The sequence below is a fragment of the Mobula hypostoma genome, chromosome 17 (assembly GCF_963921235.1).
Source record: "Mobula hypostoma chromosome 17, sMobHyp1.1, whole genome shotgun sequence".
NCBI classification, from domain to species: Eukaryota; Metazoa; Chordata; class Chondrichthyes; order Myliobatiformes; family Myliobatidae; genus Mobula; species Mobula hypostoma.
Genome location: NC_086113.1, coordinates 44,952,841 through 45,097,019, shown reverse-complemented (window position 1 = coordinate 45,097,019; position 144,179 = coordinate 44,952,841).

The following is a 144,179-nucleotide window of genomic DNA, read 5'->3' as shown; positions in this document are numbered from 1 at the left end:
AAAGTCTAAAAAATATATTTAGTAGAACATCAGGTCACACTCTCCTGCACTGAAAAAATTCTCATCATATCAGGAGATCTTCCCTTTACTGCCTCTAATCTGATTGTGCTACAACCCCCACACTTCTCACTTCTATCTGTTCATTAAACAGAACTGTCTGGGTAGGCCTGCTCTTTCTCTTGTGTACTTCATGTCAAGTCAAGTCAGGTTTATTGTCATTTAACTATATACATGTATATCGCCAAATGAGGCAACATTTCTCCAGACCGAGCTAAAGACAGGAGTACACGTAACATACATACACACACAATAACTTAGGAAAGTAAGAATTGAGCATAGATAAACAAAGAAAAATGCATAAATTAAATATGTTAGAGTATAGTACAAATTATCCCGTGACACTTCGAATGCGATGCGGCAGGGAGTTCAGAAGCTTAATGGCCTGAGGAAAGAAGCTGTTTCCCATCCTGATAAACATTTGCCACAGATGGTAGGCAGACCCCTATGATCCTCTCGGCCATTCTCACAGTCATTTGTAGGGACTTCTGGTCCGATGCTCTGCTACTCCCACACCAGATGGAGATGCAGCTTGTCAGGACGCTGTCAATGGTGCTCCTGTAAAATACTGACCTCCTCATTCCTTATCTCCCCTTATCCAGTCCCTTCCCACCTTGCACATCCTCCTCCAGTTTGACAACTTCTAATTTCCTGACCACCTTCCTCCCCGCGCCCCCCACCCCCCCATTGCCTCATCTTTGCCATGGACGTCCATTCTTGATGCATCTCCACTCTCCATCAGGAAAGTCTTAATAAGCTCTGCTCCTTTCCGCAACAACATCCGGTCAGCCCCCTTCCAGTAACACTCTGATCTATCTGGCTGAATTTGTCCTTACGTTGAACAACTTCTCTTCTATCTTCTCTCACCTCCCACAAGTCAGAGGTGTAGCAACGGGCTATTGCATGGGCCCACCTATGACTGGCTTTTCATTGTCTGTGCAGGATAGTCCTTGTTCACGATTCCTTCTCTGGTACAACTTCCCTACTCTTTCTCCATTACATTGGCAAGTATTTTCGTGCTGCTTCCTACACATAAGTAGAAGTCTCCAATATCATCTTCACTACTATTTTCCATCCAATTTTCAAATTCACTGGATCATTTCTGATTCTTCTCTCCCTTTTCTGTTTTCACCTCTGGAGACATGCTATCCATTGACATTTATTATCAACCCACTGACTTGCACAGTCACAGAGACTACACCCCTTTAAATCCTAACTTTTGTAAGGCCACTGTCCCTTTCTCCCAATTTCTCTGTCTCTGCCACATCTGCTCTCAAGATGAGGTCTTCCACTCCAGGACATTTGAAACGTCCTCTTTTTTTCAGGAAAAATAGCTCCACTTCCACTGTGGTATTCTTATATTCCCCCCATTACTCAGACTCCTGTTCGCATCTCATCTCCCTCCTAAGAGAACAAAAATAGATTTCCCCTTTCATCTTGCACTCAACTGTCATTCAGCAAATAATTTTTCTGTCATTTTAGTCCACTGAGTTCCTCCAGTGCATTGCTTATTGCTTTCATAGACCACATTTCATGTCCCCGGAAGAGCTCAAAAAGCTTTACTGTCAACGACATAATCAGTGTTGAAATCCAGATCATGTGACAAGATGATGCACAGCAAGATTCCATGAATGACAATGAGACCAATGTTTGAGAATTTAAATTAGCCGGCGTGTTGCAGAGGAGCTTCTTTGTTTTTCCTTGAATCACGTCTTGACATTTTTTTTCCATCAGCTGAAGAACAATTGTTGAACATTCAAGTCTCTTCACACTGCCCTGGAATGTCGGTCTGTCATATGTCTTAACTCTCTGGAGTAGAACTAAGCCACGAAAGCACAGCCATAAAAGCTCGGCTAACATCAAGCAGCTAATATTCCCTGAGACTGTGGCTGTGAAACAAAATTTAGTTCCTGACCTTGGCTAGGTGTTGAGGACAGATTTAGAAACTGATTATACTCTGGGCAAAACCTACACAAAGCAGTCAAGGAGTTTGCTGCTCTTACGTTCTGTGCTTCTGGCAAATTTCAAATCCCTTTAGGTGCAATTGCAGGACTCAGACAATCCAAAAATATCCTACAGTATTTATTGTTCTCTTGAAAACCAAGGAGTGGCATCAGGAAATCTATGCTGGATCTCTAAGCTGCAGACAGCTGTTATCTCAGTCAGTTCCACCATGGGCACTAGCCTCCCCAACACCCAGGACATCTTCAAAAGACAATGCCTCAAAAAGTTGTGTTCTGTCATTAAGGATCCTCATCATCTAGGATATGCTTCCATTATTACCATCAAGGAAGAGGTGAAGGAGCCTGAAAACACACACTCAATGTTTCAGGAACAGCTCCTTCCCCTCCACCATCATATTTCTGAATGGACAATGAATATCTACGTGTATATATACACACATAATCCAGTTTTGTCCTTATATATGTGCATGTATATATGTACTCACAGAGAAGGATCCTAACAAAGGAGCAACCCCATCAAACTACCGGCCTATAACCTGCCTGTTAACAACATGGAAACTTCTATCAGGCATCACAGCCACCAAGCTGAAAGATCATGCGTGTAAATTCCTGAGCCCTGCTCCGAGGAGGTTGAGTAATGGAACCAGGGGCTCCAAGCACCAAATACTGGTAGACAAAGCAGTCATGCGAGACTCCAAGACCAGGCAAACCAACCTAAGCACAGACTCCAAGACCAGGCAAACCAGCCTAAGCACAGCCTGGATTGACCACCAGAAAGCTTACGATTCAATGCCCCACATATGGATCCTGAAATGCCTGTCTCTGTACAAGATCAACAGATGCTAAGGACATTCATCAAGAACTCAATGGGCCTTTGGAGTACAATGGTAGAAGTTAAATCAAAGCCAATAGCACAAGTGACCATCAGATGTGGAATATACCAGGGTGATGCATTATCCCCACTGCTGTTCTGCATAGGCTTGACCCCCTCAGCCAAATTATCTCAAGGAGTGGAGATGGGTACAGGTTCAAGAGTCAAGTAACCATAGACCACCTCCTGTACATGAATGACCTGAAGCTGTATGCCAGAAATGAAAGAGATATTGACTCACTAATCCACCTGACAAGGGTCTACAGCAGAGACATAGGGATATCATTTGGACTGGAAAAGTGCAGTGGATGGTAGCGAAAAGAGGCAGACTCGTCAAGACTGAAGGAGTCCAGTTACCTGAAGTCCACATACCAGATGTACAGGACTGATACAAATACCTGGGGATCATGCAGGCACTTGGAAGCCTGCAACATCCAAGTACGTCCAAAGAGAGAGACCGGTCCTAAAAAGCTGAATGGGAAGAACAAGATCAGAGCCATCAACACATTGGCCCTACTAGTCATCAGATACCCAGCTGCAATACTGTGCTGGCCAAGGAGTGAACTGGAAACTGCTGACATCAAGACCCAGAAACTACTAACAATACATGGAGGATTCCATCTAAAGTGCAATGTTAGGCAATTGTACACCCGCCGGAATAAAGGAGAACAGGGGCTTGGAAGTGTCAAGGTCATGGTCCTGGAAGAAGTGCGAAATATCCATGAGTATCTCAGGAAGATGGCCCCTAAGGATGACCTGCTAGGAGAATACCTCAGACAGCAGGCAGGGATAAGGAAATGGAAGTGGGTGAAGTAGAGCCAGAGGACCAGAGGCCATGGCAGGACAAGCCACTGCATGGGATGTACCATCACCAGATATCTGAGGTGGCTGGCATAAGCAAGTCCTACCAATGGCTGGAAATGGCAGGGCTGAGGGACAATGTGGAGGTGCTGCTCATGGCTGCACAAGATGCACAAGAATAGGCACTAAATACAAGAGCAATAGAAGTAGGGGTCTATCATACCAGACAAGACCCGAGATGAAGACTGTGTAACGAATCTGCTGAAACCATCCAGCGCACAATAGGAGGGTGCAAGATGCAGGCAGGGACAGCGTACACTGAACAGCACAACCAAATCGCAGGAATTTGTCATGGTCCAGTCAGTGAAGTCCGTATTCCAGTTCACGGTCCGGTCCATCGACCCTTGCTCCAGGTTTTCCTGTCCACCTTGTTTCTGTTCTTGTTGAGCTCTAATTGAGGCAGCTGATGCTCGTTGGGGCTGGCTGCATAAATACCTTCAGAGACCAGGGCCTGGCTGCTGGATTGTTCTTGTCCTTACTCCTAGTATCCTTCCTCTGCCTTCTGTTTCCTGGCCTGAAGCCCTGCCTTGTCCTGCTGGTAACTCTCGCCTCGCCTGAAGTTCTGGTCTCGCCTTGCTTTGCCAGAAGCCTTGCCTTGTCTTGCCAGTAACTCTCACCCCACCTGAAGTTCTCGTCTTGCCTTGCTTTGCCAGAAGCCTTGCCTTGTCTTGCCGGTAACTCTCGCCTCACCTGAAGTTCTCATCTCACCTTGCATAGCCTGAAGTCTTACCTTGTCTTGCTGGTAACTCCTGCCTCGTCTCACATGCAGTCTTGTCCTGGAGCCACCCTGTACCTAGCTCCCTTCCTGTCCCTTGCCTCCGCCCAGGTAAGCCAGGCCATCTTGCCGTTACCTGCGGTTGGTTCTGTCCCTTCCTGTCCCTTGCCTCCGTCGGGTAAGCCAGGCCATATTGCCGTTACCTATGATTGGTTCTGTCCCTTCCTGTCCCACACCTCCATCGGGTGGTGATCCGCGCCCTGCCCAGGAGTACCGCGCCCTGCCCAGGAGTACCGCGCCCTGCCCAGGTGAACCGCACCCTGCCCAGGTGAACCGCGCCCTGCCCAGGAGGAGCCTGCCTAGACTCAAGCCTGAAGACTCCAGCCTCCTGCCTAGCCTCAAGCCTGAAGACTCCAGCCTCGTCCTGCCTGCCTGCCTGCCAAGCCTTGTCCTTGCCTAGTTCTGGGGTCCGAGCCAGAGGCAAGACCCAGGCACTGGGTCCTTGTCGAGTCTCTGGCTCGGAGTCCATGCCCGGGCTCCTAGCTCTCTTGTCCAGTCCTGTTCCAGGTTCCCGGTTTTCGAGTCCACGTCCTTGCCCTCAGCCTGTATCCTAGTCCTGTCCCTAGTACTTCAGTGTCTGTGTCTTGCACTTGGGTCCGTTCCCAGCTACCTCCCTTATGACAGAATTGGGTACAGGAACATCTGTGCTGAGTATGGATTGGACACTCCCAAGTCCAAATGGGAAACACCTGAGTTGGTAGTGGAGAATGACAGAGCTAAGATCCTGTGGGATTTCCAAATACAGACTGATAAGCAGGCACTGGCCAACCAACCAGACATAGTAATACTGGACAGGGAACAAAAGAAAACAATGGCAATAGATGTGGGAATCGAATGACAATAACATCAGGAAGAAAGAATATGAGAAGCAGGAGAAATACCAGAGCTTGAAAGAGCAGATAGAAAGGATGTGGAATGTTAAAGCCAGAGTAATCCCAGTGGTGATAGGAGCACTTGGAGCTGTAACACCTGGACTGGGAGAGTGGCTCCAACAAGTCCCGGGAACAGCATCTATTGCTGCCACTAAGCAACAAATTTCATGATATATGACAGTGATATTAAACCTGCTTCTGATAGCTCTTTCTGATTCTTCTGGGAACAGAGCTGCGCTTGAATGCCATGGAATATTATCTTGCCAACCATGCGAAAATGTTTTCTTGCTCGCAGTCTAAGCCTACCACACAATCTGCTAAACTAAAACTACTGCATTAAACTAATGCACCGAGATTTGCCTCTGCTTTAGGTGCTATGTCTGCACTTAACTTCAGCAAATCCCCAGTAGGAAAGTGAGCAAAGGACACGTGTATCAGCGGCCAACCCCTCCATCCCAATGACACAACTGTTTGGGTAACAGAAATTAGCCTTTACATGATTCACAACTTACTAATCGAATATGTAAGTAATGGAATAATATCCACTTTCACTGAATTTGAGAGGAAAAATAAATAGAAACATAGAAACATACAAAAAACTACAGCACAATATAGGCCCTTTGGCCCACAACGCTGTGAAGAACTTTACTCACTTTAGAAATTACCTAGGGTTACACATAGCCCTCTATTTTCCAGAGATCCAGGTACCTATCTAGGGGTCTCTTAAAAGACCCTATCGTATCCGCCTCCACCACTGTCACCAGCAGCTTATTCCACACACTCACCACTCTCTGCATAAAAAACTTACCCCTGACATCTCCTCTGTACCTATTTCCAAGAACCTTAAAACGGTGCCCTCTTGTCATAGCCATTTTAGCCCTGGGAAAAGCCTCTGACTATCCACATGATTAATGCCTCTCATCATCTTATACACCTCTATCAGGTCACCTCTCATCTTCCGTCGCTCCAAGGAGAAAAGGCCAAGTTCACTCAACCTGTTCTCATAAAGCATGCTCGCCAATCCAGGCAACATCCTTGTAAATCTCCTCTGCATCCATTTTATAGTTTCCACATCCTTTCTGTAGTGAGGTGACCAGAATTGAGCCCAGTACTCCAAGTGGTCTGACAAGGGACCTATATAGCTGCAACATTACCTCTTGGTTCCTAAACTCAATCCCAAAATTGAAGAAGGCCAATACACCGAATGCCTTCTTAACCACACAGACAACCTGCGCAGCAGCCTTGAGTGTCCTATGGACTCAGACCCCAAGATCCTCTGATCCTCCACACTGCCAAGAGTCTCACCATTAATACTATATTCTGCTATCATATTAGACCTACAAAATGAACCACCTCACACATATCTGGGTTAAACTTCATCTGCCACTTCTCAGTCCCGTTTTGAATCCTGTCAATGTCTTGCTGTAACCTCTGACATACTCCACAACACCTCTGACCTTTGTGTCATCGGCATATTTACTAACCCATCCCTCCACTTCCTCATCTAGGTCATTTATAAAAATCACAAAGAGAAGGGGTCCCAGAACATATCCCTAAGGCACACCACTGGTCACCAACCTCCCTGTAGAATATGACCTGTCTACAACCACTCCTTGCCTTCTGTGGGCAAGCCAGTTCTGGATCCACAAAGTAAGGTCCCCTTGTATCCCATGCCTCCTTACTTTCTCAATCTGCCTTGCACGGGATACCTTATCAAATGTCTTGCTGAAATCCATATACACTACATCTATGGCTCTGCCTTCATCAATGTATTTAGTCACATCCTCAAGAAATTCAATCAGGCTCGTAAGGCATGACCTGCCTTTGACAAAGCCATGCTGACTATTCCTAATCATATTATGCCTCTCCAAATGTTCACAAATCCTGCCTCTCAGGATCTTCTCCATCAACTTACCAACTACTGAAGTAAGACTCCCTGGTCTATAATTTCCTGGGCTACCACTGCTCCCTTTCTTGATTAAGGGAACAACATCTGCAACCCTTCAATCTTCCAGAATTTCCCCCATCACCATTGATGATGCAAAGATCATTGCCAGAGGCTCAGCAATCTCTTCCCTAACCTCCCACTGTAGCCTGAGGTACATCTCGTCCAGTCCCCAAGACTTATCAAACTTGATGCTTTCCAAAATCTCCAGTGCGTCCTGTTTCTTAATGTCTATATGCCCAGGCTTTTCAATCCACTGTAAGTCATCCCTACAATTGCCATGATCCTTTTCCATAGTGAATACTGAAGCAAAGTATTTGGTAAGTACCTCAGCTATCTCCTCCGGTTCCATACACACTTTTCCACTGTCACACTGGATTGGTCCTATTCTCTCACGTCTTATCCTCTTGCTCTTCACATACTTGTAGAATGCCTTGGGGTTTTCTTTAATCCTGCTCGCCAAGGCCTTCTCATGGCTCCTTCTTGCTCTCCTAATTTCATTCTTAAGCTCCTTCCTGCTAGCCTTATAATCTTCTAGATCTCTATCATTACCTAGTTTTTGGAACCTTTTATAAGCTTTTCTTTTCTTCTGGACTAGATTTTCAACTGCCTTTGTACACCACGGTTCCTGTACCCTACTATCCTTTCCCTGTCTCAATGGAAAGTACTTGTGCAGAACGCCACGCAAATATCCCTTGAACATTTGTCACATTTCTGCCGTACATTTCCCTGAGAACATCTGTTCCCAATTTATGCTTCCAAGTTCCTGCCTGATAGCTTCATATTTCCCCTTACTGCAATTAAACGCTTTCCTAACTTGTCTCTTCCTATCCCTCTCCAATGTTATGGTAAAGGAGGTAGAATTCTGATCACTATCTCCAAAATGCTCTCCCACTGAGAGATCTGACACCTGACCAGGTTCATTTCCCAATACCAGATCAAGTACAGCCTCTCCTCTTGTGGGCTTATCTACATATTGTGTCAGAAAACCTCCCTGAACACACCCAACAAACTCCACCCCATCTAAACTCCTTGGTCGAGGGAGATGCCAATCAATATTTGGGAAATTAAAATCCCCCAACACGACAACCCTGTTATTATTACACCATTCCAGAATCTGTCTCCCTATCTACTCCTCAATCTCCCTGTTACTATTGGGTGGTCTACGAAAAACACCCAGTAGAGTTATTGACCCCTTCCTGTTTCTAACTTCCACCCACAGAGAGTCAGTAGACAATCCCTCTATGACTTCCTCCTTTTCTGCAGCCGTGACACTATCTCTGATCAGCAGTGCCACACCCCCACCTCTTTTGCCTCCCTCCCTGTCCTTTCTGAAAGGACAGTAGCCTATTCTCAGTAGCCATTCCTGCCCCTGAGCCATCCTAGTCTCTGTAATGGCCACAGCATCATAGCTCCAAGTACTGATCCACGCTGTAAGCTCATCCGCTTTGTTCATGATGCTTCTTGCATTAAAATAGACACATCTCAAACCGTTTGTCTGAGCGCATCCCTTCTCTATCACCTACCTATCCTCCATTTCTCACTGTCTACAAGTTTTCTCTATTTGTGAGCCAATGGCCCCTTCCTCCATCTCTTCAGTTTGGATCCCACCCCTCCAGCAATTCTAGTTTAAACTCTCCCCAATAACCTTAGCAAACCTCCCTGTAGGATATTGGTCCCCCTTGGATTCAAGTGCAACCCATCCTTTTTGCACATAAATACTACTTTTTTCAAATCATGTTTCTTAACGCATGCATAGGTGACACAGCTTCATGATATGGAAAATCACAATACTAGCTGTTTTCTAGGAAGGCAATGCCTACCATAACACAGGAATCACCTGTCCATTAATGCCTACATTGGTTTTAAAATATTAAAAATTAAATAAATTTAAAAACCAAAACACAAAATGCTTGAGAATCACAATGAAACTAACATGGTTATAAAGTATAAATCATCTGAAGTAGTCATGACAATATTTCTCCATTCAGGTGAATGGAGCTGTGATTTCTTCATCTATACATTGGAGGACAGTTTTGATGAATACTGCTAAGAGCTGACAATGTCATAAGAGCCTGAAATTTTTTTTACAGTTATTTAGGGAAATGTCAGCAGTTAAGTACGTCATTGGCATTATTTTCCTGCAAAATACAGGCCAACAGATTGAAATGAATATCTTTGGAGCTGCAATGACCAGGAATATAAATGATTGGGAGCAGGCCTCAGAGCAAAGCAGCCCTATCTTTGTTACTGGTCTCCCAGTGGATTTCTTTAGATTGGTTCAAATGCGCAGTGGAAAATGAGCCAAATCATTTAATTATAATAATGGGTTATAAATGGTATCATGCAGAGCTAGAAGCATACTTCTCACCATCTTTGATGAGGATGAATATCATACATGCCTGAGCAGGATTTTCTCCTTTGTAAATGTTAATAATTGGTATAACACCTACATAACCTACTCATGCAAATTTGCCCATATCTGTCGTCCAAGGAACAGCATACTTTATCAGTATGTTTAAATAAAGTAGAGCTTGATATCAGTCCCCATAGTCCTGGATTATTCACATTAAATCAGGCCACAAATGTCCAAAGTGGTCAGGGCCTATGTTCCCTCTAAGCCGTGTGCGTGTGCTCACGCTCACACGTTTTTCAACCAGTGCACAGAGGAAATTAATGTGCGCACAAAAGGTTAGTTACCTAAAATAATGTAGTAATTAATAATTATACTTATTGAAAATAATCCTTTAGCTAAATGTTTCTGTTAACTAGTTAGTTGGTTTTTCAAATACCACAATGCACTTCACTAATTTACGTCACCTCACCTTTCCTGTTCCAGTTTGTACAGCTGCATCACGCGGCAGCCATCTTTGGCGGACAGTATTCGTATCGTAAAGTTTACAAAGATCTGTTTCAAATCCTGTAGATAGCTTACTAAGTGTTTATTGAAAAAGATCAGTCAAATGACCCTGTGGCTAAATACTGTCATAAGAAATTGATAAACATCAGATACAAAGTAGCTTTACAGGTTTTAATTGATGTCTTTGATGAGCTAGCTGCACTGTACAAGATTCTGCAAAAGAGTGGCCTGACACTGATTATTTCACTTCATTTTGCATGAGGCAAAATTAAAAAGATAAGAAAACAGTATCTGGGAGACAATGTTTCGTGGAGTGACAAAGTTAAAGTTTAGCTAAGCCAACAATGTGAAGAAATCGTCACAGTAGATACAAGTTCGCTGTTGACTTTTATAAGTAGTCTTTGTGTTCATTTAGAAGAAAGTTTTCCTGAAGATGAGGTACAAGAATGGTCAGTTTTTGATCTCTCTGCAATTGCAGATTGTGACTTCGCATTTGGTGATAAACAAGTTAATGCCTTATGTCTAAAATATCATGATTTTCTAGCTGAAAATACTGTTATAGTTAGACAGTTTAATGATTTCAAATTTTCCATGCAAGAAAAAATTAAATCCAAACTGATTTCAAACTTTGCTCAAATGGTGGTATTTGTACTTCAAAATGAACAGTTTCGCGACCTTGCACAGTTGATGGACATTGGGGGAACCTTTCTTGCGTCTAGTGCGGACTGTGAGCGAGGTTTTAGCCTAATGAATCACCTCAAAAACAAGCTGAGAAACCGTATAGGTGAATGTCATTTGGATATGTTAGTGAGAATCTAAAGCTCTCAATTGGATGGAAGTTCTATTAGTCTAGATAGAGATTACAAAGAATGGGTAAATGCCAAAGACAGGAGAGAGAAAAAAATAACTGAGAGACTTAAATATGTATGTTATTTTGTTGTTATTCTGTGCAGTTTTATGTGAAGTATTTTGTAAACCTACATAAACTGTGCCACGTGTGCATTCAGTGCGCACAAACATTTGTCACAGGAAAAAATTTACACAATATAAGATTTTTGCACACACTGACTACTAAAAATTAGAAGGAACATAGGTGAAGGCCCAGGCAATTTCCCCTGGCTACCTCTTTGCAGAGCAAAGCAACAGCAATGGGCATTTGCATAGGCCCCTGCTACACCTGTGCATCTGTTAGCCACGTAGGAAAGTCCTGATTCCAGCTGACTTCCTTACCACCGACTTCCACACGGCCCTCAAGTTCACCTGGGCTTCCACTTACTGACACTCACTCTTCCTGATCTCTGTGTCTCTGCCTGAGGAACTGGACTTGCCACTGACCTCCTCTATAAGGTGTAGTGAGGTAGCTGACTCCCCCAGCCATCTCACTACACTTCCTCCTCCTGTGAGGCTGCTATCCCTTTCTCTCAATTTCTCCATCTCACAACATCGGTTCTCCCAATGAGGCCTTTAGGGCTTTTGATACATTCCCTTTCTTCCGAAAATGTGGCTTCTCCTCTGCCGTGTTGAAGGATCCCTTTCATCCAATCCTCCATTTCCCCACACATCCACTCTCACATCCAACTCTTTCCCCAGACTGAACAGCAACAGAGTTCCCTTGTCCTTAATCTGACACTTCTACAGTCTCAGCATCAATTACATCTTCCTCCTCTATTTCTGCCAGCTGCCACCACTAGTCACACTTTCCACTCTCACAACTTTCCACCAGGACCATCGCCTTTTCATTCCCTTGTCCACTCATCCTCGCCAACCCACCTCTCTTCATCCCCTGGCAATCTCCCTTGCAACTGTTGGAGATTGAAAACCTGTTCCTTCACCTCCTCATTCATCACTTTCCAGGACCCTAACCAGTTCACCCACACTCCCCCAACCTGGTCTGCTGCACTTGGTGCTCACAATGCAGCCTCCTCTACGCTGGTGAAACCAAGTTAGGCAATCATTCTGCGGAGCACCTTCACTCTGTTAGCAACAACCCACTTGAGCATTTGGATACATGGCAGTTTAACTCTCCTTCCGACTTTCTTACTAATCTATCTGTCCTTAGTCTTTTCCATTGTTATGGAGAAATCAAAATGCAAATTGGAAGAATGGCATCTCACAATCCACCTTGGTAACTTAAAAGTCAATGGAGTGAACTGAATTTTCCAACTTCAGGTCACCCATATCCCTAAGGTTCTCCTCCAGACACGTGAAACCCCACTTAATTTAATTCTTCCTTAGTTCACCATTCCCTATCTCCTGCCTTCACCTGCTTCATCTGCTCATCGTCCCCTCTCCACTGGTTCCACTGTTCACCTATCAGCCTCTACCCTACAGCCTCTATATATTGGCTGTACAAAGTACCCAGGACATCTTTAGGGAGCAGTGTCTCAGAAAGGCAGCGTCAGTTATTAAGGACCCCCAGCACCCAGGGCATGTCCCTTTCTCACTGTTACCATCATATAGGAGGTACAGAAGCCTGAAGACACACACTCAGCAATTCAGGAACAGCTTCTTCCCCTCTGCCATCCGATTCTTAAATGGATATTGAACCCATGAACATTACCTCACTTTTTTAATATATATTATTTCAGTTTTTGCATGATTTTTAATCTATTCAATATGCATATACTGTAATTGATTTATTTATTTATTTGTTTTTACCCTTTTTTTTCTTCTATATTATCTATTGCATTGAGCTGCTGCTGCTGTTAACAAATTTCACGACCCATGCCGGTGATAATAAAGCTGATTTTGATTTTTCCACTTCCCTCTCAGTCCTGATGCCGAGTCTCGACCTAAAGCATTGAGTTACACCTTTTGTCTCCACAGATGCTGCTTGAGCCACTGAGTCCTTCCAGTATTCTGTTTCTTTGTTAAAGCTCCTAGGATACTGGCAAGCAAGCTTGAAGGCATAAAGTCATACAGTTTGGCTTTGGCATTGCCATTTGAAAAAAGTAATTAATTCAAACTGACATTTTGCTGTAAAAAATGTCATTACCTTTCAAAAATTCTCTTTTCATTTCAGCCACTTCATGGCAAGTTGCTGTGGTGATGGTCATTAAATAGGTTGAACACTGTTACGGATACAATAGAGCACTCTTATGGAACCAATTTACACGAGGCCTGGGAGTGACAAAGCAGCTAGGTGACTTGTCCAATCGTAGATCAATTTACAATTAATGATAGAGATTAAATGTGGCTGAGAAATAAAAAAGAGTTGTGGCACAACTTCCACAATGTTTGAATTGTAATCTCCTTGAAATAAACATCAATATTCCTTTAGCTGCCATAATTATCTTTTGTGTTTGTTTAAAAAATTTCACAGGACAACTATACATGGATTCTTGGATTCATAAATCATTCTGCTTATCCACAGAGTCTAACTTCTCAATGTTGAGAAACTGTTAATTTTTCTTAAACCTATAGTAGCCTTTCTAAGTGATGAATCATATATTAATCAATATTTTTGAGAAGATCCGTCCTGGTCTTGATACTTAAGCTTGCCATTGAGAGAAATGCAAAACGTTAGAATGGCAAAATAAGAACAATAGGCAGGGCACTATTGAGTAAAATCCTATATCAAATCCTTTGCTTTGAAATGTTTGATTTTGTCAGGACCTAATTCTAGAGAAGATCACCTTATGCGGGGGTGGGTTATTGAAGACATATTGGTCATATGGAGTGTATTAAACTGCTTTCCTTGCTCATCCTCTTTAACAATGACTTGTCTTCATCCTTATCTAAGTTGCTGGTGAACACAGCAGGCCAGGCAGCATCTGTAGGAAGAGGTGCAGTCGACGTTTCAGGCCGAGACCCTTCGTCAGGACTAACTGAAGGAAGCTTCCTTCAGTTAGTCCTGACGACGGGTCTCGGCCTGAAACGTCGACTGCACCTCTTCCTACAGATGCTGCCTGGCCTGCTGCGTTCACCAGCAACTTTGATGTGTATTGCTTGAATTTCCAGCATCTGCAGAATTCGTGTTGTCTTCATCTTTATCTACCTTGTCTGTTGGTGATAAGAGATTCTGATTGTAAAGATTAGGAGTTCTGTCTAGAGTCCTGATAAATAATTACCCACTACCGACACGACTGAAACGCATTCTGGTGAGAAATTCAGACACTGCTTTTTTTGGATGCATTAACTACATTTACGAGTTTCAGATGATGATTGCTGTTTGCCTTCACATTTATCTGGCAAATTCTGTTGAACCCCATATTCTTAAGTGCGTTGGTGTGCACCTTGCAAATGTCTATTGGAAGTTTGCAGGACAAGCAGATCATGTTGCTAATGAGCAAGCATGAAGTGCAGCTAGTGATATCATTTTGGAGCCCAATGCTTTACTTTCTCTTTTATTCATTTACTGATCTTTCCGATCTGGGCATCATTGTCCCTCCCCACAATTGCCCTTGAGAAATCAGTAGCGAGTCACCTTCTTGAACAGCTACCGTCCTTCTCGTGACGGTGCACCTTCAAGTTTTGTTAAGGGAGTTAGATCCTGCAAAAAAAAAGATATATTTCCAGGTCAGGAAGATATACAGCGTGTGTAGATTTTCGTAAATAAAAACCCCACCTCAGCATCAGTGGTTGTCCACTCCTTACATTAGCCTGCACTTGGAATGGACCCTGCACCTGGTGTTCTGTGCCTGCAGCCCTTTCAGAGAGGTAAAAGCCACTGGTTTGGAAGATTCTACTGTTATTATGCTACAGATCGGTATTGATATTGGTTTATTATTGCCATATGTTCCAAAATACAGTAAGAAGCTTGTCTTGCATTCTGCTTACACAGATCAAATCATTACAAGTGCATTGAGCTAGAATAAGGTAAAACGATAATAAAGTGTAAAAGCCACCGGAAGAGGGAAATGATAAAGTGCAGTATCAGATGAGCTAAATTGTGAGGCCAAGAGTCCATCTTATAGATAGATAGATATACTTTATTGATCCCGAGGGAAATTGGGTTTTTGTTACAGCCACACCAACCAAGAATAGAGCATAAGTATAGCAATACAAAAACCACAAACAATCAAACAACAAAATGCAAACTATGCCAGATGGAAATAAGTCCAGGACCAGCCTATTGGCTCAGGGTGTCTGACCCTCCATGGGAGGAGCTGCAAAGTTCGATGGCCACAGGTAGGAACAACCTCCCATGACGCCCAGTGTTGTATCTCGGTGGAATATGGCCGGAGTCCAACAGCAAAAAGTTCAATATCCGGTCTACAAACACGTTCCTCGATCGTAATATGACCTGGATTGCACCATCTGTTGTTAACCAGAACAGTAAGCACCCAATTCCTTGACGCTTACCGCTCTCAGTGCACTTCTGGTCCACCCGAACAGTCAGGAAGCCGTCCATGGAGAAGTTTTGATCGGGTATGTCCTCATGCAGCCCCGTTCCAGTGAAACACATAACACTGCACTCCCGAAATGTTCTCTGACTCCTGGCTAGCGCCGTGAACTCGTCCATTTTATTACCCACCAAACTCCTCTTCTCCATAAGTCTCTGTTGTCTCGACCCGGTCCTCTTTCCTCGACTTTGTGATCCCCCTCTGCATCCACTGTGTGTTTTCCTCCAGATTTCGGCAGGGGTGTCCGCCGCTCTGCTCGCTGGACCGGCCGGCATAATCTCAATCAGCTGGTCCCTGGAATACACAATGCTACCATGCTTCTGTCCGGCTAATGAGACGTGTCGGAATGTAACTATTTCCAGTGCTAAAAACCCAAATCAAACTCTCTCTACCAGCATGTTAGAGAGGGTGCAGCTTCGACATGTTACCGTGCAAAAAAAAAATACAAAACATAATGTAAGTTAAAAAGTAAGAAGAAAAAAGTAAGAATACTGGTCTGGAACGGCTGTAACAGGCTGCATGCATGACCGGTGCATGAGCACTTATCATACAAGAGGTCTGCTCAGGAATTTGATAACAGTGGGATAGAAGCTGTCCTTAAGCCTGATGGAGCGAGCTTTTGGACTTTGGAACCTTCTACCCGATGGGAGAGCGAAGAAAAGAGAAATATGCAGGGTAGGCGGTGTCTTTGATGAGGCTACCTGCTTTACTGAGGCAGTGAGATGTATAAACGGAATCTATAGAAGGGAGGCTGGTTCCTGTGACGTTCTGAGCTGTGACCACAGCTCCCTGCTGTTTCTTGTGGTCATCAGCAGAGAAGTTGCCATATCAAGCCGTTATAAATCCAGGTAGCACATCTGTGTTTGGTTGCACATTGCAAAAGTACTCATGCTCGAGGATTCTACCCTAACTTTAATCTTCCACACAATTCAACTGCTCCCTAGTATGGCTAGATTAGTAAACATTTGCTGTGAAGCAGAGCAGGATGGAGGAAGTGCAGAGGGCCTAGAAACCTGATTGAACTGTTGGAAGCAGGTGAAAGAGAACTTCTAGCAGAAGCCTTATGCAGGCAAGATTGTTCAGGAAGCAACTCTCTCACCTGAACCTTAACAAGAGACAGCATGTGAGGTCTGTATTTCAATTAAACATGCTCACTGAGACCTGCCATCTGTTGCATACACTGCAGCACCATTCAAACAGGGCAACGATTGAAATGACATTTCCTGTCACACTAAATGAAGCAATGAACTTTCATGCACCTGTCTCATTCAGGCAGGGCTGAAAATATTTGCCATCATTGCTGCACATGAGTACTCCATTGAAAGTGTTTGAACTATATTTCATTCACTCTTGGGAAGACCAGCAGGTAGAGTGAGCATATGGCTCCCTTATGATTGTCATGGTACATAGTGCCAGGCACATCTATCTGCAGATGCCAAGTATTAACAATGCTGAATAGTGAATCCAAAAGGGATTCAGCTCCTCCAGTATCCAGCTGATGTGTGACCATCGACAGCACATCGAGCAGGTTAGTACACAGTATGTTGACAGCAGTTATGATGGCTTCATTCTACAACAGTTCTCTGTACTGGCTGCATTTGAATGACCATGGCCAACTAAATCATAGCTAATCAACGATAAGGACTATCCCCCTAATGGCACCAGTAATAGCTCCTTTTGTATAGTGCATAGACTCATTTGCAGGATACATGCAGTAAAAAATGTGCTTGCACACAAAATGTGATGGAGCCAACCACCGGCATGCCAAAACAATGGCTCGCTGTGTCAAAGATAGATTGAGTGTACTCAAGGAGGAACGTGAGCCTCAGGCTGCCTTAGCAGATTCAAGGGTGTATGAAGCAGCAGCTGACTTAGACTGCGGTGGCTGTCCCTCTAGAAAGGAGGCTGAAGAACTGACCACTGGGGCAAGTTCTCTAATGCAGTATCGTTGCTTAACAAAGGATGAAATCAAAGCAGTGGATAAAGATAGGAACCAGCTTACCGTCATGCCTCACACCAAACGTTTCCCCAGTTCTCCTCCTGAGCGTGCATCCTCTGCCTCAGATTCAAACCCAAAGAGAGATGAACCATCATTTAAGGTAGAAATTAAGAAATGCCCAGGGTCACCCAACATCGAAATACATGGGTGCACACCACCTAATAAGGGCACATCAGGGCTGCACAGTCCACTGAGTGCACCAGTGGCTCACCTTTCAACAGAAGCCACCTAGTTTGTGGTGACAAATCACCAGTAGACTATAGTTTGAGTGAGATGCTGAAACTGACCAGAGAAGCCCTGAGACAGAGTCAAGACAGTCATCTAAAGGGTGGTGGAGAACCTGGGGAGGGTAGCAAGGAGAACTGGAGAAAGAGTAATAATATATTGCAGAGTACAGATGGACACACATTGCAGCAAGCACCAGTGGATTCAGGAAACCAAACCAGGCTGTAAATTCAGGGCCAGCACCTTGGGCTGCTACTGGGTCAAGCATGCCCGCAGTGCAGCATGGCAGGGAACCAGCTGAGCATCCGTCAGATGTTTCAGCTCCCCTGTACATTCTACAGACATGCCTGGAGCATTGGGATGTGTCGGAAGCAGAGCTGGTGTACTTGTCATGGAGTCAATAGGAAGGAAGGTCTTCTTATCCTTGCCATCTCTCATTGACTGTGACCTTACTCACAACACCAGGGATGAAATCCCGACTCCAGAAGCAGCACGGGGTCGTTCGTACCTTAAGGCCAAAGTCACACACACACACAATGCTTGAGGAACTCAGCATCTATGGAGAAGAGTGTAAGTTGACGCTTAAGGGCAAGGTCCTTCACCAGTCCTGAAGAAGGGTCTCAGCCCAAAATGTCGGCTTCTTATTCTTTTCCGTAGATGCTACCTGGCCTGCTGAGTTTCTCTAGCATTTTGCGTGTGTTGCTTTGTTTTCTGACATCTGCAGGTTTTCTTGTGTTTGTTAGGGACATAGCTGACCAGATCCCGCCACTTGACTCTTCTGCATAGATTCTCCTGTTGCTTGGCCGAAACACCATCTGTGCACATAAGGTGTGTGAACTGTGCAACGGTCAGCATGTGTACTTTATTCCCAATGACTGGACCTGGGTTTGGTCCCAGTGGGTGAAGTCTGCCTTGATGGTGCTCATCAACCCAGTGTTAGTGCATTTAAGACAGATGTCCAGGAGAGTGAGCGTCCAAGTCATTTCAGACCCTGTGAGGGTAGTATCTGCAGTATATGAAAGAGAAGATTGGAGGAGTAGTCAAAGACAGCCTTTGCAGTGGTTGGCACATTGTAAGCAACTTCTCAGTGTGCAGCAGCTAAATCAGGCAAAGCTTAGAATCCTTCAAGTTGTTCAGTAGCAGGTGTATGCAGAACACGTACAGTGCATCACAAAGCAGGAATCTCTCTCGATCCAAAGTTACATTAGTGAACTCTGTCCCGTTCTTGATTCTTGGGGACTGCCGTGAGTTGGAGGATGTATTAAGAGAGCACAACCCACTTCAGTGGGATCTCACCCAATCAGCATTCTGGGTGAGCAGCGTGTCGCCAGCCTGCTCATCGGACATTACCAGGAACAATTATGTCATCCAGGCCAAAATTTTCAAAGTGAAAGTAACTGTGCGGTTAGAATGTTTTCAAGACTGGTCTCTGAGACTGTTCATTCTTTTCCAAAAGACTTAATGAAATGATCATTTGGCTTTTAGTTCAGTAGTTGAGGCTGACATCTTATGGATGTCAGGTGGGGAGTGTTATGCCTCTAGGATTCACTTGTACAAACACCACTTCCTGCTCATAAGCTGTTTTTCACATCATTTTTCTGTGCAGGTTAATTTTGGATTTCGACTTGGAGAATACATGGTAGAAAGAGATCTATTTCCACCCACTCTTTATTTGCCCTTGAAACTGCAAAGGCAGTAAGTCTTGAGCTTTCTTAATATTGGTAAACATTTAGTAGTTGGACTTTGAATGAAGTATTATTTTTATCGTTTATCGCTATTAAGATATTGTTGTGCCACAAGTTCACTCTTGTCCAAGGTATAGCTATAGAATGTTACATGAATGTATTACCTTGTTTAACACCGATTTTCAGAATAATCAATAATTTTAACATATTCAGGTGCGCAACAAATCTCTGTTGAATCGAGTACGTGTTTTACTTAACATTCTGCAGTTTCACAAAGTTTTCTCATGAAAAAAACCTAAAGAAAGCTTCCGGGTTCGGGTGATTTTTGAGAAGGTGTTTAATTTCCTGCCGAGCTTTTATGCAACGTACTGCGAGGGCAGTAGACCTGCTTCCTGGGCCAATCTGGAGCTGTCCTGTTGTACTGGACACAGTGGCTGTCGAGAGTTGGGCGCTCTGCTGCCTGCTGTACAGCTTTACTATCAGCTCCACATCAAAGAGTAGAGTTCTAAAGGGGAGGAGGGGTGACCAGTATCACTTGTGTCTGAGCAGTCACTGAAGTGAAGATGTAGATGTAGGGTGAATAACTTCAACATCCATTGTTGCACAAGGTGTTGTCCATTTTCCAATATTTCTGCCTCTTACCTTTCCTCTGTCACTGTCTTACAGCTGCCAGTTGGTCACAATGGTATAAAAAATAAAAACAGACTAAGAATAAATATTCGATTAGACTCCCAACAGGATTATAGCATTCCGTCAGTGTGTGTCCTCTGCATGCAAGCTCATGTTCAAGTTCAAATATCATTCAACCATACATATATACTGTATATAGCTAAATGAAACATCGTACCTCCAGGATTAAGGTGCCAGAACACACTATTGTTCAGCCGCACATCACTCATATAGTCACAAATAATAGCACAAGTCTCTGATTGGCATGGCCTGAAGATTGTTGGTGCATAGGATGTTGTCCTGGAGCCATGTTTCTGCAAGAATAGGCACACAGCAGTTCCTCATCTCATGCTGGATCAGCCATAAACAAAGGCAATCTACAAACGCAGCTTGTCTTCCAGGGAGCAAACACCAGACAGCAGCACCAATGGGAGAGCCCCCAACCCAGCCTGGGTTCTAGCATAACTGCTGCACCTCTGTTCTCAAATCTTGGTTGACCCTAGTGCGCCTACATAGTGAAACTGAGGAAATTGCCGTAAGGCTGCTAGCTGTTAGTCAAGCTCGTATATGGCCTTGAGGGATGATCTCAAACAACTTTGATCCCAAAAGGGCCAGCTGTAGATCCCATCCTCTCACTATGGCATGTTAACTGGCAACAAGCAGGTCACTGTTGGCAAGGGAATCCAAGCACTGCCTTCATCTGATGGACTCTTGACCTGTGCTCTCTGATTTAGCGAACCTGAGACCCCACTGGATGACCACTTTGCAAAATATAAGCCAGGTGGTAGCAGTCCAGCTAGCTAACCTTGCAAGGTGTAAGAACAAAAACACAAGCAAACTGGGGTATTGTGCATCTCAACATTGTTCCACCACGGAAGAAGATCATGGCAGATCTTTTGCCTCAGCACCACCTTATTGCACAAATCCCTTATTGCTTGATCAGAGTCAGAGTGTCATAGAGTAGAAATAGGCCCCTCTACCTGCACCCAAAATATAGCCCTCCATACCCCTCTCATCCATGAACCTTTTCAAACTTCTTTTAAATGATATTACTAAACTCTCATCTACCACTTCCACTAGCAGCTCATTGCACATTCATACCACCCTGTGCATGAAGAAGCTCCCCCTCTGATCCCTTTCACCCTAAACCTTTGAACCTGAGGAGAAAAAACATGCAAGCAGTCATCCTATCTATACCCCTCATATAATACTCCCCTCATTTTCTTCCAATCCAAAGAATAAAGTCCTGGTCCCAAATGGCTAATCCTAATCCTGGCTCTAGACAGCCTGGCCATGGGAAACACCGAGCTTTCCCTGCAGTTATCAGTAACTGGGGTCTGTTGCTCATGCCCTGAATGGAAGCTGTAACATCTCTCACCAAAAGCTGCACAGCGTCTGGGCCACATGTGCTTATAGATCTGACTCAGTTTGCACTCATGAGAGAGTTCGGCTTAACGTTCAGCTCAAGGCTCTGTGCAGGGTTAATGCTAGGTTGTTCCTTGCTGCTTGACTCAAGCATTCATTCAGCTATGGGCAAAGGCCAATACCTTCATACCTCTCAGAACCGTTCTGTTGCCTGCCATGACAAGGTCCTCATCTAAATCCTGTACAGCAGAGCACATTTCCCTTCTGGGTCCCTCCTTATCCTCTATTATGAAATACTTTGTACGGTCAGTAATGCCACACATCAAAAATCCATCACTGTCACACTGGACACTCACCAATATGCTTATCGACAGAAATTCAATGATACATGCCATAGTTCCTGTTGCGCATCTGGCCCCGACTCATCTAGAAAACAAGGACACTTGCGTCAGAATGCTGTTTCTGGATTTCATAGAAAATCATAGAAACCATAGAAAAACTACAGCACGGAAACAGGCCTTTTGGCCCTTCTTGGCTGTGCCAAACCATTTTCTGCTTAGTCCCACTGACCTGCACACGGACCATAACCCTCCATACACCTCCGATCCATGTATCCAATTTATTCTTAAATGTTAAAAAAGAACCCGCATTTACCACCTCGTCTGGCAGCTCATTCCATACTCCCACCACTCTCTGTGTGAAGAAGCCCCCCCTACTGTTCTCTTTAAACTTTTCCCCCCTCACCCTTAACCCATGTCCTCTGTTTTTTTTTTCCCCTTGCCTCAGTGGAAAAAGCCTGCTTGCATTCACTCTATCTATACCCATCATTATTTTATATATCTCTATCAAATTTCCCCTCATTCTTCTACGCTCTAGGGAATAAAATCCTAACCTATTCAACCTTTCTCTGTAACTCAGTTTCTCAAGTCCCAGCAACATCCTTGTAAACCTTCTCTGCACTCTTTCAACCTTATTAATATCCTTCCTGTAATTTGGTGACTAAAACTGAACACAATACTCGAGATTCGGCCTCACCAATGCCTTATACAACCTCATCATAACATTCCAGCTCTTATACTCAATACTTTGATTAATAAAGGCCAATGTACCCAAAGCTCTCTTTATGACCCTATCTACCTGTGACGCCACTTTTAGGAAATTTTGTACCTGTATTCCCGGATCCCTCTGTTCTACTGTACTCCTCAGTGCCTTACCATTTATCTTGTATGTTCTACCTTGGTTTGTCCTTTCAAAGTACAATACCTCACACTTGTCTGTATTAAACTCCATCTGCCAATTTTCCAGCTGGTCCAAGTCCCTCTGCAAGCTTTGAAAACCTTCCTCACTGTCCACTACACCTCCAATCTTTGTATCATCAGCAAATTTGCTGATCCAATTTACCACATTATCATCCGGATCATGGATATAGATGACAAATAACAATGGACCCAGCACTGATCCCTGTGGCACACCACTAGTCACAGGCCTCCACTCAGAGAAGCAATTCTCTACTACCACTCTTTGGCTTCTTCCATCGAACCAATGTCTAATCCAATTTACCACTTCTCCATGTATACCTAGTGACTGAATTTTCCTAACTAACCTCCCATGCGGGACCTTGTCAAAGGCCTTACTGAAGTCCATGTAGACAACATCCACTGCCTTCCCTTCATCCACTTTCCTGGTAACCTCCTCGAAAAACTGCAATAGATTGGTCAAACATGACCTACCACACACAAAGCCATGTTGACGCTCCCTAATAAGTCCCTGTCTATCCAAATGCTTGTAGATTCTGTCTCTTAGTACTCCCTCCAATAACTTACCCACTACCGACATCAAACTTACCAGCCCATAATTTCCCGGATTACTTTTCAATCCTTTTTTAAACAACGGAACAACATGAGCCATTCTCCAATCCTCCGGCACCTCATCCGTAGACACCAACATTTTAAATATATCTGCCAGCGCCCCTGCAATTTCAACACTAGTCTCCTTCAAGGTCCGAGGGAATACCCTGTCAGGTCCTGGGGATTTATCCACTTTAATATGCCTCAAGATAGCAAGCACCTCCTCCTTTTCAATCTGTACAGTTTCCAAAATCTCACTACTTGTTTCCCTTAATTCCATAGACCTCATGCCAGTTTCCCTAGTAAATACAGACGCAGAAAACCCATTTAAGATCTTCCCCATTTCTTTTGCTTCCGCACATATCCGACCACTCTTATCTTCAGGAGGACCAATTTTATCCCTTATAATCCTTTTACTCTTAATATACCTGTAAAAGCTCTTTGGATTATCCTTCACTTTGACTGCCAAGGCAACCTCATGTCTTCTGTTAGCCCTTCTGATTCCCTTCTTAAGTATTTTCTTGCACTTTTTATACTCCTCAAGCACCTTATTTACTCCTTGTTTCCTATACTTGTCATACAACATTCAGTTCAGCATTCAACAATACTGTCTCATAGACCTTGGTGAACAAAATCCTTCTAGGTCTAAGTACACCACCGTGTAACTGGGGGGTTGGATTTCCTAACCAATAGATCTCAGATAGTCAGGATGCACAACAGCTTGTCCCTTCCCATCATCCTCAACATGGGTGCTCTCCCGGGCTTTGTGCTGAGTCCACTGTTGTACACTCTGCTCACTCACGACTGCACGGCCAAGCACCTGAGAAAGCACATTGTCAAGTTTGCCAATGACACGACAGAGGGTGGGCTCATCACCAACAATGATCAGACAGCCTAAAAAAGGAGGTTGAAGAGCTCAAGGTCTAGTGCCAGGCAAATAAACTTTTCCTCAATGTTAGCAAGATGAAGAGAATGATTATTGACTTCAGGAGAACCTGCATCACTCACACCCCTTTTTACATCGGTGGCACGACAGTGGTGTCAAAATGGTTGCTGTGACACATGCGGTGTGGTAGTGTAGTGGGTAGTGCTTGTCGCTCTCACTTTCAGCTTCCACCACTGCCGAGCGGTCTTGCAAAAAGGAGAGCTGAATGTGTAAGTCTCTCCCTGTCAGCACATGGTCGCTCCAGCAGCAAGGCTGATGTAGTGGGTGCATCCTCGCTGGTGACACACGGAAACTGAACTCCTTTCAGACTCAGGCTGAACTACAGAGGACGGGGAGGAGGTGTGGCCCCTGCACACGTAGCACACAGGCCCACTGGTGTGCGGACACGCCCTGCTGCTCGTGAACCAGATCCCCAGCTATGGGTAAATAGCCCCACTGCCTTGTGGACAGACAAAGGAGAAACGAAGGCTACAGGAGTAAACCCAGACAGCAAATCCGGACTGGAGCCCCTGAGGTGGCTGGACATCACAGATCATCCTTTCAACAGCTCCTACAGCCAAGCTTATTGCTTCACAAGCTTTCCTTTGGATTACAGTGGTGAGGCTGAGAGGGGGATCTTGACAACTGGGCATCTCGGGATCTCCATACCTTCCGCCCAGGTTTGTGATGATGATCATCACCCATTGTCCTTCAAGGCAGATGGATGACAACCACCAACCACCACAGAAGTGGAAATTGTGAGCAGTTTCAAACTCCTGGGAGTGCACATTTCACACAAACTCTCATGGTCCAATAACATATGCTACACAATAAAAAAAGCTCCACTTTCTGAGGAGGCTAAAGAGAACTGGGCTATGGACATCATTACTCATGACCTTCTAGATATGCATAATAGAGAGCATCTGAACATGCTGCATCACTGCTTGGTAGAGCAACTGCACTGTAGTGGGTAGTCAATACTGTCTAATTCATCACTGGCACCAGCCTACCTGCCATCAAGGTCATGTATACAGAAAGGCCAGCAATATCATGAAGGATCCTGCCCGCCCTGCTCATGGACTTTGTCCCATTCCCACCAGGGAAGAGGCTGCATACCATCCACACCAGGACTATCATCTCAGAGAGTTACTTCCCCCAAACAGTAACCCTGATCAACACCTCCACCCAGCAACCCCCCCAACCACACGCCTCACCACCACTACTTAATCATTTCCTGTCGGTCACATTACATACAATATTCCTGAATCACTTTATGTACATACAATCAATGTATATATGTTATCTTATGTATTTATATTTATTGTGTTCTTTATCTAATTGTGATTCTTTGTGCTGCATCGGATCTGGAGTAACAATTATTTAATTCTCCTTTACACTCATGTATATTATTCGCTGGTTTACCCTCAATATTTCATCTTTTCTCTCCTTATAGCTTTTCAGTTGGTTTTTAAAACTCCTCTAATCCTCTAGCTTCCCACTAATTTTAGCTATATTGTATTTCTTCTCTTTTGCTTTTATGTTGTCTTTGACTTTACTTGTTAGCTATGGTTGCCTCATCCTCATATTAGAATGCTTCTTCTTTGTGAAGATCTAATCCTGTATCTTTTAAATTACTCCCCAAAACTCCAACCATTGTTGCTCTACCATCAGCCTTGCTGGTGTCCCCTTCCAATCAGCTTTGACCAGCTCCTCTCTCATGCCTCTGCAGTTATTTCTACAACTGTAATATCGATAAACCGTATTTCAACTTCCCCATCTCAAGTTGCAGGGTGAATTCTATTATATTATGTTCAGTGCCTCCTAGGGGTCCCTTACCTTAAACTCCTGAATCAAATCTATTCCATTACACAACAGCCAAACCTGAAATGCCTTTTCCCGAGTGGACTTGATGACAAGCTGCTCTAAAAAGTCATCTTGTACGAATTTTATAAATTCCTTCTCTTAGGATCCAGCACCAACCTAATCTTCACAATTTACTTGCATATTGAAATCCCCGAGACCATTGCCCTTTTCACATTCCTTTTCTATCTCCTACATGCACCACTGCCCGGCTGCTGTTTGCCTGTATATAATTCCCAACAGGATCTTTTTACCCTTGTAGTTTCTAAACAAGGATCCTTTGATCCTATAGCACTCTTATCTAAGGATTTGATTTCAATTTTTACCTACAAAGCCACCCCACCCCCTCTGCACAACTGCCTGTCCTTTCAATATGAGGGGTATCCTTGGATGTTAAGCTGTGATCTTCTTTCAATATTAAACGGGCAATAGATAGCTAGCCATGTGATTGGCCACAATCACTACAAATGAAAAGCTGCACTTGTAGACTATAAGGCATTGTGGGATGTGAGTCTCATTCTTGCTTTTGGAACTTCCTAGGGACATGTTTGTGGGAAAAAATGTCATTAAATAGACACATTGGTGTTATTATGCTTATATGCACGTTTCAATCTTTATACAAACAGGATTGAGGATGGCAATGTAACATAAAATAAATACAGCAATTTAAACTAAAATATACATTGATGTTGTTCAAGGTAAGTTCCCTCATCTGTAAATATAATATAAGCTTTTACTGATAAATAGGCTAATATAAAGCAGGTTGAAAAAAACAACGCACTCCAATAAAAGCACCCAACTCTGTTTATTACAGCCTCAATTAATCTTGTCAGAACTCAATCTACAAATCCACTTCAACACCTTGCTTACTGATTCAGGCCTGAAATAAATGATAAAGTGACTCACTTTGCTGTTACTCCTTTCATTCTCGTCAGAATCAGAACCAGGTTTTTCATCACTGACGCACTGTATGTCATGAAATGTGTTGTTGGGTGGCAGCGGGTACAGTACAAAACATAAAGACCACTGTAAGTTACAATGAATAAATCAACAGTGCAACAGCAAAATGGTGTTCATGGGCTGTTCAGAAATCTGATGGCTGACGGAAAGAAACTGATCCTAAGATGTTGAATATGGGTCTTCAGTCTATTGTGCCTCCTCCCTGATGATGACAACAAGAATAGGGCATGGTCCAGTTGTTGGAGATCCTTCTATATGCCTTCTTCACTGTATTGAACTTTCAGGGAATTATGAACTTGAACCCCAAGGTGCTCTTGTTCAGATTCCCTAGTGTCCTATCATTTACTGCATATGTCTGACCCCTATTTCATTTCCCTAAATGCATCACTAAACCCTTGTTAGGATTAAATTCCATCTGCTAATGCTCTGCCCAACTTTCCATCTAATTTCTATCCTGTTGTACCTTGTTGTGACATTTTAATAATGACCTTACCTGGAAGCCAGCCTGTATGACAATCTTGACACCACTGTTAGAAAGGTGTACCTCAAAAGGTAAGAAGAAATCTCTGGCTTGGTAGCATGGTAAATGGGAGTTTTCAGAATGTTTGGAATGCCTGGAAAATGAATATCAGGGATTAGAGAGACGGCAGGGCAAGGGATGGGTTGGGAGGCTTGGAGAGAGATCAGAGGGAGATGAGCAGGGTTGAGAAGACAGAAATACAAAATCAGGAGTGAGCCGTTGATGTTGTGTGCGTGGGGGAGGGGATCTTGATGATTGTAGGGAGCTGACGTTAATTACATTGTTGGCAATTGTGAAAGCTCTGGGATCACAGTTTTATTTTGATTGAGTTTAGAGGGCTTTGTGGGAGGTCTGCGATCATGAAGGAACTGAACTTGTGAGGGGATTATGAATCTGGAAATAGAGGCAACCAGACTATGAACAATCTGATCACATCATCTCTGGGGAGCAAGTTAGTCACCAATCTGAAATCAGCCTCTGCCATTTCTCAGGGTGGGTGGATTTGAGATTTTTAACATTTTAAGCTAGCTCAAGCTCACCCATTTTGAAGATTAAATTCACCCAAAATGCATCTCAGCAGTATGCTCACATGGCCACCACAAAGAAATGAGATGGCTGAAAATAGGAAATTAAAAGAATTAGCTGATGTTAGAAATATGCAGTAGGTTCTTCACGTAAATACCCTTTGGATGGAGCCCAGTGCCAGAGCATCTACAGCATTTTCAGTTTTTATTTCAGTATATCAGTTCTGTTTGCTTAGTTTCTGTACTTCGAAGTGCTCTGCGAACATGTGACTTTTTAAATATTTACACGGTGTTATCAGGTGGGAGCCATTATCTTCCATTAAGCACATCCTCAGCTCTGTTTGTACACATCGTTCCACCTTGCAATCCTGTTCTTGACCAGTGGTTTATCAATCTTTGATCAGAAAATCAAAGGAGGAAATATTTCCCCATTGTCAGAATCTGAACCTACAGCTTTCGCCTATCATTTCCATTAATGGATACAGACTGATCTATTGTCTGTATTGCCAGTATTTTTGCTTTTAACAATCTCCTCTCTCTGTATATTCACAGCATTCTTGCAATAAGCATTCTTGAATCATTTACATAGTCTTTGCTTGAGACAGTTCTTTCACAGGAAAACACTGGATGGCTTTGGAAGACTGCATCCACTCTTTTTATTTTGTATTTTAATGCAACTCCCAGAGCACTCATTTTCTCATCTGGTGTGGAAATGGAACTGAAGCGGAACAAATCAAAATGTCCACCCTGCAAGTTGTCTTTTCTGCACGGAGGAAAGCCAAACAGATACAAAGAACAGAACGGTTTCTCGTATGAAATATCCTAGGAGATATTACAGTAGCATTAATAAACAAATGCATCTTATACTCTGGCAGAAATATTTTCAAACTGTAGATTCCAACATTAAACAAAGCAAACCACTTGTAATACTGGGATTGCATTCATATATATGCTGTTCTTGTCCTGAATGCAGCAGATTGACTATGATGACTGATGGCTGAATGCAACCAGATAAATTCTGTTTCTTCTGCTGTTTTCATGCATGATAGCGGTATTTTTAAAATCAAGATCAGTGTAACGGTCTTTGCCCCACTGACACCCGTTGCCTAGGGTGAACAGCCGTCGACCCCGCCAAACAGTGCAAATGCTTTGGTGCAGATAAGGTGTGAGTCGCCCAATGATCAGCCACAACACAAATATCAAACAATATACAATGTGCGAGTAAAAAATTATACTTTATAGCAAATTTTTGGTGATGCATTAGTAGCAACAACTAAAAGAAAAGGCACCACATAAGTAACTTATCAGTCTTGGGCATATAATATTTTAATACGCTGGAGCTCACATCTCCGATTCCATCCACAACGTCCTTCCGAGACTCCGGCCACCCTCCGAACCTCTGAGGTCCGGTATCCGCCGCCCTGAAACCGCTGTCTGTTCCTCACACGTCTGTCCTCTCTGCTTGCCTCCCGAAAAAGCCCGCACTCCTCAACTCCGCACAAACGTACAAGATAACAGAACATGACTTTCATTGGCTAACAAATTAATGCAGTTTCCATTATCACATTGTATAACCCAAACATTTCTGTTACAAAGAACCCCTTGCTCAGCAGTTAACGGCACGAGAAGCCATTTTGATATAACATCTCAGAGATGCCATTTTGGTAATAAGCGACCAACAGTTAACAGTCCGTCTAGTATTACTGAGAGCCCTACATCAGTTTCAAACCTTAGGCAATTTAATGCATTAAATACTTAATAGTAATTTAACAGAAGAATATGCAAAATAGCAAGGTGACATTTTTTCTAAATTATCAAATTGTAGTCTTCTATTTCTTAGAACATTATTATTTTAGAAGACTATAGAATTGTCAGTGAGATAGATAGGCTAATATAGTTCTCATGACACTAACGTTCTGATAAACCAATACATAAACACTTTATGATTCAACATTGGCCTTGTGTTTCAGAAGTTCTCCTGTGTACTTTGCTCAGCAGGTCTTTTGAATGATAGCTAACTCACTGGAGGAAGACCTTGTTCATTAGTGCTAACCAGTGGCATATTTGAGGCTGGTTTTACAGCTGAAGATTTTTTATCATTTACATATATCTGCAAGGGGGGGGCGACAGTAACTTTGCTGATTGCTTTATTTGCTTGGGAGATCATCATGTTTAATTTCTTTTAAAAAAAGGAAGAAACAAAAACATGCTGCCAAGTGTGAAGATGAAATATTTCTACAGAGTTGAAATACACAACTTGCCCGGAGTGCAGAATTGTATTTTAGTTGCACTTGCATCAACTTAAATATGCAAACAAGTGCGAACAGATCTTTTCCTATCAGTATTATTAACAAGGCACATCATGAACTCACTTTAATGTTGGCCTTGTCTCATTTGTGAAAATTATCACTTCTATGTTGTAAAGGTTCTAGCCAGACCCCAGGAGCAAGAGGACGTAATTTAGGCAAGGAAGAATTTGCAGTATTTCCTTGTTGTACCAAGGAAATACTGTACATTCTTCTGTATGGCATTTTAAATTGAGGCTTGTTCTGCCTTCTCAGATAATTGACACATGCTCCTTTGCAAAAAGAAACAGAGGCGTCGAACTGTTGTCGCTATTTTCAAGAACAGTAAAATTTAATTCAGAGAAAGGTGGTGGAAATGAGTCAATGTAGGCCGAGTGAGGATCGATAAAGTTGAAGCTACAAGGAAATGCCTGTATTTTAGTAGATATCTTGTAGCTAGTTTACTTGAGTATGAGCATAAAAGATTTAGAGAGTAGTGCTACAAATAAAATTGAAGGGAAATCAGAAAAGATCTTATGTGGAATCAAATCCACAAGAAATAAATGGTAATTGAAAGGATAACAGGATTTAACAAAGACATTTCTTGGGCCCTAATAACTCTCACTCTAGCATATCAAAGTAGGCATGAAAATTATAAATGCATAATTAATCATGATTTCTAAAGGCTTCTAGATTTTGAAAAAGTGTTCCTTTGTTTTGTTTTATAACTCCAAAACATAAAAACTAATTGGAATGAAAATAAGGGAGTCTAGAAAGCTAGTCTAACTTCATTTTTACTTTAAGTGAGGCGTGCACATATGATTTGGCTGTGCAATGATATATGACATTTATGTACTTTTACATATAACCTGTAATGATTTCAGATGATTCACACAACTGCACACAATACTCCAAATGCGGCCTAAGGAAGTCTTATATCAACAGCACGTCTTGCCAACATTACACTCAGTGCTGTGACAGACGAAGGCAAGTATACCTGGTATCTTCTTTACCATCCTATCCTCTCATGTTGCTACTTTGGGGTGAGGTGTGAGTTTATACCCCAAGATCCCTCTGTATACCAAAGCTCCTAAATATTATTTAATCTGCAGCAAGATAGGATTTTGTTTGTATGATTTGGATATTTCACTCTTTTGTTTCTGAATTAGTGATATTACTGGTTTGTTTCTACTTTATAAACAATTGGAAGTTTTGAAGTAACTATTAATGAGTGAAGATATTTAACTTTTGAAAGAATTAGCTAGATAAATAAGAAATATGTTTGTTACAGTGTCCATGGGCTTCTATTAATAAACCAACAGAACTGCATGAAAATGGAGAGAAGTTGGCAATTTTAATTGTAATCCATATTTAAAAATAGCTCACAGAAAATTATGATGAAAATCTCATATATTTCAATCTACTCAATGCACTATGCATATCCTTCCCCAGTACTGTTTGCTAATTAATATTTTTGACTTATCTACTTATCTCTCAGATACAAGTGTAACATTCTGGTTAAGATTTTTACTGCTATGCTGTAGGTATTTCACTTTAGCAGTTCTTAAGAGCAGTCTGTTCTGCTTTCGGCCTGTTCGGTTTGAGCTAAGATTAAGATAAGGGTCTTTGTTGTTCAATTTAGGAATGTTGTGTCAGCCAGTCAGGATGGTGGAATTGGGAGAAGTTTCTAAAGAACTCTGTGCAGAGAGGCGTTTGTGAAGGACACTGGTGTAGGTCGATGTCTTTTCTGGGAGGAGCTGGGAGAAGACAGGAGGGAAGATGGCTGAGAATGCCGTTCCTGTTGCACAAGATACTTCATGCAGATGAATGGCTTCAAGGAGGAAGGAGCTATACTCCCGTGGGACAGCCCGATTGCTTGAGATGGATTTTGAGCAACATTCGGAAGGTAGTGTATACTGCATGCAGGCTGTGGGTCCAGCGCATGAGTTAAAGACAGCTTCAAAATAACCTCCAACTTATGTGTACATTTGGACTGGGTTAACTGTAATGGGCCTTTTTAATAATTTTTTTCTTTTCTATTTCCTACTAACTGTTCGATAAAGCTGACATTTGTAAATATACTTTCTTTATAACTGTATGCAGTGTATGAACTGTTATTTCTTGCCGATGGCTAATTACATGGGGGCAGCATTTCCACAGTATTCACACAGACTGGGGTTCGGGTGGGTGAGACATCCCAACCCCCCGGGTTTGGTGGGACCCAAGTCATATCTGCCCTAGATGTATGGAGCCTGAGAAGGGCGGTTTTCTCACTGCTGAACCTGGTGGCTGTTAGTGAGGGGGTAAAGAGTCACACCTATAGAGATGACCAGTAAAAAGGGATTTCATTCTGGGGGCTCGTCTGGGATTGAATTCATCAAATACTATGTAATTGCTCTAACAATTGATTAAGTGGTTTTGTGTTTAAGCCTGTGTAAAAATTATTGTCCTGGAAAGTGATTAAGGTATGTAGTTATGGAAGCTGCAGGGATTAAGCGTTGGTGCGATTCAAAGAGATTACCCATAACTAAGGCTCGTCTTTTGGGAGGGGTGGATATCCAGAGCCCAGATGAATTGTTGATTAGGGTTTTAAGTACTGGTAAACTATTAGGGAATGTTACAATCATGGAACAGCAGTTAGACCAAATGGCGGGCAAAGATGTCATTTTAGTTCAGACTAGCGATAATGTGACGGGAGTGAATCTGCCTGGTACCATTGGGGTCCTGGGAGAGGTGGGGGCCATGGGCAATCTAAACTTTCAAAGAAGAGGGAAGTATAGGCAAGGGTGTCGAATTGGAAGTCAAGGGTGGAAAGTTTAAAGAAAAGTTGCTGTCATTTCTACTGAGTGAGGGGAAGGAGTTATCTGATGGGAAAGGTCCAATGAGTCCTTCAGCAGCTGATTTACATTCTGAGCTCGTGTTGGCTGGTTGATAAATGCAGAAGTATATCTGAGGAAAGCCAAAGTTATTGTAGGCTGGGAGTGTTCTCTGAGGTCAAGTCCACACTCGATGGGGAAGAAGAATATGAAGCTTGGGCTGAGCAGACATCTCAGTCACTGGACGAATGGCAGTGCTCAGATTATATGAAAAAAACTGACATTGGTAGTGTATCAAGGGAAATACTAAAGTACCAAACACTATTCCTGAAGGTTTAGTGCAACCAGGCTCTGATGTATCCATAAGGATTGAAGGTGTTTATGCTAGAGCCATACTTGACACAGGTTCTCAAGTTACTTTGCTTTATAGCTCCTTTTACAACTGGTATTTGATGCATTTACCATTGACACCATTCAGTGCCTTTGAGATTCGGGGGCTTACTACTAATGATTACCTGTACGATGGTACTTGTCGTTGAAGCTGGAGTTCTCGGAAACAGATATTGGAGTAACTGAAACTATTGACACACCAGTGCTGATCTGCCTGGATTCATTTGAAAAGAGTGGAGCTTCCTTTCTTGTGGAAACAAATGCTGACGGTGTGAGAAGGTTCCTGGGAGCATACGAGGAGAGAAATGGAGAGAACTTTTTAAAAACCTTGTCCACTCACCCTGCGTTCAGAGCTGCTTTTGAGAAGGTTCAAGTTCCTGCTAAGCAGGATGATGAGCAGAAAAGAGGAATAGTGCAGTACACTCAGTCTAAACCTGTCATGTTACATCCTGGAGGAGAAGCTAGAGTGACAGGAAGCCACAAATTTGCTGGAATGACTGAAGAATGGAAAAGGAGGTTAACTGAGAAGACGTTGGGATGCGAAGATGCGTTTTTACTGACGAGTCAGATTTTGGTTATTTCAGGAGCACTTGCCACACGATTGGAGTGGCCAAGGACACCCCTTTCTGAGAGAGGTCTTGTCGGTTAGCAGCAGTGGAGGTTGAAGATGTTAGGCAGCCCTGGCTTAAACTGGCAGTAGTTAAATTCAGTCATGGAGCCAGGGGAACTGAGCCTCCAGAAGACTTGAGTGATAGATGGGGAGGCACCCTCCAGTAGACTGGAAGGGTCACAAGGGGTGGTTGAAGCTGGAGAAGTGGAAGATGGGATAAGGAGGCCTCAAGGAGTCAAGACACCCTCAGATAGGCTGGCCTACGACACACTGGGGAACAGAGTGCTGTGTCTATCCCCTAATGAGATATGTCACTACCATTTACAAATGGATTGGAGGTCCTGACATCACAAAATTCCTTTGAGAACTATGTAATTATGGGTTGATAAATTTCAAAGTCATGGGGATGTGACTATTTTTGGTAGGGGGAGAGTGTAACACTCTGGTTAAGATTTTTACTGCTCTGCTGTAGGTATTTCATTTTAGTAGTTCTGTAACAGCAGTCTGTTCTGCTTTCAGTCTGTTTGGGTTTGAGCTAGAGACAAGGGGCTACGTTGTTCAACTTAGGAATGTTGTGTCAGCCAATCAGGATGGTGGAATTTGGAGAAGGTTCTCGAGAACGTTGCGTGGAGAGCTTTTGTGAGGGTCTCTAGTGTGGGTCAAGGTCTATTTTTTGGCAGGAGCTGGAAGACAAGAGGGAAGATGACTGAGGATGCTGTCCCTGTTGCACAAGGTGCTTTGTGCAGATGAATGGCTTCAAGGAGGAAGGACCAATACTCTCGTGGGAAAGCCTGTTTGCTCGAGATGGATTTTGAACAATATTCAGAAGCACACTGAGGGTCCAGTGTGTGAGTTATAAACAACTTCAAAATGAGCTCCAACTTATGTGCACATTTGGACTGGGTTAACTAATGGGACCCTTTTTATTTTTTTCTCTTTTCATTTTCCCACTAACTGTTCGACAAAGCTGAAATTTGTAAATATATTTTCTATAAATTGTATGCAGTGTATGAGCTGTTATTTCTTTGATAGCTAATTGCATGGGGGCATTATTTACAGAGTATTCACACAGATTGGGGTTCGGGTGGGCAAGATATCCTAACCTCAAGGGTTTGGTTGGACCCAAGTCAGATCTACCCTAGACGTACGTAGCCTGTTGAAGGTGATTTTCTCATTGCTGAGTCTGGTGGCTATTAGGGAGAGGCCAACGAGCCACATCTCGAGACATGCCTGGTAAAAGGGAGGTTTCACAAATATCACTCAAAGACATAAAAAGGCAATTGAAAGCAACATACACACAAAATTGATGCTGTCCTGCGTCAGACCTTTCTCCCTCTTTTATGGCGAGAGGTCATGCAGCTGTAAAACCTCACCGCTTAAATTAATTTTTACAGAATGAACTTTGAGATTTTTCTTTATATAACTCACAACTGAGCAGGAATTTTCCAGGTTTTGTAGCTGTCACATCATTTGCAGAAATTTAGTTTGAATTATATTGGAAAACAGTTCCCTTCTATCTTGCATATTGATACTTCCGAGAACTGTATAACTGTGGTATCTGGAAAATGAGCAGGAATAAGAGCTGATTAAGGTTTTTGGTCAACAAACCATCTGAAAACGAAATTTTAAAATAGATCTTCGAATAAGTGTTGCTTTCTTTTCTGTTCTTTACTCCTATGTTTATGAAATTTGGATTTCAAGGTTAAGCATTCTTTCCCATATTCTTTCCATTTCCCTCTACAATTCAACTGATAGAAACCCATGATCACTATGTAAGGAAGCACTTTGCGTGAAAGTTAAACATCTAATCATACTGGAGATGTAAGGGATTGCAGATGCTGGAATCCACAGCAGCAAACCAGATGCTGAAGGAATTCTGTGGGTCTGCAGAGGGAAAGGGACAGTTGAAACTTTGGATCAAGATCCTTCGATCTAATCATATTGGATATTTCTTCCAACTTGAGTGCATAATTTAGGTTGAAACAAAGGATGCAAAACTCTATAAAATGACTTATTTTTGATGTGATATTAAAGTAATCAGAGGTGAGAACATCACAGAACATTATTCAAAGAAGCAGTGAGCTCTCATTAGAGTCCTGGGTAATGCTTACTTGCCATCTGACTTTTCCAGCCTATTTATCTAACTGAGTTAACAGGTGCCACATTGGTGAAGGGACTCATTTCTTTGGCTAAGGGTGGGACCCCAAGGATTATGAGGAGTTCCCTCTGAGGAATTACAGATCGAGGACAGTCCTTCAGAAAAAATAGTTTTTTTCAGTCACGTTGGGGAATTATGCTTCTGTTTCTGCTTCTGAATTGGTGTCATTACTGGTAAATTTCTACTTGAGAAACAGCTGGAAGTTTTGAAGTAACTATTAATGAATGAACATAGAAATAGAAATCTACAGAACCCTTCAGCCCACAATGTTGTGCTGACCATGTAATCTACTCTCGAAACTGCCTAGAATTTCCCTACAGCATAGCCCTCTAGCTTTCTAAGCTTAATGTACCTAAGAGTCTCTTATAAGACCCTATTGTATCCGTCTCTACCACTGTCGCTGGCAGTGCGTTACATACATCCACCTCTCTCTGTGTGAAAAACTTACATTTGACATCCCCCTTGTACCTACTTCCAAGCACCTTAGAACTATGCTCTCTCATGCTAGCCATTTCAGCCCTGGGAAAAAACCTCTCATTATCCATACAATCAATGCCTCTCATCATCTTATACACCTCTATTAGATCACCTCTTATCCTCCATCACTCCAAGGAGAAAAGGCCAAGTTCACTCAACCTATTCTCGTAAGGCATACTCCTCAATCCAGGCAACATCTTTGTAAATCTCCTCCGCACTCTCTCTATAGTATCCACATCCTTCCTGTATGAGGTGACCAGAACCGAACACAGAACTCCGTCTTGTATAGCTGTGACATTACCTCTTGAACTTTTTTAATGAACATATTTAAGTTTTTGACGGAGTTAGCTAGACAACAAAACAACACACACAAAATGCTGGAGGAACTCAGCAGGCCAGGTGGCATCAATGGAAAAGAGTAAGCGGTTGACGTTTCGAGCTGAGACCGTTCATCAGGATTGAAAGAAAGGAGGAAGAGAAGTCAGAGTAAGAAGGTGGGGGGAGGGGAGGAAGGAATACAAGGTGGCAGGTGATAGGTGAAACCAGGAGAGGGGGCGGGGAGAGGTAAAGAGCTGGGAAGTTGATTGGTAAAAGAGATAAAGGGCTGGAGAGGGGGAATCTGCTAGGAGAGGATAGAAGACCATGGAAGAAAGGGAAGGTGGATGAACACCTGAGGCAAGTGCTGGGTAGGTAAAATGATAAGCTGAGAGTGGGAAACAGGAATAGGGAATGGTGAAGGAAGGGGGACAATTACCAGAGGTTTGAGAAATCGATGTACTCTTTCACCAATCAACTTCCCAGCTCTTTACTTCACCCCGCTCCCTCTCCTAGTTTCACCTATCACCTACCACCTTGTACTTCTTCCTCCTGTCCCCCTTCTTTCTTAGGCTGACTTCTCCTGTTTCTTTCTTTCCGGTCCTGATGAAGGGTCTCGAAACACCGCCTATTTACTCTTTTCCATAGATGCTGCCTGGCCTGCCGAGTTCCTCCAGCACTTTGTTTGTGCTGCTTTGGATTTCCAGCATCTGCAGATTTTCTTATGTTTGAGGTGTTTAGCTTTTCTAGTTTTCTGGTTTAATTAACATCCTTTCTTCCACCCAAAACGCCAACTCAGCTTTTCTATCTGGAATCTTGGAAATGATTTCTGGAGTTGATTTGCTACTCATAGATTGTTAACCCTTCATCCAAGGGATTATTGTCCAGGTTGCAGAGTGATGGTAAATTAGCCTAACCTTTCTACCTATACATTAATAGGAAGGACCAGTGGATAACAATCAGGGGTGATTGACTGCAAGGGTACTAAGGAACATAATAAGCCTTAACTGCTGATTCCAACAGAGATCCAGAAACTCAGCATGCAAAACAGTTACTGAACTTCTGAATTTCCTGTTAGGTATGGTGACTCACCTGACAAAATAAATTCATTGAGGAATAGTTCTATTTATCTTATTCCCTTATTATTCTATACAACCTTCTAGCTACGCAAAATAATTAACCTCAAAAACAGAGGGAAACTGTAATTTTCATACCCAGGGAGCGCTAGTCATTTTCCAATTAATTTTACAATCTGCTCTGGTCCCGAAGTTAATCACTATCTTCAAGTAATCTGGAGCCTAATTGATTGCATATGAAGGGGAGAGTACCAAACACATTTTTTGACAGAATCTACCTTGGTCATACTGCTTGCCAAAAGTGTAGTCAGAGTGTTTGATAGATTAAGCGCAACATTCAAAGTGTAGCCACATTGAAGTGTTTCCATTTGTCTCTGAATACAGTTTGTATTCTTTGTAAACTGAAATTGAAGGCCATATTGAGGCTTACCTGAGGATACTGATTTTCAAATGCAGCATCTGCAGATATTCCATATTGGAGAAATCATACTTGATCTCAATTTTTAAGAAGACCATTTTGTTTCTACCCTACGAACCAAGACCATGATCAAAATCTACCAGTCTAAGTTTGAAAGTAAATTAGTGAAACACAATCAAGCTGTGTCTGTATGATGTGGTTTAAGCCATACTCAGAAGTAAATGATTTCAGTACCCAAATGGTATTTATTGTACTGTTAATTTCCTTAGTACATCTCCACGGGACCAATTTTCCAAGTGGATAGCAGCAGATGAATCTAGCTGTCATTGATTAGAGCCATGTGTGGAACAGGAGCTGCTTTGTCACTGGAGGAAGTTACTTGTTTATTTAATTTTTTACTTAGAGATATATAGCATGGAGTAGGCCCTTCCGGCCCTTAGAGCTGCGTTGCCCCAGCAACCCCAGACTCAACCCTAGCCTAATCACGGGACAACTTACAATGACCAATTCACCTATCAATCGGCACGCCTTTGGACTGTGGGAGGAAACTGCAACACCCAGAGAACACCTGAGCATTCCGTGGGGAGGACATACAGGCCCTTTACAGATGACATCAGAATTGAACTCCAACGCTCCAAGCTGTGCAAAGTTATTCCCTTAGAGATTGGAGCAGTCTGATTTGCCAAAGTAGCACAGCAGTCCTTGATTAATGAGGTTGGAGAGAAGGAGAGAAGTCCTCTCCCTACAAAAGTCTGAGCCCTTCTCCCGCCAGTCATGCGACAGTAGAATGTTAACTGAATGTGAGAATCCAAGCCCCAGCAACAAATTAAATGATTTGATAGGAGTGATCAATATTGGTACATGACTTAAATCTCACCTGCTTCCCACTATTCAGCCCCAGGAGGTACTTCAAAGCCCTTTTTAATGCTCTGATTAACACACTTTCTTCTCTCTTGCAGATGAAAGTGGCAAATGAATGAAGCCAGCAGCAGCAAATCCACGAATCAAGTGTCTCTCCATCCAACTGTTAACCTTCCTGAGGGAGACAGTGGCGGCCTCTGTAGGGATAGCTACCTCTCCGAAAGGTCGAATTTGACGACAGAATACAGGGTTAATGGTAGGTTTCTTAGCAGTGTGGAGAATCAGAGGGATCTTGGGGTCCATGTCATAGATGACTCAAAGTTGCTGTGCAAGTTGATAGGGTTGTCCAACAGGTCTGAGTTTCTTGCTCCCTGTGGGGATGAGAGTGGGGGCTGTAGGAAGGGTGAGCAACCTAACTGTGGCATCATGGTTCAGGGAGCCATTCAAGAGGGGGGAGAGAAGAGAAATGTAGTGGTAATTGGGGATAGCATGGTCAGGAAAATAGACAAATTGCTCTGTCGCGAGGATAGAGTGTCCCGAAGGCTGTGTTGCCTGCCTGGTGTCCAGGTTTGGGACATCCTATCTGACCTGCAGGGGAATTTGTAGTGGGAAGGGAAAGGTCCAGTTGTTGTGGTCCATGCGGGTATCAACAACATAGGTAGAACGAGGAAAGAGGTTCTGCTGAGGGAATTTTAGCAGCTAGGCACTAAATTTAAAAAGCAGAAGCAAAATGGTGGCAACCTCTGGATTACTACCTGAGCCACGTGCAAATTGGCACAGGGTTAAGAAGATTAGAGAGTTAAACACATGGCTCAAGGATTGGTGTGGGAGAAGTGGGATGAGTATTCATGAGATACTGGCACCAGTATTGGGGAAGGAGGGAGTTGTTCCATTGGAGCGGGCTCCACCTGAACTGTGAGTGGACCTGGGTCCCGGTAAATTGCATTTTTAGGGTTGTGGCTAAGGCTTTAAACTAAATAGAGGGGGTTGGGTTCAACAGACTGGAGAACTGTGGATAATGTTAAAGAGAAAAGTGTGGATAAAGATAAAGTAAAAGCAAAAGTTAAAAAAGAGAAAAGTAAAGGTGGAGTGCAGAAAAGTCAAGTGCAAAGGAGACAAAGATTACTAGATCTTAAAGGCACAATGAGCGTAAGGACACTTTATCTGAATACCTGCAATATTCGAAACAAGGACAATGCACTTGTGGCACAAATCAATGTAAAGGGGTATGACTTAGTGGCCATTACAGAAACGTGGGTATAGGGTGGGGAGGATTGGGAATTAAATATGCAAGGATATCAGGTAATACGGAAGGATAGATTACATTAGATTCAACTTTATTGTCATTGTGCTGGGTACAGATACAAAGCCAATGAAATGCATTTAGCGTCTGACCAGAAATGCAAAGAATAGTGTTATTTACAAAATAACTGCGAATAAAAAAAGTGCTACAGCACACAAATATAAAAGTACTGAGACAGTACAATATGGATGCAATACTGCTTAGCGCTGTGATGTGAGGTTCAGCAGTGTCACAGCCTCAGGGAAGAAGCTCTTCCTGTGTCTGCTGGTGTGGGAGCGGAGGCTCCTGTAGCACCTACCGGATGGGAGGAGAGTAAGAAGTCCATGGTTAGGGTGAGATGCAACCCTGATAATCCTTTTCGCCCTGCCCAGGTAGTGTTTATGGTGGATGTTCTCAATGGTGGGCAAGTGGGTGCTGATAATCCGCTGGGCAGTTTTCACCACACGTTGAAGTGCTTTGCGGTCTGATACGGGACAATTGCCAAACCACACTGGGATGCAGTTGGTGAGTATACTCTCAATGGTACAGCAGTAAAAGTCCGTCAGTATTCTGGGACAGAGGTGGTGTAGCACTTACTTAAGGATGAGATCAGGGTGCTATTGAGAGACGATATAGGATCTAAGGAGCAGAATGTTGAATCCATCTGGGTCAAGATTAGGTTTAATAAAGGGAAAAAAAAAATCACTGGTGGGAGTTGTCTACTGTCCACCAAATAATAACACTACAGTGGCACAGGCAATAAAACAAGAAATATCTGAGGCATGTTAAGAATGGAACAGCAGTTATCATGGGGGACTTTAACTTGCATTTAGATGGTGAATCAAGTTGTTCAAGGCAGTCTTGAGGAGGACTTCATAGAATGCATCCATGATGGCTTTCTTGAACCACATGTTACTGAACCTTCAAGGGAATGTGCTATCTTAGATCTGGTCCTGCGCAATGAGACAGGTAAAATTAGCAATCTTGTAGTTAGGGATCATCTTGGAAAGAGTTTTCACAGTATGATTGAGTTCCTCATACAAATAGAGGGTGCAATAGTTTGAACTAAAACCAGTGTATTATGCCTAAGCAAGGGAGACTACAATGGGATGAAGGAGGAATTGGATAGGGTAGACTGGAAACACAGGCTATATGGTTGAGAAACAGAGAAAGACATTCAATGAGATTTTTCACAGTGCTCAACAACGAGGTTTTTCACAGTGCTCAAAAGTATATTCTAGTTAAAAGCAAGGACAGTAAGAGTGGGGAGAGTCAGCTATTGATAACTAAGGAAATAAAGGAAGGCATCAAACTAAAAGTTCATGCACACAAAGTTGCCAAGAGTAGTGGGAAACTGGAAGATTGGGAAAACTTTAAAAAGCGACAAAGAGCCACTAAGCAAGCAATAAAGAAAGGAAAACTAGATGATGAAAATAAACTAGCACAAAATATAAAAAAAGGATAATAGAAGTTATTATAACTATATAAAGTGGAAAAGGGTGGCAAAAGTGATTGTAGGTCCCTTGGAGGACAAGAAGGGGGATTTGATATTGGGTAATGAGGAAATGACCGAGGCTTTGAATGACTATTTTGCGTCAGTTTTCACGGTGCGGGAGACATTTGACATGCCAAGGAGAGATAATATGAACGCGATGGAGGTGAGGACCTTGGTACAATAGCCATCACTGAAGAGGTAGTGCTGAGCAAACTGAAGTGCCTGAAGGTAGACAAGTCCCCTGGTCCCGATGGAATGCGTCCCAGGGTACCGAAGGAAATGGTATTAGTTATAGTAGAGGCTTTGGTGATGATTTACCAACATTCTCTGGACTCTGGGCAGGTCCCAGCGGACTGGAAGAAGAAGACTGGGTGGAGAATTGGTTAGCAGACAGGAAGCAAAGAGTGGGAATAAACGGGACCTTTTCAGAATGGCAGGCGGTGACGAGTGGGGTACCGCAAGGCTCAGTGCTGGGACCCCAGTTGTTTACAATATATATTAATGACTTAGACGAGGGAATTAAATGCAGCATCTCCAAGTTTGCGGATGACACGAAGCTGGGTGGCAGTGTGAGCAGTGAGGAGGATGCTAAGAGGATGCAAGGTGACTTGGATAGGTTGGGTGAGTGGGCAAACTCATGGCAGATGCAATTTAATGTGGATAAATGTGAAGTTATCCACTTTGGTGGCAAAAATAGGAAAACAGATTATTATCTGAATGGTGGCAGATTAGGAAAAGGGGAGGTGCAATGAGACCTGGGTGTCATTATACACCAGTCATTGAAAGTGGGCATGCAGGTACAGCAGGCGGTGAAAAAGGCGAATGGTATGCTGGCATTTATAGCGAGAGGATTCGAGTACAGGAGCAAGGAGGTACTACTGCAGTTGTACAAGGCCTTGGTGAGACCACACCTGGAGTATTGTGTGCAGTTTTGGTCCCCTAATCTGAGGAAAGACATCTTTGCCATAGAGGGAGTACAAAGAAGGTTCACCAGATTGATACCTGGGATGGCAGGACTTTAATATGAAGAAAGACTGGATGAACTGGGCTTGTACTCGTTGGAATTTAGAAGATTGAGGGGGGATCTGATTGAAACGTATAAGATCCTAAAGGGATTGGACAGGCTAGATGCAGGAAGATTGTTCCCGATGTTGGGGAAGTCCAGAACGAGGGGTCACAGTTTGAGGATAGAGGGGAAGCCTTTTAGGACCGAGATTAGGAAAAACTTCTTCACACAGAGAGTGGTGAATCTGTGGAATTCTCTGCCACAGCAAACTGTTGAGGCCAGTTCATTGGCTATGTTTAAGAGGGAGTTAGATATGGCCCTTGTGGCTACGGGGATCAGGGGGTATGGAGGGAAGGCTGGGGCGGGGTTCTGAGTTGGATGATCAGCCATGATCATAATAAATGGCGGTGCAGGCTCGAAGGGCCGAATGGCCTACTCCTGCACCTACTTTCTATGTTTCTATGTTTCTATGAATGTCACGCCACTGTTCAAAAAAGGATGTAGGCAAAAGGGAGGTAACTATAGGCCAGTTAGTTTAACATCTGTAGTTGGGAAAATGCTTGAAGCTATCATTAAAGAAGAAACAGCAAGGCATCTGGAAAGAAATAGATTCACCAGGCAGACACAGTATGGATTCAGCAAAGGCAGGCCCTGTTTGACAATCTTACTGGAGTTCTTTGAGGATATAACAAGCACAGTGGATAGAGTGGAACAGAAAGATGTTATTCACTTGGATTTCCAGAAGGTGTTCATTAAGATGTCACATAAAAGACTTATCCTTAAGATAAGGAAGCATAGAGTTGAGGGTGATGTATTAGCATGGACAGAGGATTGGTTAACCAATGGAAAGCAGAGAGTTCGGGTTCAGGCCAGAGTTCTACAAAGCTTTCCGAGATGTCTGTACACCAACTTTGCTGAGAATGGTTGGGGATACCTTTAAAAACAAGAGGCTCCCACCCTCTCTCAGTGAAGCAAATATCTGTGCTTTGTTAATAAAAAGATAAAGACGAAACGGACCTGGAAGCTATAGGCCCATTGCACTACTAAATTATGATCTGAAAATAATTACAAAAGTGTTAGCAAATCGGCTCGGTAAGCATATAGTAAATATCATTCACCCGGACCAGACGGGATTTATCCCGGGCAGGTACTCCTTCTGTAATGTCCGCAAAATTCTCAATATTTTGTATGCTGATTACGGGATAGAGCTGCTATACTGTCCCTAGATGCCCACAAGCCATTCGATATGACAGAGTGGCCCTATCTACTTGCAACACTCAAGAAGTTTGGATTCAGCGACTCTTTTAAAGAATGGGTCAAAGTATTATATACTAATCCAAAATCCTTTATTCTCACAAATGGGGATAAATCCAATCCGTTCTCTCTGCAATGTGGTGTTCGCCAAGGGGACGCATTGTCCCCCCTGCTGTTTATCATAGCGCTGGAGCCCCTGGCAATTGGCATTAGGGGCCACACACACATTAAAGGTATTAAGTTGGGCAATATTGAGACCCATGTGATTCTGTACGCAGACGACCTCCTTGTCTGTCTAGCCGACCCAGCGGTCTCTATTCCCATCCTACTAGAATATATAAGTTCCTTCAGGAGTATTTCTGGATAGACCATAAATTGGGGAAAGAGCAAATTCATGCCCTTAGTGGATCAATTTACTGAAGACTTCCTGAAAAGGTTGCCTTTTAGAGTAGGGAAGGACTGTTTCACCTACTTGGGGATTAAACTGACTAAGAACCCAAAGATTCTTTTCAAATTTAATTTTATAGAATCATTAGAAAAATGAGTCCTGGAGGATACTGCCCTTATCCATGATTGGGAGGGTAAATGCGATTAAAATAGTTAGCCTACCCAGGTTTCTATACCTTTTTCAAAACCTGCCTATATATTTAAATGCATCCTTTTTCAAGAAACTTGACTCTATCATATTACCCTTTGTGTGGGGCTACAAATCACACAGGATATCTAGGGCTCACCTACACAAACCTCTTAAGAAGGGCGGTCTTGGTCTGCCAAATTTCAAACATTACTACTGGGTAGCTAACTCCAGGGCTCTTACATACTGGAAATGTGGAGGTGCTGAGACCCAAGAAAAACCTTTATTGCTCCAGCCTCTATTGTTAAATATTCTTCACTTCCTGCTCTTCTGTTTTCCACTTATGCCTCAACAGACAAGCTAACCCAACAAAACTTTACCTTAAAGAATTCTTTATGAATATTAAACCAGATAAAAGTGGTTTACCAAACTCCCAGTGTTTCCATACACGCTCCCATTTGTCAAAATCATTAATTCAAGCCTGGACAATTAGATGGGGTGTTTGCAGTCTGGAGAGAGAGGGTATCAAAACTTCCTTAGATCTGTAAGTCGACGGCCAATTTGCATCATTCACTCAATTAAGCACTAAATTCAACCTTCCAAATTCCATTTTTTTCACTATCTTCAAGTCAGACACTATGTTAAGGAAAAGTGCCCACACTTCGAGCCTACTTCCACCACCCATCCCTTTCTTGAAAACCTCTTACTCCCTCCAGACTCTAAACAATTAATATCAAAATTTGTGAATTGCTTTACTCCTTTGGTTTCTACAGATTTTATTAGGGAAGCCAGGGCCAGGGACTGGAACTCAGAGATATCAGCGGAAATTTGGGAGGAGGCAATTTCCTGGGTTCACTGTTATTCTATTAATTCACGCTACAGATTAATCCAGTACAAGGTGATGCATAGATTCCATTATGCAAAAACAAAACTGAATCGCATCTTCCCGTCTGTGTCTCCTGAATGCAATAAGTGCCAGTCTGCTGAGGGCTCACTAGCACATCTTTTCTGGTTTTGCCCTGCATTATACAACTTTTGGACTGCAATTTTTGAGTGGCTCTTAACAGTCTGTTCTAGAGACATTCAGCCCAATCACGACCTCACCATCTTTGGATGCTCTGCAGAGACTCCTGAGTTGCCGCACCACATGCAGATTGCTCTGCATCTAGGAATGGTGGTGGCTAAGAAACTTATTCTTCTGACCTGGAAGTCTACTACTCCACCCACCTTCGCACACTGGCTCAAGGAGATGTTGTCTATTATATAAATAGATAGATTGCGTCTGCACAAACCCAGTACACAGAATACATTTGAGAGAATATGGAGACCCTTACTGGCTCAGTGTCATATTACCTCACATACATAGTGACCTTGACCTGTCTAGTTTCATGAGTGGGTATGGTGCCTAAATGGTTTTCTTTATTCATCTTACTTTAAATTGCTCCCGTGATGTCACTATTGTGCCAACTCTTTATCTGAAAGTTTATTTATGAAATCTTGTAAATTGTCTGGCAGCCTTTTTGTTTTTGATTTGTTTTCTCTGTGCTCCACCTGGAGCTGTACTTCCTTTGTATTGTTTTGTACATCGTCAGTATATTTTGTTTTTGTAAAACTGAAAATTGTAAATGAAGTATTGAGAAAAAGAAAGCAGAGAGTTGGGATACATAGGCGTTTTGTGGTTGACAATCAGTGGTGAGCGGTGTGGAGCGGGGGTCGGTGCTGGGCCTGCAACTGTTTATGAGGGGACTGAGTGCAGTGTATCTAAGGTTGCTAATGACACTAAATTGAGTGGAACAGCAAATTGTGCAGAGGATACGGAGAGCCTGCAGAGAGATATAGATGGGTTAAGTGAGCGGGAGGTAATCCACTTTGGAAGGAAAAATGGAAGAGCAGATTATTATTTCAATGGTAAATAATTGCAGCACGCTGCTGTGTAGAGGGACTTGGGAGTGCTTGTGCATGAATCACAAAAGGTTGGTTTGCAGGTGCAGCAGGCTCTCAAGAAGGCAACTGGAATGTTGGTGTTCATTGCCAGAGGGATTGAATTTAAGAGCAGGGAAGTTGTACAGGGTACTGGTGAGGCCACACCTGGAGTACTGTGTGCAGTCCTGGTCTCCTTCTGCAGCTTCTTTCAGTCCTGTGCAGTAGTCCCGCCATAACAGACAGTGATGCAGCCTGTCAGAATGCTCTCCACGGTTCAACCGTTTGAATGTATTTGTTGACATGCTAAATCGCTTCAAACTCCTAATGAAGTATAGCCACCGTCGACGAGAGGGCATACAGGAGTGAGGTATACCAACTAGTGGGATGGTGCTGCAGCAAACAACCCGGCACTCAACGTCAGTAAGACGAAAGAGCTGATTGTGGACTTCAGGAAGGGCAAGATGAAGGAATACATACCAATCCTCATAGAGGGATCAGAAGTGGAGAGAATGAGCAGCTTCAAGTTCCTGGGTGTCAAGATCTCTGAGGATCTAATCTGGTCCCAACATATCAATGTAGTCATAAAGAAGGCAAGACAGCAGCTATACTTTATTAGGAGTTTGAAGAGATTTGGAATGTCAACAAGTACACTCGAAAACTTCTATATTTGTATCGTGGAGAGCATTCTGACAGGCTGCATCACTGACTGGTATGGAGAGGCTACTGCACAGGACCGAAAGAAGCTGCAGAAGGTTGTAAATCTAGTCAGCTCCATCATGGGTATTAGCCTACTAAGTACCCAGGACATCTTTAGGGAGCGGTGTTTCAGAAAGGCAGCATCCATTATTAAAGACCTCCAGGAATGCCCTTTCCTCACTACACCATTCAGATACAGAAGCCTGAAGGCACACACTCAGTGATTCAGAAACAGCTCCTTCCCCTCTGCTATCCAATTCCTAAATGGACATTGAATCTTTGGACACTACCTCACTTTTTAAAAAATATACAGTATTTCATTTTTGCACATTTTTTACATCTATTCAATGTACTGTATGTAATTGATTTACTTGTTTATTTATTATTAGTTTTTATTTTATTTATTTTTTCCGCTAGATTATGTATTACATTGAACTGCTGCTGCTAAGTTAACAAATTTCACATCACATGCCGGCATGATAATAAACCTGATTCTGATTCTTGCCTTCTTTATAACTACATCAATATGTTGGGACCAGTTTAGATCTTGACAGCCAGGAACTTGAAACTGCTCACTCTCTCCACTTCTGATCCCTCTATGAGGATTGGTATGTGTCCCTTCGTCTTACCCTTCCTGAAGTCCGCAATCAGCTCTTTCATCTTACTGACATTGAGTGCCAGGCTGTTGCTGTGACACCACTCCACTAGTTGGTGCTCCTGTACACCCTCTCGTCACCACCCAAGATTCTACCAACAATGGTTGTATCATCAGCAAATTTATAGATGGTATTTGAGCTATGCCTAGCCACACAGGCATGTGTATATAGAGAGTAGAGCAGTGGGCTAAGCACACACCCTAAGGTGTGTCAATGTTGATATTCAGCAAGGAGGATATGCTATCATCAATCCACACAGATTGTGGTCTTCTGGTTAGGAAGTCGAGGATCCAATTGTAGAGGGAGGTACAGAGGCCCAGGTTCTGCAACTTTTCAATCAGGATTGTGGGAATGATGGTATTAAACGCTGAGCTATAGTCGATGAACAGCATCCTGATGTAAGCAACACACATCAAAGTTGCTGGTGAACGCAGCAGGCCAGGCAGCATCTCTAGGAAGCGGTACAGTCGACGTTTCGGGCGAAGACCCTTTGTCAGGACTCTTTGAGGACCCGAAACGTCGACTGTACCTCTTCCTAGAGATGCTGCCTGGCCTGCTGCGTTCACCAGTGAATTTGATGTGTGTTGCTTGAATCTCCAGCATCTGCAGAATTCCTCGTGTTGGCATCCTGATGTAGATGGTTGTGTTGTCCAGGTGGTCTAAAGCCGTGTGGAGAGCCATTGAGCTGACGTCTGCAGTTGACCTATTGTGGCAATAGGCAAATTGCAATGGATCCAGGTCCTTGCTGAGGCAGGAGTTCAGTCTAGTCATGATCAACCTCTCAAAGCATTTCATCACTGTCAATGTGAGTGCTATCGGGCAATAGTCATAAAGGCAGCCTACATTATTCTTCTTAGGCGCTGGTATAAGTTGCCTTTTTGAAGCAAGTGGGAACTTCTGCCGATAGCAGTGAGAAGTTGAAAACGTTCTTGAATACTCCCGCTAGTCGGTTGGCACAGGTTTTCAGAGCCTTACCAGATACTCCATCTGGATCTTCTGCCTTGCAAGGGTTCACTCTCCTTAAAGACAGCCTAACACCTGCCGCTGAGACGATGTGCCTCTGAGACAGCCTAACATCGGCCTCTGAGATGTAGTTGTGTTCTCCCTTTCAAAGAGTGCATAGAAGATATAGAGTTCATCTGGTAGTGAAGCATTACTGCCATTCAAGCTACTAGGTTTTGCTTTGTAGGAAGTAATGTCTTGCAGACCCTGCCAGAGTTGCCATGCATCTGATGTCGCCTCCAACCTCATTTGAAATTGTCTCTTTGCCCTTGAAATAGCCCTCCGCAAATCATACCTGGTTGTCTGGTACAGGCCTGGGTCACCAGACTTGAATGCCACAGATCTAGCCTTCAGCTGACAACGTACCTCCTGGTTCATCCATGGCTTTTGGTTTGGGAATATACAGTAAGACTTTGAAGGCACGCATTCATCCACGCAGGTTTTAATGAAGTCGGTAACAACGGCAGCACACTCATCCAGGTTCGAAGATGAATCCCTGAATACAGTCCAGTCCACCAATTCAAAGCAATCCTGTAGGCGCTCCTGCGCTTCCCTTATCCATACTTTCCTGGTCCTCACTTCTGGTGCTGCAATCTTCAGTCTCTGCCTATACTCAGGGAGTAGAAGTACAGCCAGGTGATCAGACTTCCTGAAGTGAGGGTGTAGAATAGCACGGTAGGCATTCTTGATGGTGGTGTAGCAATGGTCCAGTGTGTTGTTTCCTCTGGTATTGCAAGTGATCTATTGATGGTAGTTGCTTGGTGATTTTTTTCAGGCTGGCCTGGTTAAAATCTCCCAAAACGATGGTGAAGGTGTTAGGGTACGCTGTTTCGTGCATGTTAATCCCATTGCTCAGATCATCTAAAGCCTGCTTGATATTGGCCTGAGGTGGAACACTACCAAAATAACCCCGGAGAACTCCCGTGGTAGCAACAAGAAGCAAGAAGCAGTAAGAACACCTATCACCCTGTATTGCAAAGCTAAAAAAAAAGATATAAAGATGAAACCATTTTATAACACAGACACAGAAAAGGAAAGAAGAGAGAAAGATTGATCAAGAAAGTATAACTAAGTAAGCCCTAGAAGTCCACTTTTTTTTTTACAATTACTGGGCTTCTTCTCAACATGGAAGTACAAAGTCTGTATAGCATTAGATGTTTCAGGTGTTGTTAATTGCCACGCAATCTAAATGATTGGTGATCTTACATTTAGTTCAACACAGCAACTTTAATGAGATTGGTATCAAACATAACTATTGCCTTGCTCTGCAAAAGGCAGCAATAGCTGCCCAGCGAAAGCAACAAAGAAAAAGACATACCATTGCTTCATTTGACACTCCCAGACATCAGCACCTTACACAGTGCACAACAGTAGCTCACAAGTCAAATCTCACACACTGTGTCAACAGTCTGGGTAGAGGGCAGGGGGAAGGGACGCTTCTTTTCTTCTTCTTCGTCTTGTTTTATGGCTGTTGGCACCCAGCTTAATGGTGCATTACCGCCACCTTCTGCTCCAGAGTGTATGATAGACTTACATTCTAAACCCCTTCACCCAATCACACACACACACACACACACACACACATACATACACATACCCTAACCTACACTTTATCCTCCCATCTTTGGCCATCCTAGTATCCTATTCCTGCTTATCCATCATATCCAAAAAAATTTCATTTTCAATGTTTTGTTTAATGCACAATGCCCCAGCCTTAACCTAGTCCACACAGTTTACTCTATTCTGTATCCACTACCTACCCTAGTACCTGCTACACTTTTTTGCATTTGATATACAAGCCTCCCTTTCTCCTCCCTGTCCCATCTTTCTTGCCACATTTGGTTGATTTTTTTCCCAGATTACACACTTAACCTCTGCTTTACTGATACTGATGTGCATTTCTATATTTTCTTTCTTTAACGCCCTCTTTGCCAACTCATCCACCCTCTCATTCCCCTTCACCCCTACATGTGCTGGAACCCATAGAAATTTTACCTGACATCCCTGATTTGCAATTCTTGTGACTGACTGAAAGACTTCATAAAGTACATCTTGCCAACTGTTTGAGTGAAAAGACCTTAAACTTACTAAAAGTGAGGATGAATCTGAGCATATCAACACTTTGACTTGTCTAGCTTTCTCCACCCATCGCAATGCAACCAACACTGCCAGCATCTCCACTGTATACACCCCTGACTTATTAGATGTTATTCTGCTGATTCCAATTTCCTTTGCTGGTATAGCCACCCCAAACCCTGTCACTCCTGTTTCAGGTTCCTTAGCACCATCCATGTAAATCTGAGTATAATCACTATACAGTACTTCTCTATCACATGACAGTTAAATGCACTTACCAAATCAGTTTTATATTTTCCTTTCCTTTTTGTCTCTAACAAATGCCAGTCTATGTCAGGCCATACAATCTTCCATGGAGCTACAACCGGATAAACTACTGAAGGGCTTATCCTTAGATCAAACACTCCACATTCTTTGGCAATATCATTCCCTACCCAACTAAAGTTACCCCTCTGAAACCTCCCATTTTCCCAGCACTCCTGCAACACCTCTTTTGCAGGGTGAGAATCATTGTGCCCCTGCAAATTAGCCCAGTACTTTGCCATCAATTGCATCCTTCTTAGCTGCAAAGGCATAATTCCTACCTGTCGGGCTGATACTGATGATATTTTAAAAGCCCCACTGCACACTCTCAAAGCCTGAGCCTGAATCACATCCAGTTTCCTTACAAGAGACCTTGCTGCTGATCCATATGCTGTATTTCCATAGTCCAACACAGATCTTACTAAAGCTACATACATTCTCTTCAATGCTAAACAACTTGCTCCCCATTCCCTACCAGTCAAACATCTCATCACATTTATTACTTTTTCACATTTCCCCTCAACTTTCCTGATATGGTCTGCGCATGTTAATCCTGAGTCAAACGTAACTCCCAGAAATTTAAATGATCCAACCCTTTCTGGTCAAAGTGTTATGGGAAAAGTAGGGAAGGGAAGCTTTCTCCCCAGATGAATTTGATGGGCTTAATTAGGACCTTGGCCAGGGTAATTAGTGATTTCTCACGGACAAATATCACAATTAAAGCCATATTAATGTGTGTATTACATGCAGAATCCCTTATCAATGAGTGGCTTACATTAAAATATTTAGGTGTAATTTGCACAATAAATTTGTTTCAAATTAGAGCTCAAAATACAGGCAAAACAAAGCATAACATTGCAGCAAATATTTTCTTTTGACATATTGGAATATTTAATCAGATTTGCTTAGTAGAAGAGGTATAGCTCACCCATTTTCTTAGGCTTCCCCATGATTTCCCAATCCATTTCTACTTTTATTTCAGTAGATTTGCTTTGGAAATTATTCAAGAACTGATTTATTTTGTGTGAGAAATGTCCTGAGTCTTTTTTATTGCAAATGACCATGAGCATGAACAAGTTCCAAATTATACTTGGAATCTTTGGGGTCAGTACTGAAGTTTTCATGCAAGCCTATACCTGTCCTAAATGCTATGAAGAGTCTGATTGGTTGCTAATTCTAAATGAGGGGTCACCCAAATGACCGAATTCTTATTTATTCAGAAGAATGGTTCAATGGCATGGGTTGGTAATCATATTCTGTGCTCAGAACTTACAGGATCTTTGAATATTTTTAAGGCAGAAATAGATAAGTGTCCTGAAGAGTGGGGAAACAGGAATGTGGTATTGTGGTACCAATCAAATCAGAAAAAAATCATATTAAATGGTAGATCTTATTAATTATTGATTTCAACAGTGTCCCAAAGGTTCTCAGCCCAAAACATTGACTGTTTATTCCTCTGCATAGATGCTACCTGACCTGCTGGGTTCCTCCAGCATTCTGTGTGTTGGTGGATACGGTTTTAAGGGTAAGAGGTTTTGTGTTTTCTGACTCCAAAATGTATAAACTAATTGAAAGGAGACCAAGTGAGCTGAGATGTGTGTTTTAGTTTGATTTTTATTTTAAACGAAGTACACACGTATCACATGGTGGTGTGATGATGTAAGCTATTTACATACTTCTACAGATAACCCACAATTAATTATGTAAACAACAAAGAATGCTTAATCAAATAATATATTTATAATATCACTCGAATATTGCTGGAATATTAAATGCACAACACTCCTCGCTACTTAGCTATAAACTCCAACTCCATATAGAAACATCTTAACTATATACACAGTATACTATATAATACAACTACTGTATACAGACATCTACAGCTTAGTAAATTTTAAATTGCTCCATTCGGGTCTAAAGATTTAATCGCTGTGCAGGTGATGCACCTTCAATTACTCCAAAAGACTGAAGTAGGGTAAATACTGAAGGGCTTTTATTCGCAGTAAAACGACGTGACCTTCATGCTGAGTGTCTGCCCCTGGACTGAGGAGGAGGAGCGGGGCGAAATCGTCTTTATTCAGGGATCTGTGGGAGGAGCCACAGGGGCAGTCAGCAGAGGGGCGTGTCCAGACAGGTAACCCAGTTACAACATATATATATGGTTTACCACAGCAGGCTTTCTTACTCTCGTGGGATAACGTCTTTCCTGACATGGGGGACCACTCTGCTTGGCAGTTGAGACTTGTGGCTATGAAACAATCTTAGTTTCTGATGCTCTCTTCATGATGGTTGTAGGAACTGACTCTGCGGTTGCAGGAAGTGATTCTGATAGCTTCCTTTCTTCTCAAACAATTGCCTCTCTTCTCCTCAACTGATCAATTAGTCATCTCCTGATGATATCAGAAGCAATCTTCACTGCGTAGGAGAGTGGTCCATTTCTGTCCTTAATCTTTCTGTGTACCCATTCTTGCTAATCCTTGCAGTCCCTCACCAGGACGACTTATCCAGGAATGAAACATCGAGCCTCCTTGTTTGAGGAACCTTCAGTTTTTCTCAGCTGTTTGTCCTGTACACTGCTTCTGAGATTGAGTGGGAGGAGACCCACACAGTAATGTAAGGGACTACTCAAGGACAATGTGGCTGGTGAGTTGTTGGTTGTGGAGTGTGCTGTATTACAATATGCAAGGAGGACATTGGTGAGCTTCTGGTTCAGTGTTAGTGTAGAGCATTCGTTGAACGCTGGACAAACCTTTCTGTCAAGCCATTTGTAACTGGGTGGTACGGTGCAGATGTACTGTAGTACGTCTTATTCCATTCATTTTCAGGAATGACTGAAACTATTCCACAATAAACTAGTCCATTGTCACTGACTAAGTGTTCTGGAACACCAGTCCTTGAGAAGAGGCTTCTCAACACATCCACAATATGTGAGGCTGTAAGTGGAGGCTATTGGGAACACTTCTGGCCACTTTGTAGCTGCATTCACTACTATCAAGAAATTTGTGCCCAGCAAAATCCACATGAATCCTCTGCCAAGGCAATGCAGGCCATTCCCAGAGATGTAGAGGCGTTGCTCTTGGCTTCTTCTGGACATGTTGGCATCGTAAACAGCGCATGGCAGCTACTCAATCGGATGATCGATCCCAGGCCACCAGAGGAAGCTTTGAGTCAACGCTTCCACTTTGACCACACCTCGATGACCAGCATGTAGCTCCTCCAACACTTCAGCTCTCAGCTTGGATAGTACAATAACTCTCAATCCCCACATAAGACAACCTCCATCAAGGACAAGTTCATCCCGGCGCTAGCAAAAATAGGAAAATTGAGATTTCTGTTGCATATTCCAGGCAGTTTGGTTTTCCATGTAGACCTGAGACAGTGTGGAGTCTTTTCTAGTTTCCCTTTGAATCATCTTTGCCTCAATTGAGAGACTTTCAACGTGTAAGGGAGAGATGTGTCCACTCGTGTCAATGTTTGCAGGTATTTCCTTTTCCATCATCAGCATTTCCATGATCAGTCATCCTCTTAAATTTGGTCTTGTAATTGTGTCCTCCAAGACACAGAGCCCATCTCTGCATTTGTGTTGCTACTGTTAGTGGAGCACCCTTCTGTGGATTGAAAATGGACACTGGTGGTTGATGATCAGTAAGGAAGGTAAACTCTCTCTCATATAAGTACTGGTTGAAATGTTTTACACTCCAAACCAGACACAAGCCTCTCTGTTAATCTGTCATAATTTTTGTCTGCAGTGGTAAGGGATCATGGTGCAAAGGCTATGAGGCATTCCCTTCCATCACACATAATGTGACATGACTGCACCGATACCATAAGGTGACGCATCACAGGCAAGTTTCACTGGAGGATGTGGATTATAATGTGTGAGTACAGTGTCTGACAACACCATTTCTTTTATCTTTTTGAAAGCCACTTCGCACAGCTTTGTTCATTGCCATTTCTTTCCAATCTGTGGTACTGGTATTGAGTTGAAGGGGTGGTAGTTGCTGTAGTAATTGACAAATCCTAAAAAAGGACTGCAACTCTGATATGTTCTTTGGTCTTGGAGCATCCACAACTGCTGGAATTTTCTCAGCACACTTGTGTAATTCTTGTGCATTGATGGTGTGGCGATAGTAAGTGATACTTGGTTTTAAATTTCACACTTGTTGCATTATGCCCTGAGCCTGAAATCCTCTAATCTTTTTAACACTGTCTTGAGATTTTGGAGATGTTCCTAGTCATCCTTACTGGTAACAATGATGTCATACAAGCAACACTGAGTGCCTGGGCAGCCTTGTAGCACCTGGTCTATAGCTTTCTGCCAGATGCTACTCCAAAAATAAGGCTATTATCATGATAAAACCCTTTGTGAGTGTTTATGGTGCGAAACACAGTGGGCTCTTCTTCCTTCTCCATCTGGAGGTAGGCCTCAGCTAAAACCACTTTGCTGAATTGTTTGCCTCCAGACAGGTTGGCAAAGATATGCTCTATCCTGGGCAGAGGGTATCAATCTACTTTCAGGACTGGGTTGATGGTGACCTTAAAAATGACCACAGATCCTGGCAGAACCATTCTCCTTGGCTACGGGGACTACTGGCGTTGAACACAGGCTCCATTTGACATTGGAAAGATTTCCACCTAATTCTGGAGAGATTTCCTTTAGTCTCCGTGTGATTTAGTTCACTGGTTACTTTATCATCTATGGTATAAGAAACTGTGTGGGCTATGCAAAACTTGGTGTGGCATTTTCATTTAACATTATTTTACCCTTGATATGTTTGAGTTTTCCATTTCCTTCCTTGAACACTACTGTGGCATCATCCAGTAGTTTGTTAATTCTCTTTCAGTTGACTCTATTGCAGGAGATATGGCAAGCAAGTGGTGTATGGATCTCCAACCCAGTTGCAGTTGTCTCAGCCAATTACATCCTGACATTGCTGGCCCTGCTGTTTTTTTCACCACATACAAGTCCAATGTAGCTTGTTGGTTGTTGTGCCTCACTTTTACAGATGTCATTCCTACGGAGTTTTCTTTTCTCCAGTGTAAGTTCTTAGTTGGATATCTGCAGGCTTCAGTTCAGTATCTTTGAAATGCTACGCAAACTCATTTTGTAGAATGACCAAAACAGCTGAATTCTATTTTAGTCTACCATTAACTTCTACTGTGAGCCATATTTCTTTTCTCCTGTTAGTTTCCACATGATAAATCTCAAGGCTAATCGGTCCTGTGTCATTCTCACCATTGTCATATGTTTCATCAATTGCATGCAGATTAATGCTCTCTTTGAAACTGCAACTTGACTTTTTTTCTTTTTCTCTTCTCAGTGCAGTCTACTTATTTTTGTCTGCCGACATGCTTTGTGTATATGTCCTACTTCGTTGAATTTTCTGCAAGATTCTCCTTTGTGTCTGCATTGATCTGGTGCATGTGAGCCCCTGACATAATGATGACACAATTTGTTTGGCCAGGCCAGTTTCTGTGTTGACATTGCAATTTAGTTCACATTGACTTTCATTCTTGACTGGGACTCAATTACGTCTCTCTGTTGTTTCCATTGAGACAGCTATTTCATCTGCACTCTTAAATGTAAGTTCTCATTGGCTATTTCATTTGCTTCAAAATACTACTTAATTAGTATGATGGAGAGGGACGTGAAAGCACAGAGGAACATTTGGAGAAATTTCTGAAACGCTTTTTCGCTGCTGTCATTACTGCGTGGTCGGGAATCTTTCAGAGGGTAGGCCTCAAAATCCCCAGCTTTGCCTGCTGTTGGTGACCGAGATTGAGGTTGAATCGTTCAGACAGAGATAGCGTTCAGTACTCGGTTTCGGAGAGCTGATCAGAGCTCAAAGTTTTCGGATGACTCGGAGACGGATTGTGGTCGGGCATGGCAGGGAGAGTTTTTCTTTCTTCTCCCGATTGCGTGAGATGTGGGACATTTGAGAGACTTTGAACTTTTATTGTGCTCATGGACTTCTTCATCAAGTTATGGTATTGTTGCACTGTTGTAACTATATGTTATAATTATGTGGTTTTGTCAGTTTTTTCAGTCTTGGTCTGTCCTGTGTTTTGTGATATCACATCGGAGGAAATATTGTATCATTTCTTAATGCATGCATTACTAAATGACAATAAAAGAGGACTGCGTGTCTTCATAATCTAATGAGCTCAGCATACATAACCAGTTATCTATTGCGCAATCAAATACATCAATCTTTCCAATGTAGCCAGCCATTTCTACTCTTTTTATGATTATATTACATGGTACTCACTGTTCTGAACCCTGAATTCTTCTATTTTTTAACTTGATATTCTTTCCTTTTGCAAACCAAATGTGCGGAATATTTTTAAAAACTCAGCCATTTCTATTCATGCTTTTTCAAAACTCGAAAATCTTACTGTACTTCAAAAGGTACCTAGCTATCTTGGCTTCATTTAAATTTTCCTCATCACCACTGTTATGTTTTGTAACTCCAAAACATTAAAACTAATTGAAAGAAAAACAATGGAGCTGAGAGATGTGAGTCTAACTTTGCTTTTACTTTAAATGAGCTGCACATGTATCATATGTGTGATAACGTATGCCATTTACGTACTTTTACAGATTACCCACATGCATTATTTAAACAACAAATAATGTTTAATCAAACAACATTTTTACAACATTACTCAAAAGTTACTGAAATATTAAATACACAACAAATGGTCTTATACTGCTCCTGATTTTTACTGTAATGTTCACCTAATAAAGAAATGGATTTCTGTTCTTTTTGACATAACATCTTTTAAGCTGTGTTATATTTATAGGAAATTAAAAAGAAAGAAAAGGGGAAATAGATGGAAGAAAGAATGGACTGCACATCATTTTCATCTTTCATGACCCAGGATGTACCAAGTATGGTACAGGAAATTCAGTGCTTGTAGAATTGTAGTCATGTTAAGGATGCATGGCAGCTAATATCAGACACGCACAAACAGCGGGGTAATTATAATCAGATCATCTCCTTTTATTTTTTGGCTGAGCGATAACTACTGGGCAGCATTCCATTTTCCAATTTTTGAAATTGTGCCAATGAATCATTAAGGCCACCTGAGAGGGCAGATGGGAGATTGATCAGAAATGTGGCCTGCCTGGCAGTGCACTGTACTGAGACCTGCCTTGTTTAAGTTTGTTATGGGAGCTAACTGGAGTGTGATGTACACATTTCGTATGTGATATTTTATATGATGATGCATCAAAACTCGACCTGTCTGTGGAGGTTTCTGATTCTGCTCGTGGTGTATTTGGAAGGATGGTGTTACAGCGTGACAAGAGTTTTATGCTAAGATACCGGCCGTATCATTGTGAAATAATATGGCACAATTTCCTTTCCCTTTAAGAAAGGTAGCTCCCAAACCACATCCTTTAGCCACGAACACCTTAATTTAATCAATGGTGGCTTTAAAGCATTTTGTCTGAGTCAGTCTTTCAAGGAGAGAAGGGACTTCCCATCTGGTTATCCTAACAACTTCCTGTGTCTTAAGCACCTGCTCCACTTATCAGCAATTTAATTCAATCTTTTAATATTAAATGGTGCTGTGGAGATAAGCTCTTCCCTTCTGTGTAGTCATCTGTTACAATAACCAGCTGGATAATCCCTTCATGGTTTGAGGAACTGAAAGAACAAAACATGTGTATCACGAAACATGCTGCTATGAAAATTAATCAATCATTAATGGTGGTGGAGCGAAGAATTACCTACCCTGTGTTCTTTGCAACTGAGCTCATAGTTGTCATCAGCATTACATGAACAGCTTATGATGGACCCAGACGTTGGAAAGAGATGTGGTAATAGGCTCAGAACACAGGCTGACATGTTGGAAGGTAGAGTACAATCAGAAAGAACCAAAGCATTAAGATTGGAGCACAAGTGAATCGAATTTTGGAGTACGTTCAAAGAGTGGTGCATTCTGTAGGCTTTAGTGATGGCTAATTCATAATGAGACTGGAGCACAGCCAAGGGACTAGGTATGAGCATTGAAGATGGTGCCGGAGGTCAGATACCCAGGGAACAAGAAGAGGGTTGAAGAACTGGGTGCAGGAGTTACGGCAGTAGACAAAGGATGATGGAGTTTATGGGTTTGACGCACTGCAGTGTCAGAGTCACAGCACAGGAATGAACTCTTCAACTCATCACGTCCATGCTGAACTTTTTTTGCCCGTTCACTCTAATGCCATTTGCCCACACTAGGTCTGTACCTTCTATGCTCTGTCTATTTAATTGCCTGTCTGACTGCCTCTTAAATGTGATGATTGCATCTAACTCCACTACCTCCAGCAGTGAATTCCAGATATCAGACATTCTCTGTGCAAATAAATTTTTCTCTCAATTCCCTTTTTAAATACCATTGTCCTACCTTAAACCTATGTTGTCTTGTTTATGATACCCCTGCCACATTAAAAAATTCCGACTACTCTTTCTATGCCTCTCATACTTTTATATTTCTCTAACAAACACAGCCTATCTAATCTGTCCAGCAGTTAAATCTTCCAGTCTGGGCAACATGCTGGTGAATCTTCCCTGCACTCTCTCTAGCACAACCAGCTTCTTCCCAGTGTGGCAACCAAAAATGCACAAAATATTCCAAGTGGAGTCCTACACGTGTTTTGCAATGTTGAAACATAACATCCTATCTTCTATATTTTCTGCCCTGCTCTATGAAGGCATACATACTATATGCCTTCTTCACCATTTTATGAACCTGTTCTTCCACATTCATAGATCTAAGGAATCAAGGTCCCTCTGTTCATCAACGTTGCTTAACCCCCCACCATTTACTACACGTGTCCTATCCCTATTTGGTCACAAAATGCATCACCTTGCACTCATTAGGATTACTTCCACCTACTGATGCTTTGTGCAACTTTTCATTTGATCTGTATCCTGCTGCAGTCTCAGACAAACTTCTTCGCTATCCACAACGCCGCCAAATTTTTGATCAAGGTCACTGCGTATATGAGCATTCAGGAGATTCAGTGGGATTGTCCAAACCAATTTCTCAAAGTTGTTTGTACCTATTACTTGTTTGTGAAAGTAAAACTGTACTTCAATTATGTTTATTGTTTATTCCTTCCTCAATGATTAAACCAACTGTTTCAATACCAAAACATGCAAAATGCTGGAGGAACTCAGCAAGTCAGGCAGCATCTATGGAGGGGAATAAACAATTGACATTTCAGGCTGAGAACCTTCATCAGGGCTGGAAAGGAAAGCGACAGAAACCTTCTTTTCAGAAAGCCCTTCCTTTCCCCATTCACCTGTTCTGTCAAGGACAAACATCAGCCAGTGTAGGGAAATACCATCCGTTCCAAGTCCCATTCTGACTTGAATGTCAATTTAATTGAAAATTGCTGCATATCTTTTTCCCTTTGTCAATGCTGATTCAAAGCTCTGAAATTTTCTGGTTAATAGCTGGGTCTTCCTTCTCCAGTTAACTGCAAAGATTACTGCAGTTCAAGGAGAAGGCTCATGGCAATTCTCTCAGCAATGGGAAGTCAAATTCAAGGAGAAGACTCGTGTCAACCACCTCGGGACGGCAAAATAATATTTAACCTTCCTAGCTCACATCTCCGAGACAGATAAATGGGGACTCTGAAGAATGTAACAATTAGTCTGCCATTGGCTACTTTCTGATTTATAGATTTCAGTTTAAATGAATTCTGTATTAAGGTTACATTGGCTTATCCATTTATGCATCTATGTATATAGTGAGGATATATCATCTATCAGCTCTCTCCTATCTAATCAATGGTGCCATAATACTACATACCTCACCTCATTTTCAAAGTGGTTTTACTTGACTCACAGAAAGGAAAAAGGTTGTTTGATGATCAAGAAAATCAGTCATTTTTTGTGTCAGACAAGATTCAGAACAAATTTCCAGCATTTGATCTCTTTTTTGTATAACATATCCAAATTAATGTTTTATTCAAGGTCAGTGCTTTGCTGCTGACGCCTTAGCTTCTTCCAAGCAGAAATGTGCAAAATAATATGGCCTCATTATATTGCTTTTACAGATACCCATAATAAAACTGGGAGTGATATTAGGTTTGAAATTATTATTCATAAATTCCTGCTCCAAAGACATCCATCATCCTATTCCAAGGCAGAGCTAAAGCAAGTTCAATAATACGCAAATCTAATGTGCTGAAAGTTGTTGAAAGTATGTTCATTGTGGCTTCATACAAAATGGCTATTTGACCAAACTGGAAATCAATTATATTTTAGGTCAAAGACTGGAAAACTGAAGTACGTATCAAGCATTAATAAAAAGCAAAATTCATCCTTATATTAGAGTGAAGCAGATATTTCTTTTCAGAACTGCCTCTGGATTAGGTTAAACCTACATTTGAAAAGAAAATGCTATAATGAGCTCATTAGTATATGACCAAAACCAATTCTCAGATGATGTTGAAACCGATTGTTATCAATCCGGGATAAGATTTTTTAAAATGCCGAATGAAAGTTGAATTGGAATTGTGGAATATATACTGATTAGGTTTTATTCTCAAGTTCCAAGAGTAGCAGCATAAAAAATGATTCCTTGGAAACACTTATCAGGCTAGGCAGCATTTATTAACTCTGCCTCTCTATCCACAGATGTAGCTGACCTGCCGAATGATTTCAATGTTATTTATTTTTACTTCAGCATCTACATTTTTCTTTCATTACCAAGAACAGCATGAACTCACCAGCCTTTTGGGGTGGGATTTAGTGCACTGAGTATTCATTATAATAAGAAGGAAAAATGTATTTTTGAATATTCTCCTCACCCTACACATGCAGCAACTGTGGCAGAGTCTGCCGTTCCAGGATCGGCCTCAATAGCCACAGTCGATGCTGCTCGACAAACCAGTGACTACCATAGGCGCAGTACCCATGGTCGCCACGACCGACCGAGGCCACACACAGCTCAGTACAATGAATACCCAAGAGCAAAAAAAACTTCACTTTGTACCAGTCTACTTCTCCACTATGAAGATAGACTTGAAAGCTTAATAATAGTCTCCTGGGTTTCTGGATGTTACTGAAGAATATTTTTAATCACACTAATAGAATATGAGCAGATGAATCGACTGAGCGGTTGTATCTACGGAGATCAGCCAGACGATAAAAGTTCATTGTATTTTTCTGTGCTGTGGAAATTGAGACTGAAAAAATTATTATAAATAACGTGTTAGTGAACTCTAGTATTTGCATATGGTAAAAGATGATTGAAAACTTTGGTCAATTCCTTCAGTAGAACTGAACTTCGAGGGAATTCAAGGGAGTGTATGTTCATTTTTATCTCCCATTTCTATCTTCCCTCCCCCAATGCCCCCAATAGGCCTAGATGGCACAGAAACTGGACTGCAGTGGACAGGAAATCTCTACAATGGATAATTAAAACTGCCCAACCTATCCTATCAGCCTATCTGCCATTAAGGACATATACACAGAAAGGTGCCTTTAAAAGCCAAAAAATGCAGTTGATAAATCCTTTCACATTTGTTCCTATTGTCAACATGGGTTTGTGATTTCTTAATTCAGTTTTTGTTACCTTTTAGATGAATTTTAGCTCTTCAAAATGACACTCAGGTGTCATGATAGACGACGCAAAACCCAGGCCTATCCATATTTAAACTGATCACTTCTGGGTTGGCTGACAAAAGCAGGCACTCAGCCTATTCCCCAGAGGACTGTGGGAAGTATCTTAATTAGGGTGGAAGCCTCTGCTTTGCAGGTTGTATGTGAGATTCAGCAATCCAAGCATCTCAAAGGGAGGTGAGAGGCTAGGATCCTTCATGCTGGACTACCCCAAAAAACTCTCCTTGCCGTCTGATTGCTCCCGCAAAAAGATCATCAAATCCAGCACCCTGGTCCCTTCAGTTCCTGAGTTTGCCCTCAGCACCCTGCAAACACCCCACCCCACAAACAACTCTCCCCTGACTGCAGCTCCACCAAATTAAGATCAGATTCCACCCATGTGCACACCTCTCATTTTCTCCTTCCCAGATGGTATGGAAACAGCACTGCAATGGACAGGAAGGCTTCACAATGGGCAGTCAAAGCTGCCCGGCACCAGCTTACCCGTCATCAAGGACGTGCATACAGAAAGGTGCCGGAAAAGGGCCAGTAACATCATGAAGGATCACACCCACCCTGCTCATGTACTCCCATCAGGGAAGAGGCTACGTAGCATCCACCAGACTCAAAACCAGTTACTTTCCCCAAGCAGTAAGGCTGATCAACACCTCCAGCCACTAACCCACCCCTCCACACCCCCAACCACCACTACTTTATCATTTCCTGCTAGAATCAACTTAGGTACAGACACTCCTGTGCTGAACATCACTGCATGGACATACAATCAATCTATTTACAGTATTTTACCGCTGTACCATTGAGAGCATACTCACCAGCTGCATCTCAGTGTGGTATGGCAATTGTCCCGTATCAGACCGCAAAGCACTCCAGCGTGTGGTGAAAACTGCCCAGTGGTTATTGGCATTTCACCCCAACTCTCCTCCCATCCGGTAGGCGCTATAGGAGCCTCCGCTCCCGCACCAACAGGCACAGGAAGAGCTTCTTTGCTGAGGCTGTGACCCTGCTGAACCTCACATCACAGCGCTAAGCAGTATTGCACCCACATTGTTCTGTCTTAGTACTTTTATATTTGTGTGCTGTAGCACTTACTTTTTATTCGCAGTTATTTTGTAAATAACACTATTCTTTGCACTTCTGATCAGATACTAACTGCATTTCATTGGCTTTGTATCTGTACTCGGCACAATGACAATAAAGTTGAATCTAATCTAATCTAATCTAAATAAGCTATTTTATGTAGTTATATTGATTGTGTTTTTAAGTCATTCTGTTCTTTATCATATTGTGTTTATTTTTGTGCTGCCTCAGAGCTGAAATAACAATGTTTCATTTTCCTTCACACTTGTGTACTGGAAATGAGATTAAACAATCTCGTTTCTTGAATCAATCTGAAGTGTTCTTCCTGTCCTCCCCTTAGACAGGCTGCCTTTCAGGGAGGGAATCTGGCAATGAGAGAACAAACTACAGAGTCCTCACTGACATTGTTAATGTAGAAGCAGTTATCATACACAGGAATTCAACCGTGCTTTTTGTGCAACTTTCTTTATGAATTACAATGCCATAGAAATATGCAGCAGAGAAATGGGCCATTCAGCCCATCTGAATTGTGCTGCCATTCTAGCCTGAAGCACCCGCTCTAGGCAGCTTTCCCAGGAAACTCAGGAAAAATGAGTGGTGGAACTGAACCCTAATAAATCCAGGGCCATCCTGCACTGGGTTTTATTGTGAATCAGAATAATTTTTTTTTAGCATCAGCATTATGTGACTTTTTAAGCTAATTAGATCTTGCTTGGCTGTTGATCTATCATCTGAATCTAAAATAAGAACTTGTGTAATGGCACATGTGGACAAGTTCCATTTTTGCCTATAAAACTACTGCTTCATCGTAACTTGTTCAGTCATTTGGCTTTATGCTAACTGTACTGCTTCCAGGTTGCTTGGCACACTTAAGGAGTCTGTGCAATAATTTACAAGTGGCAGTTGCTGTCAATGGGTGCATTCCAGTCATCAACGGGAGCGAGCAATGCCTGACATGGTAATGATACAACTCCATCCACTATCACCTTTGGTTCACACCAGTTTGCAGGTTGGGTAAGATTTCAGGAGATAGGAAAGGAAGGAAGAACAAGAGAACTGTGGAAGAAAAGTTGTACCTTTTAATCATCTATCCCAAAATAAAAATAGTCATTGAACTGGGAATAGATAATAATCTAGGTATATTTCTGCCAAAATAAAAACTAGGTTAATGGCTCTTATTGTTATTAGTGAGTAAATCATTCAAATCATTCAGCACTGTGCTGAGGAAGACATCCCTGTGAAGTGCAGATCTTCTCCATTTATTGAATGATTTATGTTGCTCCAAAGTTTGCCTCTGAAGGCAGCAACAGTGCACGTTCACCCTCAAATGTAGAATTGCAACATTTACATTTTAATTGCCAATTAAAATTTATTTCAAAAACTTGAAGATGGAAAGTAACAGTCGAGGTATCTTAGATAATAACAAGATTTATGTTCAGTCAGCAGTATTTAATATTTAATATCTCTCGTCCCAAAAGGTACAAACATGGAGACTCACTCCTGCAGCTTCTAAACTGTAGCTAGAGACAATTTAAACCTTTCATTTATTTTTCTTAATTAAAAAAAAATCTTCCTTCTATTTCATTTATCCGCACTTCATTGACCTCTACTTCAGCCTATTTCCATTTCTGTCATTCACCTGTCCTAAATCTTACAATCCTATAAATGAATCAGTTATGCATGGTCGGTAAGCTGTGCGGGACATTGGTGAGACCACACTCGGAGTATTCTGTACCATTCTCTTCACCAAGCTGTTGGAAGGTTTGGATTAAGCCAGAAATGGTGCAAAAAAGATTAGCAAGGTTGTTGTCAGGACTGAAAGGCTTGAGTTATGAGGAGAAACTGGATAGGCCGGGACTCTTTTCCCATCGAGCACAGGAGGTTGAGTGGGTGATCTCATAGAGGTATGCTAAAATCAAAAGGGACATAAATAAGGTAGATAGTCACAGCCTTTAATCCAGGTTAGGGAAATCGAAAGCTATGTTTAAACTAAAGTGAGGGGGGAGATTTAAAAGGAATGCATTTCACACAGAGAATGATGGGTATTTGGAAGAAGTGGTAGAGGTGGGAACAATTACAACACTTACAAGACATTTGGACAAGTTTATGAATAACAGAAGTTCAGAGGGATATAGTCCAAATGAGGCTAGATGGACAATTTGGGTTGAAGAGATAAATATGGACAAGGAGATGCCTGATTCTCAGGTTGAGATTCGAAATTGGAGCAAGGCCAATTTTGATGATATCAGAAAGGATCCTGCAAGTGTGGATTGGGACAGGTTGTTTTCTGGCAAAGGTGTACTTGGTAAGTGGGAAGCCCTTAAAAGTGAAAGTTCATATGTTCTTAACAGAATAAAAGACAAGGATAACAGGTTTAGGGAACCTTGGTTTATGAAAGATATTGAGGCTCTGGTTAAGAAGAAGAAGAAGGTGCTTAGCGGGTATTGGCAGGAAGGAAAAAATGACGTACTTGAAGATTATAAAAAATGCAAGAACACAGTTAAGAAAGTAATCAAGAGGGCTAAAAGAAGGCACAGGTTGCTCTAGCAGACAAGGTGAAGGAGTATCCCAAGGATTTCTATGGATATATTGAAAGCAAAAGGAGTACAAGGGACAAACTTGATCCTTTGGAAGATCAGAGTGGTCAGCTGTGTATGGAGCCAAAAGAGATGATGGAGATCTTAGATGGATTTTTTGCCTCTGTATCTACTTGTGAGATGGACACAGAGTCTATAGAAGTGAGGCAAAGCAGCAGTGAGATTGGCCATATAGAGGTTTCAGTGCAGGAGATGTTTGTTGCCTTGAGGTAAACTAGGATAAAAAAAAAATCCCCATAGCCTGACAAGGTGTTTTTCAGACCCTATGGGAGGCTGGTGCAGAAAATACAGACGCCCTAGCAGAGACATTTAGAGCATCTTTAGCAACAGGTGAGGTGCTGGAGAATTGGAGGATAGCTAATGTTCCATTGTTTAAGAAAGGGAAGAGCAAGCTGGGAAATTATAAGCTGGTGAGCCTGACATCAATAGTTTGTAAGTTATTGAAAGTTATTCTAAGGGACCAGATCTATCAGTAGTTGGATAGGTAGTGACTGATTAAGGATAGTCAACAGTACCTTGTGTATGGTAGGTCATGTCTAAGCAATCCTACAGAGTTTTCAAGGAAGTTACCAGGAAAGTTGATGAAGGCAAGGCAGTGGATGTTGTCTACATGGACTTTAGCAAAGCCTTTGACAAGGTCCCGCATGGAATGTTGGACAAGAAGTTTCAGTTGCTTGGCGTTGAGGATGAAGTCGTGAAATTGGATTAAATATTGGCTTTATGGGAGAAGCCAGAGAGTCATGGAAGAAGGTTGCCTCTCTGACTGTTACTGTTTGTCAACGATCTGGATGATAATGTGGTTAACTAGATCAGCAAATTTGCAGATGACACCAAGATTGAGGGTTTAGTGGACAGTGAGGAAGTTTATCAAAGCTTGCAGTGGGATCTGGACCAGTTGGAAAAACAAGCTGAAAAATGGCAAATGGAATTTAATGTAGACTTACAATGGGAGCAGTAGAACACTGAGGAGCCTGATAGAACAGAGGGATCTGGGAATGCTGATCCATAATTCCTTGAAAGTAGCATTACAGGTAGATAGGCTCGTAAAGAAAGCTTTTGGCACATTGGCCTTCATAAATCAGAGTACTTAGTGCAAGAGTTGGGATGTTATGTTGAAGTTGTATAAGATGTAGGTGTGGCCTAATTTGGAGTATTGTGTGCAGTTTTGATCACCCACTTATGGGAAGGACTCAATAAATTTGAAACTATGCAGAGAAAACTTACAGGGCTTTTGCCAAGAATTAAGGACCTGAGTTGTAAGGAAAGATTGAACAGGTTGGGCCTTTATTCCCTAGAGTGTGGGAGAATAAGAGGAGATTTGATAGAGGTATACAAAATTATGAGGGTTATAGATAGGGTAAATGCAAGCAGGCTTTCTTCACTGAGATTGTGTGAGACTGGAATGAAAGGTCACAGGTTAAGTGTGAAAGGTGAAATGTTGAAATGTTAAAAGGGTAGTAATGTGGATAAGAGTAATTTGGATAGGTGCATGGATCGGAAGGGTTTGGAGGACTATAGTCTGAGTGTAGGTTGATAGGACTAGGCAGATTAATAGTTCTGCATGAAGTAGGTGGATTGCAGGACCTGTTTCTATTGCTGCAGTGTTCTGTGGCTCCTGTTGCATCTGATTAAAATGCAATTACAACTTACAATCAAGTAAATATTAGAAAGTACAACACGGATGACCAAATATAGCTGGTTGGTTTGTGACCTTACAGGTCTGATTGAATCTTACCACTCAGAAGGAGGCTGCTTGCTCCACTGTGCTGAAGTCTGTCCTTTGCAAGAGCTGTCCAATTAACCTTCATGCCATCCCAATGTTTTTAATTTTAATTGTATCCCAGTTTTAAGTTGAATGAAATGAAATTAAGCTAAGTAAATATCTAGCCCTAAAGAGTTTGCAGAGCAAATAATTTAGAAATCCACAAATCTGGTCTGTAAACGAATGCAGAAAAATATTTTATACACTCCACATAATACAGTAATGTGGCTTTTAAGTGCATTGCCTAACAATCATTTATTTTAGATTTGTGAGGAAGAAGATTTTAAGGACAAAATGCAAAGTCCCTGCTGTCATCATAAGCCTTCCAGCCAACTTGCCATCTCTTGTTTGTGTTTTGCTTTCACATCTTGAAGGACTTTGCCAAACAATGTCCCCTCCATCTGTGCTTGTCTGATTTGCTCCAAGTGCATAGGGTAAAAATTAATCTACAAGAATAGTACCAAATGGCTGATATCAAACTGGCTGTCGATAATGCTCCGTTTGAAATTTACTTCCTATGATGTCAAGATAGACAGGCCTACCACCTGTGTTTTATTATAAGTAAGAACCAAGTTTATTTTATCACAAACAGGAGAAAATCTGCAGATGCTGGAAATCCAAAGCAACACACAAAAGATGCTGGGGGAACTCAGCAGGCCAGGCAACATCAATGGCAAAGTGTAAACAGTAGATGTTTTGGGCCGAGACCCTTCATCAGTATTTTTTATAACTGCCTTCAACAAATTAATTATGGCCCATACTGATGTACAGAATATGAGTGCAGGTGTGAGCCGTTTGGCACAAAACTTTATCTACTTTGCTTCAATCATTGCAGTTGCCTCTCACTCTGTAATCCAGGTGCCCTTTCCTTCCAACTGAAGCTGAGGAAGGCCAGAAGCCTCAGGCCAAACCTTGCGGTAGGGAGAATTGAAGAAGTGGTCTTTGTTTTACAAACCCTCACTCAGTTGAAATATCATCCCGTGGGGAGAGAATCTTACCACTCAGAAGGAGGCTGCTTGCTCTACTGGGGTAAAGTCTGTCCTTTGCTAGAGCACAGTTCTCCCCATGACCGTGTGGATTCCCCTGGGTGCTCCATTTTTCTCCCACAGTCCAAACACACATCGTTTCACAAACTCTCACTCAGTTACAATGTCATCCCATCCTCAACCGCCAAGGCTATACCATGCAGCCCAAATCAGATGAAAAATAAGCACCACTTTGCCAGAACACCACTGATTTTACTGTATTTGAATTATCCAGCAACCACTAAATCTTTGGTTCTTGTTGAGTCCAGCAGCAGCCATAATTAAAATCATTTCAGTCTACTTCAGATGGGAACAGGAGTCTTATCTAAAATCTAATGGAATTTGAGCAGGTAATGAAGCAAGCTGTTTCTCAACGAACATTTCTAAAGCGAGGATCTGAAATACTGTTAACAAGATGCACAGACAAGTTCACAATGCCAATCACGCTTCCGAATCAATAACCACAAGACAGTGCCGTCAATATACTGCTGCTCTGAAAGTACATGCAACAAAGTAGTTCCTGTCAGCCTGTTAAACTCCCTGCCCAACTTCTCGGGCAATCTTAGTGCACTGATGTTGTAACCTATGAAGGGATATTCCTCAGTCAAGCTGGAGGATTTTGTTGAAAGCTTTGACACATTTACATCTTGTATTTGCATCAGATATCAAAGTAATGCTAACAGAATATCACCAAAAATTGGCTCAAAGGGCATTGAACACAAATGCTGGAACACCAAATAAATACAAAAAGGATATGGCGTGTTTGCAAGGTTTTGTAAAATAAGAATAAATAATAATAAAATTTTGAATTTTAAAACAAAGGATATGGTGTGAGGAAAGGCTTGTTGAATAATGGATGGCAATGTGGCTTTTCACCATCCTGTTAAAAGGTGCAGCTGTAAGACATTCAGTCAATTGCAAAGACTCCTAAAATGACAAAGGATGTTATTCATTCTCTGCTTGCAGGCAATTGTTTAGGTGAGTCATCTGTTTATGGGAGCTTTTAGTTAAAGAGTGCCTCAGTTTAATCACAAACAAGAGAAAATCTGCAGATGCTGGAAATCCAAGCAACATGTGCAAAATGTCGGAGGAACTCAGCAAGGCCAGGCAGCATCTATGGAAAAAAATACAGTCGACATTTTGGGCTGAAACCCTTTGGCAGGACTGGAGAAAAAAAGGCTGAGGAGTAGATTTGGAAGGTAGGGGAGGGGGAGGTAGAAACCCAGGTGACAGGTGAAACTTGGAAGGGGAGGGATGAAGCAAACAACTAGGAAGTTGATTGGTGAAAGAGACAGAAGGCCATGGAAGAAAGAAAAAGGGAGCGGGGTGGTGGTAGGAGGCGAGGTGATGGGCAGGCAAAGAGATAACATGAGAGAAGGAAAAGGGGATGGGAAATGGTGAAGGGTGGGGGGGAGGCATTACTGGAAGTTTGAGGAATCAATGTTCATGCCATCAGGTTGGAGGCTACCCAAATGGAATATAAGGTGTTGTTCCTTCAACCTAAGTGTGGCCTTATCATGACAGTGGAGGAGGGTATGGATGGACATATTGGAATGGGAATGGAAAGTGCAATTAAAATAGATAGCTACTGAGAGATCCCCCTTGAAGTAAAGTGGGTGGCAATTTAATGTTTACTCAAAAACACTTACGGTATATTCCTTTCTTTTTTCATTATTAATCTTTTTATTGATTTAAAAGGAACATAAATACAAACAAGAGGAGAAATATCTCAATATATATATCAATAACAAATCAAACCGAGATTAAGATAGACATTATCAAAATCTTACATATTGTTAAGCTAGTATAGAATATATAATAAAAGAAAGAAAACAGCAATTCTCCTCTTATCAGTTCATGAAGAGAAAAGAAAGAACATTGAATTCTAAATGAAGGAAAAAAAAACACTACCCTATATAAAAAAAGACCAAAAAAAAAGGGACTGGGCAGTCCATTTTGAGGATATGACCAAAAAAAAGACTTTCTGATCAAATCTAAAACTTCGAAAAAAATTGGAAGAGTAATACATCAAATTAAAAGAAAATATTGAACAAAAGGTTGCCAGATTTGCTCAAATTTAAAGGATGTATCAGATGTCTGACTTCCTATTTTCTCTAAACTTAAACAGGACATAATGGAGGAGAGCCAATAAAAGACCGTAGCTGGATTAGAATCCTTCCACTTCAATAAAATGGCTCTCCTAGCCAATAAAGTCGAAAAGGCTGTTATACGTTGAGCGGAAACAGGAATATTTCCTGCTTCCGATGGGATAATCCCAAAAATTGCCGGAAGCAAATTAGGTTGTAGATCCAGATCCAAGACTTTTGTTAGCAATTTAAAAACATCTCTCCAAAAGTTTTCTAGCTTTATACAAGACCAATACATACGAGTTAAAGTGGCCACCTCAATATTACATCTGTCACAAATAGGATTGATATTGGAAAAAAATACGCACTAGTTTATCCTTTGACATGTGGGCCCAGTGCACTACCTTGAATTGTACTGAGGAATGACGGGCACAAACAGCTCTTTACAATTCAATTCCCGCCACTGCCTGTAAGGAATTTGTGTGTTCTCTCCATGACCATGTGGATTTCCTCTGGGTGCTCCACTTTCCTCCCATAGTCCAAAGACATACCGGTGGGCAGGTTACTTGGTCACGGTAAATTGTCCCGTGATTAGGGCTCAGATTAAATCGGGGGATTGCTGGGCGGCATGATTCAAAGGGCCAGAAGGGCCTATTCCATGCTATATCTCAATAAATAAATAAATAACATTTTATAACATAAAATGGAAAAGGTAGTATACAGCAGAGATAAACAAAGAATTTGCAAACTGTTTTGTCACGCACTAAGGAATTTTAAAGGAGACAGGGTCCTAATGAATTTAATGAAACAATGTACCAATGAAACAAAGACGAGGGGAGTAAAACAAGCTAAAGAGACAGAGCCCTGATGATGTAAAAGAAGCAAAGGAAACTGGCCTAGTGAGTACAGAGGGAATGGGAGATAGAATGCTCATTAGTAAACGGAGGACGGAAAGCAGAGTCCCAATGAGGACAAAGAGCGTGTGGCACAGTCCTGGTGTCGATAAGGAGTGCAAGCAACAGTGCCCTTGTGATCGAAAAGGAACAACGACGATAGAATGCCAGTAAGGAAAAGGGGATTGAGAGGAACAAGAGCTCCAATAAATAAAAGGAGTAAAGAATGGAAAGCAGAGCTTCAGTGGAGTCCAGGCAACAAAATGCTTTCAGCTTACATGTACAGTTCTTTAGAACTTTGCCTCCAACTTCCACCCTGCCCTCAAATTAATCTGGTCCATTTCCAACACCTCCTTCCCCCTTCCCATTATCTCTGTCTCCGTCTCTGGAGACAGCTTATCTACTGATGTCTATTATAAACCCACTAATTCTCACAGTTACCTGGACTACACCCCTTCCCACCCTGTTACTTGTAAAAACGCCATCCCCTTCTCTCAGTTCCTCCGTCTCCACTGCATCTACTCTCAGGATGAGGCTTTTCATTCTAGAACTAAGGAGATGTCCACCTTCTTCAAAGAAAGGGGCTTCCCTTCCTCTGCCATCAATGCTGTTCTCAACCTCATCTCTTCCATTTCATGCACATCTGCCCTCACCCCACCCTCCTGCCACACTACCAGGGATAGGGTTTCTCTTGTCCTCACCTACCACTCCATCAGCCTCCGCATCCAGCACATAATTCTCCATGATTTCTGCCATTTCCAGCGAGATCCCACTACCAAGCACATGTCTTCCTCCCCCCCCCAACATTTTGCTTTCCACAGGGATCATTCCCTACGCTACTCCCTTGTCCGTTAGTCCCTCCCCACTGATCTCCCTCCTGGCATATATCCTTGTACACAGAACAAGTACTACATTTGCCCTTACACCTCCTTCCTCACTACTATTCAGGGCCTTAAGCAGTCCTTCCAGGTGACGCAACTCTTCGCCTGTGAGTCTGTTGGGACACATACTGTGTCCGGTGCTCCAGGTGTGGCCTCCTGTGTATCGGTGAGACCTGACGTAGATTGGGAGACCGCTTCACTGAGCTTCTACTCGCCATCTGCCAGAAAAAGCAGACTCTCCCAGTGGCCACCCATTTTTTTTAAGATTTAAATTTTATTGAATTCTTTTACAAATTTTTCCCCGACCCCTTCAGTCAATGTTGAAATTATGTAAATCATAGCCAGCAAAACATAACATTATCCATAAAATAAAAAACAAACATTGTAGAAATAAATATCAATATAATCCCATGTGTGTCTATTTAGACATCTAGCAACATAAAAGACTGTCATTCAGTAATATGCTTCACCACTGCATTCACCAGTATTTCCCCCCCCCCCGCCAGGAAACCTAAATATTTGCCCCATTTTTGTGTATAGATGTCCAATCTATCAAATTGTTTGTAAGACCTGCATTCAAAAGCTGCCACTTTGGCTATTTCTGTGGGGCGGCCACCCATTTTAATTCCACCTCGCATTTCCATTCCTCTTCGCATTTCCATTCCTTCCTTTTTGTTTACATGGCTTCCCCTACTGTTGCAATGAGTCCACACTCAGGTTGGAGGAACATCACCTTACATTCCATCTGGGTAGCCTCTAACCTGATGGCATAAACGTCGATTTCTTGAACTCCTGGTTTCACCTATCACCTTGTGGTTATTCCTCCCCTCCCCCCACCTTCTTTCTCTGACTTCTCATCTTTTTTTCCAGTCCTGATGAAGAGTCTCAGCCTGAAACGTCGATTGTATTCATTTCCATAGCTGTTTCCTGGCCTGCTGAGTTCCTCCAGTGTTTTGTGGATGTCTCTTATGGTGAGTGAGTCTAAGACCAAGGGACATGGCCTCAGAATAGAGAGATGTCCATTTAGAATGGAGATGAGGAGGAATTTCTTTAGCCAGAGAGAGGTGAATCTATGGAATCTATTGTCACAGGCATTAGGTATTTTTAAGGCAGAGGTTGATCAGGGCATGAAGGGATATGGGGAGAAAGCATGAAATTGGGGCCGAGAGGGAAATGAATCAGCCATGATGAAATGCTTGAGCAGACTCAATAGGCCGAATGGCCTAATTATGCTCCTATAGCTTATGGTCTAATTGGCATGTCCAAATCTAGGTGCCACAGGAAAGATGTAAATGCTTTTCAGAGAATGCAGAGTTAGTTGCTAAAATAATTCCAGCTCTCAGTGATTTCAGTTAAATAGATAGACCAGAGAAGTTGGTGTTAATCACCTCTGAACGGAGACGGTGGCAAAGAGATCCAACAGAAGTATATGGAATTATAGGATATTGACACAGGAAACAAAACTATTCCCATTGGTGAAAGGTCAAGGACTCATGAGACATAGAACGAAGGCAATGAGCAAAAGAACAACACACCGCACATCTATGCTCAGTCTACAATGGGGACTCCGAGCTCCCGTTGCAGACTATTTGAGTTCTCTTTTCCATTCCCACGTTAACCTGCTCACCCTTGGCCACCTCAGCTGGGATAACAATTTCGCTGCTTGGGTTGTCTGAAGCATAATGGCATAAATAATGAGTTTTCCAGTTTTGGAAACCCCTTCCCTAACCTTCCCCTTCCCCTTCACAGCCCCTCTTCTTCTGATGCATCTCCAGTCATCCCACTTTTGCTCTTTCCCACTCATCCACCCACATCCCTCCCTCCCACTTCCATCCGCCTACTTCACACACATCCTCCCCTCCCCACATCTGGTTCTAATTGTTGTTCACCTTTCCCCTCATGGTTTCCATTCTTACTTCCTTCACTTATCAGAATCTACCACTGATAGTGTTTTGTCTTTCTGCGTACTCCTTACCTCCCTCATTAGCATTTTCACACACCCTTTGTCCTCTCTCTCTTCATGTGTCTCCTTCTATCATTCCCCTCTTACTATCTTCCAATTCCAGCCTCCTAGCCACCCCCCCCCCCGTCAACCACATTCATCTTCCCAACCTGGAACTATCTCCTCATCATCTAACACCCATCTTCAGTCCACCAGTCTCCACAGAATCCTGTCTCAACATTCCTCCTTTTCTCTTTATACTGGCTGTCTTGCCTCTCCACTCCCAGTTGGAATAAGACCATAAGATCCAGGAGCAAAATTGGGACATTCAGGCCATCGAGTTTGCTCCACCATTCCACCACGGCTGATTTATTATCACCTCAACCCTATTCTCCTGCCTATTCCCTGTAACTTTTGATGCCCTGATTAATCAAGAACCTATCAATCTCCACCTTAAATATCCCCAATTGGCACAACTGTCTGTGGCAAAAAATTCCACAGATTCTCCACCCTCTTGCTAAAGAAATTTTTACCAATCACTGTTCTAAATAGACGTCCCTTAACAGTAAGGCCATTAATTCTTCTATTGGAGCCATCCTCTTCACATCCATTCGATTCAGACTTCTCAATATGCAATAGGTTTTAACGAGATTCCCACTCATTCTTCTGAATTCCAGCATGTACAGGCCCAGAGCCATCAAATGCTCTTCGAATGTTAACCCTTTGATTTCTGGAATATTTTTGTGAACCTCTTTTGGACTCTCTCGAATGTTAGCATATCCTTTCTTAGATAAGGGGCCCAAAACTGCTCATAGTACTCCAAGTGTGGTCTGCCCAATGTCTCGTAAAGCCTCAGCATTACATCCTTGATTTTGTATTCTAATCCTCTCAAAATGATCGCTAACATTGCATTTGCCCTCTTTACCACCAACTCAACCTGTAAGTTAACTTTTAAGGAATCCTGCACGAGGACTCCCAAGTCCCTTTCCACCTCTGAATTTTGAATTTTCTCCCCACTTAGAAAAGTAGTCCACACCTTTATTCCTTCTGCCAAAATGCATGTCTCTGCACTTCCCTACATTATATTCCATCTGCCACTTGTTTGCTCATTCCTTCTGCAGACACCCTGCTTTATCAACACTACCTGTCCCTCCATCTATTTTCATATCATCTGCAAACTTGGTCTAAAGGCAATCAATTCCTTCATCAAAATCATTGACAAACTGTACAACATGAAAAGGAATGGTTCCAGCTCCAACCCCTGCAGCACACTACTAATCACTGGCAGTCTACCAGAATAAGTCCCCTTTATTCCCACTTTTTGCCTCCTGCCAGTCAGGAGATCAATCCTTGTTTGTACCTTTCCTCTAATACCATGTTGTTAAGCTGCCTCATCAGTGGCAACTTGTCAAAGGCCTTCTGAAAATTCAAGTACACAACATCCATTGACTCTCTCTGTCTATCTTGCCTATTATTTCCTCAAAGAATTCCAAAAGATTTGTGAGAAAAGATTTCCCCTTCAGAAAATCTTGCTGACTTTGGCCTATTTTATCTTGTGCCTCCAAATACTCCACAACTTCATCTTTAATAATGGACTCCAACATCTTTCCAACCACTGAAGTCAGACTACCTAGCCTATAATTTCCCTTTTTCTGTCTCCCTCCCTTCCTAAAGAATGGAGTGACATTTGCAATTTTCTAGTCTTCAGGAGCCATTCCAGAATTGTCACAGTGTGCACTGACAAATGACTCAAACTATGTGCGGAGGCATGTCAGACTCCCATGTAAAGACAGAAACAATTTATTCATAGGAATTTCAACAGAACATCAGTGGCTTGACCAAGTGACACAGTGAAACAAACCATTCTTGAAAAACAAGGACTCTATGACAAGTGCTAATAGGGAGTCCCCTTTAAATGATCACAGTACACAGAAAACCCGAGCCAGTCAAAGTAAACTCAACAAGATTAAACAATAAGCACAAGGGCTTAATGACTGGAGATAAGACAACAATTAACAAATACAGGTGCACAGACATGCGGAGCTCATGTTAGTACCTCCCTCTCTAAGGCCTGGGGTGCCCTTCTCATTCTCCCAAATGAGCTAAAGATCATCAAACTGCAGCTCTAGTTCCTTAACACAGTCTGTATGGAGCTGCAGCTTGATGTACTTTGTGCAGATGTAGTTATCAGGGAGACTGGAGGTCTCCCGAATTTCCTACATCTCCCACAAGGAACATAACACTACCTCCGGATGCATTCTCAGTGCATTAGCTATGTACTAACAAAAATAAACTTTCTAGAAACTTTCTTACTCACTTTCTTAGAACCTCCTGTGCATGTCCAAGCCTGTTCTGGATTGTCAGCCAAAGCCGAACCACTCTAACAATGCCCCACTCCAACGATAGCCACTCTGCTTACACCTCCTTTCTTCTTATCAGCACCGCCGTCTGATAAAAAAGCCAAAAAGCACCTGAGCTCTTTTCAAGCCTTGCACTGCATCACCAATGAACAATCCCTTCTGCTGATTGCCACCGGCAGAGAAATAAGCCAAAAAGCAGCTGAGCTCTTTTCAATGTGTTGCATCACAAACGAACAAACTCTCACACTGATTGCTACCTGCTAAGGAAACAAATGCAGAGTTTCAACCCAAAACGTCAATAATTCCTCTCCGCCCCAAGCTGCTGCTTGACCTACTGAGTTCATCCATCAGACTGTTTGGTGAATGACTATGGGAAAATCCCTACAGCAATGAGTTGTTGCAATTTGGAATGCAACACTGGGGGCAGCATGGATGCGACTAGCAGTTAAGTAAGCTTCTAAGAGGAAACAATTCGCAGTGCCAAGGGAAAGTCTGAAGATGAGGCTAGCTGGATTACTCAAACTACTGTGTCCCTGAGCAGCTGATTCGCCTCCACACCAGAGAAAATCTGCAGAGGCTGGAAATCCAAGCAGCACACACAAAACGCTGGAGGAACCTGCCAAAGGGGCTCAGCCCAAAACGTCAGCTGTACTCTTTTCCATAGATGCTGCCTGGCCTGCTGAGTTTCTCCAGCATTGTGAGTGCGTTGAACTGATTCACTTTGTGTGCTGAAGACTGATTCAGTGGTATCCAACATCTTGTTGAGCCCAAGGTTAAAATCTCATTGGTCTGCCTGGAAGCTGTGAATGTCAAAACATTAATGGAAATTCCTTCTTTCATCACTGCACAGTTCGCCAAATTTCAAATTTCAAAGCACAATTTATTATCAGAGTGCATACACGTCAACACATGCAACCCTGAGATTCTTCTTCTGCGACCATACTTAAAAAATCTATCGAACAGTGACTGTAAACTGTAAGAACTATAAACTGCACACCGTCTGTGCAAATGCAGATATAAATAAATAGCAATAAAAAAGAGCACAAAATACCAATACAACAGACTCTTTAAATGAGTGTAGCTTTCCCCTTTTGTTCAAGAGCCTGATGGTTGAGGGATAGTATCTGCTCTTGGACCTGGTGGTGCGAGTCCTGAGGCTCCTGCACCTTCTACCTGCAGTGAGAAAAAAGCATGGCCTGGATGATGATGGATGCTGCTTTCCTACAGCAACATTTCACGTAGGTGGGTTCAATGGTTCAGAGGAATTTACCCATGATGTACTGGGCCGAATCCACTACCTTTTGTTGGATTTCCCACTAAAAGTCATTGGTGTTCCCATACCAGGCTGTAATGCAGCCAGACAGCACACTTACCACCACACCTCTATAGGAGTCTGCCAAGGTTTTCGATGACATGTTGAACCTCCGCTGACTCCTGAGGAAGTAGAGGTGTTGTGGCGTTTCCTTCGCTGTAATATTTACATGATGTAGATTAAAGCAAATGGAAAATTGGTGTTTAATTATCACACTTATAGTGCAGCTTCAAAGCACACCAGTTCTTGTGATTCTTAAATAAAGTAAGGTTACTGATTCAATGGATGAGATTAGAGTATTAAGCTGCAAGTAATGCTAAAGCATTTGAGAGGGGTTTGCTTGCTTTGATAGAGGGCTGCCTAATATTGTTACAGCATTGGCTTCTGTGCTGTGTCAAATGAATTAAGTTTGAATATTTTTCCACAGATCTAATCACAAACACCCTTAACAACGTCACAATATTCCTCTGTGTAAAATTCATAGCCTGCACTGCTTCTTTTCTGTATTTCTGCTCTGATATATGCCACTGATAACACTGGCCTCTAGAATATGGTTGAGCAAAAAGACTATCAACAATTCAATCACTCCAAGCAGATAATGACCGAATCAGGGAGCAGCTTGACAATGGAGAATTGCCAGCTCTCTGGGGAAGACCAAGCCAATGGTTATGTTAGAACAGTATTGTCAAACTGACATCAACTAAAGGGATGAAGGAAAATTTTCTTAAAACAGTTTCTCCAAAATTTAGTATTCTTACAAAGGCAAATGGATTTCATAATGATTGGAAAATCAGGAAGGACAATAAGAAAAATAGAAAGTTCAATGTCTTAATGGTTCAATGGTAAATTTGTTTAATAATCACTCCAATCAAATAGCAATAGTTCAATAATTCCATTTAATATCAGAGAATGTATACAGTATACAAGCTGAAATCCTTGCTCTTCACAGACATCCTCAAAACAGAAGAAAAGCCTCAAAGAATGAATGACGGGAAACATTAAAACCCTAAAGTCCCCCCTCCCACTCTCACACACAAACAGCAACAAGCAGCAACCTCCTTCCTCTACCCCTCCACCTGCCTCAGCAAAAGCATCAATAATGAGAGAGAGAGAGAGAGAGAGAGAGAGAGAGAGTGAAAGGTATAACTCCTAGTGAGAGGGGAGACCAACAACTCGTTGTTTTGATGTCTGCAGTGTCATTTATTTTGACAGAAGTGCTCACTAATGTCTCAATATTCCATTCTCCCCCAACACTTCGGTCAGGGACACTGGCGAGGAACAGGGTCGTCCACGACTCTGCCAGGCTGCACCCTGAAGGTGCAAGTCTTCCAGCCTACTCCTAGAGATATCGAAAACGTTAGGCCACTCAGGGAGCTCCGAGAGCAGGAATCCACTGCCATGAAGAACCACAGTTTGAGTGCAGCCATAGGTCACAGACCCTGACAGGACCCCAGTCACCTTGATAAAGAAAGAAGAGACATTAGAGAAAAGAATTTAAGTTCGTTTGCAGATGCACTAGAAGAAGAAAAATTCTGTTTAGCTTGTGCTCTGCATTAGATCAGTGTTTTGGACATCATTTTAGCTTGATAAAGGCTGCTAGTGTCATGCAAGGGCGCTGGGAGCGGACCCAAATGCAAGGCACAGACACTTAATTACTAGGAACAGGACTAGGTGTGTCAAGCAAGCAGGGGAAGTGGGGAAGAAATGATGCTGGACAAGACGCAGACCTTGGACGAGACTAGGATACAGGGCCTGGACTAGGACTTGACTAGGAATGCGGGACCTGGAAGAGGAACTAGGAACTTGGAACCTGGACAAGGACTTCGAGCCAGAGACTGGACAGGGACCCGGAACCTGGGTCTTGACTCAGGCTCGGATCCCGGATCAAGGCGAGGACAAGGCGTGGCTACAGGACAAGGAGTGGCAACAGGACTGGACAAGAGACTCCTGGACAGGACAAAGGAACCCCAGCACCGGGCTGGGCAAGGTACTCCTGGGCCGGATGAGGCACGTGGACAGGATGAGAACACGAAGCCTTGACTTGGTCGAGGGAGAGACAGGAACACAGATCCTTGGTCGAGCGAGAGACAGGAACACAGAGCCTTGCTCGAGCAACAACAGGAACATGGAACACAGAGCCGGGACCCCTCCTTGGGAACAGGAATTGGGGTCGGATCTCAACACAGAGTCAGAACCCCTCCTAGAGAGCAGGACGTAGGGCTGGGACTCGTACACAGAACACTGAGAGACAGATCTCCACTCAAGGTAGTGGCAAATGGCCGAACCTACCTAGCGAAGGCGTGGACATTGAGACGGTTCTCAACACAAGGTAGTGGCAAACGGCCAGACCTGCCTAGCGAAGGTGTGGACACAAAGAGACAGTCCAAACAAAGAAAGACAGTTCCTTATCTAGACACAGCAAGGCCCTGAGCTTGCCCTGGCGGTTGAACCTGATGGCATTCCAGGCGAGGACACAGGTGAAGGTAGCAGGCGAGGCTTCAGAAGGAAGAGGAAGGGGAGGGAACAATCCAGCAACTCAAGCTTCTTCTTCTTCTTCTTCTATTTCTGGCAGTTTAGACACACCTAGGCGTATTGCTGCCCTCCGCAGGATGTATAATTAATAATAATTCCGCTTGCTAATGCTGTATGTGCTCATTAAATAGCAATACCGCAGATTGTTTACCTTCTCAAATTTTGTCACATGGTTTCCAAATAATTGCATTGCCTCAAATTATGTTAATTTCATTTGAATCATTTGTAAAACTAAAAGCTTCTTGCTTGAGAATATTTATTATCACATGCTTGACATTTAAAATTGTTGTTTTCCAAGTCTATCTGCTATTTCCAAGTTTTCCTTTTCTTGAATGAAAGCCTGTAGTTTGTTTATTGAGATCTTGAAATTCTTCCTCAGTTGTTTCCATGTTTTCATTTTATAATCCGAATGTAGATAATGCACTTTGCAACAAATTCCTTTTTCCTTTTGTAACTTCAGAATAAGTTCCTCCATTTTTAATCTGTTTTCCACGTCACTTAATTTTTGACAACAAGCACCTTTTTCAGAAACCATCTCCTTTAAATGCAGTACCGTTTCATCCAATCTCTTTCCAACTCACAGCTGTTCTTATTGAGTACTTCTATTTGTTGATGGAGTTCTGCACATTTACCCTAGGTTTCAACCATGTTTCTTGTAACATATAATCTGAGGTAAATTCTTGATCATTTGTGATAAGACTCCTTGCATTCCCTTGTTTTATATATCTATATACATATCTATATATATATAGATAGATACATATGTAGCCTGGGGAAAAGTACACACTCAGGACAATAAATACTTTTTCGGGTTTTAATTCCTTTATCTGTTTTAGATGCTTATGTGCCAGAAGAGGGTTGCGACACAAAACAAACAAATTTACAACCAGTTCTTGCCATTACAATCTCAGTTTAACTTTCGATCCACACCCTTGTGTATGAACAGAATTGCGTATGCGGTATAAAAAATACTAATACGGTACTAATACAGTACTGGCAATCCTGAAGGAACACAATACAAACAACATTAGAATGCCACCCACCCTGTATCTTATACATAGCAACAAAAAATGTAAGTGATTACATCTCATCTAAGGGATCTACTACTTTTTAGGACACAGGTGTTGAACTTTCGAACAGCGACTAAGCATTTACGTTACGCGGTTACATGCACAATCAGTCCTGATGCAATACAGTTAGACAAAAGGTACAGTTTGGCACAACTTTTACAAGGTACTACCTGGTAGTTAAATTACAGGAAGACTGACCTACTTGGATGGTGAGGAACTTTGTATAAACCACGCGATCCAGCGTCGATTTCTTCACTTGTGGAAATCTAAAGCATCCACATGTAAAACATGTCAAATTACTGATATTCTCGATCCGCCAACAGGCATAAACGAATTCACATGGATATCATCAATTAATGCTCACCTTTCCTCACCTTTCCTCACCATGCCCAGTCTCTGTGAGGAACTCAATTCCAACACCCCACCAGCATCTTCAGCAGAAACAGGGCCTGGACTAGGACTAGACTAGGAAAGCGGGACCTGGACAAGGAACTAGGAACTTGGAACCTGGACAAGGGCTCCGAGCCAGAGACTGGACAGGGACTTGGAACCTAGGTCTTGACTCGGGCTTGGACCCCGGATCTAGGTGAGGACAAGATGTGGCTACAGGATGAGGAGTGGCAACAGGACTGGACGTGAGACTCCTGGACAGGACAAGGGAACCCCAGCACCGGGCTGGGCGAGGTACTCCTGGGCCGGGCAAGACACATGGACAGGATGAGAACACAAAGCCTTGACTTGGTCGAGGGAGAACAGGAACACAGAGCCTTGGTTGAGGGAGAACCAGAACATGGAACACAGAGTCGGGACCCCTCCTTGGGAACAAGACTTGGGGCCGGGGCTCAACACAGAGTCAGGACCCCTCCTAGGGAGCAGGATGTAGGGCCGAGACTCATACACAGAACACTGAGAGACAGATTTCCACTCAAGGTAGCGGCAAATGGCTGGACCTACCTAGCGAAGGTGTGGACACAGAGACAGTTCCCAACCCGAGGTAGCGGCAAACGGCCAGACCTACCTAGCGAAGGCGAGGACACAAAGAGACAGTTCCTTATCTAGACACAGCAAGGTACTGAGCTTGCCCTGGCGGTTGAACCTGACGACGTTACAGGCGAGGACACAGGTGAAGGTAGCAGGCGAGGCTTCAGGCGAAGGTAGCAGGCGAGGCTTCAGAAGGAAGGGGAAGGGGAGGGAACAGTCCAGCAACTCAAGCTGAACCCAGGAGCTGTTTATTTAGCCAGCCCAAAATGAGAATCATGTGCCTCAATTAAGGCGCCAACAGAACAAGTGAAAACCAGAAAACCTGGAATAAGGATCGATGGACTGGACAGTGAACCGAAATGGACCGGACTATGACAGCTAGTGCAGTTGGTTCTAGAGAATTGAGCTGTTAAACCAAGTGTGCTTGCCCATTTATTTGGATTTGACTGATCAAAAGGCATAATTCGGAAGAAGAGGGGTTAGTTTTTAGCAGTCTTCTGGTCATTATTTATCTCTCCACTCATCGCTGAGAGTGTTGCACTGTTGGAAGTGTCTGTATTCAATGTCATGCCAAAAAGTCAACTACATTACTTTAAGAAAGAGCAAAGAAGTTCTACTTGATGCACAGACTTATTGCCAGCTTGACATTACTAATCAAAACAGATTATTTGGTTGTCACTAAGTAGTCCCTGTGGGATATTGTGACACGTCACTCACTATTGCATTATCTGGCTCATAACAATGCATGCATTTTGGTATTTTGAATGGATGAATCCTCATGAAACATCCAGAAATAAAAGTACTGCTTCTTCCTTCCAAAAGTGCATTGTCATTGCTAATGTTGACTTAAGGCTCCAGAATTGCAGATGTATGATGGAAGCGGCCTGAACAAAATACAATCGCAGCCTAGATTGCCTGTCACTGATGGGGATTTGGGTGGGGGGGGCAGCTTTAAATTATCTTCTGCATGGAGAACTCTTCACCATCACAAGGGTTCTTCTTCCCACCCAGGCAACTCCTTTCCGATCTCTCTCACCCCTGTTTCAACTGCCTCCAAGGTTCTGGCATAAAAAGAACATTACTGACTGTTAACCTCACCAGCACCATAGTATGATTGGAATTTGAATAGCTGCTGAACACAAACTATCAGGCTTAACATGCTGGGCAACAACACAGGGTCAAGAAGAAAACACTTGGACTGTCCCTGTGGACCTTTGCCAGTTTTCATTATGCACCATAAAAAGCATTGTATTTGGACACACAACAGCTTGGTTTGGCAGCTGCTCAGCATATGACCAGAAGAAGCAGCAGAGGGTTGTTGACGCATCACAGAAACCAACCTCCCCTCTGCTCTCTGTATGGACTCTGCCTACACTTCACACTGCCTCAGTAAAGCAACCAGCATAATCAATGATCCCACCCACCACCAACATTCTCTCTTCTCCCCTCTCCCTTCAGGCAGAAAATGCAAAGGTTTGAAAGCATGTACCACCAGGCTCAAAAACAACTTCTATCCTGCTGTAATTGGCCCACTGTATGGCCAACTTGTACGATTATATTGACCCTTGATTTTATAATCTACCTCATTATGATCTTATACTTTATTATTTACCTGCACTGCAATTTCTCTTGTAGTTTTTACACTTTATTTTGCATTGTTCTTGATTTATCTTGTTAAATGCACTGTGTAATGATTTGATTTGTGTGAACAGAATACAAGGCAAGTTTCTCATTGTATCCTGGTATAAGTAACAACAATAAACCAAAACCAATGCCAAGAAGAGACGTTTGATGCATGTGTCTTCAGATTTTTCTGTCAGTTTTCCTTCAAGCCAGGAGAACCAGAGAGAAGAAATGCAAGGGAAGGTGCACTTTTCCCCTCACAACATCATTTGAGCTGATATAACTGCAACTCTGGTGACCAGATCAACACCAGAACAACAAACTTTTATGCAATAATCCTAATGTGGTAAAGCATCCTAAAATGTTTCACGATATTTCACACTTAGCCACAAAAATAAATACTCTAGACAGATAACCAAAAGCTAATTTTTAACCTGCATCTCAAAGGAGAGAGTGAAGCTCAGGGGTTCAACCACGTTCTCCTGCCTTCTCCCCGTAACCTTTGATATCCTTACTAGAATTACTACAGTAATTGACTTATCACTATATTCATGTGAGGAAAATATGCGCTGTGTGTTTAATATTAAATTTGTTAGATAAACCCTTTTAGAAACAAAATTGAGTGTATTAGCCACTAAAAGGTGACTTATAGTTGACCAATCTTCTATATTCCGGTCGTGATTAACAACGCCCCCCCCCCCAAAACAGAATTGCCAAAAATGATTTGTAGAAAAAAAATCGGCACGTACACGCATGCGCACACAGGTCCTGTGCAAGGCTTCATGGTAACTGTAGTCTTCTCGGGGTAAACACGAAGTATTTGACAGTTACTCTTGTCCGTTTGCAACCATATGCGCCTCCCCCCCCCCCCCAGTCGGCCGGTCTGCAAGAATATTGTCAATAGTAAACCGGTCCACGGTGCAAAAAAGGTTGGGGACCCCCGTTGTAAACCTCCTTTGGACTCTCTCCAATATCAGCACATACTTTCTTGGACAAGTTTCCCAAACAGCTCACAAACTCCAAGTGCAGTCTGACCAATGCTTTATGGAGCCTCAAGGTTATACCTTTGCTTTTATTGTCTAGTCCTCTCAAAATGAATGCTAACATTACAATTGCTTTCCTTACCACCAACTCAAGTTGCAAGTTAAACTTTAGGGAATCCTACACAAGGACTCCCAAGCCATTTGTACTCCAGAGTTCTGAATTTGCTCCATGTTTAGAAAATGGACTACACATTTACTTCTTCTTCCACGGTGCATGACCATTAACTTGCTTACACTGTATTCCATCTGCCACTTATTTGCCCTCCTCTAATTTGTGCAAGTCCTTGTGGAGATGCCCCGCTTCATCAATACGGTTGGCAATGAAGGAATTAAAATATGAAAAAAAATACTTCTAACATGAATGAGTCAAGGACAGTGGAAGTAGACAAACCAATAGGCTTTGTTCTTGCCATATGGTTTAAGGAATGGAGGCCACCATTTTGGGAAGCTGCTCCGTAACCTCCATTTTGTGAACTGTCTTGTGAAGTGGTTTTGCTCCAGGAATAACTGTATCAAACTGCTTTAAAGTGGAGACAGTGGTGCTCCTGATAATCTGTGAAATTACAGGTCGTTTCCAAATAAGAAATTATTTGTGAGGTGTTCTTTGGTAAGATAGAACAGACAAGTTTATGATTAGGGAGTCTGTGTCTGATCTGCCTAACCTGAGCCTAGTAACTGGGTGGTCTGCACAGATTCAAAATACAGAGACCTTAATTACAAGTTGGTAGTTGTGATAAGAACAATAAAATAATGCTGGCTTGGACCAGAGCCTGTGGGAAGTTGACACACGTCTGCTACATGGATCAGAGACAACATGATTGAAACACAATGCTTGAACTGAAAAGGGAAGAGTATGAGAATAAGGGGCTACAAGTGCAAAGCAGTGAGAACACTGGAGACTAACTATCATGAGGGAGACCCCCATGCCAGGGATCGATCACTTGGCCAACTGGAGATCCCCTAATACAGTGTAATAAATTGGAGAGTGGTCTGAGTAAATTTTGATACAGAGGGACAGTGGAATTCATGTTTTAAATTATTGGCCTGTGATCAACTTTGTTACATTGATATTTGTGCAGAGACAATTAATTGCAGCTTTGATTAATTAAGAGCAGTGTCATGAATTGCCTAACCTAGATCAGTTGATAGTAGATTGACAACACTACCTGCCCTTCCATCTACCTTGGTATCGACTGCAAACCTGGCCAAGAAGTTATCAATTCCATCATCCAGATCATTGAGGTATAATGTGAAACAAAGTGGTCTTAACACCAATCCTTGCAGAACACCACTAGTCACTGAAAGCCAACCACAGGAGGCTTCCTTTATTTCCACTTTGCCTCCTGCCAGTCAGCCAGTCTTCTATCCATGCTAGTACCTTTCCTGTAATACCATGGGCTCTTATCTTGTTAAGCAGCCTTAAGTGCGGCACCTTGTTAAAGGCATCTGAAAATCCAAGTAAACAACATTCACTGACTCTCCTTTGTCTATCCTACCTGTTACTTCCTCAAAGAATTCCAACAGATTTGTCAGGCAAAATTTCTCCTTAAGGAACCATGCTGACTTTAGCTCACTTTTTCATATGCCCCAAGTACCCTGAGACCACATCCTTCCTAATGGACTCCTACATCATTCCAGCCACTGAGATTGGGCTAACTGGCCTATAATTTCCATTCTTCTGCTTCCCTCCCTTCTTAAACAGTGGAGTGACATTTGCAATTTTCCACTCCTCTGGAACGATTGCAGCTTCTGGTGATTCTTGAAAGATCATTACTAATCCCTCCACAATCCCTTCAGCTACTTCTTTCAGAACCCTGGGTGCAGTCTATCTGGTCCAGGTGACCTGTCTACCTTCAGATCTTTCACCTTCCCAAGCATGTTCCCATTAGTAATAGCAACTACACTCACTTCTTCTCCCTGACACTCCTGACTTTCTGGTATACTGCTCATGTCTTCCACGGTGAAGATGGAAGCAAAATACTAACTGACTTTGTCTGCCATTTCTTTGTCTCACATTAGTACCTCTGCAGCATCTTTTAGCAGCAGTCCAATCTTCTCTCTCGTCTCTCTTTAACTTTTGGCATACAGTACATATCTGAAAAAAAACTTTTGGTATCCTCTTCTATATTTTGGCTAGCTTACCTTCTTTTTTGATCTGTAGAATTTACCCTTTCTTTCATAAGGTATTGTGTTATATGTGTGTTATGTGTACCACTGTGCTTTAAACATTTTTGTTTGATGATATACTTCAATTAAATGACAATATACTTGACTTGACATTTCATCTTTTCTCTCTTACAGCTTTTTTGTTGCCATCTGTTGGTGTTTAAAATCTTTCCAATCCTCTGCCTTCCCACGAGTTTTTGCTATATTATATGCCCTTTTACTTTTAAAATACCAACCTTCAAATACCAAATGCTCAGCATCATTTGAACGTTCAGGTCCCAGTCCAAAATTTGAGGATGTAATCTCTGCCAACTCTTTGCCATAGGAATGGAGCCAATGCTACACTGCTTGTAGTACATTATTCAAATGATAGCTGAACTGGCATAACATTTGCCTTTTCTAGTGGATATAAAGTATCTGATTGTATTATTTAAGGAGACGCTTAAATAATACAATTGATGTCTGAAGCTAACATTTATTGAGCCATTTAACTCTGACGTCAATAGGTCCTTCTCGTATTCAAACTGGTTGATGCATTCCTGTAATCAGAACACTTGGGAAAGAAGTGCTTAAATTGGCTTCAATGTGCTTTCAGCTATGCTGAGGTTAATGCAAAATAAACTCTTATAGTGTCGGCGATACTTGCAAAAAGAATGCTGCCGTATTTCAAAGCAATCGTTTAAATATTGCAACTGTGATAATGCTTCAACTACAAAATTTGAAAAGTTAACTATTAATTTGTATTATATTACTAGCTATCGTGATGGCAAGTCTGTTAAGAATGAATCACAAGCTGAATCACATTTTGCAACTTGCTTCTGTAATACCATGAATTCTGGCTAATTGGGACACATCGGGACCGGCATATTTTGCCCCAGTTAGCCAAAGTTTCATGGAAGTAGTTCAAAGGAATAAAAAAAACAAACTGCCATTTATATGAGTAACAATTAATGTATTCAAAGAAAATACCGTGCAAATTAGAAGATTACCAATACTACTATAAAACTATATTTACTGCTCATTACACTGTTGGCATTCAGGGCAACAATGAAGGTCCTCCATCTCTGGTGGTGTGCAGGGCTTCCTTTATCGGGTCAGTGGCTTCCTCTAGTTTTTTACTACTGTCACTCATGCAAGTCCTGGGTGGAGGATCCAGAATACCATCACACTCAGATGTGAAAGGATTCTTCATTGCTGTCTCTGTAACAGTTTTGTTTTACCAGTCAAGGTTGTTAACCCTGGGCTGAATCTCCGAACCTGGAGGACTGGTGGACCTCTCTTAGTCTGGCCTCTACCCTTTGACCCGTTTGGTATAGGTGACCTTACCATGACCCAAAGCATAAAGCTTCCATAGCTCTCTGCGTCACTGAGACACACAAGCCTCCAAACCACAACAAAGTAGTGGTTCTTTTAGAAGATAAAATTTTGTATTGCTTCCTAATAGTTATCGATGGACAATTTCATCAGCATATGCTACTGCAATCTTTTGACTGACTGCAAAATGAACAAAATCAGTGCAGACACCTAGAGAAGATAATGGACTGCTTTCATACAATGCTTTCGATGATTGTATCCTCCAAGTCTTCATTTTCATTGTAACATTCAAGGTGATTATCAATACTTTAAAATTCTTTGTAGTTTCTAACTTGTTGAAGTAGTGAGATCATTTTCATTTTCACTCCTGGATGTTTCTGGCATCTCCAAGCCAGAATGCTTGAAATAGCAGTGAGCAAACCAATTCTGAATTGTCTAAATGCTTAATTCTCATCGATTATCAATGACAAACAGCACTCCTTTAGAACACAAACACATGCGAATAACACTAGTTAAAAACCCAAACATGAAGAAATCTGCAGATGCTGGAAATTCAAGCAACACACGCAAAAAATGCTGGTGAACGCAGCAGACCTCAAGAGTCCTGACACAGGGTCTCGGCCCGAAACGTCGACTCTTCCTATAGATGTTGCCTGGCCTGTTGCATTCATCAACATTTTTTGTGTGTGCTATTTAAAAACCATTTGCTTCAAGCACAGTGCAGTGTCTAATGGCCACACAAGTGCATAGAACTGATGTTAGTTCAAAACTGGTTTGGCTACAGTCTTCTGTCCTAGTTAAGTAGCATAGTATCTCACATAAACAAGTGATTCTTGGCTATTTTCTCAATTAGTTTCTGTTCTTTAAGCATTGTTCCCATGGTTATACTGAACACTTGCCTTCACGCTCATATTCCGATGCCTTTAAGTAGCAGGCAGCAACACGGTGGGCAGCCACGTCAGCACCTTAGAACCCAAACCAGTCATTCTGACACCCCAGCCGGCTCCATCCCCGACATCCTGGCGGGTTCTTCTGACACCCCAGCCTGCCTCTTCGACACCTCGGCCAGCTTCGCCGCCATCACCGCTCAGTAAGAAATATATGACACAAGAGCAGAATTAGGCCATTCTAAGCTCTGACATTTCATCATGACTGATCCCAGATCCCACTCAACCCCATACACCTACCTTTGCACCATAACCGTTAATGTACCGACCAATCAGTAAACTATCAACTTTTGCTTTAAATTACATCTGTCAGTCCGATCAAAAGGCAGCTCATTGATGGAGTAGCCCTGCAGTACCCGAAGTTCTTGGAATAGAATTGCCTTCCAATCATAAAAAAAATTACAAAGAATAAAACACCTTTGATTGGCTCCAGAGAGGCAGCTGCGTTTGAATGCGCCACTATCTTACTGGAAGTCAGAGGCCTTTCATTCCTGGAATCTTTCTCCTAAACCTCCTCTGGACCGTCTCCAATACCAACACATCTTTTCTTAGCTAGGGGCCCCAATACAGCTCAGGGTACACCAAGTGCAGTCTGACCAGTGCCTCATAGTGTCTCAGCATTACATCTTTGCTCTTATGTTCCAGTCCTCTCAAAATAAACACAAATATTGCATTTGTCTTCTTTACCACCGATTCAACCTGCAACTTAACCTTTAGGGAATTCTGCACCAGGACTCCCAAGTCCCTTTATACCTTTGATTTTTGATTTTTTTCCCCATTTATAAAATAGTCTATGCCTTTATTCCTTCTAGCAAAGTGCATAACCATACACTTACCTACACTACATTCCATCTGCCCCTTCTTTGCCCTTTCTCCCAATCTGTCCAAGTCCTTCTGCCGACTCCCAGCGTCCTTGACACTACCTGACCCTTCACCTACCTTTGTATTAACTGCAAACTTGGCCAAGGAGCCATTAATTTGTTATTCAAATTGTTGACAAATAATGTGAAAAGCAACGGCCCCGATTCCTACCCGTGCATAACATCACTAGTCACTGTCAGCCAGCCAGAAAAGGCCCCCTCTATTCTCACTCTTTGCCTCTGGCTAGTCAATCAATATTCTATCCATGCTAGTATCTTTCCTGTAATACCATGGACTCTCATCTTTTTTAGCAGTGTTTTATGTGGCACCTGTTAAAGGCCTACCTTCTGAAAATTCAAGCAAACAATGATCACTGACTCTCCTTTGTCTATCCTGCCTCCTAAATCATGTGGCTTAGTTAATAAGCCTGGTAGAACTGCTTCTATGGAAAGGAGAAGGGGCAAAGACGGGTTACTGGTGCCTTAAAACCAATCTCTTTGTGCTGATGGGGCTCGTCAACTGTGGTTGGCAGCTCATCTAGGAGAAGGAAATCTCAGACCTCAAACCTCCGCTGCCTTGTTGCTATACCTACTCATGGGGAAGGCTTCAGGAGTAAACCTGAGGGCAAAATCCAGAACTGGAGTCCCTAAGGCAGTCCTACGTTGAGTTCAATGCTGACTGGCACCTCCTGTTATGCTGCTGGTGCCACTCTATATGGGTCTCTGCCATTCCTTTGGGTTCATCAGATGAGTGGAGGGGGAGCCCGCTACATGGGCAACAGCTTGCTCTCCATATTCTCCTGCCCAGGCTTGTGTATCTAGACAGCTAGGACGCGACATCTATGGTTGACCCTGACCAATGGAGGCCCATATATCCTCAAGGAACTCTAACAGATTTGTCAGGCAAGATTTCCCCTTAAGGAAATCATGCTGATTTCAGCATATTTTTATCGTATACACATGTTTTTATCGAAGTTTAAAGTTCAAATTTATAAACAAAGTATGTATGCCATATTTTTATAGGCATCCGTTAGTCTCATGAGACCATGGATTTGTGCTTTGGAAGGTTTCCTGGACAAGGTTGTATGGAAGCCCATGCTGCAAGTCTCCCCTCTCCACACCACCGATGTTGTCCAAGGGAAGGGCATTAGGACCCATACAGCTTGGCACCGGTGTCATTGCAGAGCAATGTGTGGATAAGTGCCTTGCTCAAGGACACACACACTGCCTCAGCCAAGGTTCGAACTAGCGACCTTCAGATCACTAGACTGACGCCTTCACCACTTGGCTATGCGCCAACACATATACAGCCTTGAGATTCATCTTTTTGCAGGCACCCACAGGAAAACAAAGCAACACAATAGAATCCCTGAGAAACCCCACACCACGACGACCAAATATTCAATGTGCAGATTGTCCAAATATAACCAATACACAGTGTGTGAGCTGTGGCGTTGCTGAAATTGAATCTACAGCTGTGTAATCAGTTCCAGGCTGGGGTGAGTGAAGCCAGTCCAGGAACTGGTGGCCGCTTGGAAGCAAATGCACTCTAACCTGGCAGAGCGGGAGCCAAGACTCCGACACCTCCTGCCAATGGTAGTAACCAGAAGAGACGAAGATGGATCAAACACAGGCAGTCAGCACTGAACACCAGTTAATTTTCTGCTCTTGGCCCTTGACACAGCGTCCAGCTCCAGTGATGGCCACCCCGGCCATATGTGCATTCTTATCAAATTTGCTGAATCGTTCAGGAGACCGTACAATCGTTAGTTCATTTAGACAGTTCAAAAGTTGTAAAAATTGCTTAAAGGGAAATTACAGGCTGCAGGTTACAGTGATCATAGTTCAGAACAATATTATCTGGAAGAGTATCTTGTAGTTCAGCGAGCTGCCCACAGAACATCACTGTATGCCACCAGCACCATCTTGTTTATCATAAGGCGTGTTGAAGAGAACATAATAAGAATAAATAGGTTCTGATAAAGGGTCTTTGACCTGAAATGCAATCTCCGTTCTTTCACCTATAGATGCTGCCTGACAAAGAGCAGGAGATGTCTATTCACCAGATCTGTTCTGTGTTCAACAACATGATACTCTGCACCATTTTTCAGCATTCCTGAACTTTGAATCTCTTTAATAATTGAAAATCTTCTGATCTCTGTCATGAATATAACCAGCTGCTAAACGTCCCCAGCCTTCTTAGATAGACCACTCCAATCATTCACTGCTTTCTGGGAGGAGAAATTTCTTTTCAGTCCTGAATCTTCAGACTCTAATACCTGTCACAGCAGATCTGTGGATATGAACTTGCCCCTATTCAGGACATTTACAGTGACAGATGTGTCAAAAGGGCCTGAAGAATCATTGGGGTCCCAAATCACCCCAACCACAAACTGCTCCAGCTGCTACCATCTGGGAAACAGTACTGCAGCATAAAAGCCAGGACCAACAGGCTCCGGGACAGCTTCTTCCACCAGGCCATCAGACTGATTAATACACGATGGCACAAATATATTTCTAAGCTATATTGACTGCCCTGTTGTACATGATATTTATTACAAATTACTATAATTTACACATTGCACATTCAGACGAAGACATAATGTAAAGATTTTTACGCCTCAGGTATGTGAAGGATGTAAGAAATCAAGTCAATTCAATTCAGTTCAGATATTCCAGCTGGTGCAAGCGCCATTCCTTCATCTCTTCTGTCAAGCCCTGTCTAAATCTTGAATGTTTTGGTGAAATTACCTCCCATTTTTCTAAGCTCTGAAGAATATAGGCCTAGTCTGCTTAACCTTTTCACAGGAACATGTCAGAAATCAATCTGATGAAACTTTTGCGCTCCCTCTATTGGAAGTGCATCACTCCTTCGGTTGGGAGGCCATACCTGTACACAATTTTCTGGATGTGATCATGCCAGAGCTTATAGACTTCAAGTAAAATATCTTTAAGTTTATTCAGGTTCTCTTTCAATAAAGGCCTGTATACCTCTTGCACTCCTGAATACTTGCTGGAACTTTCAGTGATGTATGCATAAGGACATGAAAGTCTATCTAAAACAAATACCTTACAATCTCCAACATAAAAAAAATCCACTCTCTTCTAATTTTTCTACCAAACTGGTCAATCTCGCAATCTTCTGCATTATATTCTTCCTAGTCATTCCACACTTGTATAACATCACCAAAGCCCCTCTGCTTCCTCCTCACAGCCCACAATGGCATCCAGTTTAGTGTCATCACCAAATCTGGATGTATTAAACTCTCTCCGCTTGTCCAAATCATTGTTGTAGATTGTGATCAGCGGCTGAACTGGAAATAATCCCTGCAGCAAGCTACTCATCATAGCCTCCCCACCCCAAAAGTGGCTTGATAATTCCTATTCTATGAACTGCCCATTAACCAATTGTGAATCCACTCCAGAAAATGACTCCCCAATTCCATGTTATCCTAAAACAACCATGATCTAATAGATAATATGGGGATATGGTTGCAGGTTGTCCCAGTCTGGGTGTTGACTATTCCAGATTATACAGTGTTCCATAAGAATAGGCCACATGGTAGTATTGTTAATCAAACTAATCAAACTTTGGTATCTAAGCCCAACACATCTCTGAATCTTGTGTCCCACTCTAGTTGACCCTTTATCATTTTGTACGTGGCTCCTGTATTAATGCTAAGATTACTGCCTTTGTGTTTCATTTTCATTTGGACCAGCCTTTCATACTCTTTCAGCAGATTTTCATTTTTAGCTCCCATATGTACTACAATAACTATGCCCAGCCTCTTCCACTCTAATATGCTCTCCAGCCCCAAGGAGCCACCTTTAATCTTAGCACTGGGTCAGAAACACAGCCTCCAGGGTTCTTGCCCTCAGTTTCAGAGAATATCATCCATCCCATGCACTGCACTGTCCTCTACCAATTGTTGTTCCTCTCCGCGCCTTGTGCCACATCGGGTGGCAACCTTGCTGTCTCGTTAGCACTTGTTTGTTTTTTTTACAAGGATGAGTGGCTAGCTCGATGCTCAGACCAACACGAATGGAGAGCATGCGAGGAATCGGCCACATTCGAACCTGAGACCACTGGCCTCGAAGTCCACTGCAGATGCAGCTACACCACCAGCCAGCTGCATCCTCTTCCAGCTGCCCATCTTGAATGGACAACCGTACTCCAGTGCAATGATTAGTGTGCTCATCCTTGCTGCAGCCTCTGCTTTCATCCACACAGGATGCAATAATCACATTCCTATTATTCAGGTATGAGGACTGACCATTCTCCAATGATTTCTCAAGCACCAACAGTCTCATATAGAGAACCAGGAGAGCACAAGTGGCCAAAATGACAGGATTTAGATTTTGGATATTTGTAGGCCTGAACGTGGTTACAGAGATACTGTGAATGGGGCCAGAAAGGGTTTACAAAAAAAAAGATAAAATCTAGGCTTTGCTGCACAGAAACTTGTATGTTTCAATGAGCGGAAGAACACGATTGTACTCTGCACAGCAAAATTGCTTGGATGTATTAGAATGGCAATTACTGATACAGGAAGATGGTACTTTTTAATTTCCCCATTGCCACAAGTTTTTGCTCTTTCATCTGTAGAGGAAATTGTACCAACCTTAAAATTCAATTTGCTGGTTGCAGGAGTGTGAGATCTGGGAAATTACATGGGAAAGACGTCAAACATATTCATATCGTTATGTCATCAAGATGATCAGGTATTTGAATATGAAGCACTTTTGCAATGTTGCAAATGCAATGCAAGTTGATACATGCAAACATTTACTATTTTCAGTCCCTGACAGCAAGGTTTGTTGTGCCAGAAGAGAATTTATTACGGAAAGATATCGTCAATTTAAAGAGAGTGTGTATCAGCATTATAAACAAACAGTTTAAAAAATATTCAGGTATAGCTTTGAGACATGCTTTCTCAGATTGATGCAGGGTTAATTTATTAAGTGACTTTTCATTTTAAGCAGTATATAAAAATACCATTTAATCAATTAGAAGGCATGGTAGCCTTTAATTGTAGGGAAATGTCAGGTCATGCACTTCAGTGAGGGAAATAAAAAGGTGATCATTATCTAAACGGAGAGAGACTGTAAATGAATGAAGTTCAGAGGGGTCCACATGAATCACAAACCACTAGCAGGCAGGTTTAACAGATTGGTGGCCTTGGAGGTTCTGGGGTTGGAGTTTAAAAATAAGGAGGTTCTGCTACCAATGTACAGAATTCTTGTGAGGCTACACGTGGAGTACTGTGCACTAGTCTTGTCCACTTACCTGAAAAAAAGGTATGGTAATGTGTGCATTACTATGCTAATTCTTGGAATGAGATGGTTGTCTGATTAAGGGGAACTAGACAGATTGGGTTTGTATTCCTTGGAGTTTAGAAGTCTAAGGAGGTTATCTAATTCAAACATATAAGATCTCAAGGGGGATTTAACAAGGCAGACATTAAAATGTTTTCACCAATCAGAGAGTCACAAACAAAGAAATATAGTTACAAAATAAGGGCCAGCCATTTAAAACTGAGGTTCATGGAAATTTCTTCTCTCAAAGGTAATGAATCTTTGAATTGCCTGCCTTTGATGGCTGTGGAGAACAGATTATTAGATATATTTAAGGTGGAGACAGATAAATATTTGAAAGATCGATGAGTTGTGGGAATTGGCAGAGGAGTTGAGAACAGCAGAGATCAGCCATGATCTTTTGAACGCAGAGTAGGATTCAGGGAAACTCACACAAAATGCTGGAGAAACTCAGCAGGTCAGGCAGCATCTATGGAAATGAATAAACAGTCGACGTTTTGGGCCGAGATCCTTTATCAGGACTGGTGGGGGGGGGGGGTGATGCCAGAGTAAGAAGGATGGGGGGAGGGGAAGGATCACAAGCTAGAAGGTGAGAGGTGAAGCCAGGCAGGCGGGGAAGTAGGTAAGAAACTGGGAGGTGATAGGTGGAAAAGCAGAAACTGGAGAAGAAGAAATCCGATAGGATAGGAGAGTTCATTATGAGAGAAAGGGAATGAAGAAATGCAACAGGAGGAGTAATGAAGGGCAGAATGTCTCTTGATTCAGTACATCTGAAGTTGAATCCTTCTACTGTACTGCAAAGGAATATAATCAGGAAAAGTAGTTAACTGTACTTACATTAATAAGACCCAGGTGGCTCATATACCCAGAAAATTACCAAAATTTACAGCATAGCAGGGGAAACTAAGATTACAAATATTTGGAGGAGCACTCCAGCTATCTGGAGGACCAAACGACAATGGCAATGAGAACTCTGCTTTTTATTTCCAAGTAGCATTACATGTCCATATATAATTATCTCATCTCAGCAAAGAAACACAAAGGGGAGGGACAAGACAAGATGGACAATAATTTTGCGTTTCTCCCCTTAAAATATAAGGCCATTTTAAAAATGCAATTCCACTGGAACTCCCACATGGAGTGAAAGTCTTGGTAAATATAACCACAATATAACCCTTAATATTGTATTTAACCACCTATTATGATGTTCAAAGTTATATGTTTTTAACATAACAAAACTTACCGGACAAGAGATGGGGGTGGGGGGAGTGCTGATTACCTTGAAGTAGATGATTACGTGGAGGGTGGAAGGCTGGAGAGTGAAACTTACAGCAAAAGCTAAAATCCCAGCTCTCAGTGCCTTACAAACTTTTGCCTTAAATGCAGGACCTCTTAGTCACGAGTGCACTGTGGTCAGGAAAGAGTGCAATAGCCAGTCATGAGTGGCTGCATGTCACTAATGAACCAGCAAATTGATGGACCCCTGGGACGGCCATGACTATGACGTCACAACCTCAAGTATATCACCACAGAATAAGGAATTCAGTTCTCTTGTCATTTACTAAATCCTCGGTCAGGATTTCTGAATTACCATGCAGCAATTCAGTTAACACCCTGTTATAAATGTAGGCAGGCCAGAGAAGTCCGGTCCTTCAAGGAGACATAATGTTGTAGGCAATCTTAGTTTCCTATTACTTACATTTTCAACAGCTTTCATTTTTTTTTCAAAACAATTTTCAGCTACAAAGCTCTAGGACCACGCACAAGAAATCAAAGATTCTCAAAATGTCGCTTCCAAACGGAGTGGGATGATGGGATGCCCATGTTGCTTCTTTTGTGTCTTCCTGGAGTCCTGCTGTTCAGGGATCGGTATAAGGACCAGCGGCAGCAGGGCCATTGTGCTGCCTCCGAGTTTCCTTTTTTTCTGCCGCTAGCAGTGGCAAACAAAAATCAGGAAATAACAAAAAAGAACAAAAATATGTTAATATCCCAGCAGTGAAAGAGAAATACACCCTGCTGTGCAAAGTGATCTGGAAAGAATAACATCAAGGCCTGAAAACCTAATGGAAGTGTAGCTGTTCTCAAGACATGAAGTATGCAGTCTGGCAGGCAATATAAACATGCCTATTCTGAGCTGGATGAATGCTGACCTTGTTATATATTGACATACATATAAAAAGATTCATCCTGGATCTCCTCTGGATTCTGCTGATGGCCCTTTGCACATGAAAGCAAAGCGCCTCAGGATCCAATTAGAGTCTCACTTTGCTACCTGAGTGCAGGCAATATTGAGTTTACATGTGTTCTAAAAAGTTCAGACCGGAACCAAAGCATTGTTATGAAGTAATAGGTATACTCTTGGTCATCTGTCATATTAAATACACACTCTGTTAATTCGATCAACAATATTAGAAATATTTCCCAGAGCCAAAGAACTGCAGGTGCTGGAAATCTGACGTAAAACAGAGAAAAAATATGTAATGCTCAGCAGGTCCAGCAGAATCGGTGCAGAGAGAGATTTAACACTTCAGGTTGACAACCTTTCATCAAAGTTGACAATAAAGCAAGTAATAAAGAGGCAAACAAAGTGGCAGGGAAATGACAGAGTTGAAAGGAAGGTCTGTGATAAAACCCAGCACATGAAAGATTCAATCTCAGAATGAATGTTGAATGGCGCCTGCTGAAGGAGGGTGCTGTTTTAAACGGATGGGTTATCATAGCTCAGGTGCTGCAAAAAGATGAATGTATCAAATTACGAGCAGAAAACAGAAACTAAAATGCTAGTAAAATAAGACTGAAATCTGTCAGGAAAGCCTCCACTCTTAAAATATCTATGTCATAAATCTGCATTCTGTGGTTCCTGGGATTTATTTCTATCCTTGTCTACCTTAAGTCGCCTGCCCTCTTCCAGGTACTCCACACCAACATCCCTGGTCTGTCTCCACACATGAGGTTGTTCGTTCCTTAAAAGGTCTTAATGAGGACTTGGTAATTCATATCCTTCTAAAAGTGTGGTATGTAGAATTGCGCAATTATGGCCAACTCAAGTGTTTTATGGAGATTCTACAGAACTCGCTTGCTGTTGTCTTTTATGTTTCTGTCTGCAAAGACCATAAGCATTTTTCTCCTGGTTCTTACCCCTTTTCACTTTGCTTAATATTTTCTGCCGTGAACTAAAATTAGCTAAAATTATTGGCAAATAATTTGTGTTTGCATAGGTGAAGTAAGAACCCTGAATTTAATTGTCACTCACTTCCAATTATTATATCAGTGAATCGTACAGCACGTAAAGTGGTCATTGAGTTTGTTGTATTAGCTTGTTGATAGAACTTTTCAATTAGTCATGGTTCCTTGCTCTTTCCCCAAAGCCTTACAAGTATTCCCTTGGTGAGTATCGAGCCAACCTGCTCTGAACGTTACAACTGACTCTGTTTCCATTACCATTTCCTCATTTAAAACAAATTGCTGCCTAAAAGGAATCTTCTTCTGGCTTTTTTGCCAATTACCTTAAATTTGGGCTCTTGGGTTTCCTATCCTCCTGGCAGGCTTTCCTTATCAAACCCATTCATAATTTTTAGCACATTTTTTAGCCTTCTCCATGCTAAGGAGAGTAGTCCAAAGTGGAGTCTGAAATCATTAGAAATAATTGCAACATTTGATAAACTGCCTTCAAGGAATATTGCTCCAGAGTGGCATATTTTTCTCTATCACAACAACAAAGATCTGCTGAAGGTTGCTTCTTTCTGATTGGCAAAAAAAGGTAAAAGAAAAATAACAACACAAGCGATTCTGCAGATGCTGGAAATCCAGAGCAACACACACGAAATGCTGGAGGAACTCAGCAGGTCAGGCAGCATCTGTAGAACTGAATAAGCAGTTGAGGTGTTGGGTTGAGATCCTTCTTCAGGACAGGAAAGGAAGAGGTAAGTTGCCAGAATAAAAAGGTGGAGGAGGGAAGGAGGACTGGATTGAAGGTGATAGGTAAAGCCAGGTGGATGGGAAAGATAAAGAACTGGAGATGAAGAAATCTGATAGGAAAGAAGAGTGGACGATGGAAGAAGGTGTAGAAGGAGGGGCACCAGGAGGAGGTGATAGGCAGGTGATGAGAAAAGAAAGAGGGCAAAGTGGGGAACAGAAGAAGGAAAAGGAAAAAAATTATTATATTCTGCAAAACTTGAGCGAACATGTAGCATGTGAACTCTTTTGACGAATGAAAAGCTGCAGGGTTTTAGAGCACAATTATATTGATGGTAAATCCTAAAGAGTTAAGTTAGCAGATGGAGTTCTCAGTGAAAGTATTAAGTGGTCTCATTTGTTGATGGGTGCCAAATACCCAAATAAAAAAATCATAATATTCAAATAACAGAACAAATTTAAAAAATATGGAGTGACAACAAGGGAGCCTGCTGACACAGATGGAAGCCAACTTCTCTGAATACTCCAACACTCAAGAAAGTTGGTCCACTTGATTTATCCCCGCCAGTGCAGCAAGGTCACAAGTGGAACACAAAACTTCACAGCCAAGTGCTCCTAGCATGAAGCAAACTATAATCCCAGAATGCTCCATGTCTAGTGTGGGAAAGTCAAAGGAAAAGCTGAAACTAAGATGTATTCCTTATTAAAGATACCTCTTCCGACCCAATTCAACATCTTCTCCTTAAAATAATCTTCAAGGGAAGTGCTAACATGTTCTTGATAAAATACCCATCAACTTTGAACAGACAGAATGAGTGGGCAGGTTTGGGGCACTACTTGGTATCTATCAAAAAAAGTTCATTTTTCCCCCCCAGAAAGTTACACTTTTGATGTGAAATGGGATAAATGCAAAGCACAGCATGCTTAGGAGGAAGATGTGGCTTTAGGCTGCTGATTCACAAAGCTTTCTATTACCAAAGGCTTTCCTTGTGTTGTGTGTCAGCTTTTGCAGTAGACTGATTGATAGTGATTGATTGTTATTAATCAAGAATTCCATTATAGTTGTATTATGTGACTCAGAGACTTGGGATGTTGGATGATAAAATGAAATTGTGCTTTTTCCTCATCTTGCAATGCCTTTGATGCTTATGTTTTGTCTCATAGCATTTAAGATGAGGGAATTCTTTAGGTAATTCTAAAGGAGGTTAGATGATGCTTCTTTCTGTTGGCTGTACTTACGTTATCAGAAAATTTTTAAAAAAATCCTTATCATAAAATTTTCAATCTCCTGCAGCTAGGCTCTGCAATAGACTCTTTATCTCATTACTACACAGAGCAAAGCTCCTGAATATCTATTTAACACCCTGTATTACTCAGACTCATTTGGTTGCATTAATTAGGATGACATTTCTATGGAACCAGCATTAATTCTGACAGCATTTGGTCATCTTTATCAGCGCTCAGTCCAGAACCATCAATCTGCCTCCAAAACAGAAATTCATCCAGCAATTTGTTCTGTAAAATGTGTTAATCAACATATCATTAATTCATTCAACTGCAAGTGCAAACCACATATCTACTGCAAAGTTGTGAAAAGGATTTTTTATCATCCCACTTCTTCCTTAAGAACTGAGCATTTTTATTTTCAAAATCCTTTGGTACTGCATTCAGTCCAAGTTAAATATCTTACTTCCTTCTATGATAGCACAAGTGTAAGCTTTTCACTGAACCAAAGCACCCTGAAGCACTATGTGGAAGCATTGTTAAACAAAATATGATACTAAACAACCTTTTTTCCCTTCTGTTGGTGGCGGTTTCATTGGCAAGGCTATTACTTATTATAAGTCTCAGAGAGAATGGAATGATTTGCAGGCCACTTTAGCCGGAAATAAAGTAGAGCAGGTAAGGTGATTGGATTTTCTTGCCTGAAGGGCCTTACTGACCCAGTTGACTTTATACAACCAGCAAGTAGATTTACAATCAGCTATTTCAAGTCATTGAATGCAAATTATTAATTTACTGTATTTAAAATTTCCAGATATTATTGTGGGATTTGAACTCATACCTTCAAATCATTTATCTAGTCCATGGATTGCGACATGACTACACTATGTCACCACATCTCAAAAATATGTCATCATGAAATGATGGGACTTTGACCAAAGAGCATTTTAAGGCAATTGGACAAGTTAAACCTTGGCAACTGAAGGCACGTGCCAGGAGGGGAAAGTATGAGTAAAGTGAGCCATTGTTTGACTGGAACCAAAAGTGCAGGATTGATTGGTGATTGTGACCCGGTGAGGGTTAGGACAGCAGTAGCAGGAGATTTAGCAATTTCTCCTTTCCAAGAATAGAGCAAAGGTAGGTGGACAGGGGTGCATTTGAATAGTCATACTTGGACAAAAGTGAAGTGTAGCTGTGGGTTTAGTTGCGAATGAGCAGGGGTAGGAGGACAGAGTTATGTCATGTTATGGAGATGGAAATAAATAACCCTTGTAAGGATGAAATATGTCATGCAAGAGCCAACTTGGGATCAAATATAACTCCAAGGCTACACAGCAACACATACAGAATGCTGGAGGAACTCAGCATCTATGAAAATGAAGTAACAGTCGACATTTCGGGCTGAGACTCTTCATCAGGCCTGGAAAAGAAGAGGGAAAATGCCAGAGTAAGAAGGTGGAGAGAGGTGAAGTGTTCCCCGACCTTGAAAACCTAGGCCAAATGCCATCTGTCCTATTCCCCTAGGGCGTTCTCCTCCATAATCCTGACCACAGTTTATATACCACCAGAAGATGACCATAATTAAGCGCTTGAGATACAGCATGATGCTATTTCCAAACAAGAAACAGTCCATTATGACACATTTCAAATCATAGTTGGGGACTTCAACCAGGCTTGCTTGATGAAAACACTTCCCAATTTCCATCAGCACATAACCCGTTGCATCAGAGGTCCCAATCCACTAGACCACTGTTATATTAAGTTCCGGAATGCCTACCGTTCCATGCCCAGTCTGCATTTCAGGAAATCTTGTCTGTCCCTCTCCTTGCATACAGGCAGAGGATAAAGAGCAAAGCTCCAGAGGTTAGGACAACAAGGGGTTGGTTGCGGTGGCAGAGGACTGGCTAGGGGATTGCTTTGTGTTGGTGGACAGGGCTGAGTTCAAGATCTCATTTGTGGATCTGAATGAAAACATCATGCTTGGCATGGACTGTATTAAAACTGTTGTAGGCAAGTGTGACTTCACAAAATCATTCAGAGTCTTCTCGAATCAGAAGCCCTGGATGAACCATGAGATCTGCGATCTGGTAAGGGAAATATTAGAGGCATTCAAGTCTGGTGACCAAGAAAATTACAAAAGGTCCAAGTACGATCTCCAGAAAGCCACCTCATGGGAAAAATGGCAATTCTGGTTTAAATTTGAATCAACAAAGGATGCTAGACATTTGTGGCAGAGCTTGAATACTATCAGCTCTTAAAAAGTTAAAAGAAGCAACATAGGCAACAACAGGGCTCTGCTTCCTGATGAGCTCAGCACCTTTTATACTCGCTTTGACTGTCCAAACATGGTGGAACCATCATGAACTGCCACAGCCCCTGATGATGCAGTGATTTCAGTCTCTGAGGCCAACGTGCAAGCAGTCTTCAGGACAGTGAACCTACAAAGAGCATCCGGCCCAGATGGGGTACCTGGTTAGGTACTAAAGACCTGTGCTGATTGATTGGCTGGAGTGTTCACAGAAATCTTTAACATCTCACTTTGGCACTCTGAGGTACCCACCTGCTTCAAGCTGGCTTCAATTATATAGGTGCCCAAGAAGAACGTGGTAACCTGCCTCGCTGACATTCACAGTGATGAAGTGCTTTGAGAGGTTAGTGATGAAACAAATCAATTCCTCCCTGAGAAGTGACTTGGATCCACTCCAATTTGCCTATCAGAGCAACAGGTCTACAGCAGATGCCATCTCGTTGGCTCCTCACTCATCCCTGAAACATCTGGGCAGCAAAGATGTGTACATCATGATGCTCCTTAACAACTACAGCTTGGCATTCAATACCATCATCCTCTCAAAATTAATAAATAAGCTTCAGGACCTGTGTCTCGAAAGCTCCTTGTGCAATTAGATCCTAAATTTCCTCAACTGCAGATCCCAGTCAGTTCGGATTGATTTCAGGAGAAGGAAACTGGAGTTCCATGAGTTAATCCTCATCGGAGGATCTGGGTTGGAGAGGGTCAGCAACATTAACTTCCCCAGTGCTATTATTTTGGAGAACCTGTCCCAGTCCCTGCACATTACTGCATTTATGAAGAAAGCATGGTAGTGCCTCTACTTACTTCGGAGTTTGTGAAGATTCAGCATGACATCTAAAACTTTGATAAAATATTTATGGTGGAGAGTATATTGACAAGTTGCATCACAGCCTGGTAGGAAAGCACCAACGTTCTAGAATGGAAAATCCTACAAAAAAATAGTGGATATTGCCCGGTCCATCATAAGTGAAGCACTCCCCACCGTTGAGCACATCAACATGAAGTGTTGAAGCAAGAAAAGAGCATCCATCATCAGGGACACACATCCAGGACACGCTCTCTTCTTGCTGCTGCCATCATGAAGAAGGTGTAGGAGCCTTAGGACTCACACCACCAGGTTCAGAACAGTTAATATCCCTCAACCATCAGGCTCTTGAACCAAAGGGGATAATGTCAATCAACTCCACTTGCCCCATCACTGAAATGTTCCTACAACCTATGGACTCACTTTCAAGGACTCTTCATCTCACGTTCTTGATACTTCCTGCTTATTTATTTCTTATTATTTATTTATTTATTTTTGTGTTTGCAGTTTGTTGTCTTTTGCACCCTGGCTGGCCACTCAAGATGGTGCAGTCGTTCATTGATTTTATTATGGATTTATTGAGTATGCTCACTAGAAAATTAATCTCAGGGTTGTATATGACATATATGTAATTTGATAATAAATTTACTTTGTACTTTAATATACACAACATTAATACTGCACAATATCGCAATATTTAGAAAAGATATGAAGAATTTAAAAAATCGTAAAGTAATGGATATTAATGACATTGTAATCCATTTGAAGCCCTTTATAGGTAATAATATAAACAAAATAATGTAAGTGTTCTTATTATACTATTTTTTCTGAATTTTTATGGTCATTTATCATAGAATGATTAAAAATAGTAAATATATGTATTTCTGTGGTCTCCCAAAGATTACATCACTATATTTTAATAAGGGTGCATCTCTGAACTTCATCTATATGAACAAAGTGTTACACTTAGAAGCAAGCTGCTGTTCCACATAAATATTCCTCCACTCCTGATACCAAGGATACTGTGGTCATCTTTACAGTATGGGCAATGATGGGGTCAATCCATTGATTCAAGAGTAGATACAGAGTCATGCAATGTTGAAATGGACTCCATGCTGCCAATCAAGCACCCAACCATAGTAGTCCCATTTGCCAGCATTTGGTTCATTGTCTCCTGCGTCATGGAAGTCTAGACGTTTGTCTAATTGATATCAAGTACCCTCCTTCAGGTAGTGCATTCCAGATTGTAACCACCTTCTCAGTGAAAAATTTCTTCCTGAGTTCTTTCTATATCTTTTACCTCTACCTTAACCCTCTACCCTCTAGTTTTAGACATCTCTCTCATGGGCAAGAGTACTTTACTCTCTACCCTTTCTGTTCCCCTCTTATTTTTCTACATGTCAGTCATGTTCCCTCACCTGCTCCAAGGAAAATATACCCAACATCTAGTAATAAACACAAGAGGTTCTGAAGATGCTGGAAATCCGGAGCAACACACACAAAATGCAGGAGGAACTCAGAAGGTCAGGCAGGATCTGTGGAACTCTGGAGGCCTAGACCCTTCATCAGGACTGGAAAGGAAGGGGAAGAAGGCAGAATATGAAGGTGTGGGAAGGAGATGGAGTACAAACTAAAAGGTGATAGGTGAAGCCAGATGGGTGGGGGAGGAAGTAAGAAACAAGGAGATGATTGGTGCAATAGGTAAAGGGCTGGAGAAGAAAGAATGTGATAGAAGAGGAGAGCAGACTATAGCAAAAAGGGAAAGAGGAGGAGCACCGGGGGATGTGTGACAAGCAGGTGAGGAGAAAAGGAAAGAGGCCAGAATGGGGAATAGAAGAACAGTGGGGGGGGGGGGGAGAGGGAAATTACCTGAATGTGAAATCGATGTTCATGCCATCAGGTTGGAGGCTATCTATATGGAACCTGTGGTGTTGCTCTTCCAACCTGAGAGTGGCCTCGTTGTGGCAGAAGAGGAGATCGTGGGCCGACATGTCAAAATGGGAATGGGGTTAGCAATTAAAATGGTTGACCACCGGGAAATTCCACTTTTTGCAGATGGAGCGGAGGTGCTCGACAAAAAGGTCCCCCAATGTACATTGGGTCTCGCCAAAGCAGAGGAGGCCGCATCAGGAGCACGGGATACAGGAGACGACCCCAACAGATTCACAGGTGAAGTGTTGCCTCATCGGGAAGGGTTGCTTGGGGCCCTGAATGGGGGCAAGGGGGGAGGTGAAAGGGCAGCTGTAGCAGTTCTGTCACTTGCAGGCTACATGCAGAAGGGAGATGACTGCAGAGGACAAATAGACATGGGAATCACTGAGGGTGCAATCACTGGGGAAAGTGGAGAGTAGTGGGAGGGGGGAATGAAATACAGCCTGACTCAGCATTGATCCAGATTTTTAACTAAATTTCCTTTGAGCATTGGTTCTTCAGCTGAGTATAGCCACTTACTGTATTTTGCATGTGATGCTGAGGGCTTGGCTCTGTAACCTAGGGGTATGAAGGCCAAAGATCCCACTGTTACCATCCTCTGAACTGTCACCTATATCTTTTAAAGGAGCAGACGGCTCAAATAATAACCAACCACTAATCACCCACACAGGTTAGTCAAAGGGTTTCAGGATACCGCTTTGCCTTGAATTCATCAACTTCCACTTAAAATTTTACATGATTGCGTACAAAAATTTGCTGGAAGTACAAGCACTACATGACAGGATTACAACGAAAAGAGTGAAAAGGCAATTCAGAAATTACAATTTCATTGCATCAGCTGAGGCACTGGGGGTGTGGGGTTGGTGGGGAAGAGGTCTGTTACCTCAATGTGCCTAAGATGTGTCCAGATAAATCCTTAGCAAATAAAAAGAATCAAGTACATGATCTGCATTATTACATACATTTCTTATACATGCCAATTACCTTGATGGGCTAACGTCCAGAAGCAGTTCCTGACCTTTAACTTTTGATTTCATGCTGAATGCTTCTGCCTTTGTTCAGTCTGTTTTTATGAACATCATTTCGTGTATGAACTTTGTTCTTTCAATTCTTGCGACCATTTTTTTTGCATGAACTATCAAGCTATTTCTTCTACCGTTCTTCCTATTCCTTTTGAAATGTCCGACAGGCATTGACTGGCTTTGCAAATTCACGGGCAACTGCCGTTTTATATCTCTTTGAAAAATATTAACTTGAGACACAACAACATTCCTTTGTGTTGTGAGCACTCAGAAGCAGAATGAGCCCTCCAGAATTGCAGAGACTGGCCAATAATATTCAGTCACGCGAGTTCATAATACTTAAATACTTGTGTTGCCTGATTGGGGATGGGCTCTGTCCCAACGCTGGCTAAGAAAGATGTGATTTTTTTGCCCCTGCATCCTCAATCTCAAGAGACTGCAAAGAACTTTGAAACCAGTAAAGTACCTTCCTGAAAAAATAGTCATGCCATGAAATACATGGGAGTCACAATAAATGTGTGCATACCGAGGCATCGTAAGTGTCGGTAAGATAATGGGGTTGGGGTGTCAGATGCAGATTATGTAAATATTTTGCTGTATGTATCTGTTTGCTCCGAAAGAGTGACCCTATGATTCCAGGCACTTGGCATTTTAATTGTTTGGCCCATGCTGATCTATATTGGCTCAGCCTTTTTGTTGTTGCAAGCACACAGCAGAAATTCTTGTGTAGGTATCTCTTCATATGAATACCTGTTTTCATTGCATAATACGGGGGTCAGGGGTTATGGAGGGAAGGCTGGGGCGGGGTTCTGAGTTGGATGATCAGCCATGATCATAATAAATGGCGGTGCAGGCTCGAAGGGCCGAATGGCCTACTCCTGCACCTATTTTCTATGTTTCTATGTTTCTAATACAAAATCAATCAAACTGCTAATACTAATATTAAACATCTAGTGTAGCTAAATATCAAGATTTCATTTTGATATCTAACATTCAGCAAAATAAGCAGTCATTACATACCAGTCGCAAACAAGAGAAATCCAAGCAAGGCTCACAAAGTGCTGGAGGAACTCAGCAGGCTTCATCTATGGAAAAGATGCCAAAGGGTCTCAGCCCAAAACGTCGACTGTACACTTTTTCATAGATACTCCCTGGCCTGCTGAGCTCCTCCAGTATTTTGTGCGTGTCATTACATACCATTTATCTTGCGATTATTGGAAGGACAGGAATTTCTATTGCTATTGTTCCAAGAGAATTACTCAAAGCGAGAAGCTCCAAGCTTCAATTAAAGAAGAGATTGCAGAACCAAGAAGAAGCATTACTCTGAGAATGAGCACTAACCAACTTAGTTGGTCAAAGGCCCACATCTGAGCTGCGCAGGGATTTGAACCACTGCTGAATTAGTGGTGACCTTCTGTTTCTTTGACAGTCCCAGTGGCTGCTTAAAATATTGGTAGAACTCACTCCAACAGCCAGATTGTGCTCCTTCACTTGGCTCTGCTGAAGTGACGGCTCTGACCGCCAATTCCAGAAATCTGATAGAGGCCACTTCATTAAAGCTTTTTTTAAAAATTAGCTAAAGTGTGTCTTTTGCACAACAGAGTGGAGACTGAGCACAATAAACACCTTTCTATCCACCGTCCAATTCCACTGAAAAACATCAGTGCAGACTTCACTTTCACGCAGAAGACTTTCTTGCTCTGGCTGTGTAGACCACCTCCCAAGATAATTGTACCTTATTTATTTTATGCACTGCAGCTGAGTATGAATAATGGACCTTAATATGTTTATCTTGTAAGCATATCATAATAAAGGCCATGGTCATTTTATTTTACCCGTGCAAAGCAAACTTTAGTATCAGAGAATCACAGAGTTGTATGGCACAGAATGAGGCTTTTTGGGCCACCATCTCCAAATTGGCATTTTGTCCATGGTGGCCAGTGTTTGGAGGGGTGGTGAGTGGTGGAAGAAGCTCTCTCTGCCAACTGAATATTCGGATCGTAGTATCAGAGTGGTACAGCATACAAATGGGTTCCTTAGCCCATCACATCCAAGTCAACGGTTTTGCAAATCTGCACTCACCCATTTACCCAGATTAAAAAATGTGCTTGTATGCGACTCTATTGCCTCCTCTGGCATAAAAACATATCCCTGAAGTCTCCTTTAAAACTTGACACTGTCATTTTAAACCTATCCCCTTTTGTTTTTGATACAGAGGCACGCAAAAGTTTCGGCACCACTGGTCAAAATTTCTGTTACTGTGAATAGTTAAGTGAGTAGAAGATGAGCTGATCTCCGAAAGTCATAAAGTTAAAGATGAAACATTCTTTTCAACATTTAAAGCAAGATTAGTGTATTATTTTTGTTTTGTACAATTTTAGAGTGAAAAAAGGAAAGGAGCACCAAGCAAAAGTTTGGGCACCCCATGAGATTTGAGCTCTCAGATAAATTTTACCAAGGTCTCAGACCTTAATCAGCTTGTTAGGGCTGTGGCTTCTTCACAATCATCGTTAGGAAAGGCCAGGTGATGCAAATTTCAAAGCTTTATAAATACCCTGACTCCTCAAACCATGTCTGAACAATCAGCAGCAATGGGCTCCTCTAAGCAGCTGTCTAGCACTCTGAAAATTAAAATAAATGATGCCCACAAAGCAGGAGAAGTCTATAAGAAGATAGCAAAGTGTTTTCAGGTAGCCGGTTCCTCAGTTCATAATGTAATTAAGAAATGGCAGTTAACAGGAATGGTGGAGGTCAAGTTGAGGTCTGGAAACCAAGAAAACTTTCTGAGAGAACTGCTCATAGGATTGCTAGAAAGGCAAATCAAAACCCAAGTTTGACAGCAAAAGACCTTCAGGAAGATTTAGCAGATTCTGGAGTGGTGGTGCACCATTCTACTGTGCAGCGACGCCTGCACAAATATGACCTTCATGGAAGAGTCATCAGAAGAAAACCTTTCCTGCATCTTCACCACAAAATTCAGCATCATAAGTTTGCAAAGGAACATCTAAACAAGCCTGATGCATTTTGGAAACAAGTTCTCTGGACTGATAAAGTTAAGGTAGAAGTTTTTGGCCACAATGAGCAAAGGTATGTTTGGAGAAAAAAGGGTGCAGAATTTCATGAAAAAAACATCTCTCCAACTGTTAAGCAGGGGGGTGGATTGATCATGCCTTGGGCTTGTGTTGCAGCCAGTAGCATGGGATACATTTTACTGGTAGAGGGAAGAATAAATTCAATTAAATACCAGCAAATTCTGGAAGCAAACATCACACCGTCTGTAAAAAAGCTGAAGATGAAAAGAGGATGGCTTCTACAACAGGATAATGATCCCAAACACACCTCAAAATCCACAATGGACTCCCTCAAGAGGCTCAAGCTGAAGGCTTTGCCATGGCCCTCACAGTCCCCCGACCTAAACATCATTGAAAATCTATGGATAGACCTCAAAATAACAGTGCATGCAAAATGACCCAAGAATCTCATAGAACTAGAAGCCTTTTGCAAGGAAGAATGGGCAAAAATCCTCCAAACAAGAATTGAAAGACTCTTAGCTGGCTACAGAAAGCATTTACAAGCTGTGATACTTGCCAAAGGGGGTGTTACTAAGTACTGACCATGCAGGGTGCCCAAACTTTTGCTTTGGGCCCTTTTCCTTTTTTGTTATTTTGAAACTGTAAAAGATGGAAATAAAAAAGTAATCTTGCTTAAAATATTAAAGAAATGTTTCATCTTTATCTTTATGCCTTTTGGAAATCAGGTCATCTTTTACTCCCATATTCACAGCAACAGAAATTTCGACCGGGGTGCCCAAACTTTTGCATACCATTGTACCCCTATCGTGAGAAAAAGATTCTGACTACCTACCTTATCCATGCCTCTTATAAATATATATTTCACTATCATGTCATTATCTTATAATTGTTTTCTTGAATCTCCTTGTTTTCATAAGTATCTATAATATGGTGTATGGGGAAAGCATTTTTTATCCTCTGTCTGCAGTGTTTTGCCAGCAGCATCTGTTACTGTGTATATTGGGAACAGGAATGTCGACACTATCACCATATGATGACGTCCACTTGGTAGGATTAATGATTGTGAGTGATAATCTTTCTCCTATTATCAGAACATAACACATTTGGAGTTTATTAAAAAACAATAAATGTCTCAAATATTTCCAGCACACAGATGGCAATGTAATAATAACAGTGAGCAGACACCTTTGAATAAGTGAACTGTTTTGCATTCGAATAAAATATCGCCGAAATGGGTATTTAATTGAGATTAATCCCAGCTACAAGAGAAGCATCACATGCTAAAAATATGCAGCATTATCCTGTTGTTTGCTAACATTTTTGTTCTATTTTTACAGGTCAAAAAGACTTTATAACGAGCATGATTGATTGTTTGTGTCTTGCTTCCATCTTTGCTTCCTGACAGCCTCCTTAATCTTCCATCATAGTAGAGGAATTTCATTCTGTGAACAACCAAGAACTCTGAGAAATATAAATATATCATTACAGCATAACTCAGAACCACCAATTTGCTGAGGGTATTCTTGCTAATCCTGATGCATTGTTCAAATGGCAATATACGAGCATCTTCTACTTGAGTAGAGATGTCACTCAATCAACTTATTTCTCATGCTGTTGTTACTAGATTCAATAAAGCAAAACTTAATATGTAGTCAAAAATAGCCAGCAGTGTATCAGCGTATGGACCAATAAGCTGCAATTTACTATACTTCTGAAAAAAATCGAGGCTACTATCTCAAAATTTTATAATTATGTATCTATCCACTGAAGATTAAACTCTTACATTAAATCACACAAAGTACTCACTGAATTTTAGAGTATTTTCAAATTCTAATTGTGTTTTTTCAAGGTGCAAGGCTGAAAGTGAAATAATGGCAAAAATGAAGGGGTAGAAATATTCACAGTCAGAGAAATTCTATTTATTTTTGTCCTCTAACATAATCAAAATGATATTTGGCCTAGTTACGGTGAGTTAGTGTCCTTAGTGATGAGACATTACAGAGCCTAATCTCCTTATCCTTATGAAATTTTATTTCAACTCAGTTCCTAAAAGAAGCTCTATATGATAATCTGCTTTTATTTAGAAATTAGTCATTTGTTGTTCCTTGGTTTAATGACACTACAGTTATAAAATAGCAGATTCTATAACTCACCTTGAAAGATGCCACAAACGATCTGCTTGGCATTAGTTGGCCATGCACCCAAGCATGAAAGTTGAGAAAGTTTAATAACGTTCAAAAGCACTTGAGCTAGATACATAGATAAAAGTGCAATGTGAGCATTTCTAGATATTCTTTCATCCCAAAGCTAATAAAATATATTAATTTGTGTGGGCAATTTAGAGACAATCCCTAAGTAGCCAGCATCTGACAATATTTCAGTTGGAAAACAGGTTTAAAATGAACTGCTTCAGGCAGATAATACTGAAAATGGATTCTTGGCAGAAAACATGGCAAGGAGTTCTCCCCAATGACCAGGCCAATATTTATCTCTCTATTAAACACACTGAGACAGATTAGCGAGTTATTATCACATTGCTGTGTATGGAAATTTGTATGCAATTTGGCAGCTATATTTCTACATTACCTCTGTAACTGCATTTAATGGCACTTTGCAGCATCCAGACATTGAAAAACCTGGTATATATATGCAAGTATCGACCTTTTTTGTTAGCAGACCCAGAACTGTTATTCAGTACTTCAATTCCAAAACTATGTAACAATTAATACAGGCATAAATACAAGGACGTAAGGTGATTATTGGCTGTTTTTGAAAAGGAGCAAGTGTAGACAAAGCCAAAATTAACAAGCCTTAAGATGGGAGCAAAATACTGTGGTTATTCACCTTCTTGATCACAAAGAAATGGAAGATATGCAAAACAAAGTCGTGAAGTTTATATTTTTTTTGCTCACCAAGGTCTCTCAGGAAAACGGAGCTTGAACAAAGTCAGAAGGGATATTTTATTATGCCTTTGAACTTATATCTACATCGGAGAGTTCAGCACAGAGTGAATTTGCAGTACATTACTGAGGGAGCATTGCACTGTTGAAGGCCCCTCTTCGGATGAACATTAAACTCATCAGCTCATTGCACTACTTAAGGAAGTATTTATGAATTTTCTCCAGTGCCTGGCCTATGTTTACCCATTAATCTACATTTCTTAAAAAAGAACTAAATTAACTGTACATTGCTTTTGTCATGGTCCTGACTGAACAGCAGCAGATTACCAAGTTAGGTGCTCCACTTCTCCGGGGCATAGTTAGCTGCCGCTGTCACTTTAAGACTCAGACTGCCAATTATTGTCTGCCATGTTCCTTCACGGAAACTCTGTACTTAAAGGCCTGGGCCTGGGTCTCTTGTGACAGCATGTTTAATCCATCATAAACTCAGCAGAGTATGGATGCCTGTGAACTGCTTTGGCCTACCAGAGAGCATCTGTAGACAGACATGACAACTTGCTTCAAGAGATTCTCACCACTCTCCAGAAACACTCTGACTCTGGTAGGCAGGGTTCAAGTTGGGCCAGAGCAGCTGCCAGTTGCGGTTATGCTCCAGCTGGTGGCATTGACAGTACTCGTGTGATCGCTGCACCTACTGGCTCCCGAGCAGTACAACAGTAACCCCAATCCCTGAGGATTCCTGGTACAATGCTTCTTGGCTTTTGAGTTATGGCCATCCAAGTTCCTATCAGAACACAGTAGTCTATATTATCTCGCTCATTTGAGGAAGAGCCATTTCCTGGGCCACTGCATTCTGGGAGAGGGATTCACCCATCTGTGCCAGTGCAGAACTCTTTTCAGACTCAGAGGAGGGTGTTCTATCAGAGGACATGGCTCTGTGATAAAGCTCCTCAACTTGCACCAGAGGAATCGGACTGTGGCCAGATATTGCATAGAATTTTGTACCTTTGCTGTAAAGAGTGATTGGAATGTGGAAGTACTTGCCACTCTATCCAAAGATTTCAAAGATATATTTAATGTCAGAGAAATGTATACAATATACCTCCTGAAGTGATTTTTCTTCACAACCATCCACGAAAACAGAAGAGTGCCCCCAAAAGATAAATGACAGTTAAATGCTACAACTCCAAAGTGCTTGCAGTACTGCAAAGACTACTTGTTCACCCGGTATTGGACATACCACAGGCTCTCTCGCTCTCCCTAACAAGGGGGTAAGAGATGTCTCCATTTCACAGCGAGAAGGGAGACATAATAAACAACTTGCTGGTTTACGATGTTAAAAGTCCGTTGTGTCACTTTTTCCAAGCTCTGTGCCCAAAGGTCTCGGGTCTCTGGGCACACAGCCTTAGATCTTCCATCTCCCACGACACACTGATCTGTTGCCCAGACACCAACCTTCGATCCGCCCGATCCCAGAGCCATGAGATCTTGGGTGTACAAAGCTCTTAGGCTGCACCCTTGGCATGCCGAATAATGGCCATTCATGAAACCTCCAAGAGCGGGTCACATTCCTGCAAAAAACCGCAGTCAGCATGTAACTCCAGGTCAGGGTCTTCAAAAGAACCCTGGAAGGGAAAAATAGAGATATTAAAGATGGAAATAGAGTTGTTTCCGAAGATTCAAGCAAAGGAGTTGCCATTAGGCGCCATTAATTCTGCTAAGCTCCTCCTCTATTCCATAAGGGACTAGGTGATGAGCTAATGGATACCTTTGTGACCCAAGTCTCAGTGGTGACCTGGAGAGTCATATGGACCTGGTGATTCAACTCAATAACCGATTAATGAAAAGGAGAAGGGATAGACAAAGGGGATTTTTCCAAAGAGACTCTCTGCCTGACTATCCTCTGTCCTCTCCTACACCCTGGGTTAGGGCTCCTCCTTGACCCTCAGCAATCCCAGCTTCCAAGGAGCTTATGCAAATAGGCTGGACCAGGCTATCTCGAGCTGAAGGAGGGAGAGATATTGCATTTACAGTGGAGAGTCTGGGCATTATCAGCCCTCTTGTCCCAAGCTGCTGGGAAACTCTCGGGACTGACCATCCAGTATTGGGGGGGGGGTGGGTTGCTGTGACGATTGCTAGCCTCATTCCCTGTTGACCTCCCTTGAGTGGTGCTCCCTGTGTCACTTCAAATGAGAGACCAAAAATCATCCTTAGTCACCTTTATTGGCTCCGGTGCAGTGGGGAATTATAGGACCATGGAATGACCTGAAGATTGAAAATTCTCTTTTTGAGTCTTTTTGTGATGGACTGGATGGGAGACGATGGGGGCTGTGGCAGATCAACCACTGAACTTTGCTTCAGTATTCACTACAGAAAAGGATCTTGGCAATTATAGGGATGACTTACAGCGGACTGAAAACTTGAGCACGTAGATATTAAGAAAGAGGAGCTTTTGGAAAGCATCAAGTTAAATAAGTCACTGGGACCGGATGAGATGTACCCCAGGCTACTGAGCTGTGCCTCTGGCAATGATCTTTGCAGCATCAATGGGGACGGGAGTTATTCCAGAGGATTGGAGGGTTGTGGATGTTGTTCCCTTATTCAAGAAAGGGAATAGAGATAGCCCAGGAAATTATAGGCCAGTGAGTCTTACTTCTGTAGGTGGTAAGTTGATGGAGAAGATCCTGAGAGGCAGGATTTATGAACATTTGGAAAGGCATAATATGATTAGGAATAGTCAGCATGGCTTTGTCAAGGGCAGGCCGTGCCTTACAAGCCTGATTGAATTTTTTGAGGATGTGACTAAACTCATTGATGAAGGCAGAGCAGTATATGTAGTGTGTATGGATTTCAGCAAGGCATTTGACAAGGTACACCAGGCAAGGCTTATTGAGAAAGTAAGCAGGCATGAGATCCAAGGGGACATTGCTTTGTGGATCCAGAACTGGCTTGCCCACAGAAGGTGAAGAGTGGTTGTAGATGGATCATATTCTGCATGGAGGTCGGTGACCAGTAGTGTGCCTCAGGGATCTGTTCTGGGATCCCTATTCTTTGTGAATTTTATAAATGACCTGGATTAGGAAGTGGAGGAATGGGTTAGTAAATTTGTTGATGACACAAAGGTTGGAGGTGTTGTGGATAGTGTGGAGAGCTGTCAGAAATTACAGCGGGACATTGATAGGAAGCAAAACTGGGCTGAGAAGTGGCAGATGGAGTTCAACCCAGATAAGTGTGAGGTGGTTCATTCTGGTAGGTCAAATATGATGGAAGAGTATAGTATTAATGGTAAGACTCTTGGCAGTGTGCAGGATCAGATGACTCTTGGGGTCTGTGTCTATAGACACTCAAAGCTGCTGCGCATACAGTGGTTAAGAAAGCAGATGGTGCATTGCCCTTCATCAATCGTGGGATTGAGTTTAAGAGCAGAGAGGTAACGTTGCAGCTTTTGGACCCTGGTCAGAGCCTACTTGGAGTACACTTCTGGTCATCTCACAATAGGAAGGATGTGGAAACCATAGAAAGAGTGCAGAGGAGATTTACAAGGAAGTTGCCTGGATTGGGGAGCATGCCTTATGAGAATAGGTTGAGTGAACTCGGCCTTTTCTCCTTGGAGTGACAGAGGATGAGAGGTGACCTGATAGAGGTGTACAAGATGATGAGACGCATTGATCATGTGGATAGTCAGAGGTTTTTCCCACGGCTGAAATGGCTAGCATGAGAGGGCACAGTTTTAAGGAGCTTGGAAGTAGGTACAGAGGAGATGTCAGGGGTAAATTTTTTATGCAAAGAGTGGTGAGTGTGTGGAATGGGCTGCCAGTCACAGTGGTGGAGGCAGGTACAACAGGGTCTTCTAAGAGACTCCTGGACAGGTACACGGAGCTCAGGAAAATAGTGGGCTATGGGTAACCCTAGGTAATTTCTAAGGTAAGGACATTTTTGGCAGAGCTTTGTGGGCCGAAGGTCCTGTATTGTGCTGTAGGCTTCCTATGCTTCTATTCCCATTCAAACTAGCATGTGGAATCAATCCAGCTCCATCTCATTTGCTCCCCAGAAATAACACTCATTCTGGGTCATCGCTGACTGTCATTCCACAACCCCATTGCCAAATGGACAACTGGCATCATTCTGGGCTGGTCTAACCAATGCAAAAAGATATGCCCCCAAAGGGGGCTTAAGACATCTTCTGAGACTACCTCCAAGACAAATTTTGACATGGCTCCCGAATTACCTGGTGAACCTCCGGGATCTAAACCCATTTTGTCTGATTTGCATGGAGTACCTCAGAATATTCAAACCTGCTGAGGGTCTTCAGCAAGAAAGAGGACACCACTCTACCTCTTCACTGGGACTACAACTGTACCATCAATCTGCTACCATTTTGTACTTAGGGAGGGCTCTATTCTTTATCAGCCCCAGAGGTAAAAAGCCATGGAGGATTATATCCAAGAAACTCTGGCCTCTAGGTTTATTCAACCATCCACATCTCCCACTGGAATCAGGTTTTTCTTCATCACCAAGAAGGATGATGGACTAAGGTCCTACATAGAATACAAGGGGCTAAGAAAGATTGCTGCTAAAAACCTGTACCCTCTCCCTTTCATGAACATGACCTTTGAGATTCTCCAGGAAGCTAAAATATTTAGCAAATTGGACCTCCATAGCACCTACAACCTAATCTGCATTCATGAGGGAGGCAAATGGACAACAGCATTCAACACACCTACAGGCTGCTACGAATACTGGGTCTTGTCATTTTGGGTTGACAACTGGTCCAGCGATATTTCAAGCCTTCATCAATGACCTGTTCCAGGAGATGCTACACCATTTTGACTTTGTCTACCAAGACGATAAACTCATTTTTTCCTGGTCTACTCAAAAACATGTCCAACATGTTCTATAACAGCTTCTCAAATATCAACTATTCATCAAGCTCAGCAAGTGAATTCAATGTATCCAAGTGCCCTTCGTTGGGTTTGTTATATCTAATGGCAATCTACAAATGGACCCCAATGAGACCCAGGCAATGCTAAAATGGCTGCAACCCATCTCTGTGAAACAACTCCAGCAGCTTCTGGGTTTTTCCAACTTTTACAGCTGGTTCATCTGCAACTTTAGTTTAGTTGGTGGCACTGCACACCAGCCTCACCAAAAAATCTACTGGGCGCTTCCACTGGACCATGGAAGCCTCGGTGGCTTTTGCAGAGTTAAAGCAAAGGTTCATGTCCTCGTGTAGCCTAGTTCCACGGGATCAGGATTTGCCTTTCGTGGTGGAAGTCGACACATCGGACATGGGAGTCTGGGCCTTCTTGCCCCAGTGTCCTGCCTCGGACCACAAACTGTATCCCTGTGCGGAGACTACTCAAGACATCTTTCTTCCATGGAGGCAATCCGATGACATTGGGAATCCTTGGCCATTAAACTAACCCTGGAGGAGTGGAGGCTCTGGTTGGAGGGGGCCAAACATGTTTGTGGTATGGACTGAGCACAAAAACCTAGCCTACGTCCACAATGCCTGCCAGGCTGGATTCCAGGCAGGCATGTTGGTCCCAATTCTTTAATAGGTTCAACTTCTTTCTTACTTACCACTTGGGATCAAAAAAATCAAAAACCAGACCTCTTCTCTCAACAGTTCAAAGTAGCTAAGAGCGAACAGAACCCTTCAACTATAATTCCCAGCTCTACAGTAGTGGCGCCTACCCACTGGAAAATCGAATTGATAGTGGGCTGAGCCCAAACTGCAACATGGGGCAGGTTCAGGTCATGGTCCTCCCTGATGTAGTTTTGTTCCCAAAACAGTTCATTGCTATGGACCTTGTCACTGGTCCTCTGGCATCTCGGGGTAATACAGTATTTATGGTGGTTGTAGAGTGATTCTCCAAGGCCTGCCGCTTCATACTCATTCCCAAATTACCATCAGCTTCAGAGTTTCACGGTTCCCCCCAGGATATCATCTCCGGTGTGGCCTTCAGTTTGCTGGTAGGTTTTGGAAGGCCTTTTGTGAGCTCATTAGGGCCATTGCTAGACTGTCAGCTAGTTTCCATCTACAAATCAATGGGCAAATGGAGAGGGTCAACTAGGACCCAGAGAGAACTTTCAGGTGTCTAGTCTTGGAGAACTCTACCACCTGGAGTAACAACCTGATCTGGGCAGAGCTTGCATACAACACCCTTCATTCTGTCACACTCCTTCATGGAAACTCCGTGCTTAAAAGCCTTGTGCTCACTCGTAGGAGTTCCATCTCTAGAACTACTGTTTGGATTTTGTTTGTGTCATCTTGTTTGAGTTCAAGTGTGACTCTCCGTGTCTCTCACCTTGGGTTCACCACTATTTATAGTACTCTCATTACAGTTCTAAGCTCTGATGTAGTTGATCAAAAAGCCAAATAACAGGTAAAATAACTAACGAAACATCCTATTTTTTGAACTTCCAAGTAACAGTACAATATTTCAAAGCTCATATCACATGGTTGGCTCACATTTATACTGTATATCGGACAACTTGGGTATTATCTTATCATGGCTTGTGAGGTTTTGCAGTGTGAAAATTGGCTATCTAACAACAGTGACTACTGCATGACCACAAATTTAAAAAGCACTTTGAGATGTCAGATTGTGAAAAGCATTACATCAATGCAAATTTGTTCTCTTTTATTTATTTATAATTACTTCCTACAAGGTTGCACTTCATCACCGACTCCAAATTATGGTTGCTAATTATCAATGAAGGATTCATGCAGTTTGCGTTCTGTTGAAGACCGCGGTAACGGAGGAGACAGAGGGCTCAGAAGGCATCGCAGCATGGTAGTCTGTCTCTCAGTTATTCCCAGAGATTGCTGGCCAGAATATTGTGTCACTCAACTTCAGAGCAATAGACAAACCATGACAAAGGTCTGTGATAGAAGGCCAGAAAAGAAAGGAATTCACAAATCAAATTTGCGCTGTACATCATGCACCCTGCCCTCCATGAAAAGTCACCACTCTACTTAATGCCCTTTATTCGTCATTTGCAGGATCAGGGTGAACTGACTGACACAGTTTGACACAGTGACGCATCTCCCCCATTTCACGTACATCTGCTCTCACTCCATCCTCCCACCACCCCACTAGGAATAGGGTTCCCCTGGTCCTCACCTACCACCCCACCAGCCTCCGGGTCCAACATATTATTCTCCGTAACTTCCGCCACCTCCAACGGGATCCCACCACTAAGCACATCTTTCCCTCCCCCACTCTCTCTGCATTCCGCAGGGATCGCTCCCTACACAACTCCCTTGTCCATTCGTCCCCCCCATCCCTCCCCACTGATCTCCCTCCTGGCACTTATCCGTGTAAGCGGAACAAGTGCTACACATGCCCTTACACTTCCTCCCTTACCACCATTCAGGGCCCCAAACAGTCCTTCCAGGTGAGGCATCACTTCACCTGTGAGTCGACTGGGGTGATATACTGCGTCCGGTGCTCCCGATGTGGCCTTTTATATATTGGTGAGACCCGACGCAGACTGGGAGACCGCTTTACTGAACATCTACGCTCTGTCCGCCAGAGAAAGCAGGATCTCCCAGTGGCCACACATTTTAATTCCACATCCCATTCCCATTCTGACATGTCTATCCACGGCCTCCTCTACTGTAAAGATGAAGCCACACGCAGGTTGGAGGAACAACACCTTATATTCCGTCTGGGTAGCCTCCAACCTGATGGCATGAACATCGACTTCTCTAACTTCCGCTAAGGCCCCACCTGCCCCTCGTACCCCATCTGTTACTCATTTTTATGCACACATTCTTTCTCTCACTCTCCTTTTTCTCCCTCTGTCCCTCTGAATATACCTCTTGCCCATCCTCTGGGTCACCCCCCCCCCTGTCTTTCTTCCCGGACCTCCTGTCCCATGATCCTCTCGTATCCCCTTTTGCCTATCACCTGTCCAGCTCTTGGCTCCATCCGTCCCCCTCCTGTCTTCTCCTATCATTTTGGATCTCCCCCTCCCCCTCCGGCTTTCAAATCCCTTACTCACTCTTCCTTCAGTTAGTCCTGACGAAGGGTCTCGGCCTGAAACGTTGACTGCGCCTCTTCCTATAGATGCTGCTTGGCCTGCTGCGTTCACCAGCAACTTTGACGTATGTTGCTTGAATTTCCAGCATCTGCAGAATTCCTGTTGACACAGTTTAACGCCTGCACATTTCCTGGATGAGTTCCCAGTGCAAATAGTCACTTCCCTTCGGTACAACTGCTTCTGTGGGCCTTGGGCCACCTGGACAACAGCAATACCTATGTCAGGCTACTGTTTATTGATCACAGCTCAGCGCTCAACACCATCACGCCCTCAATTCTAATCAACAAGCTCCAAAACGTGGGCATCTGTACTTCCTCTGCAACTAGATCCTTGACTTCCTCACCGGTAGACTGGAAATAACATCTCCTCCTTACTGTCAATCAACACGCTGCACCTCAAAGATACGTGCTTAGCCCACTGCTCTAATCTCTCTACACCCACGACTATGTGGCTAGGCACAGCTCAAACACCGTCTATGGATTTGCCAATGACACAGTTATTGTAGGCAGAATTTCAGATGGTAATGAGGAGACGTACAGGAGTGAGAGATCAGCTGGTTGAGTGGTGTCACAACAGCAACAATACACTCAATGTCAGTAAGACCATGGAATCGATTGTGGACTTCAGGAAGGGGAAGTGAAGGGAACTCACACAAGTCCTCCTCGAACTGTTCACCCTTTCAAATTGTTGGGTGTCAACATCACTGAAGATCTATCCGAGCCCAATGTATTGAAGCAATTACAAGGCACAACAGCAGCTATATTTCATTAGGAAATTGAAGAGAACTGGTATGCCAACAAGGATGTACCATGGAGAGGATTCTCATTGATTGCATCACCATCTGGTATGGAGAGGCTACTGCAGAGGATCAGAAAAAGCTGCAGAAGTAAGTTTACATCTTACTGCAGCTTTATCTGATCCTCTGCAGTAAGATGTAAACCATCATGGGCACTAGCCTCGCCAGCATCGAGGGCATCTTCAGAAGACGATGCCTCAAAAAAGAGGCATCCATCATTAAGGCCCCTCATCATCAAGGACATGCCCTCTTCTCATTGCTGCAATTAAGGAGGAAATATACAGTGCCGAATCCTTTTCCAAAGAGTACTTTTACCTGGTGTTAATTATTGACGGGCCAATCCCCACCAGTACTGTACCCAAGTTTCCACTGGTGATACCACCAATGAAAAAGCAAATCTTTGGTCAGTACACTATATTTGTGTAGGGTTTTCTTTTAACATAGAGAGAGTGTTAGGTTTCTGAAATACGCTGCTAGAGGTAATAGTGGAAGCAGATTTATTAGTGGCATTTAAGACACTTATAGATGGACAAAAACATGTGCAAGGAATGGAGAGATAGGCAGACCAGATTAGTTTGATTTGACATCTTTCTCAGCACAGAGATCGTGGGCCGGAGGGCCCGTTCCTGTGCTGTACTCTTCTGTTTTGGATAATAGTGACATTGAAATTTGGTCATAGTGTGGGAGGAGAAAGGTTTTAAGGAAATGCCTCCCCTTTGTAAAACTTACTGCAGTCCAACTGAGCTCCAGCACAGTGTGATGCAAGCTCCAGATCCATGTTTCATTTTTCCATGCTTGTAAAATTGGAGCAGATCTTTTGTCGGTGAACATTCACTTCAATCGAAAAGCACAACCAAGAGAAATGTCTATTTCCCCCGACACTTCGGGTGTTCAGATTTGCATGTTGGCACTTTTCCCTGCTGTGAAACAAGCATCTACATCTACTAGTCCAGTTAGATTTATAACAATTTCTCTGCTTGGTGCTCTACATTTCCCTTTCTGCATGTCTGATTGCCACAGCTTGTTGTGCCTTATTTGGAACACCTGTCTCAAACAATGACATGCCTTATTGCTCTCTTATGCATCTTAACATTACACTGATGTCTAACTCTAGAACTTCATACCATCGCCCCATTAACATCTTGCCCCTCGTCAGCTCTTCGGACACACGCTGATTTGTATGCACGGATGTCTGTCAAACTGAGATGCTCAGTAATAATATTGGTATCTTCGCAAAGTACACTTGACCCTTTTATAACTCTTATTTCTTACTGAGTCATGCTTTGCTCTTTCATAATCTGTAATATTAATGATGCAAGAATATTGGAGGATAATAGGCAACCAGGTGATGGCACTGAAAGAGTAACTCAGACTCTGAGCAGTAGCTGTATCTACAAAGTGGCTAAAAGAGAATTCACCACCAAATGAAGCCAGGCACTGTATTGAATTCAGCCTGAGGTGCACTGCTGTATGACAGTAGTGAACATCCCCTAAAACCATCAGGCAGGAATTTCTCAGACTGTTGTTCTCAAATTTGGCTGGGTTTTTAATCTTTGTTTTTCGATGTTCCAGAAGCTCACCATTATTTTTTGTGGCTGATTATAGTACGTAACATGATAACCTAATTATGTGGATGGTTTGAATGGCACTTAAATGCCGAGAAGTTGAACCCCTCTCAAATAATAATACTAACATTGCTACCGTACATGTAGCTAGCAATTATTCAGATGGATGTAATGTCCATTCTCGATCCCTTTAAAAATGCAGTGCATTTTGAGTGCACATTTCTTAATAAAGTGTGTTTCTTTATAATTAATGGCAACGCATGCGCTAGTGATCCAGTCTTACGCTAAGTGATGTGAAGGCTTCAGTTTTTAAAAGGCATTCTCAACCAAACCAAGGCAGAGCTGTGTGCATTTCCATCTGTTTACTCCCTGCTTTACAAGCACAGACCTTTGCTTGTACAGTAGATAAGACTGAAATGAGGAGGCATGTCTTTCAGAGGCAGACACCGTGGTAGGATGTGACAGCAGAAATAACAGCCAGGGGAGTGTAACCTGCATGCAGAAGAGTAAAGGAAGAAATACTTGAACCCCACTAGATGCGACCTGAGTCACAGGGTCTGAGAACCATACAGCTCAGGAAAGGATCCTTCAAACCATTATATCCATGTTGGTCCTCTTGTCTGTCTACACTAATCCCATTTGCCCTCAATAGGTGCTATCCTTCTTTGCCTTCCCTACTTAAATGCCTGTCTAAATGCTTCTGAAACACAGTGATTATATTTGACTCTATCACTTCCCCAGGCAGTGGGTTCCAGATAACAACGAACGTGTGAAAAAAAAGTTTCCCCTCGAATCCAATTGAAACTTCCTTTCTCTCACCTTAAACCTACACTTTCCTTTTTTAGATACTCCTACCATGGGAAAGCAGTTCTAACTATCTGTGCCTCTTGTGATTTTATATGTCTCCTTCAGAACACCCCTCAGTTTCCCTCATGCCAGAGAATACAAAGCGAGCTGTTCAATCACAAACAAGAGAAAATCTGCAGGTCCTGGAAATCAAAGCAATATGCACAGTAGCCACCCATTTCAATTCCTCTTCCCATTCCAACATGTTAGTCCATGGTCTCCTCTACTACTACAATGAGGCCACACTCAAGTTGGAGGAGCAATGCCTAATATTCAGTTTGGGTAGCCTCCAACCTGGTGGGATGAACTCGATTTCTTGAACTTCTGGTAATTGCCCTTACCCCCTTCAGCATTCCCCATTCCCTTTTCCCTCTCTCATCTTATCTTCTTACCTCCCCATCACCTCCCTCTGGTTCTCCTCCCCCTTCCCTTTCTTCCACGGCCTTCTGTCCTATCCTATCAGATTCCCCCTCCTCCAGCCCTTTATCTCCTTCACCAGTTGACTTCCCAGCTCTTTACTTCACCCCTCCCCTCCGATCACCTATCTTATCGTATCTTCACCCAACAGATTCACCTATCAACTACTACCTTGTACTTTTTCTTTCGCTTCCCCCCACCACCTAACTCTGAGTACTCATCTTTTTTCCCAGTCCTGATGAAAGGTCTCTGCCTAAAACATCGACTGCTTACTATTTCCATAGATGCTGCCTGGCCTGCTAAGTTCCTCCAGCATTTTGTGTGTATTGCATTGAGCTGTTCAATCTCGCCCTATAACAAAAGTTGCCCAGTCCGGGCAGTCAGGGAACACGTTCAGCAATCCTCCAGTTGTCTAGCAGCTCGTTCCTAAACAATTAAGATGCAAAAGTCTCCATCAGGGCCCCGGCCTACTTCTTCGCTGATTCCCATGGCGATCCAGGATAGATCTCATTCAGCTCTTCTGGCAATTTATAAGCTGCAACGCATCCCATAATATATAGCAACACCTTCTTCTTAACCGACTCCACTTTAACCAGGTACCCTTCCAGCTCACCTTCCACAGCCTTCTATCGAAAATATACAGAAGCGAAACTCTCCCACATTGACATATAGATTACTCCTTTGTTTCCTTTGGAGATACATTCATTCCCTGGATACCCTTTTGCTCTGATGTACCTAAAGAATATTTTAGGATTCTCCTTATTCTTAGTTGACCCTTTTGTTCTCCTAATTTATTTGTTAATTCCTCCCCTACTCACTTTATAATCCTCAAGAGACTCCATCAAGTCTGTCTCTAGTAGACATCTACATGTCAACTGTAATGTTCCCCACGTACCTGCTCCCAATTTGTTTTTACCAGGTTTGCTCTTACACTGTTGAAATTAGCCTTCCTTAACTTGAGGACCAACCTTATCCCTTTCCATGACTAGCCTGAAACCTAAAGGATTTTAAGATCTTAAGACCATAAGACATAGGAGCAGAATTAGGCCATTTGGCCCATTGAGTCTGCTCCGCCATTCAATCATGGCTGATCCTTTATTTCCCCTCCTCAGCCCGTTATGGTCACCATTCCCAAAGTGTTAACCCACTAATACCTCCATCATCTGCCCAATCTCATTTACTAAAGTAAGATTAAGTCTTTAGAAGGACTATCTGCAGACCTTTTGATGCACTTAACGAAGTCCATTGCAGTTCCGTTGATACTGGGAATGTTAAAATCCCATACCACAATATCTGTATTGCCCTTCAGCTTTTTGTGATTAGTATCTTGATTACTAGTATTATACTTCATAAAAACAGCCATACAAATGCATATACATATACACAGGTAAAGTTGCATTGCTTAGTAACCAACACAGTTCCAAGTATACAAGTAGGCAATTACATCTTTGCAACACTATATGCTTTGCTCCACAGGGTAAAGTAACCTACGGCAGAACAAATACCTTGTTAGGTCTCTGAACTCTGACTCTTAATTTTCTTTACTCAATAATGCTTGAAATGTGAAAAAGGACTGTCTTAGTTTGGGATTTATCTTGGATATTCATCTCAAGATTTTTTAAGGTGCAGAGTTATGCAAATTGTGATTGAACACTTCTGCATAATGGTTACAAAATTTTGGCTAAAATAAGGCAGAGTTGCAAGACACATACACCAGATAAACAACTGCGTACTACTTATGCACATTTTCGGAGGTTCTAAATGTCACATGACAGGGAAGCTTCTTGCCTTTGGGAAATCAATAATGTTCCTAGAGTCCCAGAGTTGTCCACTCTGTAATTTCAAAGTTGCCAAATTTTGGCTTTTGTCCCAAGCCTCCAGCAGCCTAGAACCTGACATGTCAGATGTCTCAGAGGGAGCTGGCAAACTTTCTGATATCTCCAACAAATGAACTAAAGCAGGCTGCCCATTCAATGCATTTAAAAGAAAGGACGAGAGCCAAATTTGGAGCCAACTTGATCTGTCAGCTTTGCACCTATTAATGTGCAGATGGAACATTTTGGCAATGCTTTCTCACTAGAAATTACAGCCCATTCTTACCCAGGGCCAGTCCTTCTTATACAGCATCTAGCATAATTATAACTTTTCTTTCATTTTTTATCTTATCTTTCATCATAATTATCAATAAAAACAGAAAGTGCCAGATAAACTCAGCAGGTCTGGGGCATCTTTGGAAAGAGTAGCTATTAACATTTCAAGGCAAAGACTCTTCACCTGAACTGAGAACGAAGGTAAACAAGTTAATCAAGGTAACAGAGATGGTGGGGAAGGAAAATGTGTGGAACGAAGGGAATTTCTATCATCGAGTGTAACACTTCAGATTTCTGACATGACCAGGTACTCCCAAGTTCAAGCATGGATGCCATAGTTCTTCAAGGATGAGCGCATTTTTGCTCACCGTCAGATATTTTCTCCATTTCTCCCCATGACAGATGCAGTATAGGAGTCTGGTGTCAGATTCACAGACAGCGTGACCTGCCAACAAAGTCAACTGAGGGGAACTCAGACCTCTATATTTTGGGTGTTGGTCTGAGAGAAAATACCACTGAAGATTTGTTTTGTCTTTACAGTGAAACTCAAAATTTTGCCAAGCACAAAATTACTGGCCGCAACCTTTTGTTGGCCATTCTTGGCCCATATCTGGAGTTCCCTCAATGGCTGCTCAAGAAAGCAGACTCCTTTCCCAGTGTGATATGACATTGAACATACTGTAGAGTACTCATTTCAAAGGCATTGACACAGATATGGAGAAGATAATATTTACCCTGAAGGCAGCAGAGGATAATTGTCCTAAAAAAATGGTGGAGACAGCCAAATTGATACAGATGGATTCAGAATTAAAACAAATGCATGAATGCACTTTGGGACACTGGACTGATATGGACACAGATTAGGATCAGAGTATAAAACCTTTTCATCAGATGAGCTATCCATGAATCGAAGGTGCATCAAATGGATACACGGACAAGTTGTCCCCCAGTGATCCGCAAATCAACATTTACAGAATGGTACCATAGCTGGTGGGCACTGTGAAAGAACCTCAAATGAACCAGACACATCTATTAGAGCCCTCTGTGTGGTCTGGTATGTATCCTGTAGCAGAAAATTAACTGCTGGAGGAACTTGGGGGGTCAGTCAGAATCTGTGGGAGGAAATAGACAGTCGACATTTCAGATTGAGAACTGACAAGAACCCTACCCAGTAAATTAAGTTATTGATAAAGCATATTATTCTGCACACTCATTACTGACTTGATCTAGCATATGCATAACTCCAGACCCACCACTGGATAACTACTAACTTCCAACTAATTTCCAACTTGTTCAAGGCTAATTTCAAATAGACAAATACTGTCCTTAACATTAATATCAGGGAACAAGTAAAGAGAAGCCTCTCTCTTGTCCTAACCAATAAAACTAAGATTCCTATTTTTATACTGTGTTAAACTGGAAGCTTTTATTTCATCCAATGGAATAAAAATTGTTGGAGATATCAAGATAATTTTGGAGGTGAGACTGATTTTAAAATACTAGCAGATTTCTGTGTGATTGAGTGAAAAAATTTAATTGGTTATTGCACTCTTGGAACAGGTTTCAAAGAGCTGTAGTCACTGACAAGACATGCAAAGATAAAAATTAAACTTGCCAAAGGAAAACATCAGGGTAAATATTAATAGTATAATTATGTATATTGGAGAAATACTGCACTGAACCAACAACAGACAAAATCAAAAAATTCAAAAGGAGCAATTAAACTTAAAAAGAACAAACTGTTTGAAAAGATAAAGGAAAGGAGTTATACAAACCTCAATCAGCAACAGCAAAAAGATAACTCATTTGTAAGGAACCCTGCCTAGCAAATGAAATTATTGATAAGGCATGGGTCCAATTAAATTCTTTTTCTATAGAGTCTAACTTTCCAGATAACTTGAAAGTAAGATGCATCTATAACAACCAACAGAAAAGGGATTCATGTTATCACCACTCTTCACTTTAAAAATACAACACTAGTTATGCGGGCAAGATTGTAAGCCTTCAGACGAAGGGAGTAGAATATGAAAAGTGACAGTTTCCATTGAGTATTTAAATTTATAGAGGTTTGAGGAGCAGGCAAAGTGAACCAGAACTGTAATATGTTATGATACACCTCTACAAATGAAGATCGCCTAGCTGTATTAATAGGCTGGACAGCTGTGCGAAAGGAAGTTTGCTGTGTGCAATCCCAAACTGACCGAAGATTTAATATTACAGCATCCCTGAGAGAACTAGAGATGCCTGAAACAGACTATCAGGACAGAAAGTGGGATACAGAGATAGAGCGTTAGATATTTTTCTGATCCACCTGTGGCTTTAAGCTCTCCACATGGCTATAAATAATCACAAGATAGCCTTCAGGAAGTCAATTACATTTGAGTCAGGAGCTGCTGAGAAAACCCCCTCAGTGTACTAATTTTACAAGAGTTATAAATGCTACGTTGAAGCTGAGTATGAACAATAAACAGATTCTGAGCAAAAAACGTGAATGTGTAATTTAATTTAAACTGACTTTCAGCCTAAAACTGTAGTAAGTCTGGTCAATCACAGGAAGCTATGACTCGTTTGATCTTCTGTAGATTGACCTTTGCAATGCATGCAAGGATATATAGGTTTCAGGTTATGGTAAAAATAAATGGATAGAAAGGAGAGTGTATCCAAGTATCAATTATTACAAGAATCAACAAACTGTATTGATTAGGACTATATAATTCATCTGGTCTATTTAAACTTCAGTAAGGACTTTTGCAAGATTGTGTAGAAGAATGGTCAAAAAAGTAAGAGTCTTTTTACCCAGGGCAAGTTAGCAAGTTGGATCCAAATCAGGTTTGATAATAGGAAGCAAAGTAACCATAAGACATAGGAGCAGAATTAGGCCATTCAGCCCATTAAGTCTGCTCTGCCATTCTTTCATGGCTGATCCCGGATCTCACTCAACCCCATACACCTGCCTTCTTGCCATATCCTTTGGTGCCCTGACCAATCGGGAAACTATCAACTTCCACTTTAAATATACCCATGGATTTGGCCTCCACCGCAGTCTGTGGCAGAGCATTCCACAGGTTCACCAGTCTCTGACTGAAAAAGAATTCTTCCTTACGTCTGTTCTAAAAGGTCGCTCCTCAATTTTGAAGCTGTGCCCTCTAGTTCTGGATACTTCCACCATAGGAAACATCCTCTCCACATCCACCCTATCTAGTCCTTTCAACACTCGGTAGGTTTCAATGAGATCCCCCCCCCCACCCTGCCCCCAGCATTCTTCTAAATTCCAGTGAGTACAGGCCCAAAGCTGCCAAACACTCCTCATATGTCAACTCCTTCATCCCTGGAATCATCCTTGTGAACCTCTGCCGGACTCTCTCCAGTGGCAACACATCCTTTCTGATATATGGGGCCCAAAACTGTTGACAATACTCCAAGTGCAGCCTGACTACTGATGAAGTGTTGAAAGTTGTATACTGAATATTAATCATGTTGATATGAACAATGGAGGCATGATCAATATGTTTGCAGATGAAAACTAGTAGTGAAGAAGGTACTACTGTATTGAAGACTACTGTATTGTATTGACTTGACATATTTAACCTGATAAACCTGAAGGATTGGAAGGACGAATAGGGTAGGACATACACAATAAATGATAAGAAGTGTTGAAGAACAGCGAGGTTTCGAGATAACTCCAAGGATCTCTGAAGGTGGCAATCAGGCAGATCAGATGATGATGAAGACATACAGCATCATCCACTTCCTGCATCCCCTCCATTTCCCTTACATCCGCACTCACCCCATCTTTCTACTGTCTTAATAGTGATAGAACATAGAACATAGAACACAGAAATCTACAACACATTACAGGCCCTTTGGCCCACAGTGTTGTACTGACCATATAACCGACTCTAGAAGCTGCCTAGAATTACTCTACCACATAGCTCTCTATTTTTCTAAGCTCCATATACCTATCTAAGAGTCTCCTAAAAGAACCTATTGTATCCACCTCTACCACTGTCGCTGGCAGTGCATTCCACAAACCCACTGCCCTCTGCGTGAAAAATTGACCCCTGACATCTCCTCTGTACATACTTTCAAGCACCTTAAAACTGTGCCCTCTCGTGCTAGCCATTTCAGCCCTGAGAAAAGCCTCTGGCTATCCACACAATCAATGCCTCTTTTAATCTTATACACCTCTATCATGTCACTTCTCATCCTCTGACACTCCAGGGAGAAAATCCAAGTTCACTCGACTTATTTGCATAAGACACACTCTCTAATCCAGGCAAACATCCTTGTAAATCTCCACTGCACTCTACGTATAGTATCCACATCCTTCCTGTAGTGATGTGGCCAGAACTGAACACAGTACTCCAAGTACACCTCCTCCCTCACCTTTATTCAGGGCCCAGGCAGTCCTTCCAAGTCAGGCAACACTTCATCTGCAAATCTGGTGTGGTCGTCTCTTGTGTCCAGTGTTTCCGATGCAGGCTCCTCTGCATTGGTGAGACCCGCCGTAAACTGGCAGACTGCTTCGTCATGCACCTCCGCACCATCCGCCACAAATGAGACTTCCTGGTGGCCAAGCATTTTAATTCCAATTCCCATTTCCATTCCAATGTGCCTCCTCTTGTGCCAAGATGAGGCCACCCTCAGGGTAGAGGAGCAACACTTATGCTATGTCTGTGTAGCCTCCAACCTGATGGCATGAATATCCATTTCTCCTTCCTCTAAATAAATTAACCCCTCACTTCCTCTCTTCCATACTCTCACCTTGACCTCTTCTTGCCTGCCTATTACTTCTTCCTGGGTCCCCTCCTCCTTCCCTTTCTCCTACAGTCCACTCTGCTCTTCCATCAGATTCCTTCTTCTCCAGCCCTTGGCCTTTCCTACCCACTTGGCTTCACCTGTCACCTTCAAGCTAGCCTGCTTCCCTTCCCCCTCACCTTTTTATTCTGACATCTTCCCCTTTCCTTCTTAGTCCTGAAGAAGTTTTTCGCCCTGAAACACCGACTATTTTATAGACTATCACTTCTATAGATGCTGCCTGATGTGCTGAGAGCCCCTAGCATATTGTGTGTTGCTTTGGATTTCCAGCATCTGCAGACCTTTTTGTGTTTATATATGGCATCATTGTCATCTATCATGGTCCAATCCATAGAGTCTGCATTCCGGTTCACGGTCTGGTCCATCGATCCTTATTCCGGGTTTTCCGGTTTTCCCTTGTCCTGTTGTGTGCCTTAATTGAGGCACATAATTCTGATTTTGGGCAGGCTACATAAATAGCTCCTGGGTTCAGCTTCATTTGCTGAACTGTTCCCTTCCCTTCCCTTCACCTTCCTCCTGAAGCCCTGCCTGCAACCTCTGCCTGAAGACTTGCCTGCAACCTCGCCTGCGTCCTCACCTGTATCGCTGTCAAGTTCTACTGCCTGAGCAGACTGCAGCCTTGCTGTGTCTAGACAAGGAACTGTCTTTCATTGTTTGCAGCTGTCTCTTTGTGTCCTTGCCTTCACTAGGTAGGTCCAGCCGTTTGCCGCTACCTTGAGTTGAGAACTGTCTCTGTGTCCACGCCTTCACTAGGTAGGTCCGGCTATTTGCCACCACCTTGTGTTGGGAACCGTCTCTATGTCCGCACCTTTGCTAGGTAGATCCGGCCGTTTGCTGCTACCTTGTGTTGGGAACCGTCTCTTTGTTCCCTCGCCTCCGCTGGGTAGGCCCTGCCATTTCCCACTACCTTGAGTGGAGTTCTGTCTCTCAATGCTCTGTGTAGAGCCCCGGCCCCAAGTCCTGTTCCCAAGGAGGGGTCCCGGCTCTGTGTTCCATGTCCCTGTGTTCCTGTCTCTCAAGTCCAAGGCTCCGTGTTCCCATGCTCTAGACCAAGGCTCCATGTTCATGTCCTCCCCAAGACCAAGGCTCTGTGTTCTGCGTTCCTGTCATCCCAAGTCCAAGGTTCTGAGGTTCCTGTCATCCCAAGTCCAAGGCTCAGCTGTTCCTAAGTACCAAGTCAAGGCTTCGTGTTCTCATCCTGTGCTGGAGTTCCCTCGTTCTGTGCTGGAGTTCCCTTGTCTTGACCTGGAGTCTCTCGTTCTGTCCTGTAGCCTCACCTAGTCCTGTCTCCCAAGACCACGTCATATCTTTGCCGAGTTCCGGAGTCCGAGACCGAGTCAAAAACTAGGTTCTGGGTCCTTGTCCAGTCTTCAGCTTGGAGTCCAAGCCCAGGCTCCTAGTTCCCATTTCCTTGTTTCTTGTCCATGTCCTAGCCCAGGCCCTGCATCCTAGTCTCGTCCAGGGCCTGTGTCAATGTCCAGCATCCTTTCTTCCCCACTTCCTTTGCTTGCTAAACTCTAGTCCTTGTCCTGTTCCTAGTACTTCAGTGTCTGTGTCTTGCATTTGGGTGTGCCACCGGCACCTCCCTCTATGACACCATCATTAGTCAGGTCACAGAATAGAAGAGTGAAGTTTATGGTAGAACTCTACAAAGCATTGGTTCGACCATAGCTAGAATACCGTGTGCAGTTTGGATTGCCACACAATACATAGGGCATGATTGCAGAGGGGAGGATGCAGAGGAGACTCACCAAGATGTTGCCTGGAGTGGAATGTTTCAGTCATGAGCAGAGACTGGATAGATTGAGTAATACCTCGAGCACAGTAGGCTGAGAGGTGACCTGAAAGCAATAAACAAAATGATGAAGGGCACGGATATTGCAGATAGTATGACATTTTCCCCAGAGCAGAGGAATCTAAAATTAGAGGTCAAAGATTTAGACTAAGGATTAAATAGCTTAGAGAAGAATCTGAGAAAGAACTTCTTCACCCAGACGCTGGCTGGAATCTGGAACTGTCTGAGTAGATGTATAGATATTAGATACTGAAGAGTGACTGGGAAATACTTGAAAAGCCAATACATTGAAAGTGACAGATCAATTGCTGGTAAACAGGATCAGTACAGATAGGCACTTAATAGTCAGCATGGGCATGTTGAGCCAAATGACCTGTTTCTGTGTTATATAACTCCACTGAAGTTAATCTTTCAGAATCAAGTAATGGTATTTCGCCACAGGATAAGCACTTTTAGTTTTGACATTTACTATAAATGCCTAATCATAGAGCCTATGGTAATTCCATTAGCAGTGCTCTATAAACATAGGTAGGCCATGGGAGACACTAATCCCACTCAGATGTAAAATCCGTGAGTACAGAACTTAAATGTTTCAACAATGATAATCTTGAATAATCAACATTCTCTAAAACTGGAAAATTTCAATATGTTCAATCAATGTAACTAAGTGTTCATACAATATAACACATTTGAGAACATAATACGTTCTTTGGATGAAACTGAAGGCAATGATTTGAATGTCAGTATAATTATAGAATTTTGCAGCTTAATTTTATAAATTCCTTTGCTAATCCCTTCACATGTCAAGTTTGTGATGTCCACAACGTTGGGCTTCCCATAGAGTTTTCTGCAATTATAAACACTGTATTCTGGTGACTCTAGTGCATTAGTAAAGCGTCCACTCTGGAATATATTAAATTTGATCACTGTCAGATTAGCAGTGTTTTCACTCAATTACCTTAATAACAGATAAGGCCCACTGAAGGTAATTGGCTTCTTTTGGTTGATAATGATTCTTTTAACAAAAATGCAAGTATTCATTCTTGAAGTTGAGAAAATAAGAAATCAAAGACCAGCACAGGAATTGTGGAGTTAAAATTCCAACTTTTTAATTTACATTTATGAAAAGCTGTGTACAGGGATGCATGCAGTAGGTAAGAAAGTGCACCATCATTAATTTTGCAAATCATTTAAAAGCACATGGAATTTTGGAAATACTCAACAGGTTGGACAGCATCTGTGGAGAGGGTTGATTGTGGTAGCAGTTCCAACTGGAAACATCAGCTTTCAGTTTCCGAAATTGAAATAAGCCTTCTGTTTATGTTGTGTGAAACATGAAGGTCTAAAACTTGCTGTCAGTGTCAGCAGAGCAAACATTTCAGTTCACTCTGGAACCACTTTAAAGGAGGTCCAGAACACGAGACCTCGTGGTAATACAAATAAAATGCTGAAGGACCTGTTGAAGGGTCTCAGCCTGAAACGTTGACTTTTTATTCCTCTACATAAATGCTGCCTGACTTTGAGTTCCTCCAGCATTTTGTATTACTAGAGATCCAGAGCCATTCCAGTTTTCTGATTCATATTTATATCCATAAGATCACGAAAATAAATATTATCTGGTCTGTAGTTCACCCAATGCATAAAGTAGCTGTTGAGTTTCATATATTGAAATAGTGACAGTATTTGAAAAAAGTTTTCTAGTGCTGTAAATGTGATGGATATTCACTTCCTGGGCCAGGGGGTTCTTGTTTTTTGGCAAAGCTGTGCTTTTTAAACACAGCAGCTGCAACTTGTAAAGATTGAACAGTGATAAATTAAACTCCCAACTAATATTCTTTGTTTACCTTCTGTTCATAAATGGGAGCCAGTCTTCAGTTGACAATGCAAGTGGCAAGCAGTAATCAGTAATGAGTGTGAAAACATGGCTTTGCAAACAAACACTGCTCATAACACCTGTGCTAACTGCTGCAGAGGTGCAGTACCAGATAATGTTATTTAATTTGGCTTGTTTCAAAACAGGCAGCGCTAGCTAGGTTGCTTAGTTTAAGGACATTTGTAGATCCAGTGGAGATAATCGCCACATCAATAATTGATCTATTAATAAGTAGGAAGGTTTATGTACTCATGGAAGTTAGCTTCACAGCATTAATTGTGGGTACCTTGGATCTGTGTCTTCAAGAAGCTTTTAGACTATTCATTAAAAGGTACCTGAAAGAATATCACAGGTGTGTGAAGTCACACAAATGGCAAAGCAACTGTACAGATGAAGAGAGCAGTTCAGGCTTATTAAGAATAGGATAAGGAACATCAAGAAGCCTGAAAGAAACATGAAGTGTACTAGAGTCCATTCCTGTGCCTTCGATTTCTGTAATGGCTGACTAGTTCATCTGCAACTTGGGAGTATGTCTTTTTAGCTTACAGGAATTGTACCTGTGTTTTGGAAATTATTTGTGTGTTAGAAATGGTTTGTAACTTGGAAGTCTTTTATAAGACAGAAATCCTCTGTAAATTTTAAATGTTTTTTTTAAGAATGTTGTTTGGATTTAAATGTGTATCACTGAAAATAAATGAGCTGTGTTTTAACTATTTTGCTAGATGGAAGTATCTTCTCCTTAGTAGGGAGGGGTAACCCACCACTCAATTAGTGGATATTGGCAGCAAAACACATTATGGAGAATAAACAGGGAAGTGAACTAACCTTTGAAGATTGGGTAGTTACAATCTAACCTTCCTTTAGTGTGGGCACTCCTAGTTATTTATATTCAATCGGGCTTATGGTTTTCTTCTGAGTTTTGAACTTTGCAGTCAGCAAACCCAATACCATCACATAAAATATTTCAAAAGATTAGTGGAATAAACAAGAATATGTAAATGTAATTTCCCCTGAAAATATCTAAACTCTGCCTTAAGTGCTCCAAAGAATAGAGAGATTTACATCTATCAATTATCTGGGCAAAGAAGTTATTCTTGAGTTCATTTTTGGAATCTACCTTATTTTCAGTGGGCAATACTGCTAGTGAAAGTGCGTTCAGCTGTTAGAAAATTACATTGAATATTGTTGGTTTTTTTTAATGCCACATGCTGGAAAATCAATGCTTTCCCATGTGTGAAAAAACAATGTAAACTTTCTGTGTGACCCTTAAAATTATATCAGGCACCTTGTGCAACCAACTGTGCCTGCGGAAATATATTGTTTTCTGCGTGGGACTACAAACCAGTTGGTGCGCGATGCTTGTTTAGAGATGGGAAACATTGGGTCATGCTGGTCCAAATCAAACCAGTCACTGGGCAGAGTCAACAGCACAATGTGATCTAGATGGCTGCCTGTGCACTTTGACCAAACTTTCTCTGTCTGCTGCAGAGCAGTCCAGAGACAGAGTGGTGATTTTGGGCACTGCTTATGTTGACCACAGTTCTCGATTGCCTTGTGCACTATGAAAATAATTGAAAAAAATACTTGCAGATGCTGGAAATCTGAAACAAAAAAAACCAAAGTACTGGAGAAAACTTAACGAATCAGATAGCACCTGTGGAAAGAGAAACAATCAACTCCCATTGCTTCTGTTATTAAGAAACATTGGCTGGTAAAAATGAACCAGTCTGATACACTAGTGATCTGAAAGCATAATTCTTATGCATCCTCACTGAATAAGCACAGAATCTCAGTGTATGGGATTCATGCTCCTATAATGAAAAAATGAATTTCTAAGTACCTATATTTTCTTCACTAAACACTGTATTTTAAATATATTTTTCAACCTTGGGCTTTTCTGGAGAATCATGCTTTATGGCTCAATTTTTAGATGCCCTGTATATTCCAGGCCAACCCTGTCTGGCACTGACTTTAAACTATAACACCTTTAGAAGTATTTTGCCATGCAAAACTTGCTTTATTGGGGCAGATATTCACAGAGGAAAAGGGATGGAAAAACAGTGAAAGGGAAACAAAAGGCATATCAGATTATAGAACTGCAGCCTTCAAAGGAGATGACAAAAAATTTGCTATTGTTGTAGGGCAATCCATCAGCAAAACCTGAATAGTTTATAGTTCAGGAATACATACTGAGAATAAAGGAATATTATTAATTTATCTTTGAAGCCTGCAAGTGGGTGGCCAAGGATTAAGCTCAGCTCCAACTGCAGGAAATTAATGTCTACTGCTTTGAGAAAGGCAAATAGTATGCAGACCCATGTGATCTTACGGCAACCTGCACATTCAGGTAGAAGCACAAACCACAAGAAATAAGAGATTTTGATATTTTGTTTTATTGCTCGGTGAGTTCCAATTCCTACCCTGCCTCCTCAAAAGGGATTCATAAGGTGTGAAAGGAGGAAGCTAATATTACAAAAATTATGAAAGCAAACAAAACCAAGGGCAGCAGATTCCTCCAAGACAAATAACTTGGGTAAGGTGAAGTATGGGCAACTACCACTCATTCATATTACTACTATACTTCCTTCATCTATTTGCCTGAGATTGATTTTTATCAAGTACAAAATTTCAGAAGCAGCATTTTCTTTATATTTGAAGTTTTAAGTGCAAAAGATGCATAAAATAATAATACTGTATAGAGAACTTTATTTAAGCCTTAACAACTAAACAGTATTCTGCCAATACACTGGGACTTTGCTTGCTGTTGTGTTATGTTACCTAATTCCCAATAGATGCCAACACAGTCATAACCAATACTAATTGGTATTGAGGACCAGTCAAATGGATGCAGCTGGTCATTGACTTCAGAAACCAGGGATGGTGCACAAGCTTCTGTTTACAACGATGGTTCACAGGTCGAGCAGGTTGAGAACTTCAAGCTCCAAAGAACAAACAGCACCTTCAGCCTGCCCTGGTCCAACCACACAGACACCATAGCTAATTATGGCCCAACTTCCTCGGAGGTCAAAGAAGATCAACATGCCTCCTTTTACCCTCACCAGTTGTAGATGCACCGTATATATAATCTAGTCCAGATGCATTACGGCTTGGTATGGCAACTGATATATGCTCTGTCCAAGACCACAAGTAATTGCAGAGAGTTGTGTACACATTTCAGCACATCACAGAAAACAGCCTCCCCTTACATTCATCAATGTCCCTCTCCTCGGTGAACTCTGAAGTGAAGTATTCATTTCAGAATACCTCCCCTGCCTCCTCCATCCCAGGTATATGACTCCTCCTTTATCCCTGAGCGGTCATACATTCACTCTAGTCATCCTTCTGTTATTAATGCACGTGCAGAATAACTTAGGGTTTCCTTAACTGTCTTCGCCAAGGCCTTCTTATCCCCCCTTCTAGCTCTCCCAGGTCCTTCTTAAGCTACTTCCTGACCACCTTATAATTCTCAGAGCCCTATCTGATTTTTGCTTCCTTCTTCCTCTTGACTAAATATGCCGCCTCTCTAGTCAACTATGATCCTAGTCACCCCATCATGTTTTCCCTGCTCTGTAGGACAATCCTATCCAGAGCCCTATGCAAATGATCCCTAAACAACTCTACATTTCTGCTGTGCATTTCCCTGAGAACATCTGCTCCCAATTTGCATTGCCAGGTTCCTGCCTAATACAATCATAATTAGCCCTCTCCCAATGAAAATTACTTTCCCATATTGTCTGCCCTGTCCTTGTCCATGGCTATACTGAAAGTCAGTGAGTTGTGGTTACTGTCTCTGAAATACTTGCCCACTGAGAGGTTTGTCACCTAACCAGATTCATTGCCTGGTATAAGATCCAGTATGGCCTCTCTTCTAGATACTGTGTCAGGAAACCTTCCTGGACACACTTGGCAAATTCTCCTCCATCTAACTACATTGCACTTCAGAAAATGCTAATCCCCCATGACAAAAACCCAATTGCACCATTCCAAAATCTGCCAACTGATCTGCTCCTCAGCATCTCTGTTGCTATTGGGGAGAGGGGGAGGAGGAGAGGGGTTATATAATACTCCTAGTAGTGATTCCAGCATCTGCAGAAACTTTTGATTTGTGATTGTTCCCTTCCTGTTTCTGACTTACACCCACACTTACTCAGTAGATGATCCGTCTACAACATCCTCCTTTCCTGTAGCTGTGATTAAATCCCTGAACAGCAATGCCACTTCCCACACCCTTTTACTTCCCTCTCTATCTCTTTCAAAACACCTAAACCCTGGAACATCAATTCTGCCCTTATGACAACTAAATCTTTGTAATGGCCACAACATCACAAGTCCATGCATCAATCCGTGCTCTCATTTAACACCCTTATTCTTAATACTTCCTGCATTAAAGTAAACTTACTTCAGCCCATCCATCGAGCTGTATTTAGGCCCTGTCCACTGTCTTTTTTTCCTGTATAGTCTCTCTGCACATTGTTTTCTATATTTACACCAACTGCTCCATCATCTGACCTAAGACTCCGGTTCCCATACCCCTGCTAACCCAGTTTAAATCCTCCCCAACAGCTCTAGCAAAACTGCCCATATTGGTTACACCCTTGAGGTTAGATGTAAACCATCCCTTTTGTACAGGTCCCAAATCTGAACCCTGCCCCCTGCTCTTACTCTTCAGTCATACATTCCTATTCTCACCCTCACTGGCGCATGACACAGGCAGGAAGCCTGAGAGCCTCTTCCTCAATGTCAACAAAACAAAGGAGATGGTTATAAACTTCAGGAAGTTCCAGTGGAAAATGCAAGCAGTTTCAAACTCCTGGAAGTGCACATCTCGCACAATCTCTCACAGTCCCAGAACACGACCTCCACTGTCAAGAAGGCTCACCAGCACCTCTACATGCTGAGGAGGCTAAGGAGTATGCACATCAATAGTCGTGACTTTCTATAGATCACAGTTGAGAGTGTCCAACCGTCCATCACTGTGTGGTATGGATACACAAACTTTCTTGTGGTGGATAGAATGGCTCTACAATGAGTAATGAAAAACACCCAATACATCACATCACCAACCTACCTGCCATCAAGGAGACAGGAGCAGGAAAAAGGCCAGCAATATCATTAAAGATTCCAAACACCCTGCTTATAGTTTGTTTGCCCCAGACTCAAAAATAATTACTCCCCTAAGCTATCATGCTGATCAACACCTCCAACCATTACACACCTCAGCACACCCCTCGTCACCAATACCTTATCATTTCTTGTCAGAATCACCTAATGTACAGTACCGTACCTAGCATCACTTTATATACATACAAGCAACAGAGGGAACATAGAATAGAGCAAAAGTTAGTGGAAAGGTAGAGGATTGAGAAGCTTTTAAAAACCAACTAAAAAGCCACAAAGAGAGAAAAGATGAAATATGAAGATAAGCTAGCCAATAGTATGAAAGAAAATACAAAAAGAATTTTCAGATATATAAAGAATGAAAGGTAGATGAGAGTGGATATGGGATTGTTGGAAAGGTAGTAACGGGGCTCAAAGAAATGGCGGACAAACTTAAAAAGTATTTTGGGTCAGTATTCACTGTGGATAACTCCAACAGAATGCAAGAAATGTGAGAGGATCAGGGGCAGAAGTGAGTGTTGTCACTGTTACGAAGGAGAAGGTGTTTGGGAAGTTGAAAAGCCTGAAGGACCAGATGGACTACACCCCAGGGCTCTGAAAGAGGTAGCTGAAGAGATTGTGAAGGCATTAGTAATGATCTTTCAAGAATCACTAGATTCCAGAATAGTTCCTAAGGACTGGAATATTGCAAATGTCAAGCCACACATTAAGAAGGGAGGGAGGCAGAAGAGAGGAAATTGTGGGGCAGTTAGCCTGATTTCAGTGGATAGAAAGATGTTGGAGTCTATTATTAAGGATGAAGTTTTAGAGTATGAGAAGGCACATGATAAAATAGGCCAAAGTCAGCATAGTTTCCTTAAGGGGATATCTTACTTGACAAATCTGTTGGAATTCTTTGAGGAAGTAACAGGCAGGATAGATAAAGGAGAGTCAGTGAATGTTGCTTATTTGGATTTTCAGAAAGCCTTTGACAAGGTGTCGTACATAAGGTTGCTTAACAAGATAAGAGCCTATGGTATTACAATTAAGATACTAGCATCAGTCCCACACCCCTCCCCCACTGCTCCAGCCTCGCCATTCCCAATATCCTTTACTTCCATGAGATTCACTTATCCTGTCAGTGTGCCTTTGAAGACTTCCTTACTTGAATATTTATCCAAATGTCTTCATAAATGCCTTTTGTGTACAGTGTTTGCATATGCAATAGTCTGAAAATTTATTCTCAAAACAGCACTCCTAAAATTATTCACATATTCAGTCCTTAAAACCCATTCAAAATGGAATAATTGTGACAAAGTTACAATGTTGCAAAAGAAACACATAAGACTCTCCCAACAATTTCCATGACAATAAGAGCACACCTGGGCATAGAAAACAGTACATTCTGAACTTAATAATATAATACATTTTCTTCCCTATTTGTTTTAAAGAAACTGAAATACAACAAAACTCATCGGAAGAATTGTGGTCGAATAACTATCTTGTCTATTACATGATTTTTGGACACTTATTGATCCTCTTACAGACTTCAGTGTTGAATCCTCTTATGAACTACTTCATCCTGCACTTGAACATCCTTGAGGTCCTTGAGGTCAACATTGGATCCTCTTAAATGATCCACTATTGATTAACTCCAGCATTGATTAGCAAGAATACTTTCCATTTTGTTACCAATTCCATCAAGTATCGTTTGGTTCTACACAACTCTACTATGGTTAGTTCAGAGTTCCACTTATGTGAGTGCACTACAAATGCAAAAATACTTCCTTTGTTAGAAGCTACATCCTCTCTACGTAGTGTTCTAGTGATATCATTGATTCAATTTTTCTGTTCACTCTGGAAGTGAAGTTTCAAGAGGATTCAGATTTGTTCTTCATTTTTATTGCATCAGGATTCTGCAGCTGTACAACTTAGACCACAGCTTATTGGCTTCTCAGGAAGGAATAGGCCAAGCATTCTTTCCTGCTGAACATTGAAGACCTCTGTAACATTGATTTTTTGTGAGTTCCTTAGCTAATCTCAGCAGTATCTCAGCTGCTCCCTTAGAAATGACATAGTATAAAGAAATGAGAGTTTGCTCCATTAGGTAGACCCAAACGGAGTGCTAAAGTAAACTTTTCACATATGTCTTCACTGATCAACAGTGCACTCGGCAGTGGTACCCAAACCAAAATTTCCTTTACTCTTCACTTTGTGTAATTATCATTCAATACAAAGAAACTGCCGTTCTCATTTTCACAGAAGTCATTCATCTGCTTTCTGAAAAGGTCCGGCCATAAGTGCAAGGGAGTTTTTGGTGGCTTGTTCTTACAACTTCTTCAGATACAGTTGATTAGAGGCTATAATCCAAATGAAGTCAATAGCAAAGCCTCATGCAATGGCTTTCATGCTAGCTGTTCACGTGCTTTCGATAATGAAGTTCACCCAAACTTTTTTCTCTTAAAGTGGGAGGTA